We start from the raw sequence: 142141 nt of genomic DNA on the forward strand, positions 1-142141 counted from the left end.
AGGCCACAGTATGATATTTATTCTCATTTTTTTAAGTTATGAAAAGACTAACTGTGCAGTAGGATTTGATGACAATTTTGGGTTTTATGTTTGATTAGCTACATCAGCTGTGTGTACTACTTCTGTGTCACTGGGCAAAGGTTGTCCAAAACTTGAGTAAGACTATAAAGTAGTTATGGATGTTATGGATAAAGTTACAGCTATGATTATGTTTTTAAATAGGAGCAGTGTCAGGAAGGTTGCTTAAGATATGTAATATGATCCTTTATTGATTCTTTCAAATTGCTTTAAAAGGTGCAATCTAACCAGACCGCTTTGGTGTATCTTCCATCTGATCAAAAAAACAGGATCTGGTTGAGACTATTTTCAAAGATATCCAGGTATCTGATTACGTATATTTTATTTCTGTTATCAAATGATGAATCCAGATTACATGTAGTCAGTGGCTCCCCAGCCCCACACTGTTCACTTGAGTTATGCAATGTGTCATTCATCAGACCCCAGCTCACAAGAAGCAACAGCAGTGACAGTGTGTGAGAGGGAGAAGTAGAGAGAGAGAGCAAGTGAGAGAGACTACAGTAAGCTTATTGAAACAGCATGCACTACAAAGTATAATAGCAGCTCTCTCTCATGACAGATCACAGAGAACTGCTCAAAACCAAGAACAAACCAGCCTCTTCCAGAACACAAGCTATGCATCCGCACAACTAAAGAAGCTGTGACAGTCTGTCTTATGAGAGCACCAACTGCTTAGTCCAGTTTCACCATTGCCACCGGCTAACATGACAACATAGTGCTAACAGTGCTGTAATAAAGAGGAGAATCGGATTCCCCGACGGAACAGTCAGCTTTAACCAAACAGAACTGGACAGCTAGCTAGTCTTCATATCATCTACTGCTGCCTGATAAGAGAGAGAGAGAGAGAGAGAGAGAGACAGAGAGACAGAGAGAGACAGAGAGAGAACAGCTGCAGCACAGTGCAGATTCTGCCGTGTTTTGACAAGGATCACATGAGTCATTGGGCCGAGTGGAAGAAAACTGGTGAGGAAAACTGCTTTGGACTGTTTGTAGAATAACAGCTATTTCAATATTGAAATAATAACCATGAAAACATGTACAAGAAATATATGAAGGAGAACTCAAATAAGAAGTAGATACACATACTATTTAAATGAACCATGAATAAAGGGTGTGATTAATAAATAATACTAGGTAAATTGAGCACAAGTTCTTATACTCAGCACTAAGATGCTGTTAATTAAATGTTGTTTCAAGAGTCCTATGAGTGTGTAAATGTATTTGAGAGAGGCTTTAATCGTATATAATTATTCACTGTGCATGAGATAAGAGACTGTTGACAATCAGAGCTAAAAATGACCTGTAACATAGCTTGAGAATACAAGCAGAAATTATTCGATCCCCAGAATCGATTGGGTATAGGTCAATTGTCACACATGTGTAATAACTGCATTATGACTATGTAATAAATATGTAATAAACATGTAACTAACTCAAGAACCTTTCTTGTATTAGTAGAAGATAGGATGACAGTTTGTTGGTGTGTATGTATGTTCATATTTGTTCTCTACCTCTATCTGGAGATACATATACTATGTAAATTCATCAGTGTGATGAAAGCTAACAAACGTAACAAGTGTAAAGAAATTACTGGGTAGTAAGTCATAATCATGTAATAATCCTTAATGTATTATTTCAGATTGTTTAAAACGTAGAATTTAATCTGGTTGATTTTGGATTTTGTTTCAACAGTTTCTGATATGATAACTTTAATTATTTCATAATAAATCCATGTTTCAAGTCTAAACCACTTAAATATGGTAGTCGTCTATTTATAACCTCATTGCACATTAGATTTATTGTAAATAAATCTGTAAATGTAAATGTAAATGTAAATGTAAATGTAAATGTAAATGTAAATCTGTAAACTATAAATGTAAATGTAAATGTAAATGTAAATGTAAATGTAAATGTAAAAATGTAAATTTATTAGAAATCACTTTTAGCTGTTTGCAATAAACCCATCAATCAAGAACAATTTAGATAGCCCAACAACTAAGAGAAAAAGTGTTTTCTCCAGATTCATCACAAAATGACTGCAGTCTCAGACTTATTCAACCCCCTCATGACAGCGTCTTTAGAAATTAGTAGAGCCCCCTTTTGCTGTTGCCACCAAAGACTTTCTATGGGGCACAAATCAGGAGACTGTGAAGGCCACCCCAGAATCTTCCAGGACTTCTTCTGAAACCAAGCCTTGGTGAACTTTGAGGTTTGCTTGGGATCATAATCTTGTTGGAAGGTCCAATGATGCCCAAGCATAAGTTTCCTCCCAGAAGGCCTGACTGGCTGCAGGTCTTATGCAGTCTCTCGGAGGGTTTGACTACCTGCCTCCTCACAAAAACGGTGGCAGTTGGTGGTTGCTTTCTGTTTTTGCCACATCCAGGTAGCGTAGCCATTGTTCCTTTAACTCTGAACTTGTGACCTGTGCTTCCAGCAGTATCTCTATGAGCATTCAGAGCTTTGCTCACTTTTTGCATCCTTTTCTTTGTTTGTGCAAGCCAATGATCTCTCTCTGAACTTTCTGGACAACTCTCATGACTTAGTCATATTTCAAACATGCAATCAAACATCACAGTCAACAACCCCCTAGTCAGTCCAGGTATTCGATCTCAAGCACACCTGATGCAACTAATAAAATAATAAATGAACACCTGATTTGTAACTAGTCGATAGTGATGAGCTATGTAAATTGTTCCTGTTGATTGGTTTACTGCAAACAACTGGAAATTTGTACATTTTGGCAATAAATCTAATTTGCAATTGGGGGTTGAATAATTTTGATTGCAACATTGCATTTACAGATAACATCTAAGGAAATGACTGGTCAGTAAATATCAATCAGTGAATTGTGCAGAATATTAAAACAAACTGTGTATTTTTTTTTTTAGAATTCATTTGCCATCACTCACTTATGTCAGGTCCAGGGTTGCTAGTGACACTGTAATAAATGTAATCAGTGTCTCAGTCTCCTTGTCTGCACATAATAAAAATGAACTCTGCAACCCTTCCATTTGCCCGGTCATTTGACTCCTATCATATTTTGAGGGCTGATTTGCGCATGCTAACGTTAGAACCACTACAATTATTTCGTTGTGTCATTTAAACCCCAATCAAACCTCTGATTTGTGTGTGGTGGGACGGCACAGTCTTTCCAGTTGAATAATTAGTGGCATGTATTGAACAAAGGGAGGGAAACAGTGGCAGCAACAAACGCAAGGTGCTATCAATAGCAGAGCTTTTTATACACTGGCAAGACAAGCCACTCTTCCGGGCTCTGCTTTCCCTCTCTTCTGTGTTAGATTTGATTTCAGCCTATTTTTAGCTGACAGAAGGTTTCTATTTTAAGAAAAAGGCTGCTGTCATTGATTATAATAATAAACCAAATCTCAGTGCAGGTGTTGTAGGCCCAGCCTGCTGAAGACTACAGGAAAAATCTTTAAATTGCAAATTACTGTCACTGTGAATGCGTGCTGGGTCCTGTTTCTCCACAAGCTTTGGACTTATATTGATTCCTCTTTCTACAGCATATTAAGAAAGGATAATGCGAGAGTGATCCCAACACATTTTCTGAAATATAGACCACAAGTTCCACACCCTCCTTCAAGAAAATAGCTTTACAGACAGCAAATTCTGCACTGACTGCATTTCATGAAACAAACTGATTCCCAGGCTTCTCATTGAGTATGGTGGAGACTCACTAAGTGAGAGGGAAAAAAACGAGAGACAGAGAGATACACATCCAAACACACGCACACACACACACACACACACACACACACACACACACACAGATAAGCTGAGAGAGAAGGATAGAGCAGCAGCTTCAGAGAAGAAATAAGTGGGGGTGGGGGGTTGTAGAGTGCAAAGTAGCACTACATTGCTGTAATTGCTGTAAAACAGACTGGGAGTGTGCGTATAGCACTGCCAGAGAATATGCTGGTACACACATCGCCTCAGAGACACTGTCACAGTCCTGCAGAAACACACTTGATGGCTTTAAGAGCAGAATGTGAGACACAACCTCACGCAATAACAATACTAATCAGATTGGGTTGATTCATACACTATCTATCTATATATATATATATATATATATATATATATATATATATATATATATAGATAGATAGATAGATATAGATATCATTGCACATTCACACACACAAACACATGCCAAGTGGCGTAGTGTATTTAAAGAGTAGGTATACAGTGACAAGATTAGATATTAGCAAGATTAGTTGAGCAAGCACATAGCACATACTGCAACTAACACACTTAACTACTACACAGCTAAACATATAAAGCCCTATCTTCCATTATAATATTGCGTGTGTTTAATTCAGCAGTTCTTCAACATTAAATATTTTCATTGCATTTTCAGTTAAGAGTAAGACCATTTTGGCAGATTTTTTTTAATGATTCCACAGACAGATTATTATTGTTTCTCTAAACCACGTTCATAATAAAGATGTGAACCTTTTAACCCCTTCACATCCATAGCAACATTACTGTCATTGGCCCTAAAATAGAACCCCGTGGGACACCGCAAGATACGCTAAGCCAGTTAATAGTTACCAAATAATTTACAATAGTTTTTGCATCAGGTTTAATAAGGGGATAATAAACATAGGGTTGGGGGGGGGGGGTCACCTGCTTTTTAAAGGTTTAAAAAATAATAGAATTTTGTTTTCCAATAAACAAACTTTTTTACACACACATGGTTCTTTAGCACACCAAAGGTGGTTCTTCTATGGTAGCACTCAAATACCCCTCAGCAGCACCTTTATTGTTAAGAGTGTATTGAGGGGAAAGATTTCAATTGGAAATCATTAGACATTTATTTATTTTTGAGGTGTTTACGAGGTAAGTGAGAGTCAGTACATTTTAATGGAAAATGTTGCATTTTAATAGCTATGATATGATAAGAGTTGTGCTTAATATAATCATTAAAAATGAACTGAAGAGGAAAACAAGTTGGTTTCAGGTTGACTTTAAGGAAAGTGTTCATGTCACTGTAATGCTGATGTGACCTGTATTTGCAGAAAACTTTTTGCGTAAAGTTTTGTTTTTTTAGTTTGCTGGCCTGCTTGATGGGGAGTGAGTTTATTGGCTGTTTAGGATTAAGGTTCAGTGTTAATTATTGCTTTTTCTTTTTTGTGCCAATTTAAAGGAGACGAATTGGCCCTAATACAGGACATTTTGTGCCTTTCAGACTTCTGGAATATATTGCAATAAGAAATCAATACATTAAATCCACACAAAGTACCACTCTGAAATCCTCGGGGTGTGTCCAAATCAAACTGAAAGAGAAAATGCAGACTGATACTGACACTAAAATGAATAATAGACATATCAGTACTCTTAGTGCTAAGTTGTCTCAGACAATCTCTTGCATTTCTTACTGCAAACTAGTTCTGTGTGAAATGTGAGCCACTGAAAAGTCAATGCCTAAATTCACATAAAATCATTTAATATAACCTTCCCAGGTCTGAAACACTGAATGCTAATTGTATAATGCCATATTCAGTCATTTTAGCTCTTAAAATGATATTGCTATTTACAAAATCTAGGTGTAGTGCTGTTCCTGTTACACGTCAATACAGTGTAGTGATAGTTTTGATGCATTTGGTTCTTTAATGCAAAAACACTCTCAGTTATTGACATAATGTGAATCTGGTAGTTGTTCTTTACAGTCAGTTAGAAAAGAATTCTGAAAAATTGACCAATAGAAATGCTTCAAAATCCCTCCTGTTAAAGTGCCAGTTTGGATTTTTGCATCATAGAGACAATTTATTAGAAAGGCATGAATAATTCATTAGATTACTAAAACCCTGTAAGTACAAAGAAACCCTGCAATTCATACCCCTCCACATTTCTGCCTTCCTGGAGTCCTTTTAGAATTGTCCCACATTGGGCAAATAATCCATCCCACTTTTCTGAACATGTTTCCTAAAGTACATTCTTTTCTGAACATTTTGCTGAAATAACACAAATGTGCTGTAATATTTCATTGCAACATGTATTACTAATATTGCATTATAATGTATTGTTTTAATGAAGGCATATCATAATGAGCATATCATCAACATATCCTAGAATTTTATGCCTTACTGCATTTGTCTAAACGCTATGTCTCTGACCTTTGGGTGCTCTTTACACAAAGGTGCTTCCTGATTGAAGTTTGCCCCACCTTAATCTAAGATTGGACTTGTGAGAAGTCATCACAAGCCATCACAGCTGGTGTGGTGTTGAGCTCAATGTAGTAGATTTCCAAACTGCAGTCTTTATCATCGTCAACACTGATAAGTGGACAGTTCTAGTTAAGGTGGAGGTTTAATCTGAGTTCTACTGAGTTCTACTAAGTTTTACTGACTTCTATTTATTTGAGGATAGAAACACATACACTCACATTATGGACTGAACGGTCTCCTATTTGTCTGAGTACTGGAAAATGTTTGAGTTTCATACTGACTTTGAAAGATTGCTGAAATCTAACACGAGTGCTGTAATCTATAAGGGTGTTTGTCTGATTATGCTGCTTATCACTGCAGGAGCATATTGCTGCTGTTTTTCAACAAAACCCTGTATCTCCATTTTTGTTATTTTTCACTTTCTAACATAATTCAAATCTGGCTGTTGTTCATTACATTGTATCACAATTTCATGACGAATGGATCAATAGAAATGATCCAAAATAACTTTTGGGGATACATCCATTTTGGGGATGCAGGGTTTTTGTGTGACAGCGACCTTTATATTTGTCATAACTGGCTGCTGGACAATGTGGATCCACAACATATTGGCCAGTACTCCAGTAAAAACGACTGCTCGGTCTAGTTCGTGCTCATACTGTACTGGTTGTGTGGTACACAAGTTTTGATGAAGATTGGCGTACAATGCAGACACACACCCACGCTATGAGTGAAGGACAGCATAAACATGGGTTATACAATATGAAAAAGCGTATGGAGAGCAGCAGACATGCACATACACATACATGTGCTGCAGAGAGTGTGTGCATTCTCAGCCCCCTCCCTGCGAGAAAGCTGCAGATTGAGATGTTTGTGAAAGCAGCAGAGAATGAAGGACTGACGGGCCCCATTGTAATGTGACTGTAATCTCATTAGCTCTAATGCTGTTTCTCTCATTGTCTCCTGCTATCAGCGCAGAATGGAGTTCAGCTCCGTACGGAGACACATTTATGACTCCATTCTTTACAGCAATCTCTCTCTCTATACGCCAGCAGCCTAAAAACCTACAGAGCAAGATCATTTGAGTAAATGTTTGGAATAAAAATAGAAATGCGATCCGTAGTCTTCAGTCCATTTTGCAAATGATTTGTCCGTGCAGATCTAAATTAACGGTCAGCTTTATTTAAATTTTTGACGAGCGCTTCTGGAAAGGTCCAGGAGGGTAAGGAGAGACTCCTGTAGAGCATTGCTTAAAAAAAGCCATTTCAATTCCAAATGCTTCTGCTGACCCAGCGAAGAGAAAAAGGGCGTGTGAGTGTGTGTGTGTGTGTGTGTGTGTGTGTGTGTGTGTGTGTGTATGAGAGAGGGTAACAGAGAGTGAGAGAGAAAGAGAAGGTTGAAGAGTAAAGTAAATTAACAAGCAGGAATGACAGAAAGAGGAAAAGAACAAGGCAAAAAGGCAGTGAAAGAGAACATGAGGTAGAATAAGAGAGAGAGAGAGAGAGAGAGAGAGAGAGAGAGAGAGAGAGGGAGAGACAGAGATCAACCCAGAGAGGGAGAGTCACAAAAAGTCACAGAGAGAAAGAAAGAGAGGGGAGTTAGAGGCAAAAAGAGAGAGAGAGGCAGAGAAAGAGAGAGAAAGGTGAGAGAGGGGTAGAAAGAGAAAGAGAGAGAGAGACAGAGAAAGAGAGAAAGGTGAGAGAGAGGTAGAAAAAGAGAGATGCCAAGAAAGAACGAGAGAGAAGAGAGACTAACAGTCAGAGAAGAGAGAGAGATTGACAGAGAAGGGGAGAGAGAGAGGCAAAAAAGAAAAAGAGACAGAGAAAAAGTGTGAGAAAGACAAAGAAGAGAGACCAACTTAGAGAAGAAAGAGAGAGAGAGAGAGAGAGAGAGAGAGAGAGACAGAAAAGAAAGGGAGGGAGAGGCAGAAAAAGAGACAAAGAGAAAGACTTATGAGTGAGCAAGAGAGTGAGAAGATAGACCGACAGAGAAGGGGAGAGAGCGAGATGCAGAGAAAGAGGCACAGAGAGCGAGCGAGACTGAGCGAGACAGAGAGAGAGAGGGAGAAAAAGAGGGCTCTTGCCATGCTCATGCAGTTTTCTGACACCTCATCATAACCCTGGCTAAAGCCTGCTGCTGCTATTGTATTCATCAGCCGGTTGGCTCGGCCTGCACTGCACTCCCCCAGCCTTCAATCACAGTCTCTTCTCATTCCCGGCCCCAGAAAGCCTCCTTAATGTTGCTATTTCAGATTTAAATCCGTCCTTTAGTCTGCCTCCCCCGAGGGGGAAGCTCATTGTAAAACAAACCGTCTGCCTGTCACAGGCCCTGTGTAGGTGTAAACGCGCACACACTGCCTCTTCTGAATACATGAATATTTAAAGACGGAAATTAGCCTGCGTACCTTAGCTCCGAATACGGTGAGTCAGGAGCAGTCGGTGTCTTATATCTAAGCCGCTCAGTGAGGTGAGATCAAATGAGCTGCTCTTTATGGAGTGGATAGCAGGATTGAAAAAGGAGGGTTTAAACCTCAGCTTGTGGAGAGCGTGGTATTTTTGCCTTTTATTTTAATAATGGCGATAATATTTAGCATTGTTGTGATAAAAAACACCTTTCTTTAATTTGATTTAATTTAATATAATTTAATTTAATTGATTTCTCATTTAAATAAACCCAGACATGAATGTTAGCGTAGACAACGCTGCTGTTGAGCTGCACAGTGGTGTTAGAGCTTAGTATTATAGCTAGGAAATCAGAAGCTGTGTGGTTCTGACTTTACAATCAGTGTATTTCATAACCAAATATTACTAATGTAATTACAATGTAATTATTATATCTTTACAATTTCTCTCTTTAAAAGTGATTTACTGTAAATGTATCACTTTTTGCAGCTATAATTTGTGTGTGTGTGTGTGTGTGTGTGTGTGTGTGTGTGTGTGTGCGTAAAAGCATATGGGCTTTTAGTGAGTGTAAAGGCCTTACTCTTAAGCCACCTCACACATAAAGCTATTAGTGCAGATTTGCTCACTCATTTAGTATCCCCCACCTCTCTCTCTCTCTCTCTCTCTCTCTCTCTCTCGTTCTCTCGTTTTCTCTCTCTCTCTCTCTCTCTCTCTCTCTCTCACACACACACACACACAGAGTTTTCCAGAAATCAGATTTGCTCTGATGTCATTAGTGTAGAATAGACAGGATGGCATATTCACCCCGAGCGTGCCCTGCAGGTCTGCTTTACAGAGAGCATTTACCACCTCCCTAATCCACTGCGCCGCTCTGCGCCTATAGCAGATTGGGTTTCAGAGAGCATGAAGTCGTGGTATTTATGGAAAGCAAAGTGCTGCATTCAATAGAAGATCACATAAATCACAACGTTCAAGCGCAATGCGCTCAGAGTACATGTTTCCTTTAATACGAAATACCACAACGGTACAAAACACAAGAATGAAATAAGAAAGAAGAGTCAGTCAGTACAGCCTTCATCAGAACATCCGGATCTTCTGGGTTCACTACAGTAAAGAAAAACCAGCAAGCCTCGAAAAACTGACGACTGAACAAAACAAATGAATGCAAGCCAAATATCACAAATAGAAAAGAGGAAATATCAGAATGCTTAACATAAATATCATGGTTTGGTTAATTACACTTCCAGGGAATAAAACATTCAGCAGTATCCTTCATCTGATTATTAGGCCGCATTCAAACAACGCTGGCTGTGAACATTCAGCTGTTCTGGTGTTTGAGTCATTCTCAGGAATTTGTGAAGACGAGAAAATGACAATTCCTCAATTTCGTCACATTAAAAAGTCGATGTTGAAGGTTTTGTGTTAAACTGGCTAATGTATTTCTATGCTAGAAAATGTAATTGTACAAAATGCTGTTGTTGTGTCAGATATTTCTGAACATGGCACTATGCCAAATATACAAATTTTATGGAGGAACAGTGTCCAAATGTTAAGCTTGACGAGCTTCACTAAATCCATGTGGACAATGTGATCAAAGACTCTTTGATGATGTCACTTCCTCCAAATGATGTCAGAAAGATCAAACCCTTATGATTGACAGTTTTGCTGAGGTTGGATGAGGGATTGAGGTACACAGAAAATATTGCAATATTTTTTACACTCTTCGTACTTCATTCACTACTCAAATACTGATATTTGTCAGGAAACACAAGCTTTAAATGTTTATTTTATTTCCTTTTTTTGGTAATATTTTGTATTGTGAGTCTATTACGTAAATTATAATATTCGCCATATGTTCTAGGGGTTTACAGGGCACCAAATCCTGAGATTTACTAAAGCATACTACTAAACCAACCAGACCAGAACCTGGCCTTGAGAATTCAATAAAAATATGAGGCAATAACAGACTGGATATTTCCGTCTGAATGAACTGGTCATTGTAAATGTATGGGAATTTGACTGAGTGTTAAAGATCTCTCACTGACCCTATTAACCGTCTCCAGCTTTAGCCCAGACAGACCAGCTGGACTTACTAGCCTGCTTTTTACCGCTGTGACTCAAAGCAAATGGCAATTATTGGATTGGAATTATGGAAGTATTGATTGCAGAGATGGTGGGCTTTTACTGGAAGCATCTTAGGAGAACACACAGCCGCAGGAAGACACCCTCTTTATGAGTTTCACCTTACACACGCACACACACACACATGCACACACAGGCACACACTCTCCTCGCCCTCGTTTTTACTCTTCCTTTCTCCTTTTCTTTTCCCTTTATGCCTCTGATTTTATTCAGCGCTCTGAAAGGCTATTGTGATTCATTTAAAGCGTTTGGCCTGGAGTCAGGGGGGACGCCGTGGAGAGAGAGCGAGAGAGTTAAAGGTATTGATAGAACGGGACAAATGGAGGTGTGCTCGTCTCGCTCTAGCCTCATTCACAGCTCTCTCTAACAGAACCAACATTTGGCCAATCACGACTTGAAACGCTCCACCTATAGCATAATGAGCTTCATTTGCATTGCATTAAAAGGTGTACATATAGGGGTGTGTGTTTTAATCTGACTAAATTTACATACTGAGAGTGAGCTGTGATGCAGATCTGGTCAGATCAGACTGCTGTTCTAGAAAGTCAAAGACAATAAATGCTAAGTGAGAGAATTTTTCCCCCCTCAGGTGCTGTTTTTGTAGATGAAGGAGCTCCTACTACACACTGTATCAACTGCAGCTCCAAACATATGGCTGTCACAATTTGACTGTAGATTTATTCATTCCAGGCTATTAGTGCAGTAGATTTCACCTGAATTTACTGCACTATATTCACTGTCATTTACAGTATGTATTTATAAACTAATGTGCTTGATGCTGATTGTTCTTCCATACTCATCAGTCTGACAGAGCTGTATCTGGCTTTAAACATACAGTAATTTTCTGTAATTGAAAACGATTATCTCCTGTATTTCTGTTGCAATGGCAATAGTGCAACTCAGTAGTCAGTGATGTACTGTGCATATACATAAGACAATTCATTTCATATGTAAAATGAAGTACAATTTTACATAGGCATAGAAATATGTGTAAACCTGACAATTTGCTTGCAGTTGAAATTTATAATCTACTCAAACATGATTAAGATTTCACATTTGGTAATACATGTTTTTATACACATCCAAACCTGTCCTTCTCTAGACCAGATGTTAGTTAACTGAGCTAAACTAGTATCTGAGTGTATTCATTTAAGCTGTTATTTGCTTGTTTGTGTTATTGACCTGACCATGGGGCCATGACCAACTCTTAACACCTTGATATCCTCATCATCATTCTAGTTATATGTATTGTATTGTATGTATGTATGTATGTATATATGTATATAATTGCCCAAGTTCTACACTCAGATACCAGGAGAGACAAAAACAGGCAGACTACACTGAAAACCCTAGTTCAAGTTTTTGTTGGAGTTTATAAAACCTTTTCTTTTTCATTTATTCTATTTGCAGTTTAGTAAAACACTAAAATGACATGACATGTTAGTAAGGTATTGGTGGACCCAAAAAGCCAGTTGGAAGGTGTAGTTTCCCAGCATTCCTCGTTGTTTTGTAACATAATATTCATTATCAATTAAAGTAAAAGGATTACCATAATTTATCACTGACCCCAAATTCAATCGATCAGCCAAGACATGTTTGTTATCTGAAGTTCGATTCCTTCGTTTAGAATGAAAGACGCTAGGCTAACATTGCTAACAAACCCTGGACTTAGGCTGTCACCAATCTTGTATCTCTAAATACAAGCCCAGAACATTTTGCATTCCAGTCTTTAGGTTTGCTATTTTTGACAAGATGTATGTTGATGTATGAGATTTTATTTATATGTGCAACCACTTTATAAAGTAAAAACACCATTCTGCGATTTTGTAGCAGAAAATATATATTGGTAGTGTGAATGGTAGTAGTCAACTCAACTTGTAGCATAAATTGTAAATATTGAAATAATCACTCATCATTTTCAGTCTGAGAGGTTGAATTCTGTTATAAATATTCATACAACAAAATTGATTGTTATACACATTGTACATTATATACAATATAATTATACAATATTTGTTTGTCCTCGAAATAATATGCAATCAATTAAAATGTGTGTGTAACTAACGCTAACCCTGCACGTTCTACAATCTTAAGTAAATTGTGTAAACTTAAATGATAAGGTGCCTGAATACCTTAATTATTCTGAGTTCAGCCAGCATATACAGGTTTTACATCATTAGCATATAACACCTCTGTGAAATATCTGCTTTGGTCTTCTGCTAAAATTTGTAATTTTACATTGATTTAAAGACCCTCGGAAAAGCCATAGGTTAGACCACATGATGTAATCATCAGCGCCCACATACCATTGTACACTGTGGTATAATGTAAGAGAGGGCAAATAATGCAGTCATCAGAGCTAGTGGGTAGATCATCAACTTCTCTCTCTCTCTCTCTCTCACACACACACACACACACACACACACTTCCTATTTTCCTATTCAACTTTCACATGCACTGTACTTTGTACATCTTTTCTATATTTTCCCATATTTTCTCTCTCACTCTCTCTCTCTCTCTCTCTCTCTCTCTCTCTCTCTCTCTCTCTCTCTCTCTCTCTCTGCCTATTAGCTCCTCTCATGCTGCCTCTCCTGCTGATCCATGTCTTCTCGCTGATGCATTTCCGGCCACAGTAAAGGCAGTAATGTGTCCATTTCCCCTGGCCGCGGTGGGTGTGGCCGGCAGGGCCGTGTCTCCAGCAGAAGTGAAGCCCTAGCCGAGCTCTTATAGCTGCGCCCCCTTCCTGAGAGTGCACTCGGCGCGGCTGTAATTGCATTGGAGAGATAAGAGGCGAGGTTTGGGACAGGAAGCTGGGTGGGTGCGGGTGAGCTGAAGGGCTGGGCTGGGCTGCAGCCCTTTAGCTCTAAATCAATGAGCCCATCCAGGCCTAATGCAGCACTGGGCAACTCCTCAGGAAGCATTAGGACTATTAGTGCTGGCTTGGCAGGAACATACTTGCTACGCACTCTCTCTCTCACTCTAGCTCTCTCTCTATCTCTCTCACTCTCTCACTCACACACACCAGAAGAAGTATTTATGTTGGCAAATGTACACACATGGATGCAGATTTAAGGGTGTGTGTGTGTGGTGGTGGTAGTGGTGGTCGTGGAAGGAGTGGGTTGGTCTACTCAGCACACCACAGGCTGTCCCATACTGTGGGGTCAGCACAGACTACAAGACAAGGAGACATACACACCAGTGATCACACACACAAACATACACACACACTCAAATACTTTATTTGTTCCCATATCCAAGGGGAAAAAAAGCTAATTTTCGAAATATGCTGAACAACAGAGCTCATTAGTTTATACAGACCAGGGGTGGGGAACTTCAGTCCTGGAGGACTGGATTTCTGCTTTTTGCTTAAGCACACCTGATTAAACTCACCTGTTCATTGGCATGTTTAGCAGGTGTGTTGGAGCAGGGACATCAGCAAACTGTGCTGGATTTCGGCCCACTCCTGATGTAGACATTGTAGTTAAACGGAATAAGGGAAGCCATTCAAGGATAATTGTCTTCTAAGTCTTCTGCATACATGCATGCTATATATGGTGGCTAAATTAGAACAGTATTTGGCCATTTTGCCAGTTTGGCATTTCTCAAGTCCTCCAATATAAAGTAACACACACACTTCCTCACTGAGTTTTGCTGATGTCATACACTACACATGTAGAAAACGCCTTTGGGTGAGATTGTGGGTGGGAAGACGGTGTCAGTATGGTCTGTACAGACTGCAAAGGGAGTTGGAGGTGAATAGCGTATCACATATTGGAGGCTACCCCATGCACAAGCCAGATTTTTAAACCAATTTCCGTTCCATCTTAAACCTTGCTGCAGTATTAGACATTTACTAGCGCCAGGATGTAGCTGCTACATCACTTAAGGTGGAACATAATTAAAATAAGCAACTGCTTCTCCTTCACTGTAGAGGTCCATTGCATGCATGAACACATGGCTGTTTTTCTTTATCTACTTCCTGTGATAATGTTTCGTGCTCAATTTTCATTGGCTATTGCAGAGACCCATTCCGATTGAGTAGCTGAGCAGTATACACTACTAGATTACACTCAGAGTCGGGTTGAAAAAATCAACGTTTGTTTGTCCTTTCAGGGGTTTATCAGGGGTGTGATGCAATATCTTGTAAATGTATCTGTTTAGAGCTCAACATATCTCTATCTGTATATGGATGTGAATTGGTAACTGGTGCGAAAACAAAATCTGTAAAAATGACTGACATGGCACATTCGGACGGGACTATTACATTATTACATGATTACATTACCCCGCATTTGTGTAGGCTGTGTTCAGGTCAGGCTAGTGGAGCACACAGCTGACGTCCGGCTGCGTCCAAATACTCCTAAAACATAATTTCTGTCTGATCTGGAAAACATGTGGATCCGTGAACTAGTCAGCTCTGCCAGTATACTTACTGAGGTCAGAATCATGGAAAGTAGACAAGAAAGGACATTTCAGTAAATGTGAATGCAGTTGTTGACATACAATTGAGCGGAGCTTACAGTGTACAGAAATTCTCAAGGTCATGTCTGGAGAGTAGTGTGTTTACAAAACAAGTGAATTGCAAATTGTTTCCTACCGATCAAAAACTGCAACCTACACAGTACAAAGAAGTACTTAAAAAGGGCCATTTTACCCATCTCTTTCTCTGGTTGTCCCAAAACGCAAACACACCCACTCACACTCATTCTCTCTGTCTCTCTTTCTATCTCTATCTTTCTTTGAGATTTCTGCCTGCTGGTCCTACTTTATGCTAAGTCAAAGCTGCCAGGGCTGTCTGGCTGAGCTGCACGGGTAAGGCCAAGACCTTTTAGTTTAAATGAAAAAGCAGGGGGCAGGAAGCTGCTGAGAGAGCACCTTTAAAATACAGAGTCTTCAGAGTAAAGCAGGCATCTGCTCCAGCTCTGCAGATTTACATATTAAGCATATATGGCCATGTGACAGCGCTTCCTCTGCAAATATGCAATTCTAAAGCTTTGTGCAGCTTTACAAGCACAGAGCATGGACATCTTCGCCATCACCACCACCATATCATCAACAAAATGGACATGTCTTAAAATGACACACTATAACATGCAGATATTACATGTAGATTAAAGTCAGTCATCAGAAATGGAGCAGTAATGGATCATTTAGACGTCATTGACTTGAAGCGCTCTCATTTGCCGTGAAAAGCGCAGAAGCCCTTTTTATCCTTCCTGAGATGTTTTAGCTCAGCTGGGGAACAGTGAGCAGACTGTTGGACCACTGGGCATAGTCAGGTTCTGGTCACCATGGCGACCGTTGGACTGTTGGCCCACCTGAGAAGTCAGCAGTCTCACAGCCATTTCAGCTGAAGGAGAGTGTGTGGGACTTGTGAATTAGTGCATGTACACTGTGTGTTATTATCTCAGACGCATGCATCAGGAATCTAACCATACAACCATAGGCTCTCTCTCTCTCTCTCTTTCTCTTTCTCTTTCTCTCCCACACACACATACACATCTATATCTCTGTACATTAAATGTATGCGAGAGTACTGCGAGAGCCCACTGCAGAGACTGATCTCTCTCTCAGCTGAGGTATGGTGGATGGCGTAAAGTGTGTGTGTGTGTGTATGTGTGGGAAGTGGCGGGTGACAGGGTGAGTGGGTGAGCTGCACCTGGGGGCTATTTCACTCTTTCTAAGATTCTCTCGCTCAGTCAGTTTTTTTTCTTACACAGACATTCTGTCCCTTTCTCTCTTCTGTCAGCGGCAGTTTAATGCTAAGACAATCTGATGCCGGTCTGTATGTCACTCCATTACTGTGCTGCTGATTAATACTGCCACAACTGCTGAATCACCACCGAAGAAAAGAAAATGTATCCCACAAAGAGCAAGTAAAAGCAGTCTGTAGTAATGCTGTGAAACAGTTCTTTAGAAGATTCTTTCCAAGGAGGGGAAAAAAGACAACAAAGATTTTTGGTGAAACAACAACAACAAAAATAACAATAATAATGACAATATCTTCAATCAATAAATAATCTCTCTCTATATGTAAATATATGTATACAGCTCTGGAAAAAAATAAGAGACCACCCTACCTTATCAGTTTCTCTGGTTGTACTATTTATAGGCAATGTGTTTAACATTTTTAATACATTTAAAATAAACATTTACATTGTATTTCATAAACCACAGACAACATTTCCCCTTAAAAAAATAAAAATGCTATTTAGATAATGTATTTGCAGAAATGACAACTGCTCTAAAACAACTGCTCAAAAACAACTGCTCAAATAATGCAAAGAAATTATTATAACAAATATAATGCAAATAAGTTATTATTCAGATTTAAACAACACAGTACTAATATTTGAACTTTGAGAGCATCACTATGGAAAATCACTGTGGTGAAATAACCTTGACTGCCAGTCACAGCTTTCATGTCTTGGCAGACTCCACTAGTCTCATTCTCATTGCTGTTGAGCGAATTTGTGTCATTCATAGTCTGCAAATTCAGGTAACTCAGCTTTGTTTGATTAAATGCCTGGAAGAAAATGGCAGCCATACACGTAGAGACGCAACTTTAAATATATATATATATATATATAGATAGATAGATAGATCATTTAAATCATTTCAATCTGGCAGGTTTTCTTTACATTGTGTCAAAATTTCAATGAAACAATGAAAATGAAAATGAAAATGACTGGCTCACTCCAGTAAACCATGAGACTGCATATAGCTATTTCTGGACTGCGTGACTACTAGCTAGATTTAAGTCAATGTTTCTTAATATGATTTTTATGTGTGCATATATTTTCAATGTATAAGTTATTCTTTTTATGCATTTATATGCTCTGTTCCTTTTCATTTATTAGTCATAGGCCTACTGCCAACCATGTGCTCCATAGGTTTCATCTTTAAAAAAAGATCACTAGAAATGAGCAATGTGATGTAAATACAAATGTCTTTTCCTGTCTGAGCCGTCAGTGTGCGCGCACATCGCAGTACTTCAGAGTACTTCAAAGTGTATCTGTACCACTCTTAACGTTAGTGTAACAGTATATATCAGAACCATTATGTTCATTACTGGTAATGGGTTTCTGGCACATCACTGTGAACTTTACAATGAAATAGATGCAATGGATTTTGCTGACAAAGAGAAGGCAGGAACCCAGTACAATTTCAAATGGGAATAGCCGAGTACTTACTGACATGCCTTAGCAAGAGCATACAGCTGCCCCTGCTTCCATTCAGTCACAAATCAGTCTCTCCTCTTAGCGATGTCTGAACCGTGAGTACAGTCGTGTGAAGAAATGAGAACATCCCATTAAATATTTAGTTCTTTATTAAGAAACATGGACATATTAATACGTGGTCTTCTGTTAAATACCATCTATAGATAAAGGTGATGTAATGTAGTCTTCTGTAGTTGTATCCAAATATTTCAACTTAAGATTCATTTGCAAAGCATGTTGCTTCAGAAGTCCTGGTCTTGGTCTAGGTGTTCTCTGGCACACTTATGTCTTGTCCTTATGGCTTTTTTTTTTTACAGTAAGGGCTTCCTTCCATGAAAACAAGACTTGTGCGGTCCATTTCTAAAGCTAAAGCTAGATGCTGTAGTTTGACATTAACAGAAGCAAGAGCTAACTGCAGGTCCAGTGATGACATTTTAGGCATTTAAAAGTAGTGATGAATGCGGGGTGTCTCAACTTTTCCTTCTTAGGAAAATTCAATTTCTGTATTCTGTATTTATGTTATAAATTATTTTAAGGCCTTTCTGCAGTTTTATTTGTTAAGTTATATTACCTCCATCTCTCAATGTTGTTAACATGACGATTAAATGTCCCTCTGTTTAAATATGGGGGTGTCCTATTTTTTACATGACTGTACTTTACATTCTATGCGTAGTTTAATTTAAAATTTAATTATATGCATAATTCATGTTTTTTCATGTTTTTTTTACATCAGCAGGATGTAAATAGGTTTCAATAAAGTAAAATGCACATACATATATATATATATATATATATATACATACATATATATATATAATTAATATCAACTAAATAGGTAAATACTGAGGGATGTTAAAGTCACTGTGGGATGTTAAAGTGATGGTTTGGCCAAAAACCTAATTTCCACAATTTTCCCTTCTTTATCTTTCATGTGGCCAAGCAGCTATGACATATTTGTTGCCTGAAGCAGAAAGAAATAAGTGAATCCATCTTTTACATATTGCAGGTGATGATTTTGGATGCTGTAGACCCAAGTGTGTTGGCTTTTATGTGTGGACGCAGTGAAAAACGTAAAGACTATCTTTACTGCTGGGTTTGCAGCCTTGGAGCACACACTCACACTCACACACACATACACAGGTGAGAGCTGGCAGGGCTAACCTTAGGTGGATGAATCAACACATGGACAGACGGACGGACAAATAAAGGATCAAATGTACGACACGCTGGCAGAGAGTCAGACAGATAAGCTAGCATTTGAGTTATATTGTTTGCTTTAGCTTGCTAGTTAGCTGTCAGTTACTGTTCCTCTGACTGGGCAGGGAGAGGCTGCTGTAGATCAGAGGGCAATCTGTGTGGGCGGAACAAGCAACATCAGCTTGTAATTAGTGGGGGTACAGCTTACGTGAGCATTACCTAAATGAAGACTGCCAAGTTCACATTAGCTCTGTCCCAAAGTTAGGCTGGAGCCGCCCTCGGAAGGCTGCATTTCTTGGCGGTTGTGTCTCCGAAAGCTCTTCTGTTTTGTTAGATCTTTAGGGAAAAAAAGTATATATATATATGAGGACTCATGATAAAACATATTAGATCTGCTGGCATAGCTTTTAACACATAAAAAAAGTACCAGCTAGTTAAGGTGCACGTATTTGTCACTGTAATGAAAAGTGTCCTCCGCATTTAACCCATCTGTGGTAGTGAACACGCACACATGAACTAGGGGCAGCGAGTACACGCACACACACAGAGCAGTGGGCAGCGAGGGTAAAGGGCTCAAGGGCCCAACAGCAGCAGCTTGCCGAGCCCAGGAATTGAACCCACAACCCTGTCATCAATAGCCTGGCGCTCTAACCGCTGAGCCACCACTGTGTTGTTGTCCTCTCCGGATCCTCTTGGTGTCCAGCTGGCATGGTTTGCAGTTGGACAGCTGAACAGATTGTAGTTTGCTAGGGTTAGCTTTTAGCCTATCACCCAGCTAGCATGTACTCGCTTCACCTGCTCTCTCCACAGGCCCCCCTGTTCACAGGCAGACTATAAGCAGAACGATTTAATGCTGTTATGAAACGTTTTGGGAGTTTGAAATTGACCCATGTTGCACCCTGTTCTACTCATGTGGATTTGCATTTGAAGGAGGACACAAGTGTTTGAGGTTTACAATTAGTCTCTTTCATGCACAGAACTTTTCTTATTCAACTATACCAAGGTAAATTCAGCTTTCGGTTATAGAGCACCTTTGAGTCATCTCAAATCGTCCTCACCAGACGAAACATTCCTTGGCTGATTGACTACATTTAGAGTAAGCATAATTCAGCCTATGGTCCTATACTGATGCCTTCCTACAACATGGTCAATATTTATAATGAAACTCTTACCTTGCTCGTTGAGAGCGACATCATCACCAATGGTTCTTTTAAAACACGTGGGAGGAGTGAGTGTGTGCTCTGAGACCGAGCTGAGATCATAGTCTCCAGTCCTTGATCACTAATGCATTAGTCAGAACCTTGGCTCTATGATTCCAACAATAACAGCTTAAAAAGGGTTTGGTAGGTTATAGATAAAAGTATATTATTCTAACTTGCATGTGTTGAAATTTGCACATTTTAGCCTGACCTGCAGGACGTGGATTATAAAAGCAACTTTATAGCTTCACAAATATTATAGAAGTTTAAATGCCCTCACATTATTTCAGTGACAGTATTTCAGAAAAGTATTAACCCCAATCAGAATCAGGTCGATAAATACATACTACACAGGTAGGCTTAGATTGCACAGTTTGTTTAAAACTAATATGAGGACTGTCAAACATTTCGTAATGATGTCTGCATTGATCAGCGTTCACAGTACAAATCACACAATTCTATGTGCACAGCAAGTAACAGAATACTAGCTTTGGTATTACTCAGCAGTGGAGCAAAAAAAATAAATCTTCCAATCCACTGTGCCGCACCCACCCACTCTGTCCCTCTCTGTCCCTCTCTCTCTCTCTCTCCCTCTCTCTCTCTCTTCTTCATCGCTTCCTGCTGGATTCTGAGGGATTAATTGAAATTGGCAGAACACAGGCATTATTACAACTGCAGTACAGCCAGCGTCTCGGCTTAGGTCACTGCTCCTAAGGACATGCCAAATAAGAGCAGTTATTCTTCTTCTTTTGAGGGATGTGATAATGCCAAGGTTAATGCCAAGGAGAGTAAGACTTGTGGCAGTTTACAAACAAATCCCTAAAACTCCATACCTAAAGACCCACTGCTCTGAACTGGATGCCCTCTTCTAACACATCTGATTCAGCACATCAGCTTTAATATTAAGCCCGTCAAATGTATTTTCATATGAGCTATGGTTTGGATCCTGAATGAGTATCCCAAGATGAACCAAGACGATCCCTCAGTCCTCAGTTATTAATGTAAGGAGTTATCATTCTGTAACTACACTCTTAAAAGTGGTGATGATATAGTAGTACCACATTTGTTTTCATAAAGAACAAGTGGCCTCATGTAACAATCTTTCTTAAAATCCACTTTCACTTCTTTCACATCTTTCTTATTTGAGACTTGTTCAGTTTATGATGGCGATGGGATCCATCATTATAAGAGAATAGCTGTAGACAATTTTGTGGTTTCAAAAAATGCATTTTCTTTATATATAGTAATGGTTCTCAAACCTTTTAAAGCTTCTTCACACTCACATCTTTATGACTAACACTAGGCCTTATTCACCTTCCTAGGCCTATCCATCTTCCTTAAGCCCTAATGCTCCTTAACATTTACATGCAAAGCAATGCCAACTGAATGAGCCGTTCCTAAGTTACAACAATGGGGCGGGGTGTGGTTCCGGTGGTTTGGTGACATTCACCAAAGTTTTCATAGTTGGAATTTGTTCGGTTCACGACGATAGTGGGATCCCTCATTATACGAGCATAGCTGTGAACAATTCTGCTGTTTGGTTCTCTAAAGATTCATTTTTTTGCAAAGACGAAAGTACATTGGTGAAGAACCTTTACATTGACTAAAAGTTCATTAAGTCTTTAAGACACTCTTAAAAGTGTAGTTTAAGTTATGTAGTTATGAGAGTAAAGAGCATATTTCAAAGCCGAGTCAGAGACTGAAAGATAATAGTATGCTTTGAGTACTAATCTTGGGCTCTGTGCTTTAATTAACGGCAGAAGCAAAAAGGACTAAACTGAGCTGTGAAGAGCTGGAATCCACAAGGCCCTCCTCACTTTGAAAATAGTGCCTGGTCATCTGCACTGTGAGCCGTGAGAACACATCAGGTCAAAAGGTCCCAGAGTTCTGAGTTCTCTCATTATTGTACAGTAGTTGAATGAAATGCTTGTCATACGCCATCACTGTGTGGAGAGTCTGTACTGTGGCATTATGGTCTTACTGCAGAGCCTGTGCATGCCTGATGCTCTTATCTCAGGCTAGGCACAGACAGGGACACAGAGAAATAGAGAGAGAGGGGGAGAGAGAGAGAGAGAGAGAGAGAGAGAGAGAGAGAGAGAGAGAGAGAGAGAGAGAGAGAGAGAGAGAGCACCAGAGTGAATTTAATAAATTAAATCTAATATAGGCGCTGGGCTGGTCTCCTAGCAACGCGGCAGAGCTCAGTGTGCTGTGTATAGTAGACTTCCCCTGGCCTGATGTGGAGACGACCCATAATGCTCTGGTCCTCCCTCCCGACCCCATCGCTTTCGCATTCCGTGCCCTCGTCGAGGCACAGACTGTGATCTATTACAACCACCAACTCCTTATTACAGCCGAATACACTACAATAGAATACATCAGTGTGCCGTGTTGTGTAAAGGCCAATTGGCTCTGAGTGGTGCAGGTTTTGGAGGGCTTTACAAAAAGAGTGGGGGATATCAAAACTGTGCTTTCTGTCAAAGCTTCACTGAAATAAATAAAACTGAGATTAAGAGCATGGACATGAGGGACCTGAGAGAAATTTCTCTCTGTGCACACACTGCACTCAGGGCCTGTGCACACCAGTCACTTTCCCGTCGACACAACTGTCTACACACACCCACACACACACACCACCTCACGTCAAGGATGGGTGGCAGTCTACACTTTAGTGGAGAGTGCTCTCTGAAACACTCAGAGTGTCTAAAACAAGGCACAGTCTGACATCCATACATTCCACTCCACCGGAAATGGATCTGGATTTTAGACGCGCTGCTCTGGCTATTCCCAACCAGGAAATTCCCTGAGATATTATCTATTTTTGCAGCTTTCCATGATAAATGGACCAACCAGATTTATTTTGTGAATAATCCTGTTACAATTAGTATCCATATATACGCTTTTTGGACAAAAGTATAGGGACATGCTGATTGATTGTTTCTTCCGAAATTAAGGGTATGAGAACGGCTAATACACTGGTAAGAAAGACAAATCAAAGACCATATTCCAAAATGTAAATTTTCCATGGAAATTTGGGGAACTTGTGGGAATTTATTGAAATTAATAGAAGATATTGGATAATTGAAAGGAACTATATCATACACTTTCATCAATGTACCATTTTTTGTCAACAGCAGACATGAACAAATCATAGACTACCTGAAAAAAATACAAAAAAAGGCTCTCACATCCCCTGACCTTAAACAGATCTTCAGCAAGCTGTGCATAGAAGACGACCTAAGTATATGTGAGAAGGCCTTGATTTAGCGCATATATATATATATATATGTGTGTGTGTTCTGAAAGACTATGGGTAACAGTGCATTAGGATTTGCTGAGAATGCCGGGGGGTTATGTTTGATTAGATACAGAGGCCAAGCTTACTTATATCGAAATACGAAATATATAAATGAAATATCATTTGACCATGTGTACATTTGCAAAAGTTCAATTATATGTAAACCTTGATTGTCTAGATTGAAATAAATGCATATATTTGACATAAAACACAGCTCTGTAAATTTAAAACACTACTGATGTTTATTTGCTGTTTATTTAACATAATTGGAAAAAGAATAAAATGTAAACTGTGGCACATATAAATGTAAAGGCACATTTAATATTTAATGTAATTGTTTTAACCCCTGTTAAATTCAGCACATAGAAAGTACAGTTTGACAGACTCTTTTGTCTGTGTGCGTTTGTGTGTGTGTGTTTGCAGTTTCTCTTACGCTGCAGTCATTGATCAGACTCTTTCCCACATAGTGCTGCTGCATCACAATAGGAAGAAGAATTCCAGCATCAGCCGCCATCCGTCACCACTGGCTTTCCCATGTCTGACCACTCCCCATTAGGTCAGGGGGAAACGCGGTGTGTTCTAATCATCAATTTAACATGTAGTAACCAGAATACAGTTGTGTTCAGCAATCGAGTTACTAGATTAGTCCTACAGATTAGATTACATTTTCTAGAACCATTTTTGGTTATCAGCTGCAGACTGCTAAATTTAAACAGCATTTGACAGAATTTCTTAAAATGACTAAAATATGTTTTGTGGATTTCATCAAAAGCAACGTGGTGCGTCAATCTCCTTTGGAATTTAAATGTAGTTAGGAATTTAAATCTTAGGTCATTTAATAAATTGAATCCAAAGGGCATGGCAAGAGTAATTTCAGAAGGACAAACCTAAAGGGAACTGGATTTTCTTCCATTCACCCTCAAATCCACCCTTGTACAGTTGTGTACATCCTTTATTCAGTCGCAAATGACAGTTGTTCCCTACGGCCAGAAGAGAGGGAGATTCTTTTACACTGTGTAGTATGTAATTTAATTATGGAGTAAAACAAAAAACTACAGATAAATGGTCTATATTTCAGTTATCAGAGCTTGTAGTATCAGAATTCTAGGACATGCTAAAGCAATAACACTGCACTGCGAGCCGCATGCAATGTTCACAAAAGTGTATAAGGCAAGCAAGCCTAAATGTGCCTGAAAAACAAATTATGGGAGTAAGAGATGGAATTACATGATTATACGCATCAGTGACAATCTGATAATCCTGCAGTCGACTGACAGTTTTATACACTGATCACATGTAGTTCATCACACAGTAGAGGTCTTCTTTATTTCCGATGCTGCATGCTATTTTAGGGTGTACCGGTGCAGGAAACGCCTTACTATGCTGTAGGGCTGGGAGCCATATTATTGAGATAACATACATAATCTTGACTCGACACTGCTCTTAGCTTAACTGCATATGGGACATATAGGGCCAGCAATATGCATGCAATGTGTAATTGTGCCCTCTTGTGGCTATGAAGGAAAGCAGACCATTTCTTCCCAAATTATGAGTTAAGCTCATCTGTCTCCAAAAGGAGTGCTGATCTTTAGAGATTTTGTTGGTTTGCTCAGGATTGTTTGTAAGATCATCAGAGCTATTCGAGGCCTTCAGAAAGAAAGATGTAGATGTATAGGAGTTTTAAGGGGTTTTAAAAGATGGAAATCAGCCGTATAATAACAAAAAAAAAAAAAAAAAAGAAATGATGACACTAATCATTACTGAAATAATAATGACACTCATCATCATTGTCTATTTTACATTTATTGGAAACTTGTCACAGTAATTAGAGATTGCATGCTCATTGACACTCCAAATGGACACAGGTTATTTAATCCAAACCCCCTAATAACAGCTACTCATGTAGTTCATTCCGTACATGACAATATATCTTTCATTGTACAGATTCACAGAAGACAAATACTGTTTAGGAAATCTAGAATACAAATCCATTCTCTGGAATCCATCCCTTCCTAATACAGCACAGCAAAAATGCCCAACCTGACTTGTGCATACAAAAAATAAAACAGTACATCTATATTGCACAAGCACAGAACATGCATGTTTACTGTAGCTTCACCCTGCCTGCTTTGAAGAAAAAAAATGGTTCACAGTGGCACCAGTTACATCATTAATGAGGTAGAAATGAGCAAAGTGTCTTAAATATTCACACTTGTGAAAGTGGACAGGGTTGCTAGGTTATTGATAATCATCGGGAAACCTTTGTTTTTTATTCAGTTCAAGCACTCTTGAAATCAATTAAACCTTCTGCTTTGACAATAAGTGATTATGTAAATGAAGATTAAAGAAGGCCATTCATTATAGATTTTTAAAAATGTAGAGAGTTACAAAAATAAACTAAATATTTAATTTTAGCAGCTGTACTCCAATGCTCCCACTGACATTATTTAATTTTTGTATCATTTAAAATACATGAAGGTGCTCATTTTCGGCAGCAGATAGCATTGTACAGTACATGTCCCAGAGAAAGATTACTGAGCAACAGATAAATAAGCTAAACATTCAACATTAAAGCTGCTGTCCAGTGACCATCAAAATCACTGGAAAGAAAGTGGTGTACCGTCATGATCAGGTGAAAATAATAGATAACAGATAAAAGATAAACTGATGCATTAATCTCTTTGTATGAGCACAGTTATACCAATACTGTTAGAGAAGTCCTGATCTAATCTGACTGATCAACATTAGAGATGATCCAGGTAGAGTTCAATGGATTTGCTTTGAAAATATCTAAATCTGATTCTTTGTTAAGGCTGTTTTCCCCCTTTTGCACTTTGTCACTGTTGTTGTGAACATTACATAAATGGCCATTATCCTACATTATCACACATCAGGGAGGCCTATTTTCAAGAGAGGCACGTTACCCACCAGTTTAAAAATTCTTACGGGGTATAACAAATTTTAAAACCATGTCTGTAATGTCTGTGGTTTGACAGCAGTTCATTTTTTTTCATATGAAATGTTGTACACTGCGGTAACAATGGGCCTTATTCATTGACTTCAAGAATTTTCTTATATTTGTTCTCAAGAAAACAAACAAAAAGTCCAGAGAACTGTTCACAGCTATGCTCTTAGGATGATGGATCCCACTATCCTCATAAACTAAACAAATCCCAAACAAATAACACTGGTCAATGTCAGAATCTTGTCAGAAAACAGTGCAAGTGGGTCTTCTTAAGAACAGCTGATAAATAAGGTCCAAAGCAATCAAAGCTGTGAGTACCACCTATCACATTTGAGACAAGCCTGAAATTCCAAAAAAAGTAAATGACCTAGCATACCATACCTACACTATCGTGGTTTTACTAACTTCAGTGAACATAAGGTGTGCACTGTGCATCTGTATTATCTCAGTAGATTTTGGATATGACCTCAATAAAGGAATCAAATTAGACTAGACCAGGACCATCTCTAACGCTTACATTCCAAACAGTCTCAACCAGTCATCAGAACACCTGCTGTACATAGAGGATTCTGTATGAATTAAGAGGTAAAGGAACGCAATATCAAGACTCCTGCACTGTGGCATGCAGGTATATAAAAAAGGTGTATGAAGGCACTTTGGCCAGCTCTTTTCACTTGAGCTAGTCTGAAGATTAAATCTCTACACAAAGCTATATTGAGAATGGGGAAGGTGGGATGAACAGGCACTGCCAGTCTTCATCTCCATGTTTCAACTCACTGTTTCACAGACATGCAGCACTCTGTGGTTGAAGTCATCTGGCTGGTCAGCGTATACATAGTGTCCTGCTCCTCTTATGGCCTAGAGACCAGACAAATATACAGAGTGTGAGAATAGGCCAGGGGTAAATGAAACTCAGGCTATAGATACATTTTAAGTGTCTTGTTTCCCTAAGTGATTCTCTACATGGCTCTTAGCTTGTTCTGTCTGTGTTTTACAAGATATGTGCTTTAGAATCCTATTTTAGAAATTCGGAAACAGAGGAAGTGGTCCATTGACTGCTCGCTTTTGGTTTCTAAAGCTAGCCGAAATCTATTAATATTTCTGTATGAAAGTCTTGAGGGTTAGATTTCATATGTGTAATGATTATCTATAAAAAACCCAGACTGTGAGAGGAAACTTTTTTACAATTATTATTTTATTTTCCGTTTCCATTTTGATTAGGACACACTGTTGAAGGACTACGGTCATCACACTAAACAGACTTTACACTAAACATGTTAGTTCGATTTACCTCACGTCTACATCCTGCCCTTCCCAAATACTTTCTAATTGTTTTCCTACCAACCTCATCACCCATGTACTTTGCTGTATTGCAGCTTCTGTTAAAAAGGTATTTATACTGTATGTCTAAAGATTATAATATACAGCTCCAAACAAGCCCGTGTCTGAATAAACTGTAGAGCAAGCGGTGGATAAGGAGAGCAGAACGAAGAACTCACTATGATCTCCACATGGGAGTTTGGCCTCATTTCTTTGATTGAATTGCCAGAGTGGCCGTCTATGCTGGAGCGCGACCCATAGATCACGGTAATGGGGATGTCACTGTGAATCAGGCCAATGCGCTGCAACATGGGCCGTTTGGCCCAACCATATGGAATGGTCATGTTTTTGAAGGCTGTTTCACCACTACAAATAAAAACACAGTTATTAGGAGCTTTTGAGTGCAAGCATGTCAGGTGCAGTACTAGTAAGAGAGATTCTATGGCCTAGATCAATGCTAGAGAACAACACACAGGGGTAGTTTTATTCAGACACTGACAGAGGCTAAACAGAGATTTCACAGAGACAAAGGACAATAAGACAGAAAAAAATGGAAGAAGGGGGAAAACTAAAGATAAAAATAAATAAATAAATAAAGAAAAGCACCTTGGACTTTGGACATTAAGGTGGTAGATGTACTCTGTGACGGTGTCGTCATTAAAAATGGTGGCAAATTTCTTCCTGAAGTCTGGTCTCAGAGTCTGCACTAGAAAAGGGCCTAAATGGTGACAAAATTGCATATCCTGAAATAGTACAACCTTAAAGAAACATTCCACCACAGCAATTACAGTCAAAAAAGAGAGATAGACAGAACCTCCTTAGCTGCAATCGTTAATAAATGTAAAGTATAAACCACCACTAGTCAGAATAAAAATCAGACACGGATGTGGCTTCTTGAACAATAATGTAAGAACCAACGGCCTTTAAAGTCGTTTTTATAATTTTTGAAATCAAAATGTCACGACCCAGTCTGCCATACTGTAGCATGAGAAATTGGGGCTTTTAGAATGTAAGACCACTGTGGTCTTACATTCTTTAATTCAGTGGGCTGGTTTTTCACCCCAAGATAAGGATGTATCTGTCGATGGAGAATTTTCCCCCAGAGATAAGAATGTAGCTGTTGATGGAGAATCTTCATTCGGCCCAAGTAAGTCAGAGATAAGAGTCTTAAAGGCATCCTACCGAGTGGTCCTGCCAGTCGAAGGCCAGCCAGGGGGTTAAAGGGACTGAGCATGTCCCCAAGGGCTTTGATCCACACAGGAATTGGCCGGTCCTGGTTCCCCGGCTCTGGCCGCTCTGGAAAACCCCACGGCTCCACCAGGATCAAGTGCTTCACTCTGAATAAAGTACAACAACAACAAAGAAGGCAGAACAGAAACTTGGTTCACAAAGATCAAAGACACAATTTCAATAAATTCAATTTACTCACAGAATAAATCATCTGAAACTGAACATCTGAAAACACAGTAGCACAAACAAAAATTGAAAGTCATTATCGTTATAAAACAGTGGTATAAATATCACATAATATATTCAAGGCTGCTACTTGAATTCCACTGATCCAGTAGTTTCTCTCAGAGCACAATCCTAATGAAAAACTGATACAATCAGGACAAAGAACAACAAAAAAAAGAGCATGTAATAAAAAGAAAACAGGGAAACCGCAACAACATAGGAAAGAGTAGACCAGCACCAAGCCTGGTCCCTGCTTAGGTACGCTACCAGCCGCTGGGGTGAGATTGCCGATATGTGAGTGTGCGCAATATCCTCCATGAGATGTTTATCAACACAGCACAAGGACAAACAGTTTGATAGAACAACCAATCCGGTTCAAATAATACCTAAATTATATGTAAAGTATCCCAGCAAGGACATGATGAGGAAATTAGGGCTGCAGCAGACAAACAACACAGCAAAAATGTAAGGGTTCATTGAGGGCATATTTAAAAAAAGAAGCCTGATGCAGCCAGAATTTTCATGCTTTTTACTTTTCTAAAAAACATGACACAAAGAAGGCCATATTAAAGAAATACTCAACCTCATCTCCATCTGCAGCAAAGTCAGGGATTTGAGTGAAACTGGATTATGAACACTGTATAGTGGAAGTGGTCAAAGACCCTGCTGCTAATTGTATTGGGCTAACAGACTGCTGAGTTTAGGAAAAGCATGCTTATTGACTCCCTGACACTGATAAAACTAGTCAGGTAGCAAAATCTGACACTGAGCAACTATACTGAGGGTACTGAAGTTGTTTGGTCAGTACCAACATCATAGTACAGGATTTCAAACAGCCCTAATTATATGTAGAGAAATAAGGGTAAGTGCTATCCAGGGTGGTTAACAGTATCATATAGATGAACACTATATGTCCAAATGTTTGTGGACATTCCTTCTAATGAAGTATCATTCAGCTACTTTAAGTTGCAGCCACTGCTGACAAAGAGGTATATATATGCACACACACACCACTTCTAGTCTAGTTCCTGTAAAGACTTGTTGCCAACAGAGTAGGACTGTCTGGAGCAGATACCTATTGGCACCATGCCTAATGCCAGGCATGGGCTATACATTTCCTTAGCATTGAGATGTGAAACAGTGGAACTGTGATCATCTACCATCCTGACCTCACAACAGCTCGTCACTTAATGCAAACATATCTTCATAATGCTCCAAAATCTAGCGGAAAGCTATCCCTTGACAGTAAAGACAGTTACTCCAACAGAAGAAAAAAAAAATCTATGAATGACAAGATGTCCCAATACTTTTGTCCATAGAGTGTAGCACATAGTAATATACAGAAACAAGGAAAAAAGACATGGACTTTGTGCCAAAGAGGCTGGCACAACAAAGCAATATATCTGGACATGAATATTTACTAACCTGGAGGGATATTTAAGTGAATAAGCTGCTGCCAGGTATCCTCCCAAGTTGTGGCCCAGCATGATCATGGAGTCCAGGCCGAGTTTTTCCCTCCACTCCTCTATGGATTCCACAAACTGCATCTCTGCCTCCTGAGCATCTGTGCTGAAATGGGGCCTGCTGCTCTGGCCAAAGCCCAGCAGGTCGAAGGCATACACAGGCCTCTGCTGGAACAGAGTGTCCAGGTTCATGGTCCAGAGCCCCACCCCGCCACCAAAGCCATGCAGCAGTACCAGAGGAGTCTTAGAGTCCACACCACTCCTAAAGGCCAGTGTCCACAGCTTGTTGTCGTTGGATATGTGGACAAACTGTTTGGAAAACTTGCTTTTGAGGGCTAAATAGAGTCACAGTGAGAGAAAGGCAAATGAATATGTAATTTGTATCTGTAATTTTCATACAATGACTACCAAGACAAATGCCAGGGTGCTACTGTCAGGTTCGGGCACCGCTGTTAATGGAATATAACCCAATCAGCCATAATATTACCACCATTAGTGCCTAATATTGTGCCTCCACAAGAGATCTGACCACACAAGGCATGGACTCCACAAGACCTCTAAAGGTGTCCTGTAGTATCTGGCACCAATACATTAGCATTAGCTCCTTTGAGTCCTGTGAGTTTTGAGGTGGGGCCTCCATGGATCGCATCAGTGAGACTTAGACCTGTGCTCATGCCCCTGTCGCCAGTTCAAAGGTGGTCCTTTTTTGGTGCACTTTTAGGTACTAGGTACTGACCACTGCATACTAGAAAACCCCCACAAGACCTGCCTTCCACTTTAGAGAACCAATTGTCAAGTCATCACAATTTGACCCTTGTCAAGGTGTCTCAGATTCTTTTGCTAGCCTATTTGTCCGATTTTTAACACTTCACCTTCAAAACTGACTGTTCACTTGCTGTCCCGTGTCCCACCACTTGACAGAGGTCACTGTAAATGAAGACAACATTTTTTTCCACTTGACCTGTCAGTGGTGCTAATGTTATGGCTGATCAGTGTATACTTTAGGTTTTAATGGAACTATGGTCTACTACTACTAGTGTGGCGAATACTTACGCTGAAGCATCCTCTCCTCTACCTCCTTTAGTTTGGACTGAGATGTGGGACACCAGGATGGCAACCAGCTGGTGATCCACCAGGACCTACAAGATTTTTCCATTATGAACTTTTCATTTGAACTTTTCTTCACAGTTTTTTGTTTGTTTGTTGGAAACAATGTGGAAATGTTAAGGAACTGAGCTTTAGCAAACGTTAAAGTAACTAAACACAGGACACATTCAATTGCAGGAATAATGCTAGAGCTGCCTTTACATGGATTTCTGCCTGAATGTCTCTTAAAGGTGATACAATCTTCATCAAGTTATAACCACACATTAACACACTGCACTACAGTGCCAATGCAATATCTAACAATCAAAGTCACTGCTGACCAAGTGTATGTACACCTCAGTGACCAAGTGTATATTCAGTTATTAGTAGCTATTAGGGGCAGTGGTGGCTCAGCGGTTAGAGTGCCGGGCTATTGATAACAGGGTTGTGGGTTCGATTCCCGGGCTTGGCAAGCCACTGTTAGTTCACTAGTGTGTATGTGTGTGTGTGTTCACTATCACAGATGGGTTAAATGCGGAGGACACATTTTGCTGTTCACTGTACAGTGACAAATACGTGCACCTTTACCTTTAACTCCCTAGGTTGGGCATAAGCTCAGTGCTTTCTGTAATCGCCTAAAGACTTTTGTCTCGTCTGTTGACCTATTATCACATAGCTGAAGACCAGATCACATTTCAGAGCCATGCATGCAGGGAAACAGCAGAGAAAACATCGACTCTACGAGGCCCTGTCTCGGCCTAGAACGTCAGGTCAAGCTCATGGGTCCCATTCTAAACTGTGAAGGAAATGATGACCTTTACTAGCACGGTAGGCATGTGAGACATCAGGCAGCCTGGAGAGGTGTTAGTGCTAAAGGCCTGTCCCACACTGACAAGCAGAGACACGGCTGAACATAGGCAGCGTGCTCCAAGTCCACCAAGCAGCAAGCTGGGATACAAAGGTGAGGGATGTTAGCATTTCACCAGAGGAACACACACAATTTACCTCAAGGCTGAGTCCAGGAATTTGAAAAAACTGTAGAAGAGGCTACGAATACGGAGAAACACCAGAACACGGTGTGCCAGTCTGAAGCCAAAAGAATGTGAGTTTTGTGCTGTTAATGATTTAATAGAAATTAGTGTGCATTATTATCACTTCAAAAGATAACAAGTAACACAAGTAACCTCAGCAGCACCATTCATTAGAATTATTATTATAATTAAAATCATAATTAATCACACATATTTCACAGTAAGCACACAGAGACACACAGTTAGCTAGCTAGTGATACTGGGCTTATTAAAGCAAACTGAAACAGGTGCACTATAGCTAGCTCCTGAACACAGCAGGTCTGGTGGTAAATGAACCTGCCCCCTGTTTGCTGTGTGACTGAATAGCTAACAGCCCAAACACTGTTGCTTGTGTCGCTGCTGCCCCAGAACTGTTCCCAGAACTGTCAGTCTGGGGAGCCAACTTACAGAAACGACTGTGAGCACTGAAGCTATAATAACAGACACACACACAGACACTCCGGACGGCGGTCAGCCGCGTTAATCAGTTTAGGTCGCCTGAAGCGGACACACTGAAAATGAGTTTTCACGCTGAGTTTGTTTACGGCTCTCTTTCGTCTTACCCCGGATCCGCAGACACCGCTCGTTCCGCCATGTTATGGACCGCGCGTCATACCTGACGTCACCGCGAACTTTGGTCCATAAGCGAGCAGGAGACCAAAAATAAGCCCATAACAACACCACCTGCAAACAAGTCAGGTTTTTAATTAAAGCACTTTTAAAGTTATACAAGTTTTAAAAATAATGATGCTGGTGCATGTTACAGTGTTTTTATATTAGCTATATAAAAAGGGCACTTGCGGTGTGCCTTCAATAGCTTACCGGTTTCCATATGAATCTTAATATTAAAATCCTATAATACAGACTGATAAGTCATTAGACTAGTTACCCTGTGCTATTAATCTACCAGGAAAGCTCGAAATACCATTACCCCTGCACTCCATTTTCCACTTTATTCATGTAAGCTGGTTTATGCTGGTGGTGCTGATGGTGTGCTGTCCATGCTTTCCACTTTTGAATCTTTTGAATCTTTTGACTCTTTTGAATCTTTGACATGATTTGACTCATCAGATTTAGTCTCCTTTTAATAAGCAACATTTCTCAGCTGGTTAGATAAGCCAAATGTTCAATATAGGTGGACACTGTGGTAAAGGACATTCCCATTGGGCAGCCCTCATTTTAAAGGTAAAGGATAAAGGATAAAGGTGCACGTATTTTGGGCTTAAAGGGTCCATATCAATGTTTTTTCTTTTCTTCTTCTTTTTATATTTTGGAATTTAATATTGTATGTAAACTCTGTTAACACCTGAAGATGAATGGACCAATAGGTATTCTCAAAAATGATTAAAAGAAATACAATCAATGTAAATCAAAAACAATACAATGTTTTACACTGTTTTTTATTGAAAGCTACTGTTTATGAGATTTTTTTTATTTTTAAAGGTTTTTGCTGGTGACTTATATGGTCCATACTGTTTTATTAAGCAAGGCTGAGAACCAGATACCAGAGAACCAGTAACGTTTAATGTACAAAACTCATTTAAATAGCATACAGTGACGCTAACAATGTCAAATGTTTTGTAAGCAGTGGTGCAGAGCAATTTGAGTAAAAAGTTCCAAAAAGATCCAAAGTTTATAGGATGTCACTCGAACTGTAAATGTAAAATACTGTGGACTTAAATACTGTGAGCTCTTACCAGCTGAATAACCTGAACACCTGCAAATACAACATTCAGACATTTTTGAGACCAAATGATGGAGGAAAACAGGCTTCTGTGGGAGATTAGTGATAATAATAATAATAATAATAATAATAATAATAATAATAATAATAATTCCACTTAAATTCCTAGATCTGTATCATAACTACTTGATAACATAAATAAAGATAAAAGGGGACAGTGATTTTTTACACACACATTATCATTCTGACATAACTGATTATGACTGTCCAATATTGTTTACCAGCTCCCCTGTTATAGGACAGCCTTGATCTTGGGCTTATGTTATCTGGGTAAATAAGAAATCCTGGTTTGTGAAGTTGATCTTTAGAATGAGACACACTACAGGGCAGCAAATCAGTAGGGGGTCAGGGGTCATTTACATCTAATCAAATCTTATTAATTGCATATACAGACAAACATGGTACAGCTGTGAGTGCAATGCATTATATGCATTATATATAAACATATATATATATATATATATATATATATATATTAAGATAAGATAAGTCATCATTATGTAAAACTAGGATGATGGGCCCTTTAAATGGTCCATTTTACTTTCAGGAAAAAAACTCCAAAGGCGTCGTTGTGCTGCTGTGAGGATAATTCCGTCCCTCATCAGACTCATTAGAGGGTACGGCAGAGAGCACACGGAGGGTGTGTGTGAGTGTGTGTGTGTGTGAGTGTGTGAGTGTGTGTAAGTGTGTGTGTGTGAGTGAAGTTGCTGAACAAGCCCTCAACTTCTGTATTGCTTGTCGCCTCGATGACGTGGAAGAGCTAAAGTCTCGCCGAAGCTGCATCCTCTCCCCTGTGGACCCAGAGAGAAGTAAACAGTGAGGAGTCGGTCTGTATCGCAGTTTTACTACTGTTATAATAAATGACACTATAAGGAGGAGGGGTGGAGACAGTATTTGCCCCGAAGTGCTGCGGTGCAACTGGATAACACTGTAAGTAGCTAGCAAGCTAGGCTAGCTAGCATGTTGGACAGGCTTTCGGGTCTGATACAGCTCGTTTTTCTCTCTAAAACACGATTCTGAATGTATATAGTGTCTGTATAGGGCAGAGGTAAGTCTTAGGAGCGTTAATGTTAACAAATCTGGGGCTTCTCTGTGTGTGTGTGTGTGTGTGTGTGTGTGTGAGACTGCTTGCTTGTCAAATACTGGAGCTACGCCCCGCCCTGTCATACCTGCATCTATCTACAGCTCACACATTGCGCTGCACAGTTCAGACCGAATGGCAGAATATCAGGAAAGTAGCTAATAACTGGGCCTCAGGCCTGTGTGTATTAGACATCGTAGACATTATGTCTATCGTTCCACCTGGTGCTAACGCTACTAGTTTAGCTTAACGAAAGCTACTCCCAACTGTATGGCTGGCGTTAATGTAGACCAGTGTTGACAGTGGGTTGGTGAGGCTGCTCTACAGCAGACCACACCTTTACACACAATGCTACTTAGCAGGTTCAGCTGAGACTGTGAAAACACCTCTAAATCGACCAGCCTCCGTTATTTACTATCATTTATGTATTGCTTTTATACACAATTACTTCCCCTGTTTATTATATAAAGTAGCATAAGCATAAAAAGCATAATTTAAAATCATACATGAGTAAGATCTTAGTCTTGCTCACTTAGTCAAGTTGAAGAAAAAAAACAAACCAAAAAAATATCTTAATCTAAAAAAGGCAGAAGTAATCGAATACCCTATAGACTTGCCACAGGAACTGTGTTATAAACTTAAATAAAATAAAATGTGAAAGCTTCAATGTGATAAGAGCGAGCAGTAGCTAAAGGCCATTTCTTTATTTGCATGCTTCATTTCGTAAGATACTTTAGATCAGCAGTGGATATCCGTGTCTGGAGTCCAGCATGATTTTCTGAGTTCCCTGCCCTCCAGGACTGGGACTACCCTCCCCTGCTTTAGATGGTCCCAGGTGATCTGATTTGAAATGCTCTGTTCTGGAGAAACTTTTCACACAGTCTGAGTCTGAGACCCTGTTTACACCTGGTCACTTCATGTGACCTAGTATCTCGATTATATCCTGATGAGATTTTACCCACATGCATTTAGTCCCAGTTTACACCTGGCTCTTAAGTATCAGGATTATATCTGGATAAGGGCAAACCTCATAAAAACGCAGGTGTAAACGAACCCCAGATGCATTTAATCCAAATACAGATCCGATCACTCAAACACCTCAGGAGATGGTCTGAGACGCATTTGAGCCACGTTATAGCAGTGTATAAACGTATCCGTCTCTCCAAGATGCATTCGACAGCCAAAACCCCTTTCAGTACAACTGAAACACCAGTAATAATTCATGCACAACAAGTGAATTTGCATATTCCGTCCCACACAGTAATCGGATTTCAGTCTAACTAACTGGAGATGCATTTGACTACGGAGGGTAAGGGTGCATTTACACTTGTATTTTTATGTGGCTTGGCCATATTTAGATATCATTTTGATACTCGAGACACATGAACTGACCAGGTGTAAACAGAGCGAGTCTGAATTGTTCACAGCTAGACATCTTAAGAGCTTATTGCCTTAAAATGTTCCCTCACAGACAATTATGAATACACTGCCTGAGACATTGTTTTATGATAGGTCTGAGAGAAGCTTCGGAATTAATTTGTTTTGAAAACCATACAGGACTTATAGCTGTACGTTGGACAATAAAATGGTCCTTAATGAGAATTTTTCTTTTTATTTACCAAGCTCATGCCATCTTTTATTATAATCAGGTTTGCATAGAAGAGCCATGACTAGGTTATATAACTGCATTATATAAATGACTATAGTTATATAACTGTAGACATTGCTACCTTTGGTTGCTGTCACCATCTATACAGAAATGTGACTGAAGTCTAATTGGTTTCTTTACAGTGCCCCCTTTCAAACTTCGCTAAATGACTTTGTTTACATCTCATTGGTTGAACTTTGCAGACGTACAAATAAACAGTCAGTAATGGAATTACTCATTTAAAAATCAAACATCTCTAAATAGTCTAGAGGCCATATTGTACTATTTAACAGTACAGATGCTGCCCTTAACATAAAATAATAAAGATGATTAGTAACGCTGTGTGGATGGCTAAATTGTAACGTGTGTATGGCTGTGGATGTAATTATGTTTGAGTATAGTATCAGTTGAAAGTACTTCATAAATACAGTGGTATAAATATAGCTGGTTTGGGTGTAACAAGTCATTTGATGTGATACATCTTGGTTCGATACGCTTCACAGCAAAAAGAAGTAGTGGCAGAAATTTGCCTCATGATAATATGTAACTGTTTCTGTTTTCAGTTTATTGGAAAGTTCAACACTGCCAAAGTAGCCACAAGCTAACATACTAGCCACAGTACAGTTCAGTACATTACAATATGCTACAGTCGATAGGCCCTACATCCCCAGTACCTAGTAATGCACACATTGGTTAATATTAGGCCCTGGATATTATAGAAATGTCAATGTCAGACTGCATTTCCGTCCATTCTAACTACCAGACACATACCATATTACTCTAGATCTGATTTCACAAACATTAAGAAACTGTGGGCATGTATAAAAAACATTGTACTGCAATGTGCACTGTGGATTACACCTGTGCTTTGGGGCATTGCAGGAAATTTGCATGAGTCCAAAGTTTTTTTTTTTTTCATATGTAGAGGTTCATTGGTTCAACAAGCTACATTTATTTGAATATCTTTCTAATGATGCAGACGTCAGCTATGCACTTACATCTGAAAGGAATATTCACTCACTGCTTTCTGTTTGTGCCTGTTTTATTTATGAGCTTTTCACCGTTTGTCCCTCTCGTCTGTATCGTGCACAGGGATCAGGGAAAATGCAAAGCAACTTGTCAGTCTCTGACAGTGATGGTTCTTCGTTTGCCCCCCTGGTGGTGCTGGAGTTGGCCGAGGACACTGAAGCAGAGACCATCGCTTGGTTACTAAACAGAATAAAAGACAAGCAGCAAAATGGAGGTAATACCCCTGCTATGGTATGATGGGGCTTAGAGGTTGACAGAGACCAAACTTTTTTGTATTTCAAGTTTCTCTGTATTTTAGAACTGTGAGATGCTGTCACAGTGTTTTTTTTTATAAGGCATATTGGTCAATAAGAAGAGCATCTAGGCTTATATTACCATTCATGTTACTACATAATTTCAAACAGAATATCTCCAGGTCACTTACAGTCAGCACAATGTTAGTAGACTACACAAACTGTTGCCTCAGGCAGATCTTTCTAGCATATGATGGCACATGTAGGGGTAGTTGTCCACATATTAGGTGACTGCCCTTAGAGGAAGGCAGGAAGACTGACAGATATTAGACGCATCAGAAATCTGATATCTAAACAGGTAAATATCCTAGACAGGACTAGTCACAACAGCCACTTTTCAGTAAGTTGATGTGATGAGGGATCAGAGTGCTCACAATTTATACTTAGAGACACTTGTTTAATTGTATCACAAACACACTTATTTGTTCTTGTTATTTTGATCGAGTCAAAGCAAATCTTTTACCTGATGGACAGGTAGCATTTACAAAATCTGCCTACCTGGATTATGCATAATACAGTTAAAGCAATATTATGTAGCGTTTTGTACCTTAAAGTAACAGCTTGTAAATCATGTTGATGCTCCACTGACCTGTAATAGAGAGAGTAGTGTTTATATAATTCCCAAACAAGGCTTGATATGCTGCTAACTGCACTATATAAGTTTGGTAAAGAACAATTCTTTCGAGATCTGTGTAATGCTGCATAACCCAAGTCATGTTTGTGTCAAATCCATTTCATCTCTCCTCTTGTCCAGAAATGCATGTGTAAAACATAATGCTGGTTTAATACAGTGTTATACTGTTTATTTTAGGTACATTTACCTTAAGTGCTGTTGTTGTGTCTTATTGTGTTGTGTTTGTTTGTTTGTTTTTCCACTCTCTTTGTCCCTGCATAGGAGCTGAGTTGCTGGTAGAGCAGCTGCAGGTCAGTGGGCAGAATGAGCTGAAGAGAAGTCCTAAAGTTTCCTTTTTTGTGGGCTCTACTTGGCAAAGACTTCTGAATGGAGCAGAAGATGTGGGACTCTTTAAAGAGTTCCATGATGGCACCATGCGAGGATTCACTTATGCCAACCGAGAAAGTTTCAAAGACTTCCAAGGTAAAGAGATCTGTTAAAGTCAACTAAAGCTCAGCTTCAGAGAGAGTCAGATGAATGTATATGCTTTAAATAGAATTGTAAATAAGTTCTCATAAAAGAGAAAGAAATTTCCTTCTGTTGTACTGCTCAAATCATTGCTTATGTGCCAAGTTTCAGGGCCTTCAGGGCATAACAGCAGTGAAACCATTTCCTTTGTGATGTTATTTCCTGTGTTGTTCCAGGGGATGGAGATGACTTCCTTAGCATTGCAGAATGTCAGTATATTATCAAACATGAGTTGGAGACATTAAGGGCAAAGGCAGAGGTGCATGTTCCTGGATACCCCAAAGTAAAACTGTATCCTGGAAAGTCAGTCAGTAAGTGTACACTGAAATTAGTTATTAGTTAGTTAAAGGTTTATTATAGAACATTATTTGTTTAGACTTGTAATGTGTGTATTTGTAGTTGTATTTCTTGTGTTTAGAATATATTAATTGGAAAAGTGATTAAAAAATAATAAAAATAAAACATAATAAAAGTGTTTTAATAGTTATTTTGACCTCATCCAGTCCGTAGGTTACAGTCCAAGGGGATTCTTGTCCAGTATTACCCTCTCCATGACAAAGAGGAGTTGAAGAGACTCTCTTTCTCTTGGTACCGAAAGATCAACCTGTCCTTTCAACCACTGGGTGAGTCAGTTATTTGGTGCATGAGTGAAATTAACTTTAAACCTGACAGCTCACCCCTTATATCAGCATTTCTCTAATAGATTGCTGTTAAAAATGGATTTTACAAGAATTTCAGTGTTGCATAATAGTTCATAAACTGGTTATGCTATACTTAATAAATGCTCATCTTTTGTGCTTGGCATTGTTCTATTTTTCTTTTTTTTCTTTTTTCCTTTTTTTTTTTATATATATTAAGTTTTTCTTGGCCTTTGCTTTTTAACAACTGTATCTGTAAAGGGATACGTATTGGCCTAGTGGTAGCCTAATACATTTCCCATCACCTGATCCTAAAGCTACCCCCTGTTCAATATAACTCTGCTACACTTGTTAATTTAAGCTGTTTTTATTGTGTTCCTAATACAGATGATATCAGACATTACTTTGGTGAGGGCCTGGCTCTCTACTTTGGTTTTCTGGAGTACTTTACGTTTGCCTTGGTGCCAATGGCCCTCATTGGCATCCCATACTACCTCTTTGCTTGGGAGGACTACGATAAGTATGTTCTGTTTGCTGTCTTCAACCTGGTGTGGTCCACTGTCTTCCTGGAGGTGTGGAAGCGATGTAGTGCACAGCTGGCCTATGGATGGGGGACACTGAGTCGTAAGAAAGCTTTTGAAGAGCCACGGCCTGGATTCCATGGAGCTTTAGGCACCAATCTGGTAACCGGTCGCGAGGAACCAGTCTATTCTAACACAAAGTATGTAACCAGCAGGCTTGTTCTTGGCTTTTGTTACTGGAGTTGAGTTGAGATAAAGTGTTCTGCAGAGATACTGATGTATGTGTGACAAATGTTTCTGGTTATCTCCCTCTACAGACGGCAGTTGAGGATATATCTGGTGTCTGTCCCTTTTGTGTTACTGTGCCTGCACCTGTCTCTCTATGTGATGATGATCTACTTTGACATGGAGAACTGGGCACTGAGCATTTATGACGAAGACCCAAACCTCTGGACGAGTGTGCTGCTCTTCATCCCAAGTATCATCTATGCCGTGGTGATTGAGATAATGAATTTGCTGTACCGTCACGCAGCTGAGTTCCTCACAGGCTGGGGTGGGTGTAAAACAAATGGTGCAAGTATGTAGGGCTACAATACTAAGCACTTTAGAACAAAAGGAGAATGTTAATAGGTACTCATAACAGTATTCAGCACTTTCTAGAGTTTCTGTTATCTAAAACTGCGGCTGTGGAATCTGATTAAATATTCAGACTTTAGGTGGGTTATTATGGTAGTTGCAGGAATGTCACCCCTCTCAAATTAATAGTGCCACAAAAGCACAAGCCCTTAAACACCCAAATTGTACAGTACTGTGCTGAGGTTTTAGGCCCCTAAGCACATTATTCAAGACCGTTTATGTCGGCAATATGATTTTTTACTTGTAAAAACACAGTATTAGAAATAAATACAGAATAAAGCAACAAGAAATTCTTATTTTCAGGCAAGTATGTGGATCTGTTGAGCTAGTTTAAGGAACAAAGCTTGATTCCTGATATCTACTGGATGCAACTAAACATCATTAAGCTCAGACTTATCAAACCAGGTGTTGAAAAATGACTATATATAATACCAGACTTCTAATGAGGAAAGTCTTGGAGATTTCTGAATGCAAAGATTTATGCAAAGATAAGTGTTTTACTTAGTGACCAAATAAAAAGCATTCTGCTCTAGTTTTCACAGATGACTACAGCTTTTGCACAGCACTGTATATTTACTGTGTGGTCTGCAAACTATGTGATCTGATGATTTAATGATCATTAATTAGTTCCAGATTCTCTAATTCTGATATATTCCACTGATTATGAATGTGAAACGTGAATTTTTTGTGTGAGAAATTTACTCTCATCTTTGCATGACTTTGTTTAGAAAACCACAGACTAGAATCATCTTTCCAGAATCATCTGGTGCTTAAAGTGTTGGTGGTAAGTTTTCAGTGCTTCTTGTATTTAAAACTCTTGCTGTGGTCTGTTTTGCAGCTCAGGATCTTTATAATGGCACTACATGCCTTTTAGTTCATTTCAGTTTTTGCTTTTAAAATTACCTGCAGAGTTGTACATATTAATCATTTCTGAAATTGTTTTACCAGCTTTAATAAATGTTGAAGATACATTTTTTTATATTTTTTCTTTTTTCAGTTCAACTTTGTCAACTGCTTTGCATCTTTGTTCTATATCGCCTTTGTGATGCAAGACATGTTGCTACTAAGACAGGTGAGTAAAACCTAGACCTCAGATCACTGCTCTGCACTAAAATATTTTAGAAATTTAAAGGTAATAACTATGATAATGAAATTGATCTTCTTTAGCATGTTGTAATGCATGCAGATTCGATTACCATTCACTTTTATAGTGTCTTCTATTAGATAAATACATCAGAAGGCGTATATAAATATATAAAACCAGTCAAGCAATGATCATAATATTAAAATATTAAAAGGGACATTAGACCATATGTGTGATTGTTCTATGAAGATACAATGGGACAGATTCATAAAGGGGATTTGCTTGGAGTTTGCTTTCATACCAGTTACATGTGTGGTAGGTGTCAAAATAGCAAACGGACCTTTATATGTGAAGTGATTTGCCTGCTTACATTGCACGCCGAGTAATGTCTGATAGTCATCTGTCCTTGAAATGAATTTTGTTTCTGTTCTATCACAGAGCCTTGCCACTCTGCTTATCACCTCTCAAATCCTGAACCAAATAATGGAGGCCTTCCTGCCTTACTGGCTGCAGAGGAGACGTAATAAGAAGGTCCATAAGAGAGTTAGGAGGATGATGGGAGATAAAGAGCTCCCCCTGGTGGAGCAGGTTCAGTTGGAGAGTGACATGAATACCTACTTGGTGAGCTGTAGAACTCTGTTTACACACTGTCTCACCTGTTGGAGGCGCTCTAACAAAAGCACTGCTAAGCAAATGTTTAACACTCTAGATATGACATGTCCTAACACAGAAATTAAATGATATGTAATCATATGAAATTAAATAAATGAAATTTAAGTTTGTCTTTGTTTATATGTTTGGTTTTGAGGTTGTACGTTCTGCCATATGAACTGACAGTCAGGACTTTCAGTCTGTGCATGAAGTTTCTGTTTGTCTGGAGGATGGGAATGTAATACTTTACTTAATGTTTCTTCATCAGGGCACGTTTGATGACTACCTGGAGCAGTTCTTGCTGTTTGGCTACGTTAGTCTGTTCTCCTGTGTGTATCCGCTGGCGGCTCTGCTGGTGGTACTCAACAATATCACAGAGGTCTACTCCGACGCCTTTAAGATGTGCCACGTGTTCAAGCGCCCTTTCTCTGAGCCTGCGTCTGACATAGGAGTGTGGCAGGTAAGAGAAGGAAGGACGGCGATGTATTCTGACACAGTCTTTATCCGTTTTACCTGAGACTCCATACTCCATAGAGAGGTCCAGTGTATGTGTATAACTATGCAAAGTATATAATAGTATATCATTTAAATGCCCTTTAAATTGTGTGAACTTTTTATAACAGTTATTCCAGGAGTTGATGTTTTTTATGACCGTGACAGTATATAAAACCTGCGAAGCAATGATCATAATATTGTAAAATATTGAAAGTGACATTTGACTATAAGTGTGATTGTTATATTTCTTCTGTATTATCAGACACAATGGGACAGATTCATAAAGCACAATAACAGATTTAGTCATTTTGAGAGCAAATAGTGCCATGGAAACACATTTGCTCATTCAGAAATGAGGATTATTGGCAGGTTTTACCACTGCGTGAAATTTAACACTACTTCTTATTTCCCTGCTGTTAGTGATTCATAAACCACTCAGTCACGCAAATGTTTTTTGGAAAATGAGCTGAAATAGATTCAGTTTTCTTTTCTAGAATATGTTTTTAATAATAAGTCTTTATACAGTCACGTCTTCGGTGCACTTTGAAACTGTTATGCCTGAAATTCTTTATGATTTGGCATTATTTAAAATAATGAAATGTTTGTCTGATTATGCTAAGAGCACCGGGATTACCTGCTTGTCTGGATGCCTTTTCTTTCACTTTATTATTTTTGACAGTGCTAGATTCTGAAGCTCTTATGACCTTTGTTCCATTTTGTTATCTAAACTGGTGTTGAGCATTGATTATTAATATACATACGCTCATTAACATGTCAGTTTTGACTGGCGATTACTGAGATTGCATGCAAAATTACAGTAGTGGTAAGTAGGGAGCAGCATGCTGAGAACTGCCAACATAACTTTATGATTAGGACTTCAGTCCTGTGCTCCACATTTAGTCTTGCGTAGTAGTTACCGCTGAGCCTTATGAATCTGGCCCAGTGTCTTATAAGCATTCCCATTTTTGATTTGGGGAATAAAAGACTTTAGTTCTCAGTAGATCCACTCCTTGTGATGCTTCTTTATATAATTGTGTACAGAGAAAAGCTCTAAAAGATACGTCTTCCTTTTTTTGAACAAAGAGTGTGTATTCATTAACTGTCTAAAGGCTATTATAGCCTGTGGTCTATTTGGCACTGTTTGACGAACTACAGCCTTCATGTAGGGATCTGTAACTCCGTCAGAAAACGGGATAGAGAGAACTGAACATATTGAAAAGTGAATTAAAACCTGTATTTTATTTCATGCTTGTGTAGCAGGAAGCAGTTTAGAAACACTCAATCCTGGTAACTGGAATGTGTCAAGACAACACAGACTGAAGTGTCTAATTCTGAAGAGGGTGATGAGAAATTTATATTCAGCGTTAGAATTTTGAGCTGTTAATTTTTTTTTCCTTCTTCTCACTCACTCCTCCAGCTGGCATTTGAGACGATGAGTGCTATTGCCGTGGTGACCAACTGTGCCTTGATCGCTCTGTCTCCGCAAGTGAAGGCCTACTTCCCTGAGATGGAGACACAGCTTATTCTTACTGTGGTGGCTGTAGAGGTAATCTTTTCTCCACATCACTCTTTTGTTCACCTTATGAAATTCTCATAGCCTCTGCATTGCACTCAGTCAACCCATCATACCATCGGGGGGTGCCAGTGAGCTGTTTCGGTTTGTAGAACTGGCTCTAGGCCGTGACTTCTCTCCAGTTATCTTATTGAATTGATATAATGCAGGCAGTATGCAGTGCTCGTTTCTGTGTGGTAGCATTGTGAAAACCGTTTTAGACAGTGTCTGTATTGTGTGCACAAGCGTCGGAAATCCAGACCCCACCACCAAACAACCCGAGTCCACATGTGTTAGCATCAGAATTAAAGATACTGCACAGCTAACCCAGCTTTGCCTCGGGGCCCCATGAGACCCACTCAAAATATCTGACCCCAGGCAAACAGAGAGATGCACACACAGTTTTCAAGAAGAGAAGTGAAGCTGCGGAACTATCAGTCATATTTTTGTAGAAATGTAGAGAGGAAAGCATTGTGCTGTTCCCTGTTTTCCACTAATTAAACTTTGCAGCAATAACTGGAGTTGCAATTAGGTCATGCTGATTGGTGCGGAGCAGCAGTGTAGCATGACAAACAAAATTAATGTGAGTAATGCTCTGAGACATTTTGTGTGTGGAGTATTTGTGTGTGTGTGTTTTCCTCTAGACCTTGAATGTCTATTTATGAGGTATTTAAGTCCTTGTTTAGCACCATTAGGTGTTTGACTCTCCCCACATCTTGGGCTAACAATTAAAGACACAACACTTTGAGGCTAATGTTTTGATGATATTTAATGCTTGTATATTGCAGCTTTTGTGAATTCCAGCTAATAACGGCCAATTGCTTGAACAGCTAATAAAAGTACAATTGCTTTGCATTAAAGCACACAGTAGGTAAACATAGACTGATAAGTGTTTTTGAGGCTGATATCAATCACTGATCATCTTTTAGCTCGATCACCGATCAAGGGCAAGGCTGAATGCCACATTAACCTTTCCAGGACATTGTGTATCATTGTGTGTATCAAGTGTGTATCACTTCTGTAATGTCTGTCAAGATGAAATGCACTTTGCTTTTTGTAAGCACCCACATTTAAAGCATCATTAAACTCAAGTTCTCATACAGAAATACACTGTGAAACTCAAAAGTGTCGTTAGCACTGTTTGCTCGCTCTGCTGTGTTCTAACACTCACTGTACTGGGCTGAGTGTTGTACTTTTTAGAAGGATATCTGGTTAGTTGTGTTAAGTCCTCTACTTAACCTCTGTTACTCTGTTTCCCCCATAAGGCCCATTAGTTTTACACATTCTACAAATATGTTTTATTATATCTAGGGGTTGAATAAGAAACTGCCTCAAGCCGCAAATGATCTGAGCAGCTCTCAGGACCTGCTAAATTACAGCATATTTAGGTTGAAAATTGGCAGGTACCGATAAATAGCCGGTCAATTCATCTCTACCAACAACCCAAAACCCAATCTTTGTTTTGCTTCAAATTAAGTGAATCTAGCTCATATGGGCTCATATGTGCATACAGTATGCAGTATACGCAGTATACGTATTCCCTGTGAATACAGTTCCAGTAACCGATAAATGACTAAATAAATATATTTTGCCATTTTCTCTCTTTTCAGTGGGAACTAGGATTTCTTAATCTTGTGTAACGCTTACTTAAGCAGTACCTTCACTATGTTCAACCCCCCAGGCTGATGTGGTTTGTTCTGCTCAAACAGCTTTAGCAAAACTATTGGTTCCTCATTGGTTCACAGACCAATGTAACTAGTAAGCTAAAGCTAATCAGCATAAACATGAACTAGCTGCATGGCTAATGTCTTTGTCTCTCTGTCTGCTGTCTACCTGTCTATTAGTTGTCCAACTGACCATACCAGCATTCCATCTATGTACCTGGATGCACACTCAGTCGTGAAATGCATAACTGCCAAAAGCAAAAACATAAAAGCTGAGCAGTATTTTTAGGGAACTGACATTGTGGGGTGTTTTACAACAGAACCTGCATCATATGAAGCTGCAGGAAATGCAGATTTTACAGTGTTTTAACTCCGCTCCCACAGTCCTTCCAGAATCAGATATAGCTAACCAACCACGTTTTTTCAAACTAGCACTAATGCAACATAATCAACCAACAAACTACCATTGTCCCATCCATTGGGGAAAAGGCAGGGTCATCCTACAACACCCAGAAATGGGCTCTCTGGGGCTCCTGGCTACAGATAGCTGTGGCATCAACTGCAGATCGAACCAGCAATGTCCAGATGATTGGGCCAACGTTTAGACAGCTGCTCCACCCCAGTCATTGTTTTTAAGCAGTATTTTTAATTTTGACCGTTCTACATTTTTTCTCCATTCAAACATTGCTGGTTGTTTAATGAAACCCCCAGTTGTATTAAACAGTACAACACAATACAGTACCATACATTAAGTTGACGAAGAACTTTAGACTACATCAGTTTAATTCATATGAGCTCAGAACGTCAATACACAATGGCAGCCAGTCTAGAACAGACAGCTAGTTTCATTTTCCATTAGTTTAATTCAGGGTAAGGGTTAAGAGTTCATGTGCTCTGATGGTCCACAGTAAGTTCACAGCAGGTCATCGAGTCTGTGTGATCTGCACGCAGATAAACACTGCTGAGATGACCTGCTGTGAACTGAGTATATATGTGTAATGCCTCTAGGTCTCTGCCTTAACCTTTAAAACACTCAGTGTCTTACTCTGCCCCCATTCTGCCATGCTGGTGCACTCTGGACTCTGACTCAAAGAGAGCGAAAGATAGAGAGAGTGTTAGTGTGTTCTCATCCAAGGCAACTGGTTTGGTATATTAGGCTGCTCAAACAGGTGGACATTTAACCCATAAAGGGCAACCTGTTCACCTCCAGCTGATGCATACATGAGTGCTGAGTCCCAGTATAGGACTGCAGTCTGTCTGAGATGGTTGATTTAAAATCCTATTGATTAAACCAAACTAAGCGTGTGTTCAGAATGGTTCACTCATTAACTTATTCACTGTTCAATACATAGCGTTTACTATGTAATGAACTAACTGGAGAGTAGCCACTGGATTACAATGGGATTTAATGTTGAGAGCAATACAACCAGGCTGACACACTGCTGTTTTTTGGATGCATTATTCTTGTAAGGTAGTTAATTTACATTGAACTTTACTCTTTTTAAACCTGGATTTTTAAAACATGGATTATTTTTTTTACTTTATGGTGTTGTCACTTCCTGTTTAACACATTATAGGTATAGATACTATATAATTAGGTAATTAGAGCCAGATATCAAATGTCTAACAACAAGAAAAAAAAATATTTTAATTGATATTCTATACAGAACCTGGAGACACATACTACTGGGTATGAGTATAATCTCTGCAATATGACTGTAACAGTGTTCTGTTATATGTAGTAATTCATCTGTACCTATTTGAGGCCATTAAGCAAAATGTCATTGCAAAGGATGAAGGCCAGTCGTGTTTGTCAGTAGTGACATTGTTCTGTCGAGTTGTGCTACTCCGTGATGTGAGCTACCCACATTTTGTGTGGGTGTTCTTCATGACCAGTCTTAGCTTTCTGTTATTATTTGTTTGAATGTTTGCAAAAGTGTACGTACTAAATTCAATTTAGAAAATACCAAAAAAAAAAAGGTACCTTATCCTTACTCCGATAAAGGTATTTAGACTAGCCAAATATCCTGTGTCTACTTCTGCTTGGAGCCTTTTCTGATGTGTTTCTTTTAGCCTCTCAAAATACCATTACCTGCTGATGTATTTAGGCAGCTGTATCTATAAATATGCGTTATGGTACCACACTCTTCTGAACATCGCCCTGGTGTGTCTAGCATGGCGCCAAAATAGCAGCTAATTACAACAAATAGAAAAAATGACACAGCATTAGCTAGTTAACAAGCAGATCTGGGAGAAGGGGATGGGTCTACCAAATGAGTATGAGTCTGACTACTGCGCAGACTCTGGTTGCAAATCTGACCACAAGGTGGACAATTTTGGCTTCATTTCTACAGAACAGAAGGGAATTGAACCACAGCGTCCATGTTTCCTCCAATTATTGAGTTCACTCAATAAAGAAGAACTCTTCATAACAACATTTTGGCACATTAACAACCTATACTTTTACCTTTGGCAAAACAACTTGTATTTTTCCCTTTCATTAATGGTGTGCATCAAACCCCATTAAAACTGGACTCTTTAAGATTGTATGAACAGAGAGATTTATTTGGGAAGTGTTTTTGCACCACAGGTCAACACAGGCACCCTTAGATGCCCTGTAACTTCCTATGACACTCCACACGGTCCATCCGTTAATCCCTCTCTGAGCACACATCCAATAATCCTGCGCTAATGTCACCGTCTAGGACAGACACCCGGAACGCTGCATGCCACACAATCAGCACACAGCCTCTGATCATTAAATCATGATCTGCCTGCTAAGACCCAGGGCTTATGATATACAGATCAGAAAGTCTAGATGACAAAGCAGACCATTAGACTGTGTGTGCGCTGTGCGTGTAATGATTCAAACACTCATTGAGCAGCAGGGGCACGTTCTCTCTGTTATCTGCCACTCTCTCTCTCTGGCTCCGTCTGTCTCTGTTGTCTCTCTTAGTCCATTAAGTGGACTGAGAGAGAATAAAACATGGCAGATGATCAGTATTCAGAGCCTGTGGGTGTGTCTAACATTCAACTCTGTTCCTCTCATTACGGCACAATACTTCATGCTGCGGTGCACTTACAATAAGGTGAGCTGTATTTGTGTGTGATTATTTGGGGGTTAAATCTCTGACCTCTCTATGATCTGGTTAGCTTTGGTTTTACCACAGTTGTGTAGGATTTAGTTGTTTTAGAGGTGCCCTGGAATGGAAAACTGTATTTATTGTGGCATAGTTGAATAATGTTCGTTAAGGACATGGAAGTGATATAGTAAAAGGGACGAACACTGTTGTCTCTTCGCTGAAAAGAATATTGGGCATAATTAAAACAGGGCTGGAAAACAGACCAATTCCCAAACCTCAAAACTGTTACATGACAATTCTGACAATTTATTAACGCCCCTGAATTCACATAAACCCAGTGTTTATGTAATGTCTTTTGACACAGTAAAATGCATTAGTCATTTTGGGGGAATATAATGCTTATAGTCCATTGTTTGAGACAGTCTTTGCCAGACTCTGTTAGCTATCAAAAACCATGGTGCTACGTGAACCAGGTCTCATGACTGCAACTTTTCTGTGCCAGTGTCCTCAGACGGGGAGCTCAAAAGCAGTGTATGACGAAGCGAGAGCTAGTAAAAAAAAAAGTGGGTATCTGTGCTAGGCTAAAAGATAACCCTAGCTGACCGGATTTATCATCTCTTCAGCTAACTAACTGCACACTGGTGGGCATGATATCAGCATTATCTGGCAGCTTCTGTGTGAGCCCCTGCAGTGCTGTAAACCAGCCAATCAGAGCATAGGTCATCATCTTATTCACAAGCCCACCATAAAAGGAAAACCAGCATGAGCAAAAAGGTATTTTTATAGTAAGAAAACTGCATCTAGGTTTTTTGTGTCCCAACTAGGCTCAAATACTGAATGTTTATAGGTAGTATAAACATCAAGTCTCAAGACTACATCAAGGTCAACCTAAATTACTGAAAAAATATTCTTATCATTAAAAAGTAGTGGACTAAAGAGCTATTTTTAATGTATCAAGCATAATGTTCAAGCATGCATTTTTGATTCAATATTATTATAATCGATTGTAATTGATTCCAAAAATGTACACATTCAGAAATAAACAACCCTTTAAAGGTTTAAAGAAAGTTAAGCTTCTTTACCAATTTAGAAGTTCTTTACACTCACAGATCTGTGTTGCACAGGTGCTTCTTTCTAAGACATTGCTAAAAAAAACCTGCATAATATACAGAATATCTATGATGATATTTGTTGACCTCGTTGATGAGGACAAAAAGAGTTAGAAGTGTTCCAAGCCCTACAGATGCTGCAAACTAAATAGAAATTTCAAAAGTATTAATGATTGCTGTGTGACTGAGTAAAAAAAATAGTGTCCTCACAAATGTGCCTAAGGAAGAGTTTGTGTAACAGATATTAAAGAATAAAGGTAAAGTGCTAGACAAGGCAGTAAGTGCAGAAACGGACATTAGACATATCTACATACATTTGTGAATGACAGATAATAACATGCATGAAAAGCAGAGAGTGAGTTTATAGCAGGGTGAACGGTATTCAAGCTCACTCTGCCCTTTTCTGCATTGTCATGGGCTCACAGTGGAATGTTTTAGAGATGTGTGTGTGGTTGTGTGTGTGTGTCATCCCTGATATTTCTTAGAGCCATAAAACGTTGCCTATTTTTGGGCCATTCGATACTCAGGTAATTACACGATGGCATGCCTCAGAGAGCAGTAACCAGGCAACAGTGTAGCCACGGCGACAGGAGAGGGCTGAGGATCAGGAGTAATTGAAAGCCTTGATGGCAGCGAGGCAAAACTTGGCCTTTCAGAGAGATAGGCTGACTGTTAGCCCAGCCACATTCACAAAAACACTCTTATGTAACACAGATAATTATGAATGAGGCAGCGTTTGGATTTGTGTTTTTGTGTCTTTTGTGTCTGGTTGTTGAGTATAAAACTCGATGAAAATTCATGAATTTAATGTTTTTTTAATTGAAATATAATATGTATGTTGTAATGCAGATGAGGAACGTTCAGAAGAAGTCTTTTGATTCTGTTTTAAATCCTGCTCTTTCAGCCATACAGCCTTTAAAGTCTTACTAAGTTACTTTTCAAACACATAATGTAAAATCACTTTGGATTTATCTGAGAATGGAAGCTGTATTAGGATCTGTCCTGTTTGCCTGTACTGGCAGTGCTTGCTGCATGCTTTTCTAAGGGGTTATTTTAAGTACCAAATCTGTTTTTCAGATAATCTGATTTGGCCGGGGCCGTTTCCATGTCAGTGACTGTTAAAGTTAAAACGTGGGCCGAACAGAGGAGCTAAAACGTGGACCAGAATATGGGTGGCAATCAAACAGCATGTATTTACATGTTAACACACAGGCAGGCTTTAACATGGCTGTGCAACTGAAGCTTCAGTGATTTTGCAAGACTCCCTAAACATGTCTGACATCCTACAAGATCGGATCCGACTGGCTGACTTTCTCTCTCCGTCTCCCTCTCTCTCTCTCTCTCTCTCTCTCTCTCTCTCTCTCTCTCTCTCTCTCTCTTTCATTCTCTTGTTCTCCTGATGTCCAATAGAAAATGACATCTGGACTGGAGACACAGTGACTGCATCCTAGCATGCTTTTCCCCCATAATTCACCAGTCACACACAAGCTCCTCAATTGCATGAACCAATCTCAGGCTGTTCTACTGTGCTGACAATAGATGTCAGATATTACCTTCCCTGTATGTGTTTTGTGTGGCCAGACTGAGGCTACACTGAACAGGCAAGCCATAAAGAAGAACTCCTAGATTCTCATTGGACCGCATTTACAAGTTACAAGTTACATGTGACCACCATAACGTTAAAAAGCAGGATTTGTCACTCATTGGGGTCAGTTAAAGCAACATTATATAGCATGTTTACCTTAAAATAGCAGCTTCAAAATCATGTTGATGCTCCACTGACTTATAATATAGGGAATAGCATCTCTATCATTGCCACTCTGGGCTCTGCACACTGCTAGCTGCACTATGTAAATTTGGTGAAGCAGGCAGGACAGTACTCCCAAGAACTGTGTAACACAGTGTAATCCAAGTCATATTTGTGTAAATATTACTGTAACACCGCGTCAGTCTACATGCTTCCTCCAGTGACTGTTCTGTGCCTCTCAGCTTGTCCAGAAATGCATGCAAGTGTGTCCGTGTAGAGGGGTGTCTCAAAGCGCAGATACACTTCCTGACTTTATAGGAGCCCAGAGGCAAGAAATACCAATTCTTGCTTAAGGCTGCTTTAAAAGCTGCAGTCTGCAGTATTTTTTACCAGTTGTGGAAAATTGAGATGCTTAGAGTTATATGAATATTGGTAGAGGTTTACAGCAGACCAAGCTTTTGGAGTATGATCCTAAAGCTAAGACCTCATCTCCAGATAGATGTGTGTAGATGTGTAAACACAACACAAATAAAACCTGGAGACACAATGACAGCGTTGTAACATGCTTCCCCCCCATATTTCACCAGTCACACATGAGCTCTTCAGTTGCATACACCAATCTCATGCTGTTCTATTGTGCTGATGATAGATGTCTGATATTAGCTTCACTCTATGTGTTCTGTCCTTTCACATTGATTTCTCATAACTGACCACTGTTGAGTGCTTTCATAAATACAGACATTCTCTGCTGTATTTAAAGAACTTCGTGTTTGCCCAGTGTTTACTTATGGATTTGGTAGCAAATACAGTGAAGAGGAAACAATTGAACATGCTATTTATGTCCTGTTGTCTGAATAGATAAAATGAGTATTTGAGAACATGCAGTGAATAGATTTGCATAAAATAGAGCAGAACTAAATAGAAGTGAGCAGAATAGCAGAGCTCTTTATTTACTCGGGAGATGAAATCTGTCTTGCACATGCAGGAAGGACATTCTTGAAATTGTAAACACAAAAGAATGAAGCGAGGCCGATTTCAGCAGTGTGCACCAAATCAAGCAGTTGTTTTAGCAGTGTATTTGTCCAATGAATGTTATTTGTTCTCACTGGGACACAAAAGTAAAGGCTGCTTTGTGATGAACTCATCTCAAACTGATGAGTGTGTGAGTGTGTGTGTGTGTGTGTGTGTGTGTTAGTTAATCCTGTACTGATTAATCCCATTGTCTTTTAGCCAGCACACTTTTTACCATTCTAGGTGACTGGAATAACTAAAGAGAGTGTGTGTGTGTGTGTGTGTGTGTGTGTGTGTGTGTATGTGTGTATGTGTGTATGTGTGTGTGTGTGTGTGTGTATGTGTGTATGTGTGTATGTGTGTATGTGTGTATGTGTGTATGTGTGTGTGTGTGTGTGTGTGTGTTTTTATTTATTTATTTCATACCGAATAGATATTCATTATAGCAGAGCAGATTTTTGTTCATTCTCACATTGACAGCCATAGGGGCAGCCGTGGCCTAAAGCTTAGAGAAGTATGTTTAGGACCAGAAGGTCACTGGTTCAATCCTCTGGACCGTCAGGAAGTCGAGAAAGGGGGAGCAAAGGAACAGCACCCTCTACTTCTTCAGCATTCATAGCTGAGGTGGCTACACACTGCTAGTGTGAGTGCTTGTTTATGGCCATGCATGGGATAACCCCTTAAACCCCGGATTAATAATTATTAGCTAACTACTTGATTTGGAATATTGTGTGGGGTCCCACAGGGAGCCTGTTTTATTGACATTAAATTTGACAGCGTCTATAGGGTTAAACATGAAAGTTGAATTTTGTGGCATTACTGTGCAATAGCGATAAAATGTGCTTTACCTTTCCTCTCCTTGACCGCCGTATCGCAGGTTAGTCTCCCTTACATTTAAATGTATAGTATACTTAAGCTGTTTTTCCTACGTGATCAGGAGCTGGGCTCTTTTGAGTCCACAGACTGAAGCCACACTACGAAGTCAATAGCAATAAGCAATAAAGAACGCCTCATAGATTCTCATAGGATCACATTTAGAAAGGCAAACATTGTAAGTTTCGAAGGCAGGATTTTACAGCAGAGCAAGCTTTTGACGTTCTTGTCTAAAACACTTTAGCCAAGGATACCAATGCTGTACATTTTAGATACTCTTACTTTGTGTATTTTTGTTTGTCAACTTCTAGATCATTGATCATCTGTAATTTTTATTATTTCAGTATTGAAGTTTTCATTATTGGCTCTGGGAATTGTTTAATCTTTGTAGTTCCTATTTGAATCACTTTGCTTTTCAGCAATGGATCATTAGTCAGTACCTTATCTAAGCACAAATCTAATTTGAGAATTAGAGCCTGTTGTCTAAACATAGGGCAGCAGTCCCCAGATTAGCTTCATCTCTGACTCTGATTGACTTCTGTTCATGCGCTTTGCTGTGCACTGATTAGTCTGAACTCTGTGCCTATCTTTGCTATAAATTGTGTTCTCTCCTTCTTTTTAGGAGCCATTTTATTGGATTCGGGGTAATGATAGCACTGCATTTGTCTCCTCCCAGGATCAGTCTATAATGGGTCTGTGAGAGGTGTTCATTATTCATAGCAGACAGTGATGGTCTGTAGCAGTGTGAGTTTATACATGATTAATAGATTAATCCAGATAATATAGTAATGTTGTAAACACTATGTGGACAAAAGTCTTGAGACCAACACCTACACGTTCACAGATTTTTCCAAAATCAAGAGTGCATCTTGCTTTTGTTAAAGTAACTGTCTCTAAGGTGCACCATCATTCCAGAAAATACAGTTCCACTCCTCCACAGCTCATTACTCAGGAGCTTTAGTGACAGTATTATCCGGGCCACACAAAGTGCACACACAGGGTTTTGTAATAATTATGCAGCAGTTTCGTTCTTTAATCTTGCACTACAGTTTCTAGGCTAAAGTAGCATTAGCTAGTAAATGTTAGCTAACTCTCTAACAGAGCTATACTAACATATAGCTATAGTCCTATAGCTAGTGGTCCGGTCATAAAAGACAATATACAGTCACAAATCCATGAACATAGTCCATCTCTGCTGTTTCACATCAGCACATCAGCAACCGTATTTAATAGGTATTTGGTTAATTGACTCCTCGTGTATTGCTTTCCTGCATTTACCAGAATTACATTGCAACATGAGCCTGGTCTCAAGCCTATTGAAATGTAATTGCTGCTTTGATTAAATTTAGCTTTAATTGAGCTTTAAATGAATCATTGAAAAAGTGTCTCATCCTTACCCATGATTAATGTGAGCAGTATGTGTATACAGTGCACCGCTATGGTGGTTTCCTATATCTTCCTAAGACCCGGAGAAAAGGTTTTGGTATTCAGAGGTTTTAGATAATTTGATAATTTAGATAAAGTGATATCAAGAAACATGTTATGGCAAATGTTTTTAAAAGAATTTCTGATATGTCCATTAATGTGGGTCTTGTTTGATCACAGATTGTAGAGGTAATATAATGATATCCTGCTCATTTTCATTTCATGAACATTAACCCTATTTAGAGAAAGGGACACTAAACAGCTGAGTAAAATCCTTCTGGCCTCATTCCTGAAGTATGGAAACTGGGTCGGCACGATATATGTTGCAAACAACTCAATGGAGAGAAATTCACGTCTATAATGCACATTGCGATAACAATATGTTGTGTAGCCTTCATGGTAAAAACTGGTTAAATGGTGCTTGACATAAAAGCAAGGACTCCACATGTCTGCCACAATGAGAAAAAAACATTACTGGGTCTCGGGAGGATATAGTCACAGGCACAGTTCATAGATTCAGAGTTTTGTGCATGATATACATTCTTTGCTGCTGGTCTCTTTAGCTGGAAGGGTTAAAAAAAGGTTAATTGAGAAAAAAAATTGAATACTTTCTGTAGCTTTACACGAATTGTATAATCACAAGGTGTGTTTGTATTGTGTTTAATCTGGAAGGCTGAAATAGAGTAATCAGCTCATGTGGTTCTGTGCTGATGAGGATGCACATTTGTAGCAATTAATCTTAATGAAGATGGGCTGTTCTGCGCTGGTGCTGCCGGCCCACTGGTCAGAGAATGTGGCTTTGAAGACTGTGGGTTTCATTCTAGCTGATAACATCTTGCTGCTGCCAGTGTGGCCTTGAGCCAGACCCTTAGCCCCAAGTTACTCCAGGTTTGCTGGAGCATGGCTGACCCTGTGCCCACTCCTCTGACCACTGCTGTTGAAATGGAAATGCATGCAGAGTGGCAAAGACTGGCAATTGATTATTAATGGGCTTATCTACAACTGCTGTATTTTTGGTTGAGGATAAGAACCAGGATAGTGTCAGTATAAAGGCTATGGAAGTTAAGGTGGATTAAATAGATTTTTAGTCAAGATGAAGTGGGGGCTCTTTAAAGCATTGAGAGAGGACCAAATATTACCAATAATCCTATTAAATATGTGGAGTGTTTTTTTCTCCTTCTTTCAATTGGTGATTGCTTCTTTCTGGTGGATCCTTTAAGCAGAAGTGAAAGTAGAACCTTGATTTATTGCATAAAATGTATATTTACTTCCTCTGTGGCAAACCTACTGTCACATGGACTTGGCACTGAGATTAAAAAGCAGGCCCAGTCTCATTATGATACCACCAGCACTATACTTATCTTTGCGACAGAAGTGCAACAGCTGTCATCTACTCCTTTTCACCTGCCACCTTAGACAGTACTTCAGTACTTCAGCGCAAAATATCCCTATTTATCCCTATGGCTCTCTTTAGTTCCAGACACATAATCAGGCAATTTTTTTAAATGCACTTTAATCTGTCCACTGCACTTCAAGTCCAGTGAATAACCTAAAATAGTACAATGTCTAGTGACCTCATATGAACTCAAGTTGTAAACTGCCCCCCCCCCCCCCCCCAAAAAAAAAATAAAAAAAAATAAAATAATAATAATGTAACAAGGCGTTGGTTAATAACTTACAGCTGGTCTTTAGCAATGGAGGTAAATGATGCTTTGAAAATGTAAGCAATTAACAAACCTTACGTCTGTATTAAAGCAGTGTTGGAACAGACTGTTACTGTACTCTTTATTGCAGTATTTAGGCAACATTGCACATAACATAACATGCACATTTGTCATAAGGTCTAGAAAAATACACTAAATAAAGATTACAGATCAAGCCACAGTTTCCTACACTATCAAAAGACTCTTGAAAACTGGAGAAAGGTCTGGATGACTCAATCCACAACTGCATCCGAAGACAAGTTTCTAAGAGTCTACAGTTTATGTGATAAGCTGTGCTACAAGGTGTTGTCATGTGAGTTGCCAAGTCTCAGTGTTAGTTTGACAGGCCATTGCTAAGATGGCAAAACAAGAAAAGCAGGCTTGCAACACTGCCAGTGGACTACAAAAAATGGGAGTGTTCTAAAACATTTGACTGGTAGTGCACAGTACAGTCCTTCATCACATAGCGTTTGTCTGCGAGCGTGTACAAGTGGCTTATTCTGTAAGTCTGTAGTCAGTGTCGGTCTTCAGAGTGCTGCAGCTGAGTGTGTGATGGATTGGACAGTGTGGTTAAAAGTGAAGCCCTGTGGTGTGCTATTTAATACGGTGAGGTATGAGCTGGCACGCTCCCAAACACGCATACACACCTCATGTGCTTTGATAACACACAGCAACTCTAAAGATCAGCCAGCTCACTCCAGCCTTTTAATATGGATGAAATATGCTCCCTCTGTAAATCAGTTTGGCTGTGTGCATATGTCCATTTTGCATTGTGTGTGTGTGTGTGTGTGTGTGTGTGTGTGTGTGTGGGGGGGGGGGGGGGGGTGTATGTGTGTGTCTTGTATCTGTATGGTTCTAGCAGGTAAGAGGAGCTGAATCATTGCAAAAAATGTACCCAATATTACGCACTATTAATTGACTTTCAGCATTAGCTTCACATACGTGGGTTTTGATCATTTGTTACTCTTGCATAGCATAAATGTCTTATGTACCATTAAAACTCTTCTGTAGGTTCAGTTCAGTTTACAGCACACCTACACATAACTAAATGAGGAAACCGTAGTGCTAAATAGTTTATATAGTTAGGCTCCCCAGAAACGAAGAGAGCAAGAGAGGGCACTATTCAGTCCATCAAAGCCTTGTTTTCAATGCCCTTAAAAGGCTTCCAGAAACGATTGCGTAAAACACAGCAGAAACCACAGTTCCTCGGAAACACTCCCAAGTAAAGCTGTGGCCTGCAAAAGAACATGCTTAATGGCTGAACCTAGGAGAAGTACAAAAGCTGAAAGTAACAGGATGTAACGAGGGAGCTGTGTAACTCTGTTTTTCCTGCTTTGTCTCCTACTGCAGCACTGTGTCCTGGCCTTCAAGTTCATCCTGGCCTTCATTATTCCAGATGTGCCAAAGGACATTCAGATCAAGCTGGCCAAGCTGGAGTTTGAGTCCCTTGAAGCACTGAAGAAAAAGGTAAACACCTACACTGTCTGTCAGAAGGTTGGGCTTTTTACTATTTTTATATTTTTCCATTTGATTCTCACAGCTTCTTCAGAGTAAAGATAGCACATGCAGATGTTCTGTTAACATAGCAGTTATTTATTAATGCTTTGAGGATAGTGCTTAGCACAGCATAGAATTTCATATTGGATCATTGAAAAGTCTCTTAATTCATTAAACAAAAGTGTTGAACAATGAGTAAGTATTGATGCATATTAACTAGATACTGATTATGGCACAAAGGTAATAACCTCAGTTAAGCAGGGCCATGATGAAGACAGATGAAGGCCATCTGAAGACCTTCTGAACGATCTAATTAGTCTATTCCTCTAAATAAAGAGCAGGAAGGACAGTGGTGCTTGGTGGTTTGTGAACCATTTAAAAATAAGATACTTCTGCCTCTCAAAAGTTTGCAAAATCTAATAACCCTCATAAAGTTCTGGTCAACTTTGTGTAGAAATAAAGAAAAAGGGGTTTCAAGCACCACTATATAATAAAATATTTGACTGAATATGTATAATGTTGAATGCTCTGATAACACAATTTAAGGTACTACTGTGTTAACATTTTGACTAAAATAATGATTTTCTAACTACTGTTAAAAGCACAGTTTGTGTCTGTAGGGTGACTGTCTGCATACTGATTGCCTCCTGAGCATGTTTTACTGTATGCTCTGTTCACACTGTGTCAACATCTCATAAGCCCCAGTGCATATTATGAGGTAATATTGCAGGTCTAGTTAGTATTAGCTGCATGGATGCTGCTGCAGACTGGAAGAAATAGAAAGACACAGAGAGCTCGCATTATTACTCATCCTTCATCACTAAATGATCCAGAGAGAACACGTGTGTGTGTGTGTGTGTGTGTGTGTGTGTGTGTGTGTGTGTGCATGCGTGTAAATGTTGGTTAATGAGGCTGGGCTATTTTGGCAGATGTTTATCACCTTGCATGCAGCAGAAGTAGGTCAATCTCAAACACAGGCACACATGTATGTTCATGTGCACACTCACACCCACACAAATACACAGCTTTCTGGTCCTTTCAAAAGGGTGATTTTGCCAACAAAGGAAATAAGCAGACTGAGGCTTTACTTTAAAAATCACAGAACCTGAAAAGCAGAAAACTAAAAAGCTAAAACTTGTTTTCAATAATGCATTAAGTGCAATTCTGAGCCCAAGGCCAGCAATATCAATGAGTATAATACACAGTATATTAATATGAATCTACATAGCATAGTCTATTTAGAATTCCAGTTGAATGTCCGGGAGGAAACAAAGCACAATTCATCTTTCCTGTGAATTTAGCCCACTTTAACTGAATCTCTTTGGTTTTGTGCAGAGCCAAGCCTATGGCCGGTAAGTGTGTTTCCTGGCTCACGTGATACGGCACGGTTGCATTGTGAATAATAATGAGCAGGCAATGACTCCAGCAGTGCACTCTAATCTTTACTGTAAGCCTTATGTGTTTATGCCCTCAGTAACTACAGATGTGCAGTGATATGGCATCTTGCCTAATAATGTGATGAATGAATCTGAATGGTGGAAATGTTTTCTACATTCACAGGCATTCCTTTAGTTCATATCAGTAGCTAAGCTGCTGCCTGCAGATAGTATGATCTTGCTGGTATTTGTAGTACCTTTAATAAAATAACTGTTAGTAATAATCATTAATGATCATCTTAAAATGTTTCAAGCATGATTGTCTCTGGTTTCTAATTGCCCTGATTAGTGCTGTCAAAATTAATACCATAAATTATTCACACCGCTCTGCAAACTGCTGATGTGCTATATTTCGCAGGTTCTTTTAATGGCTCCCCTTGTTTAAACAAAAAAAGTGTTTTATCTAGTGCCATTCTTGAAATTTGTGTATAACCAAAGTACAGTGAAGTAACTCTTACAAACGATGAAAGCAATGAAACAAGTCGGCAGCAGAATACACAAGCTCTGTGACCGTAAGAGGCTTCAGTCACATAGGATTTTGACCATTGACAGCATGTATGATTTTTGTGAAATATACATATATAGTGGCCTGCAAAAATGTGGTCACCCCCTTTCAAGATCAAGAAGATGAATTTGTCTCCAAAAGGCCAAAAGATAAAGTATTCTTCTTGTGAAATATTCCTTAAAACATTCAAAGCACAATAAGTGTATTATTTTGGTTTTGTACAATATCAGAGTTTTGAGAGATTAGAGGTAACTTATACCAGGTCTTAGACCTTAATTTACTTGTTAGTGCTAGGACCCGTTCAGTCTTTGTTAGGCAAGAAAACCCCTCAAACCTTGTGTAAACAATCAGCAGCCATGGACTCCTCTAAGCAGCTCCCTAGTAAATAAAATAACTGATGCCCACAGAGCAGGAGACTATAAGAAAATGATGCAAAGCATTTTTAGGTGGCTATTTCCTCGGTTTGTAAAGTAATTAAGAAATGGCAGTTAACAGGAAAAGTGGAGGTCAATTTGAAGTCTAGAAGGCCAAGTAAACTTTTCAAGAAAACTACTTGTAGGATTGCTAGAAAGGCAATCCTAAAAAATGACTACAAAAAACCTTCAGGAAGATTTTGCATTCCCTAGAGTGGCTGTGAACTGTTCTACTTTGCAGCACCTGGACAAATATGACCTTCATTGAAAAAATCTTCATACATCGCATGCCTGTTCTCCAAATAAATATTAGAGTAGAAAGATTTTCTTGAAAGTTTAACAAATTAGTACCTCCTTTTTTTTTTATTACTTTTCATACTATTACATATACTGTATGGGCAGTGGATAGAAGTGAGGGAGCTCTGAATTCTGTAAACTCAAAATTCTGTAAAATTCTGTTCTATAAAATAAACTAGCATGAATCCACATGGATGAGCAATGGAAAAAGTATTGTGCCCTGATTGTGTTGTAGCAACAACAACAATAACAATATTAATGGAAGACGAACAGCACATGACTGATGCAGCACACACAACGTTCAGCAAAGACCCATGCAAACGGAAATCTCAAGCGGAAATGAAGCAAGGTGTGACTGCTGTGATGATTGAGAACGTTCCTTTAATTAGATGTGAAGTGATGGGAGGGACTCTGCCGAAGTTTCATCTGGCTAACATTTGTTTTAATTTAGCGAAGAGTCACAGGTTGTAAAGTACATATTGATTATATTGATTATGTTTCAGGATGATTGAGGATGTGATATTTCTAAGCTTCACACTGCTCTCCTTTTTCACAAACTCTATCCGACTCCAGCTCTGCCCTTTGTCAATGCATTTGGTGTATCTTCCACAATGTAGCTTCATCACAATGATGGGCATAAGCTGATAGTCTCAGCAGTGCAACCTGCCTTCGTTAGCATTTAGAAGTGCATACTGCACTTACAGCCTGATGAAAGGATTGCCAAATCAGTGCCACTGCCAAGAACCTCTCCGAGTGTACTAACAGAGAGGATAAAAAGACTCAGCACAGCGTTTTAGTGAGTGCAGCGTTGTTAGCATTGGGAGACGTTAGTCGCTGTGCTACTAAAACTTCTGTTTCAGTTCTAGACTGGCTTTGCCACTTGCAGTGAGAGATTGGGACAGTGAGGTAAAAGGATGTAGGTCAGTACATATGCATCATATTAGAATGTCAGTGTTTTACTGCATAGTATTTCTATAATGGCATTCACAGATAAATGTGACGGGTGTAAAGTTAGTATTTAGTAATTACATGCAATAACTCCCTCAGGTCTGGAATGCATTGACACCACCAGACTCCCCAGACATCAAACATATCTTACTTTGAGAAACTTGAGGAGCATGGAAAAGTTTGGGCACCTTTGCCATCTTTATCAAGATCTTATATACAGTTAGTTGTTTATCATAGCATAAAAAAATAAAATCACCAATGTGGCCTGTACAAACGCTTGGTCATCTACCAAAGAAAAGGCCTGGGTTCTTTTCAACAAGGTGTTTGAGAAAAAAAATTCTGAAAATCACATTGTCTGATTTTTAAAGAATTAATTTGTAAATAATGGTGGAAAATAAGTATTTGGTCACTTACAAACAAGCAAGACTTCTGGCTGTCACAGACCTGTAACTTCTTCTTTAAGAGGCTTCTCTGTCCTCCACTCATTACCTGTATTAATGGCACCTGTTTGAACTCATTAACAGTATAAAAGACACCTGTCCACAACCTCAAACAGTCACACTCCAAACTCCACTATGGTGAAGACCAAAGAGCTGTCGAAGGACACCAGACACAAAATTGTAGACCTGCACCAGACTGGGAAGACTGAATCTGCAATAGGCAGCAGCTTGGTGTGAAGAAATCTACTGTGGGAGCAATAATCAGAAAATGGGAGACCTACAAGACCAACGCTAATCTCCCTCGATCAGGGGCTCCACGCAAGATCTCAGCCCGTGGGGTCAAAATGATCACAAGAATGGTGAGCAAAAATCCCAGAACCACACGGGGGGACCTAGTGAATGACCTGCAGAAAGCTGGGACCAACGTTACAAAGGCTACCGTCAGAAACACACTACGCCAGGGACTCAGATCTTGCAGTGCCAGACGTGTTCCCCTGCTTAAGCCAGTACATATCCGGGCGCGTCTGAAGTTTGCTAGAGAGCATTTGGATGTTCTGGAAGAGTATTGGGAGAATGTCTTATGGTCAGATGAAACCAAAGTAGAACTGTTTGGTACAAACACAACTCGTTGTGTTTGGAGGAGAGTGAATGCTGAGTTGCATCCAAAGAACACCATACCAACTGTGAAGCATGCGGGTGGCAACATCATGCTTTGGGGCTGTTTCTCTGGGACTAGGACGACTGCTCCGTGTACATGAAAGAATGAATGGGGCCATGTATTGTGAGATTTTGAGTGCAAACCTCCTTCCATCGGCAAGGGCATTGAAGATGAAACGTGGGTCTTTCAGCATGACAATGATCCCAAGCACACTGCCAGGGCAACAAAGAAGTGGCTTCGTAAGAAGCATTTCAAGGTCCTGGAGTGGCCTAGCCAGTCTCCAGATCTCAACCCCATAGAAAACCTTTGGAGGGAGTTGAAAGTCTGTGTTGCCCACCGACAGCCCCAAAATATCACTGCTCTAGAGGAGATCTGCATGGAGGAATGGGCCAACAGACCAGCAACGGTGTGTGCTAACCTTGTGAAGACTTACAGAAAATGTTTGACCTCTGTCATTGCCAACAAAGGATATATAACAAAGTATTGAGATGAACTTTTGTTATTGACCAAATACTTATTTTCCACCATTATTTGCAAATAAATTCTTTAAAAATCAGACAGTGTGATTTTCAGAATTTTTTTTCTCATTTTGTCTCTCATAGTTGAGGTCTACCTATGATGTCAATTACAGGCCTCTCTAATTTTTTTAAGTGGGAGAACTTGCACAGTTGGTGACTGACTAAATACTTTTTTTCCCCACTGTATATCAGTAAGGCTATCTGAAGAGTGGAATAAACTCCAGCTCAAGATTTAAGAGATCGAGTTGGCTGCAAGGAGTGTTTGTAAGCTGCGATTGCTTCCAAAAAGGTTATTACCCTGACTCTGCAAGGTGTCTGAATGTTTGCTCAGACCACATTGATGATTGATTATATATATATATATATATATATATATATATATATATATATATATATATATATATATATATATATATATATATATATATACACACACCAAAAAAGGGGGTATAATTGTATACAACAATAGAATTCCACTTGTAATTCATAAATACAGTCTATAGTTCAAGCTGATTCTATTTTATATTTATATTTCATTTATATCTCACAGATTTCATGAACATGGAACATGGAAAACGACCAATAATGCTTCACTGCCTGAATACGTAGGCTTATAGCTGTATTTGGCATTTAGCTACAAAGCCGCAGCAACATGTAGCCTTTGAGTCCAGCTGTTTTTCCATATGTTCAGCAGATTGTGAGGGTGTAAGCAGCTGTCTGCAGGGGGGGTACAGGTCTACATTGCTTTAGACGAAAGTGGAAGGCTGAAAATAGCAGTCACTCACAGAAGCAATGGAAACCCCCCGTTAGCAGCCAGCACTGGAAAGCAACCTGTTGCGTACTTGTGGAGGTGAACTCTAGGAAAAGGCCACTTTGCCAATAGCTTGGGTTACTAGCTCGATTGCTCTTTGGTAACAAGGCTAAAGTTACCAATACCAACACCAAGGCACGTTTTACTCAGAAAGCAATAGCGTAAGTGGCACATGACAGTTGACATCTGAGAACAGACAGTTATATTAGACTCCATTTTAATAAAAAAAAAAGGCTAAATGAATTAGTCCTTAAGATTTTGGTCTGTTTCTTTTCCTCCTCCGATTACTTCTTGCTGTAGGCCAATGATCCTCCTATGCAATCTGACCATCCCACATAATACACTGCAAGTTAATGAAGAAATAAAGGCTGTGTGTTGTTGTGTGTGCTGAATAAAAGCTGATAATGACGTCTGCACTCACATTGCTGAAGCACGGAGCACGAATAGCGTCCTCTACTCTACGATGTGGCTGCAGAGTAAATCACATATAACCGGTGACGGTTGATTGCTCCAATAACATCCGCTCCTCACGGGCAGATGGCTGTGTTTACGTTTGCCTGTGGGATTCAGGATGAAACAGCTGCGTTTTTACCACTTGTTTGGTACCAGTGGTTTCAGTTGATGGATGCCACAAATCTCATAACCGTATACTGTTTGCAGAGAGAGAGGGAGAGGGAGAAAAACAACAGCTCGTAAAAGCAATCCATATATGGTGGTAGTCACTGGTTTACCCTGGCTTTGAAGGTGACGTCAGAAGTGTAGTTATGACATGTTAGAAAAACTGGTTGTCCTGTGTTGATTCCAGTATTTCAGGGACGCAGGGTGGAAAAAGCAGTGCGAATCAGGGCACCCGCATGATGGTGTTTGTCAGGAAGCATATGCTCTCTCGCCTCGCAGCCCCGGCTGGTGTTAGAGGAAAAGGAAGGAGTGAGTTGTCTGAGGCTCTGTTCATGCCTTGAGCAGTAGACGTGTCCTTTGCTATCCTTTTGATGAGAAACAAAGCCAGTGACGCTTTCCTGACAGACTGAAGGAATTAAATGAATCATCAGACTGGAAATGTGTCACTGGCTCTTGGCACCTTTTTTGACAGTGGAATGCTCAGTGTGCTCCTGATGTTCAAGAGTGGAGTTAGTTCCAGTATTGCCTAGTGAACAAAGTTACATTTATGGCATTTGGCTGACGCTCTTATCCAGAGCAACTTACAAGGTTACTCGTATTACAGAGGTGGGCCAATGTAGTGTTAGGAGTCTTGCCCAATGACTCTTATTGGTGTAGCGCAGCATAGTCACCCAGACTGGGAATCGAACCCCAGTCTCCCACCTGGTGAGGTAGCTCACTAGCAGGTAGTGGTATTATCTGTTGCTCCACACCAACCACATAGTTACAAAGTTACACAAGTTATAATGCGCCACCTCAGCACTCCCCACTGTGTAACTGGTGGTGGTCTGCAGTTCCCAAACACTTCCACTTTTCAATAATACCACCCACCAGTTGATGGTGGAATATCTAGGAGGGAAGAAATTTTACCAACTGACTTGTTGCAACGGTGGCATCCTATTACAGTACCATGCTGGAATTCAGTTAGCTCTAGAATGACCCACAAATGTTTGTAAAGGCAGATCGCATGGCTAGATGCTGGATTTTGTGGCAATGGGACTGAATTAAACATCTGAATTTACTTTTGTCCATGGTGTATCTTTGTTTTGCAGTCATCATGTCAAGATGCTAATAATTCTCTTTTTTAGAACACTATATTAATACTCACTAGGGCCTTCTTGCTCTCAAAACAGCTTCAATTCTTTATGGCATGAATTTCACAAGATGTTAATTTTTTTTGCCCTCTCACATCACAAAGGTGTTTTATTGGATGCATCTCGTCTCCAAGTTCATCGTGTTGAGCATTCAGAGATGCTTTTCTGCTCACTACAGTCATACAGAGCGGCTATATGAGTTAGCAGTACCATAGCCTTTCTGTTAGCTTGAACCAGTTCTTTGTTGACTTCTCATCAACACAGCGTTTCCTTCCAAAACTCAGTTATAATAGAAGCCATTGCACAGTTGCTGAATAAAGATTCTCAGAGAAAAGGACTATATAAGGTACATTAAAAGCCATTACGCTCTAACAATACAAATGTTATTATAATATTTAGACGGAGAGAGTAAGTTTTTAACAATAGAGAAACGCAGGAAACAAGCTGGCATCAATGCATGAATCATGCATAGTCAGACAAGTCAGACAAGAGAGCACCCACACCAAATAGTCTTCCCTCTGGACAACTAGTCCCATCTCTGCTATACAAATTTACCCTGTTCTTCTATTATATACTTTCTGTTATAAAGACTGTTTCTGTCTTTTGTCTTTCTAGGCCAGGAAAAAGTAATCAACTGTGCACTACAGTGCTGCACCATTCCTTTAGCTGTGTTTAGGAAATAGCAGCCCAATAGGCATTAAATTTAAATTAAATGTTTTCCACAGTTTATTTTAGCTGGTAAAGTCCAGAACTGCTGGTAAACTTGTTCTGCAGCAGCTGTTTCAGCAGTTTCTGCCTGCAACATTTCTGAGGCTGTGTGTGAAGAGTCTTTCTTTTCCACTGCTACTGTTGAAAAGCTTTTAAACCACCCCGCTACAGCTTCCTCACATAATCAATACCAACATGTCCAAGCAATTATCCTAACACGCACATTACAGCCTCCCGTGGAAACCAAAGCGTTTGCTCTGCTGAGAGTGGGACGGTTGGGAAAGGCTGCCAGCTTTCTGTGGACTTTTGACTCGAAACCTACTGCAAATTCAGTCGGAGATGGGGATAAGTTTCTTCAGATGGCTCTCGATTCATCTTTGCTTTGAGAGCATCACAAATGAGCAGGAACTGGATCTAAAAGAAAATGCATTACCTTCTCAGACAGATGGCTTCAATTTCCTTATTGGCTTGACTTGCTTCAAGTTTGTTTTCCCTCAGTACTTTTATACTCTCAATACATTAACCTGGCAGAGCTCAGTCTAGCCGCCTTGCAGCAATTCCAGTGGTGAAGCATTTTCAGCCTTTTTTCGTATTTTGTGCTTCATTGGTTCTACGTTTTTTATTGAGAGAACTACTGAACACTGTGGTGAGAGTATTGTTTGTGGTCCCTTTTAATTACCACTCTTGTGCTTTGAGAGATAACCAAAGGCCAGCCTCTGTGAGCAAGGCCCAGTGAAAAGCATAGTGTCAGCACATCTGCCTGCATTGATCTCGCTTTTGGCTTGAAAAGTTAATTGCACATAACACTTTTTCACTGAGGATGTAATTTACTCTGGTTTGCAGGCAGCAGAATTAATTGATTAAACGCAGCTCAGGCTGCATCAGTCTAGAGAATGTCTTTAATGGGGGGAAAAAAGCTATATATTTAAAAATAATTCAATCTGCTTAATAGTATCCAGGCCTGGTGGATGGATTTAGGTCCCTCGTAAGTTGCAGCGCAATGCGGTTTACGAGCTTTGCTTGCCTTTTTCGCAGAGGCAATGTGATTTCAAAGATTGAGTTGTTCCTTTTACGCTTGCCTTTTTTTTAAAGAAGCTGTCAGAATAGCATGTCATTTAGTCTTAAATATCAGTGCTGGTACCCACCACCATGGCTTACAGTGTGAGTCATTCAAGATCAGACAGTTCTGAGTCACATTTAGAGCTAAGAGCTCCATACTGGGCTGTTAAGAAGCAGTTCTTTGCTTTAAGACGCAGCTTAAGGTAAATAAACTGCATTGACAGCAACTCTCCGAATGACTCACTGTCTTCCACTTTAGTCCCTAAATACTGTATAAATCAATAATATCTGATCATTGTTGTTTTTCTTCTTTTCAGAAAATGCTGGAGGCTGCAGAGATCCCAAAGACTGATAAGTGATGCGGAGCAAAGAGCCCAACAACAACAACGCAGGCTCTGATTCAGCTCTGATCATGCAGATTTTGAACTGACCCAGGTGTTTACATACAGTACACAATCAAGCATTACATGTAACCATCCACGAATATGCACTCCTGCCCGTCACAAAGACTTACTTTGCTGACAACGCTACGCTTTAATTCTTATCTCAAGTTGTTTTTAACTGGGTGGTTCTATTTGGAACTGGTTTTAGAAGATGTTCAAATGTATCCAGACCGAAACACCCTGTTCCCTCTGAATACGTCTATAAGACTAAGCAGTGCCTTTATTTATCACTATACAATATCACATGCATTACTGCTATGGTGTACTGAAGCTATGTACACACTGCACGGTACTTGAAGCCAAGTAAACCTGACGCCCTTCTCTGAAAATAAATGTGTAAACTATTACAGTGACAAATGTGTTGCTGTATTTGCTGTCTGGCACCAATTTGAGCTGATCTGCGAGTCAATACTGTAAAGGGTTTGAATGAGTTGAGCATGTATTGTTTGTCTAGGCTGTATGTGATTCACACATTACATTAAATAAGTTCTAAAACTCACTGGAAAGATTGGATTTTGTAAATAGTTGGTGAAGCAGCTGCTATCTCAAAATGCAAATACCCATTTAAATGGCCTCAGAGTTTAATGCATGCTCCTGTCACCCTTTATTTATCAACTGGCGATTTGAAACATCAGGCATAACAGAAAGGCTGTCTTTGCTTCTTTTTTTTTTTAAGTAGAGTTGTTACAATTACAGCCAGCTCTGTGACAGTTTTTGATTGTGTATGAGGTGATCTATTTAAAAACACAATCATAATTTGTTAAGAAATCAATCATATAATAGAAAATCATGCATGCGTGTACTTGGTTGAATATTATGATGTTATGATTATCTGATATAGCTAGTTATATTATCTGATAGAACTAGATATAGGTATAGCTCTCTAAATATCTCTTGCCATTATGACTACTACTAGTTATACCAAAACTCTGATCCATGCCTTCATATTCTCCTGTATTGATTACTGTTACTCACGTTTTACTGGTCTTCCCGCTAGAACTGCTAGCAAGCTTCAGTTCCTCCATAAACTCAGCAACATCTCAGCAAACTCCTTCACACATCACTCCCATTCTACCATTAAACCATTTAAACCAACTTATCCTAGAGAGCTAGTCCACTTTTACAGCCCCCCTTGTACCCTCCGATTTTTGGACAGTAGTTTACTTACTCACTGTCTTGTTGGAACCCAATTTCACAGTTTAGATGGTTTGAGTTTTCCACTGAAGAATTCTGATGTAGTCCTCCTTTATTTTTCCATTTGCTGACTGCAAAACCGCTATAGGTGACCGATCCTTCAGTGGTATGGCATCTAATTGTCCATTTTAAACATATGTATGTCATTCTTATAATATATTCTAATTCTGGTATATACTGTATTATTAATTTAATTTATAACGGAAATTTAGGACTATGAAAGGAACTGTGGAGTCATGACATAAGTAAATGTTGAGAGAAAGACCACACCCTAAGTTCCTCCTTCTTGGCCCTGTATATACCCACTGCTACTCACTTCACCTTCGTGACGAACTCACGTCCACCCTGTCTCCTCCCTTCTTCTCCAAGCCCACCTCAACCACAGGGGGGCTCAGCTTTCCTGTGAAGCTGCCCTGAACTCCAGCCCAGTAGTCTTTAAGAGTTCACCTCCCCGTAACAGCCTTTAAGGGCGTGATCCATACTAGCAAAACGGAACATTTATTGTTATTATCATTGCAGAGATTGTCATGCCTGGTCCTGAAGAACCACTGCTCTGCTTATTTTAGAGGTTCCCCTGTTCCCAACACACCTGATCCAACAAATGAATTTTAACAGGCCCTTCCTAAGGTGAACTGGGAGTGTTTAAGCAGAAAAAGCTCTGCGATATGCAGGGCAGTGATACTCCAGGACCAGGAGTGAGGATTGAGAAGCGCTGTCTGGGCTGTCCAAGAACAAAAGCCTTTGCCTTGTTCCTTCCACCTAATGAAAGGATCTTTCAGTACCCCATTAATGAGCTTAATATTTCACTGTGCATTTTAGGTGAGGTAGACGTATCGTGGTGGTACACAAAGTGCTGGCATCCCCAAACTCTGGAAACTTAAGGACAGTCTAAACTCATCCACTGTGCTTAAGCACTCTGATGCCTTATGAGATGAATCAGACTGGAAACGCACACACACACGCATACGGTCCACTGACCACAGCATCGGGCAGTGTGAAAGGTCATCGCTGTCATAGTGCGCAGGACAGCTCTAACTAGGGCACAGCTTATCCCTGCCTGCCCCAACACAGAGTAATGCCTCAGTCATTTATTCATAGTGTGCGGGGACAGTGACGAGCTGGAACATACTGCAGAGTGTGTGTGTGTGTGAGAGAGAGCGTGTCCAAGTCTCCGATGCCCCTGGAAGGTGCTAGGTTACTTGAGATACCTGCCAGCAATACTTGGCAATAAATTACAGTAGAGGACCTTTCAACAGTATCTGTTGAGCCGCCACTTTATGGTGTAACTTCTCTCCTTACGCTGCTCAAGGTGAAGAACACAGGTCTTGCTCTGCAGGGTGGCGGTAGTTCAGCAGATAAAGAGAGAACCAAGGCTATGACTCAGTAGGTCTTTGGTTAAATCCCAGCTTACAGCTACTATCATAATGTGAAGCATTTATCCTCCAGTCACTCCAGAGCAACTGCCCTTATAATTAAACTGAAGTTGGTTTGGTCAAAAGTATCAACTAAACATACACTAAAATCATACACTACACTGCTGAAAAGAACTCTGGTCAGAAGTTTATATACACTCATCATGGACATGAATAGGATGGCAATATTGGATTTTCAGTAATTGGGTTTTTAAATTTTTTGTTTTCTGGAAATAACATGGTCAAATTAAAGTAAACGTATGCATACAGCCCATGTAATCGTTGGTTAAATATCCCCTGAAGTTGTACCTTCAACCAGATGCTTTGCCATCAACAAGCTTCTGGCAGAATTCTGCTGGGATATTTGACCAATCTTCTTTGCAGAACTGGTTGAGATCAACTCATTTTGTTGTATTTTAGGTACAGGTTGATGTCAGGACTTCTGGAAGGCCATTCCAAAAGCTTAATCTTTGCCTGGTTTATCCATATCCATGTTTGGGGTCACTGTTGTCTTGGAACCCAATTGTATCCAAATTTCAACCATCTAGCTGCTGGTTTGAGGTTCTGCTGAGGAATTCAGAGCTTCCAATATTATTCCAGTCACTGGCAGCAAAACAGCCCCATAGCATGATGCAACCACACAGTTAAAATGTTCATGAAGTTATTTGTCTCACTTTTATTCATCCAAACATATCTCTGGTCATTGTGGCCAACCAACTCATGACCAAACATCTGATCATAAAACCTTCTGAGCTTTCATGGCACCCTCTCAGTGTAGGTCTGTGTAAAACCTGCTAAACTGTAGACAGTGACCCTGGTGTTCCAGCAACTTCCAGTTCATGGCAGGCCTGTTCCTTGCTGGTTCTTGGGTTGTTCCTGACTAATTGAACCAATTTAGTCTCCGCTGAGGGGGACAGTTTGGGTCTTCTTACAGGCCTTAAATCTCTACAACCATCCTTCTTAGATCTGCACTGAGTTACTTAGATCTCCCCCATTGGGCTGTGTGTTGGTTAATCAATTAAGTGCGGTCAAACAAATCCTTTTTATGTGGGTACAGAGAAGCAACCCGTTGCAGTCAATCCTGAACACGATCAAGAGGGTAAAAGGCATTGGCAGGTTAAGACTTTGGTTAAGATTTTGGAGCTCTCAGCCCCACTGCAGGAATAATCTAAGTGGGAGTATGTATACGTTTGACCCGGTGTTTTTCCCATTAAATGTGTTATACATCTCTGCCCCAGAAATCACAGTCAGAGAAGTCACTGAAAGCTCAATATTGTCATGGTGTTCATGTCCATGATGACTGTATGTCAACTGTAGTTAAGTAATGTGCACTTGATATTTCCATGTGTAACTTTCAGTGATAAAAGAACATGTTCATGTAAAGTATGGTGTGCCTGTTTGGGGAAAAAAACCCAACAAACTGTCCAACCCTCATCAAAACCTATTTCTCTACAATATCACCTCTCCGATGTAAGAACAAGAATGTGGAATTGATTGTATATTTAGAATTCATACCTCCGATACTTGTTTAAATTGAATGCTGGTGAGAAATATTAAAATCACACCAAGCTTTTGTTACTGCCAGCAAGGATGCTGAGAACGAATGAAACTACAGTACCTTGTCAGTATCTAAAAAAAGAAGAGTAATTAAGGTTACATAAATGTAACATCCTGTTTATTTCTGGTTTTGCCTTATATAGCCCTTACTGTGTACCAACAGCATTTTCTGTAGTGAAAAAATAAATAAATAAAAAACAGAAGCCAATATGTAAAGACATTTTCCACAACATTTAATTTTGGACATTACCATAGCTATATGTAACTTCTGAGGACAAGTTTCAACAACAGAACATTTATTCATTGTTTTTTTTAACTGTCGTTTTCTTCTTTATAAGTCAGTACATGGTTTTGGTCCAGTAACATTTTGTGATGGTTCTTTTCCCTCAACGTACGTGGATCATTTATGTCAAACGTACAACACATGCACATGTCATTTTACCTGCTTACATCAGGGTAGGACAAAAGTCTGAGACTGACATTATGAATATAGCACTGGTTTCTTTTCTTTTTTTTCCACTTTACTAAATTTCTTTGAGACACTCATATCTAATAAGGCTATATTACAGCTATGAACCAGATGGCCAACACTGCAGTTCTATAGAGAGCACCATATTTACATCTATATTTACAGACCTTATTGTTTAAAAAGAAAAACAAAAATACTCAAGATAGTCTTTTTTTTCGGTCAAGTGAGCCATTCTAAGGCTGTACATGTTATGAAATATAAAACAAAAATATGTATATTTACAAATAGCTGCAACTTATAGCTTATTGCCAATGCCCTTAAAATCTCTTACCCTACCCCTCTCTGCTCTGGTTCGGCATGGGCCCTTTATAGCTTTCCTCTCACCCCCTACACCAGGTGATGGTCATTCACAAGCCAACTCCTGACGCTGTATTTCCTGAAAGAGTGGCCATGCTCAAGAAGATCGTTAAGGTTTCAAGAATATCTGGAGCCAGGCTGCCAGGTGACAAACCAGCACAGCTTTAACTCAAAAGCCGACCCGATGCCTGTACTCAACACAGCATTTTAAAAATCAGCAGTCCTTTCAAACAAAATAAACTTTTAAAACATATTTACATACCCTATTAGATCTCTAAGGCCAGTCAGAATTGGAGACTGGTTCATACAGTAACAAAAGTGTGAACTGCAAAAGAAGGAACCAAAGTAAAAAGAGAAAAAAACAAACAAAAAAAACAAGGTGAGAACAGCTGGGCTGAGATTTAGAGCTTAACAACAGTTAGGAACTCATTTCCTAGTGTGAAGAGGATTATTCGGGTCTTAATTTTTCACCTTTACCTTAGAATAGAACAAGCAATTAGAATAGGGGCTAAAGGAACACAGACGGACTTGATCGTTGGTGTCTTAATGGTTTTCATTAAATACCAATACAATACAATCTACTGTCTACCTCCTCCATTCCAGTGGGCCTTGTGTAGTACTGCAGTACTCTGACTCGATCATCTTATATGCAGGTGGATGCACACGTGCAAAAAAAAAAAATGTTAAAAATGGAACTAATCTGAACATAACCTCTTTGGATGTGTTTAAAATAAATATATTCAGGTGGGATTTCATAGAGTGCAATTACAAATCCAATATCACACTTCTGTCACTTTACACTATATGCAAAACATTAAGACTTTAATGTTTGGAAACTAAAGCTTATTCATCTGAACCACAGGAGAAGAATTTGCCAGTACAATTCGCATAAAATCCAAGTTACATGGATACTCTTCTAATTCTTACACAAAACAACTCAATTTTCTGACTGACTGTCAGTACTTTTTAGTTGTTGTTTTTTTGGAAAATATCCAATTAAAAGTAAAAATAAAAAAACAGATGTGAAAATAATTAAAATGATAAATCCTGCTAACTGAATGACAAACCCCCCCCCCAAAAAAAACCAAACAAAACAGAAACCAGCATTATACACTATTCACTGTATACTTAAATCAGCAAATCATGTGTTCCATATGAGCACGTTGAGCACTGAGTTGTAAACTGGTCATATAGTTTAAGACATCAGGCATGGAGAGTAATCAGAACTGGGGTTATTGTTTCTTTATTATTATTATTATCAAAATATGCTTTGCTCTTTAGTTTGGGACATAAATTTATGCTTATAGGGGATCTAAGTGCTCACATTAACTAGCATCTTCTACTCAATCATACTTTGTCATATTCATTTGTCTTTATTAAATATTTCATTGAAATCTACACTTCTGCTTGACTGACTGGCCAATGCCCAACCATTTATTCCATCTTAAGCACTTATTTCAGGAGATTAAAAGGCAAAAGAAAAGAAAACGATAGGGTGGGGGAAGCAACAGCAGGAAGTCGAGAAATGTAAAAAGCTGAGTGGGACTAAAAAAAAAAGGACCCTCCTCAAAAAAAACCCCGAAAACACAGAAACTAGCAGCATAAACCTTATAAAACCCAAAAAGGTCAAAAAAAAAAAAAAAAAAAAAAAGGGAAGGAACTCAATAAATACGTTGTAAGAATGATTAAGACAACATAGAAGGCAGGTGGCAGGTTCAAAGGTCTGCTGAGGGTCAAGAAAGGTCATACACAGCTACTAGAAGAGTACTCAAGTCCTCATTATGCTACAAATATGGCGATAGGAGCAATCTGCTACGAGGACCAGTCATGCGACCTGCCATCATATGACCTGGCAGCAGCTGGCCTGGGCAGATGTACAAAGCAGCCCGTCCCTGGGGCTCCTCTGGATGTTTACGGAGATGGTTTTTTCACACAGAGGTAGCTGGAGCACGTTGTTTTTCAAGTTCAGGTTGTTCTCCTTGGCTAGGCCTAGTCCGCTCAGCATGGCTGCTGTTTGGTCCGGGTAATGCTCCACCGACCCGCCACTGACGTTTCTAGCATGGCCCGGCATGGCCACCTTGTCCAGGCTGCTGTTAGAGCCGATGCACATCTTCCAAGAGGACTTCTCTTGCACTTTGACGCTGGAGAGGCTTTGCGGGTCAATAATGAAGCGTCCTCCTCCCCCTCCTGCTCTTGAGCTGCGAAACTGTGAGCTTAAACACAGGCTCATGAGCTTTAGGCTCTCCACCAGCTCTCCTGCACTCCGGGCTGCGCTGCGCGTAGAGCCAGATGTGGGGTTGTTGCTGCCGCTGGAGCAGCTGGAGGGGCTTCCCTGTCCTTTAGAACCACCTCCTCCACCTCCTGCACTCCCACCATTACCACCACTGTTGCTTCCGCCGCCTCCAGGGGGGCTGCCTCTGTCCGGTCCAGAGTTGCCCTCACCTGGGGGTTTGCTTTGCCCCCCACTACTACCCCCGCCATTGCCTCCAGAGTTTCCCGGAGGTCCCTCGCTGCTGTCCCTGCGGTTCCAGCTGTACGTGAAGCCGGATTCTTTGTCCAGGCGCCGCCGGTGGCTTTCCGAGTCATCGTCGCTGGTTTCTGAGCTGGAGCAGCTGGATCCACGCCCCTGGCTCTTACGTCGGTGATAGCGCTTCTGCGCCGTGCCTGGAGATGCCATGTTCATCTTGAGGCGGCTGAGCTTGGGCGGAAGGCTCTCGTCCATGTCGAAGTCGTCGTCTGACTCGCCCTCTTCCTCAAAGATCTGATTTAGCACCGGGGCACTCTTGCGCGAGGTCAGCCGGTTGGTGATGGACGGTGGCTTACGGCGCAGGATCACCTGGGTGGGAAGTGGGGATGGTTCCTGCTCCTCCTCTTCCTCCTCATCCTCCTCCACCCGGAAAAGGCAAGTGCGTTGCTTGGCGGAGGCCGATGCTGATGAGGCCACGCTGCCGGGCTTGAGAGGGTTTGAAGGAACAGAGGTTGGGAGGCCGACTGGCACAGACACACCACATGCTTCACTGCTCTCCTCCCGTCGGCCCAGATCCAGAAGCCCCTTGCTGCGGTGGCCGTTCAGCAGGTTCTCAGCGCTACGGGCGGGGGACTGCGGCCCTCCCGCATGAGAGATAGACGAAGCCGCTAGACTGTCCTCGATGTCCTGGTGCATGTCGATTTTTGTCGGCCAGGATTGCCTGTGAAGTAAATGCACACAGAGATAAATAATCTGTTTTGGTGGCAATCTGTGGAGTGCAAAATCAAATTGTGACATTTCTTGGTCCAGTTATCTAAAGTACAGAAAGCTGTTCCTGGTAACCATAACAATAGTCTCATCAACATCGGTATATCCAAAAATGGCTGAAAGGGTAAAGTACCAGAGCAACGATATGAAAACAAATGAACCTTTCTGATGGAGACAGTCCTTGACAAAAGGCAGACCTGATTCTGCTGCCAAGCTTTTAACAACCCACTGAATAAAGGGGCATGGTGAATCACAGGACGACTTGCAGACAATGTCCTGCTTCTGCTTCAGTAAAAAAAGATGCGTGTTGTAATGAGTTTATCTGCGCAAGTAAAAGAACCAGCATTGCCTTGAAGCGAAGTGACTCATCTGAATAGTTCCTACTTCGGCATACGTGTTCCTAGGTTGTCATAACCACAGTCAAACCTTTTATCAACAATACTCCACAAACCTTGTGTTGATATGGCGACAAGCCAAACAGGGCACCACGGTTGTGTTCCAGTACAGAGACCATACTGAGCAACAATACAAAGACTGGATGAAAGGCCACTTGTTCAGAACAACTTCTCTATCCAAACAGAAGCCTTTTGTGCGTCTGGAGTCCAATTAAATTCAGGCTTTGTGGTAACAGCTCTTTATGTACTCATTCTCCATGATCTCTTTAAAACACCATACTGAAGAAGTAGGTTTCAGAATTACATAATGAGATGGATGGAGCCGATCCTTTTTTATGTGCATCCCCTTCTCTCTCCTCTGCTTCTAGATAGCAGCAGCAGCATCACTGCTTTTCTAGGTCAGTCCAAACCAATTTCACAGCCCTTAAACACATTTGTCACCCCGCAAAGGGCTCAGTGGCAGAGACAGAAGATGCTGACTGTCCTTAGAGCGCACTCTGAGACAGAAAGCCTGGCATCCAGCAGAACCAGCCTCTAGCAGAGACCATTACTGAATCTCGCTCCTCTTGACAGGACAGCTTGAGCTAATATGTGCCAGTGAAAGAAAGTATAGTCAAACTTTGCTCTGGACAGGCACTACTCACTTTTAAGCGTTTGTCTTTCTCTTGTTTCACAGCCTAATCTACAGAGACCACAGAACAACACATCTCCCACAGAGCTTGTTAGAAACAACGGAAACATCCAAGACCTGCAAGAAGGCCACTGTAATCTGAGTCAGTTGTGGTCAATTCCAGTGAACCAAAGGATCTGTATTTAGCTAACCTTTTAAAGTAAGAACTATCAGGTTTACTCATAAGTCCCTAAGCTGCAGCAGAGGGCCACGGGCTAAGGCTGCAGTACCTGAAGTGGGCCTTGATGTTGCTTGGGCTGGAGGACCGTGGCTGCACCTCCTTCTCCTGCTTCTCCCGTAGGATCCGCTCCGCAAGCAGAAAGTAGGTAGCTGTGATGTGGTTGTACTTGTTAGTCTCCAGGGCTCTGGGGAGGGAGCAGAAAGACAACGTATTTAGGAGAGCGATTTAAAGAGAGAGGGAGGAAATAAAATGATGGGGAGAGAGGTCAAGCAATAAAACCTCAAGCAATAAAACTCATGCACTGGGCAAGAAATCCCTGCATTAATCAGGCAAAAAGGATAACAATGCTTCTGATGGTCTATCCTATATTCTACCCAAACTTGTGTGACTAAAATAGCAGGGTATTATAAAAAAGCATGCCAAGTCCGCATTGATTTCTGTGAGCCCTCTCATGCTGATCTAATGGAGCTGGCTACAGCTAGCATGTCCTCGGCATGGCTCCAGTGCTCAGCACAATCCAAGCACATTTGCAGTCCCTCCTCTCCGCTTCTCAGGGATTACACGTTAATGAACAAACAAATGGACTCTCTCGGCAGCCACAGAATCGCGCTAGAACAATAATCTCTGGGAAAGAGTTGAAAAGGGCAAATCTACTGGCATAACCTTCATTCAGAGCTTTTCCCAGCTGCCATCCTTGCAAAGGACAGTTAAAGATGCTGTCTTCACTTTTTGGGTTAATTCAGATGCTTTATAGTGCACAGAAGTAAATTGAAAAGGTAAGGCTGGGTAGGTTTTGACAATATTACAATTACTAATTCCTGCACCTTAATTCTGATGTTATGAAAACATTAGTCCCATATCAGACTATATGAACAAATGTATTAGGATACCTGCTTGTTTGTTGTTTCTTCTTAAAAAAGGGGTATTAGAGTTGGAGTTGGAGTAACAGCTTTCAGAGTGAATGCTTTCTACTAGATTTTGGAGCATTGCTGTGAGGCTTGGGTTGCATTCAGTGAGGATGTTGAATGATCACCACCCCACCACATATCAAAAGTACCGGATGAAGCACCATCATTCCAGAGAACACAGCTCAATGCCGGGAGACTTTATACGGCTGTAGCCCACACCTGGCATTAGGCAATAGGTTCATGTTTATCTGCTCCATAGTCTCCTATTCTATTGGCAGTACTTCTCTACAGGGACTGTAGTGTGTGCACATGCATTTGCACATCCATGTCAGCAATGTGTGCAATTTATTAGAAACCTGATAGGAGCTTCTCATTAGTAGCTTTTTTACATTTTACTGTAAATGTAAAAGTGTTTTCTAAAACACAAAATCAAGCCCATCTCTCTTTTTAGCCTTTGAAGTCTTCACAACAAACAAGCCGCAAGGAATCAATTAAAAAAAGACCCAAGCACTCTTGAAGTTATATTCTAAAGTATATTCTATTCTAGTGCCAACGCTCTAGGCACAAAGCAAGCCCCAGTAAGATTGTATTTTTCCCAAATTTTACAGAGGCTTGAAACCTTTTCCATGCTTGTGTAATCAATACAATTAAAATCCTACAAATATATATAAACAAGAGATGAATTCTGGTCGTAAATAAACAAACAGTCCATGATGCACATGTTGTCCAAAGTAATGCACCATTTTTAGTTTGAGTTTGGTTGCAGTGTTTTGATTTGAATGGTGTATTTATTTTAAAAGCCAAACTGTATTACCTAGTCTTGTATAGAAGTCTCACAGTTAGCTCCCTCATCAGATCATACTGAAGACTTTACAGATTATGTTGGGGACTTACTCATCATGATGGAAAGAGCGAGGTACAAACATATAAATCAACCAAAGCATTCTTAAAACAGACTGCACAGGATGAATCCCTCAAGACTAGTGTTTAGGTGCTTGGCAGTCTTCTGAGGGATTCTTCAGGGTGGATCGACTGTCTCTAGCAGTGGGGTTTCCCAGTTTTCTGGGTTTGGCAGAAAAGATACATCACTGATGTGATGAGACTGATGTGCACTCTTAACCATCATCCAGCAGGAGATTTTCCGTGCATGGCTCTCTTATACAAGATGCTAAAACCATTTCATCTACCACTGACAGTGGGGTTATGTGATTCTGAGGAGTAGGGTGAATAATACTACACTCATGAAGAACAACAGGGAAATCTAGTGTATTCAGTATTGCAGCTTGCATGTTTCCTGACAATACTCCCAGGTCAGTACGATGATTTTTTTCCTGGTTGATTAAGGATGCACTGTAAAGGTGGGCGGAATGAATCTCAATAATTTAGCCCAAGGTGTTTTCCTGTTTTCACAGACCTCGATATTAATCACTGTGATGTGAACAAATGGGGAAAAAAGCAGTGTGTAAACTAATGGTAGAGAAGCATGTGGTACAGAATAAGAGAGAAAATACACCAAACAACTATGAGTTGTGACCAGGTTCATGATGTATTAACACTTACTCAATGATTGTCTCGCGATCTGCAATGTCTCCCAGCACCATGCGCTGGATGATGCTGTTGTGTTCTTCCTCAGACAGGTTCTTGTGGGACACGAGAGGTGTGCTGAACTTTGTGGCCGGGGAAGGGTCCACACCCTGCAGCCACGCATGACTTTCAATCTCCTCCAGAGAGGCTCTGCGCTTTGGGTCTCTCTGCAGCATCCGGTTTATCAGACTGTTGGGGGTGAGAGGAAAAAAAAAAAGGGACAATCAGAACAATTACAGGTCAGCATTACAGAATAATGCCTGTAGCCATTGTGACTCTCACCAGAATCAATGGCCTAGTAATGGTTAGCCAGAAAAAAGCAAGTAAGAGCTGTATTATAGTAGAGAAAATGACTGGTGGTCCCATGACTATGTGAACAGAGATGGAGCCATCCTCAGAGCAGGCTGCATCAGCATTCAGCACACGCACACAGCCAAATTACAGCCCAACCTCCATGAAGAAGCGCCACAGCTGAGGTTCAGCCAGTTTACTGCTCCAGCTTCAAAAATCACTGTTGCTTCACTTAAGTACCAGCCAGCCTGTATGCTATCCACAAGCAAGAGGCTAGATTCTCTCAAGGGGGAAAAGAGAAAAGATGGAGAGAGAACTGGGTGAGAAATTTTCCTGTCCCCTTCAAAGTACACAAACAAGTATAAAGGCAAACTACCAACCACCAACATTCTTCCAAATGCCAAACAGCCGACCATTGATTGCCACTTCTTATAGGGCTTATTTTAGCAGCTAATTTAGCCATTCCTCTATGACGCATTTTGTTCTACATTAGGTATGCAGGCGGTCACACTGAAACCCCTTCCTTGGTATTTGAAGAACAATCATGATCATCAACTCCTCAGGCAACAGCAGTAGCCATTAAAGTCCTATAATCATGCCGTAATCAGCAGGGGCAGGGGCACCAAATAGCAGGGTTCAAATATAGCCTCTCATCTTGCCTAATAATGTCCGAGCAATCATGAGAAACTGACCATATCGTTATTAGAAATTACATCTTGAGTACAGGGTACATGTCCTTGGCTCTGTTGTGAGTTTAACCTTAAGCTGCCAGGTTGAGCCATGGTTCTTAAGAGGGGGCCTGCAAGAGGAAGGTTTCTACTACCATTCTCAGTGCTCATCAGATAACACTCTGTTCCCTATATAAGGTTGTACTGCTGCTCAAACACTTATTTCCATGTGCTCTAAGGGCATGGCAGAATGGCTGGCTCTGGTATGCAGAGAATTTGAACATAACTGCACAAACTGTACAAGTGTCAAACAGAGACGCGAGTGTGGTTCACATCTTTTCGTGTGAGCCAGGCTTTGTATTCAAGTCACCTCGCGTTCTCGTACCGAACAGTTTCAGGACACCATAACACAGCCCCAGTAGAGTATCTGGCACAAGGAAAAAAAAGACAGCACCTAGAACTCAGCCAACAATTTACTCAGAGGCCAGCCCACATCAATTTTTACACATTTGCCAATAAAATATTCATGCCATGCAAAAGCGTTCCATTTCTGCTCCGCGCTGAAGAGACATCCACCAGTGCGGTGGCTGGAAGAAAAGGGCTTTATCTAAAATGCATTTTCTTTTCTGAAAGGCTTGATGCCTCTTGCTGCAGTCCGCAGATGACAGCCATGTCTGCTATATTCACACTTGGCCGTTTCTGTGGCCCGTCAGAAAAAGGAGGTCACTGTATTACTCAAATTATGCTTATCAGCTAAAGGCGAGCCGTCGGTTTGAGGAGCTGCACATGGTGGAGAGACGCAGGGCTGGGTCACTGCTCAATGGTGTCTATTTGAAATGCAAATCAAATGTGTAAAAACAGATAGTAATTTAATGAGACAGAATGTTGCGCAATTAGCAGGCGATGAAATTAATCTGCCTAATACACAGGTTTTAAAATTCCTTCATTTGAAAAGGCTTGCCAGATGAAGACTGAAAAGGACAATATATCAACACCTGGCCACCACAGTCAGCAGAAGTTGACATCGGGTTAAATGTAGGTTGTGAAATCAAACTTACCATCCACTTAATTATTTCTTTTCATCAATTAGTCTAATAATTTATTTCCAATTCTTAAGGTTTTCTTTAGTGCTTGTGTGGTCGATTAAAATAATTTAGCCAGAAATGACGTGACATCCAACGATAAAGACAACACTTATAGAGCGGTTATGCTGTTGTCTTGACAAAGCACTCCAGGATACTTGCGCTTTAAGTGCTTGTGCACTGCAGTTGTACTGCTGTGATGAGCCAACTCCACTTTGCGAAGTTTACCACATTGCACATTCACACTTTAGATGCCTGTGGGAGAGTTTTTTTTTTTTTTTAGCTCTCTGGAGAAATCCATGTTTTCAGCTGGTGTATTATAGTGGAATGCTCTGCGATATGCTGGCGTTCGCTATGCAAAATGAATGTATTTCCATAATCAATGATGTTGACTATGTTGATGAGTTGCTCCAGCGCTAAACATCATTATACAATGATATTTTGTTGGTTCTAAATTGTGGGGTCAGGTAATCCAAAATCTATCTAATAGAGTCTGAGGTCAGAATTTTCATTTTCAACCAAAATATTAAGCCTGTCTAAGCTCAATCTAGCAGGACAAGCAAAATAAATAATCACGAAATTGAAGAAAACATTATGTACACGCCAAAAAACAGCAAGACAACAACTGACAAACCACGCAATTGTGCATATCACAAGAAATATGATAAGTCACTCTCTTAAAAGATTAATTTGGAGAAAAAACGGATTGAAATGAAGCATCACGACCCCTAGATGTAATAAATCAGTCAAGACATGTTTGATAGCTGATGCGTGCTTCTGTAGATACTGCACTTCGACTGTCAGCAATCTCATCTTGGTAAATCAAAGCAAAATTGGGCATTTATTTGCTTTAAAGATCGATCCAAAAGCTACATAAACAACAGGATTTAGTAAAACAGCATGGGCATGTGTTTATGCTAAAATGATATAAAAAGGGTATCCCACTATTCGACTATGTGGAGAGCCCTAAAGGTGTACTTGCAGTTTGAGAGGTCTGATAGTTTTTTTTTTTTTTTTTTTAGGCAGGTATTTATTTTAGCGATGAGACTGGTGACAGTCCAAGTCTAGTGTCTGTTAGCAATGTTAACCTAGCATGTCTTGTCATGTCGACTGCATCTAGAGTGAGAAGTGTTATTTTTTCTGCAGTGAGCTAGATGGTTTCAGACAATCACTCGATGGCAATTCATGACCATATTTTAACAGTAACAGCATAAGCCAGAGTTCGGTTAAGCACCTTAATGTGTACTTTCACAATTCCTTTCACCACCCTGACTGACAAACCGCCACTAACTGAAGGTCACGGCATGAGAGCCATATCAGGTGTGTGATGAAATGACCATATGCTTTACGGGCAAAGTTCAGGAAGGCTTGTCATTATTGTGCATGTTTAATTAAAGCTCATATCTAAAGCAGCCTTTGCACAAATGAGCCCTATAGAGGTTACCGCGCATGCTGAAGTAAAGCACTGGTTAGCAATTTGTAAGATAAAAGGAAATAATGAAGCGGATTAATAACATTAAAACATTTAGAACATGAACTGTACCTTTACAGTCCCAGTGATATGAGAAAAGCAGCAATGATGAGCTTCTGTGCATGCATCAGAGCCAGCTTCTGTCTGCCCTGCCAGACTGCTGTCAGCGGTCAGCTCCCAAGAGGCTGAGCACGGTGCCTATCTACAGCACACCACAGAGCACTGATAAGATTCCAACTCCATTCTAAAATGCTCACAGGCAGTACAACCCAGCCAGCCAACACAGGGCCAGGCTGCTACAGCTTAGGAGGGTAGGCTTTCCCCCTCACTCACCACCTTGGAGAACGGCCTAGAGGATAAGGTTTAGATCATTTTTTGAGCAGAACATTGTTTGATGTAGGTTTAGAACACATCATTTGCATGTCTCTAAAGCATATGGGGGTTGCAAAAAAAAAAAAACAAACAAAACAAAACAAAAAACCCCTGAAACAATTAGGCTCCAAAACAGAAGCTAGAGGAGGATGTTATCCTCCCCTTTTCCAAGGTAAAAACTAAATATATCCTCCTCAAGCGGAAAGGCTGCAGGGGCCACCAGCGAGCCCCGGGTGGAATGCGGAACCTCTGCCCCAAGTGCGCGTGCACACACACACACACACACACACACACACACACACACACACACACACACACACACACACACACACACACACACACACACACAGAGCTTTTTATTAGTTTCCACAGCGATAAACACCACAGAGTAGCCCAGGAGTCCTACAATCTGAACATCCCTGTGAAACCATATGGACAGCCAGGATCAAAGTAGCGGAGTGTGGACTACACTAGAGGAAAACTCCTGAGAACTGAGTGAGGACTAGAGGATCACATTTAATCTGAGCAGCATAGTCATAACTGCCATATCCTCAGGGTGTAAGGAGTTCAATATGTATTACAAAATTACATTTATAATGGGCATCTGGATGCATCCTGTCAGGGCAAATTAGGCAGAGAGGAGGAAGGGCCTATGTTATCCATGTAATCTTGCTCAGATGGTCTTGTGATTTTAGAGGATTCTTAGTAGAAGGTAGTGTGGCAGGCAATGAAGTTGTTCTGTTGGACTAATCTAAATGAAAAAAAAAATCTGTATGTATGCAGACCTCTGTAGAACCACTGCCATTTTCTAACATACAACATAAATTGAAAGATGATGTGAAAGTCACCTTGAACCTGAAAATGCACACACACAGTACATGCATTGTGCAAACACTAATATTAACATTAAGTGCATATTAAGCCACTAATTTGCTGAAGTAAAAAAAATGCATTGTATTGAGAATTTACCATACCATTGATATTGAATTTTCATCCACTCTTAACATACTGGGACCAGTTCATGGTCTGTTCCATTACGTAGTCACAATGTATCAAAGGTTATATTCTAACAACTTTTTTTCAATTTTTTGTCTCATCCATTTCAGGCCACTTTGTGTTTTTATTTCTCCAGTGTTTTTAAATCACAAGTAATCATAAAAGCTGGCAAATGTCCAGAATTGATTGAAACTAGGGATGTCTCAATCAGGTTATTTCCCCCCTTAATCCTATCAGGCTCTCCTAATGAGTCTCAGCCACTACGAATCTGATCTTTATGTTTGTAGAAATAATACAGCCACACATTTTAGATAAGATGTGCTGACGATTAATACAGAAGTACTAATAGTTTCTATAATGAGGCATTCAGGACTGATTTACTTCGTTTAGTAGAAGCTATTCCTAAAATGACCATTTTACAGCGTGTTTAATATCCATTACTTGGGTTTCTGTAATGTGTGTATTAGCATTAGCGCAAGCCTCTACTTGGTTCTGAGCGCCTGGTAAAAGTGTGTCTGCAATGGTTTTATAAAGTTTCAGATATGTTCTGTTTCTATAATCCACTGCAAAATCACTCTACATTGCAGACGCAACCTTTTTGTATTATTTATTTACCTTCTGAGAACATCCTTACGGCATCACCATCATATTATCAGATCAGGCCTCGCTTACACATTCTGATTTGAAGAGAAAAATGTACACCTTACACCTTTTCACTCACCTTTTACTGAGACATACTATATATCCATTTCCCCACAATATAACAGTTCCCTGGGGTTTTAATGAAATGTCTGTGACCTGGTTTAGTCGAAATACCTCGAGGATCAAGCACCACTGTACCCTTTTCATTCGGCCTAAATCAGCTCTAATGATACTGGCTGGTTTGAGTGGCTGTTCCCTTAAAAGACTGGACTGTTCACCTCCCCTCCCCCTCATCCTTTCCATTATTACTAGGGTAGAGATACTCAAATAAGGGGGGCGGGCAGGGGAAGTAAGTTCCATATATGCCCCTTAAACTTCTTTCTAAATTTGAGCCATTTGCAGCCTGTACACAAAAAAGCTATTCAGTAAATGTGAAATGTGCTACTGCTTCCGTTAAGCAATACTGGTCGCTTGACACAAAGTAATACACAACTCAAAACTAAAATAAAAATCAAGGTTCTTGTGTGTACTGGCCTTCCCTATTTGGCCGATCCCTTCATTGCTGAAAAGACAGCAGATGGGCCTTCGGTAATGGTAGTAAGCCAGCCACTACTCCCATTAACCACATGGCGAGCAGCTTTGCCTGTCAGCGTCATCCTCTCTCCCACAACACTGAAACATGACCCAGAGCAGCCAATACTAGTTGAAAGAGGGTGTGATTTGAGAGATAACCACACAGCTAGGACCACAGTGTAACAATGTTCTCACTGGTTCTCCTTGAGATGCATGATGGTTGATCCAGCTGGAGCAGGAAAAAGCGCATCACTGCTACAACCACTGGCAGGAAGTTTACACTGCATATGCCAAAGTAAAGTAAACACTGCTGGGCAAGGGAACTGGGAGAAAAGCATTATGGGAAGAATTTTCAGCAGTGCCCTATGGAGTTCAAGATGGAGGGGGGGACACGCCCTGCAGAGAAAAGATATTACACAACTAAAATCGACACAGTGGTGAAGCCAGTTATAGAGCTGCTGCTTTCAGATAAGTCTCCTGGGTGTGTCTGTCTGATGTCTACCTTTCATACAGATACACTACAGAGCACGATGAGCAGATAGTTAAGACTTGCTAAACACAAATGTTTGAAGAGACTACTGGGAGGGTAGAATTCAGACGAAAGTGGCAAGAAAGGTCCAGATTATGTACTGAAGGCCAAGGATGAAAATGGCATGGAGTTGCCTGTTTTTTCCTTTTATGGATTTATTTATTTATCAATGTTATCTACTTTGTTTGCTAGAGACTTAGTGCACATCTAAGCAATAATGAAGTGTTCACTAGGGTTGTACCTGACTGTCAGTCAAATTGGATACAAAGATTTGACTATTTGTTCAAAGGTTTAGGAACATATTTTTAAGCATTTAAATCAGTAAAAGAGATACTCTCTCTTTTCCCTGCACAAATAGCTAATAGGTCCAAGACGAAAGATGGGCCTGGCCTATTTAAAAACACAGGACAGATGCGTGGCCACACTTTCCCATGTTATGACAAGCTTATCAAAGATATACAAAACATTTTGAATTAACCTGTAAATGGACTTACTGCCTGCAACTTACTCTTTTTGAGTGGTTTGCCATGTTCGATGTTGTTGAATGATAAATGCAAGCTCTGTGTACATGAATTTGCTTAAGTTATTTGCTTATGTTAGAATTCTGTTTCAAAAATCCTGCATTTTGCAAAAAAAAACAAAAAACAAAAACAAAAAACACACAATCCTTCTCAAATGCTCAACCTGAAGGACCTAAGTTGATGGGTCTCCTCAACTAAAGTCTTAACTTTGAATAGTCCTCAGCAAACAAGGTCGGCCAGAAAATCTGCCACTTTCAAAACACAACCCAATCAAGAGGAGTCTTTCTGTCTGACTAACATGCAAAACAACCAATGTCCACTCACCTGTATAAAATAATTTCTTATATAAAGTTACCATAGAAAGTACAAGTAATATTACAAAGAATGCCTTAATACTTTACAGGGCTAATGTTACGTCTTCTGCATTATGACCACCATTACAAGATACCCAGGAAGGAAAGGGTTGTAGAGGGGGAAATAGAGAAGTGAAAGAGAAGTGCTTAAATCACGGCTGTACCAGACTGTAGAACTTCTTAAAGCTGTTTGGCTAAATAACTTTTAAAAAGGGGGGCAGGGCACAATAGCACACCCGGTTGATGGACATATGTCATCTGGGGACAGACTTTCCAGGCATCACAGCCTCTGAAAGTCCATAAATGGCATTGACACAGTGTGGCTGACAGCTCACACTTCAGGGGTTACTGCACAAGTGTGCTCTACAATTCTGTTACAATTTCCTCCCCATTTAAAACAAGTCAATTGGGGGCAAATAACTCGGGCTAAAAGCCTCCAAGTGCATATTAAATGAATGAAACTATCAAGCACTGCTGTAATATGAATACGGCTCCGGCTGTACAGCACGTACTAACTAATCAGGCCCTGATTATTCACGGACACTGGCAAAAGAGGCGGCCCAATTGACTGGCTGACGGTTTCTCATCTGTATATCCCAAACAGCTGAAATACCGGTGTAACTAAAAACATCACAGTCTTACAGGGCAGTACCCCAGATCTATCTACAATATTTGGTTCATTGTCTATCTATAAATGTGTTTTCCCTGTCCACAATAGAAGTGCTGTAGCTCTAGTATTCAACCAGACTTTTAGTGGTCACGTTTGGCAAACAATTCACTCATTAAGTGAGGCCACAGGGAGTTGAGGTGGTCATCTGCAGTGCTGTTCCCTGGAGCGACTCCAGTACGAGGTTAGGTATCATCCTCAGGGAAACAGCAGCTCTGAGAAACAGCAGCCAAAGCCACAATACATCTGCCACTCATCTGAAACCAGATCAATGATTCTAGAGATCATATGACCCTATTTTATTACTTTTCTAATGCCAATATCAATACTAAACCCTTAAGTGCTTTTTTTGTTTTCTTGAAACATAAAATATAGGCTTCCATGCATAATACTCTACATGAACTACTATCCCATGTAAAGAATCAACTGTATGATTTACAAAAAAAAAAAAAAAAAAAAAAAAAAAAAATCTTGTTTTAATTTAGTATCATTAAATACTACAAAAATGAAATGTGAGGCTAGTGCATGTTAAATGATATGACAAACTAAGTTAATAAACGTAAAAAAGTCCATCTACTTACATAGAGTTTTTGATTACAGCCTGTACAACTACTGTTCTCACAGGACGTTATAATTTAATTTCAATATCAGGTGTCTTGTTTCATTACAAGCATTTCAGTATTAATTTAGCCTAGATCTGCTACAGAATCCGACTGGTTAAAATTGTATTGTTTTTACACACTGGATCATCAACTCATTTAAATTGGTCCTCTGGTTTTACTTTAGGATGTGATGTGATACCACTTTTTTTACAGTGGTAATCAACTGAGACCCAACGTCACATACTTCCTCAATTCACAGCAAGCCAACTATTTACAACACCATGATTTCATAACATCTTCCTAGTAACGAAAGGGGAAATCTGCATCAATATCTCAAAAAGTCCTTTTTGTTTTGGCTGGCCAAACATAGCTCTGAACTTGAACTGAAATAAGCATGGCCAGGGAAGGCCACAGTTGTAAACATTAAAGCGAGAGAGGGAACTTGCTGTTCAAGGAGCACAAACGACTGAATCAGTCAAGCCTGACTGCTGATGGGGAGAGCTGTTGGAAACCACAGAAATAGCTGGTGTCTACTCCCACAGGATTTAGTCAGAAGCTAAATAAGACGCTATGGCATTTTGTACTTATGTACTTTGTGGAGAACCTCAAAAATGCTATATTTCTAATAAAATTAAATGTCTGGAATAACGGGATGATCAAACGACAAATCCTCACAGATATAGATTTTCTTGACATAAAATAATTAGATTGAATAATGTACCATTTCATAACTTATTCCTGTTGTTCAAGAAATACTGAAATGCACTTTCATTTTAAAAAGGACCAGAACAGCCTATGCTGAAATAATTGCGCAAGTTGTCCTTTTCGTTCAACATTACAACAGAAGACTTCTGACGCGCTACGCAACAAAAACATGACACACTAAGTTGTGCATGGTCACTTCAGAATTGTACAAACACCACTTTCCCTGCATTGTTCTCATCAATAAAATTTCATGGCGCTGTTGCAGTTCAGCAATGTTAACAACATTAAAATGTTTGTCTAAACAATTTCAAAATAGAGACATTTCTCTGTCAAAAAATAGAAAAATAAAAGTATATTTTCTACTTCTTACTGCTAGCAACATGGACCCAATGTTTGTCAATGAGGAGTCTGCTGATGTTCTGCTTAACCACTGGTGCTGCACCTCTGCTGATGTGAAACCAAAGCAGAAACATCAAGCAAAGAAACAGGGTAGTCTACGTCACGGCAGAGCAATATGAAAAGGGTGCAGAATTAAGATGCAGAAATGATTCTCTGTTAGGTCAAAGGATTGGTGGAAAATATTTTGCAGATCTTTATAGAATATGTATTAAAAATAAATAAATAAAAACTGGTTCCATATATGTTAAATAGTTCCACAGTACGTACAAGCCAAATACCCCTAGAATCAAACCAGTTTGAGACTTTGCAGAGTGTCCAGATTTGGTGCCATGGAGCATTTTAAATTTCAATGATTTTGAAAGCCCCTGCTCAGCCCATCACATTCAGCTCTAAAATGTTTGCAAAGTGGAGGGAACATGCAGTGTTGTCAGTTCAGCCTTGAATCTGTTCAGGATAATATGGCTGGCGGTACAGAATAGATTCAGGGCAAGGTTATAGTGTTTCTAGCTGATAAGGCATATGTAAGAAAACAAACTGTACTTTGATGACAGGGTACAGTGTACTCACTCTTTGCAGGCATTGGAGACATGGGTTGGTACAGTGTATTTACAGTCCATAATCATGGTGAGGGTTTCACTGTCATTGGCCTCCTGGAAAGGAGGCTGTCCACAAACCAGCATGAAGAGGATCACTCCAAGGCTCCAGATATCTACAGGACAAAAATACAATTTTATTGCATGGCTTTAAATAAGGACATATACTGTAAGTACAAGTAAACAAAGTGTTGATTCATTATACATTTAAATTTCACATGACACCGTAAAAGACATTGAGAGTGTAATGGTTGTGGTTTGCACTGATAGCTGGACTGCTGTCCAGCCACTGACGGGCAACAAATAACAAATGAAGCAGTCCACAAGCTGAGCAAAACTGGTTTTCCAGGGTCAATATAGCCACAAGCTATTCCAACAGCTTTGGCTGTCACAATACATGGGAAGCCATTCATGGGAGCTCCTGGGTGCTTTACTACCCCACTAACTCCCAAAAGCTAAAATCTAGCACAAATACAAATGCAGCAACTGTAATAAACAAATCATGTACACCTATTGCAGAGAGGTTACGCATTTTACATCTATAATTCAGAGCAATGTTCTCTAACCCAGTCCATGGGGAAACCCTCAAATAGTGCATTTTTTTGCTTTTTTGCCAGCTCTTGTCACCTGAACCACACAGTCAACAGTGAAAACCTGGTTCAGCTGTGCTGGGAACTGGGACAGAGCAGAAAAATGTAGACTGCGTGGTGTTCCCAAGGACTGGATTCGGAATTACTGATATTAAGGAAATGCACAGGCCCAAAAGTACCCAATTCTAATACTGAAACACACAATTACATAAAACTAGCAATAGAGCATGATCTAATGTGAATGATGTTGTAATTTAAGTAAAAGGGAGCACAGGAAATATGAGCATAAATTCCCATTTGACTTCTCATAGGATTATACAGAACCTCCTCTCAAGCTGCAGCTCATTTGGAGATGAAGAACATCCTAATAAATTGGTAACTAGATGGACAAAACAGAGACAAAACAGCTGTCAAATCCCAGCAGTGCTTCAGCCTGCTTAACAACCAGCAGTAGGGCATGGTGGGTTTATTTCATATTGACAGCAACTGACCCGTTATATGCACTGAGAGTACAGTAAAGGTTTACTACACAGCAAGGCTCTTTACATGAGTCGTCTGGACATCATTCAGTGCAGTTTCATGTTTTAATGCATGGTTCATCCCACTTAAACTACAGAGGCTGTGTGCACTGGCAGTAACCGTGTCTTATGAGAAGGTAATGAGGGATGCTATATTGCATGATGGCACCTACATATGTTCTATTTAGCAACAGAGCTATACATATGGTCCTTAATGAAAAAAGCCATACAGTGTGCAATGGCAGTGGCTGCCCTGTTCCTGCTGGGCTCTGGTCAACTGTGATGACCCACTGCACCCTAAGCTGCAGGTTCCATCTGACTCCTGACAGAATGATTGCTGCAGAATAAGACTGCTCCAGCATGTCACTGATGCCAGAGCAGCGTACTTACAGACAGGCTGATGCGGTCACTCAGTTAGGAACACACACAATCAACATCGCTCATAGGAGAATCTGGTATGCAGTGGTCAACACAAACCAAAAGTGCTACAAGAAAGGATAAGCGATTAACCGGCAATATGGGCACTGATGCAATCTATAAAGCCCCAAACTCTCAACTCTCAGAACTCTCTTAACACTTTGGTGCCAGTTACCACAGGACACCATCAGAGGTCTTGTGGAGTACACAACTTAAATGGTCAGATATGTTGTGGCAGCACAAAGGAGATCTACTCAAATACGTTTACAATTCCTTTGAGGTTAGTAACCTAATCATAAAAATGTGTCAAATTCTGTTTAAAAAGAGAAACGCATAACATACACAATATACACATATCTTACTTAGTTACAGCTACGGTCACACCCTGACCAGAGACTGTTTGTTAAATATTATGCGCTGTCTATGTGTTTGTGTAATAAGTATTAGCAGCTAGACTAATAAAATAAGACACTAATAACTTGGTCGATTTAAACGGTGTTGGTGCCAGAAATAGCTGCCGATTGTCCTACACACTAAATAGAGATGGAATGTCCATCACCACCTGTGCGAGTGCACAGCTGCTTTTGCACAGGATTTCCCTTAGTTCAAAGTTTTCAACCCCCTAGTTACTGTCTAACATGCATCTCGGAGCTTGGCAGGCACCAAAGCTTTAACTGAGTACCTATGAGACTTACACTTACTGCTGTGGGACCGTACCAAAGACATTATCAAATGTGAGTCTTCAACTAGCAGATCAAACCTTTTTTTAATCAGTGTAATAATCAAACAATAAAAGTATTATGATTTTTACCAGCACAAAAACAGTACTGATGCAACAGTGTTCAAAACAACTCCACACCTATCTTGACCTAGCCTTGCCTAGACTCATACATATACGTTCACTCTGGACCTTACGATCATGGTAGGTTACAAGGGAGCCCCTAAAGCGCACTCTAAGGCAACAGGTCCATTTACACCTGCCTGTCCAGCTATGTGGCAGACGTGTCAGCTGCAGGCCTGATCCAGATAGCAAAGCTCACCTCCACTCAGGGCGCAGTGGCGCTGAATATTAAACATTCTGGGGGAAAAAGGTCAGCACCACATGATTTCAGCAAGCATGCAGTGTTCAAATTACACAAACTGTGTGAACAAATTGAAAATCAAACGCTCCTTTATGCCCCACTGCAGGTTTCACAAGCCATCTGCTGAGCATGTACCCAAAAACACAACTCAGGGTGGAGACTATGCATAGAGCATCCCTAGGGTCAAAGAATCTCACTCCTGTTTAATTTTGAATGACTGCAGCAGAAAGTGCAGGCAGGCCCTGGCTTGCTGCTGTGCTGGGCAATGAACTGTCCCATCAGGGTGGAGAAATCCAAAAGTATCCTTAATCCACAGACTGGGCCAGCGAGAGACCATCTACAAAGTCTGCTACTGCCAGGAGGCAACTATGAAGGGCTTAGACAATTTTAACCAGAAATACTGTAGCTACTTCAATATGCTCAGTAGTCCCCTGACAGACATGAACAATTTGTGGCCAATACTGATAACTAGCTAGCTCTATTTGATATTTTAAGCATTATTTAACCAATGCTTTACGGACATCATTTTCACTTATAAGCATTAGTTGTTTTTGTGGAAACTCCCTTTCTAGTTCACAAAAACAAGTAACAAAGAGCCACTTGAGTAAAAGGTCCCGTCTATAGCACCCTGTTCACCAGCTGTGGACGAACTTAAATTTAGGTGCTTTATAAAGACAAGGGAACAATGGCCCAGTCAGGCAACAGATGATGGTCACACAGCCATACCAGCTTGCCAACAGCCGCTGCTGTCAGTTCCACTCGAAAGCTCAAGCACCTTTCTCCCATCAGTCTAGACAGGTATCCACAGATTACCCATCCTAATTAAAATGATATTCCATTGTACAGAATTTCTACTGAATTAAATTATTACGATTTGCACAAAGTCATTCAGGGTGGTTTGAGGAACCCTTTCACATTTGCAGATTATTAATATTAAGTGTAAATAGACTGGAAGTTACTCTGTCAACTGAACATAAAAAGTAATCTCAATTGCAGCAAATTGATTATTATTCTTGGATTTCCCTACACTGATCAACACGTTTATGCCTACATGTGAAAATATTACAGCAAAAGATTCAAATCAGTTAGTAATTAGGATCAATTACACAGCCATAAAGCCTAGCAGCATTTTACATCATGCTTTTCACACCTTTTACATTGCCCCATTTCCTGAGAGAGTTTTCAACCAGTCTAGTCTGGATCTTGGGCACTGAGGGATGATGTCTAATTTGACATGTCCCAGGCAGAGTGTACAAGAGCTAGCATGAATATTCTGCATAGAATGTGACCAGCAATTTGATTTTAGGATTATTATTAAAACACAGACATTAAAATGGCTGTCAACTTTACACCAATCAAGCTATACTGTACACACGTCATATCACAATGTAGCCAATCTTAGTTGACCTATCCTTGCTACACCCTCTAATGTGTCCTTTTGTAACGACTGTTTTGAGGCTAAACAAGGTTAAGGAAATGCAGAAACTCCCATTTCATATACTGAGACATTTTTGGAATGTTCTTCTATAGTGTTAAATGTTAATAACTGGGCTGCTAATAAATAAACTGAAATGGAAACTAACACTCTTAAGGGAAAGGATTATAAAACTCCTACAGGTGTCCTATAATAGTCTAAAATAGCAAGTACAGTCAATTATCATTATTTACTACCCAAGAAAAAGAGCATAGATGAAAACTAGGGAAGATGGAAAAATAGGGAACACATGTCCAAATCTGTTATTTATTGGTATTTTGACTGAATTATTAGTCCTTTTTTTAATCTGTTGCTTACCATATGCCATTCAAAAAGTTGAAAAAGCTTACCCACATGAATCAACAATACAACCTGTAGACATCTGTGGTCACAGCAATAATGAAAATCCTTTTGGCCTAATTTTTCTAAATTTAATATAAAAATATTCAACTTTTGCAGCTGGTATTCACACATGACCCTTTTTTCTAACCAAAGCCAAAAACATGTGGAAATAAAACTTAAAAGATAAAAATAAAACACACCTAACACCATCTTAATTCTAAACGGCTTCAAAATCTATTACTCTATCTTTGGATTGGCTAAACGATGACAGAGTGACTGCTGTGCTGTTTGGGGGAGCATTCTTCGTTGGCAACGGACTCTGAATCAAATCACACTGAGGGTTTAGCTGACATTCTGTAGTTGATCCAGCTTCCCAAGAACACATCTGTGAGCAGAGCAAGGATAGGTCAAATACAGACGGCTTGTGGTAAACAACAAAACAAAATCTCCCGTTATCACCTCCAACGAAAGCGCACGTCATCATCTACAGTGAAATGACAGGACATGAGATTACTGCACCCCAGCATTGGCAGAGAGGATGGCAAGGTGACAAACAGAACAGGCAACTCTCCGGGCAGCCTTATCCACCATGCCCTCGCTCTCTCTCTCTTGCACACACACACACACACACACACACACACACACACACACACACACACACACACACACACACACACACACACACACACACACACACACACACACACCTGGCTCTCTCTCAGACGGCAGCAGGTGTTGCCATAGCAACCAGCAGGCTGGATTAATCACCCTCTGGGCGAACTGCACCATGTCTGGCTGGCACGGGTAAGATCAGGAAGACACTGCTCTAAACATAGCCCCCCCCCCAAATACACACACACACACACACCTCCCCACTCTCGCTCTATCGCACATCTCCCTCAAGCTTCAGCAGGGAGGTGCCGGGTCTCGGAGCGAAAACAATCTAGGGGAAAGAAAGAAGGGACGAGAGGAGGAAAGGAAGCGGTAAGGAAGAGGAGGGGAGGGCAACAGCACCCCTGGAAGCTTTGCAACCGTGCCAGAGCAGCACAAACAGCAAGACTCACGCAGGCAAGACGCGCGTGCAACATATGCGTCTCAGTGGTGGTTTAATGAGTGATTCGGGGATTTGTCACTTGGCAATTTTCGGAGCCTCACAACAGCTCGCTGAGGGCCAGAGAGCAGCAGAGAGGACTCACATCATTGAGTTTCCTCATTCAAACACAACACCCCCCCCCCCCCCCCCCCCCGACTAAAGCGATGCTAGACTACAGGCTAGCTCAGATCAAGAGGAGAGGGAAACGTTATTACACGTCTCACAAATCTTGCCCTATTAAAGTCAGATTACATACGACAATGAAATGTTCAAAACATGAAACTGTTACATATTACAGAGGACTTGGAAAGCAGGAACACGTTCATGAAAGAGTAAGCGTATTCTAATATGGCAGAGGTCTACAGGGTTGAGGTTAGCATAAGGTGAACATCAACAGCCTTTTCATGGATTTTATAGCCTAAAATAAGCTCCCATTAAGTTCCCATTACCAGCTACTGCTACCATGTCAACTTTGTAATAAAAGGGTCAGTTACTGTACTGACATTTTCGGATCCCTGGCTGGCTAACCTTCAAACCTGTTTTTAATCAAGTCTGTTTTTATGACTGCAGGTTTACTTCAGGGCCCAGGACTTTACTGTGGTAACACCTTGTCCTATGGGTAAGCGCCACAACACTGTGTCGATCAATAAATCAGTCTAAACCAGCCGCAAGATGCAGCGCAGGATCCAGGGCAATGTGACCTGCAGTTTTAGAGGATTCAATACAAAAATACTCAATTTAAGGCTGCTTGCCATCAACCCATGACTAAACTAGGCAAAAAATTATTAGGGTGAAGAGCAGCTCTAGGTCTCTTCCTCTAGCTTTTATTAGGATATAAACAGAAACGAGACAACATAGGGGTGGGCACCATGACAACACTTTACAACCATCATGAGCAGATATGAGCCGAGCAGTGTTTTTGGGGGCAATATCAAGTGCAGATCGTCTTTCAACTCGATCATATGATCGGCACTACCAATCAAGGGCGGGGCTGGATGCCACACTAACCTTTCCAGGCATTACTTGGTGGCTGCAGGGCTTCTGTAATGCTTCTGCACTGTCTCTCAAGATAAAATGTACGTTGCTTTTTAGAATCAACCACAAGCGATTCCTGTAGCTTTCTGACTGCTGCTGCTGTTCTTTTGGTCGTGGGTAAATGTGGTCTGCATGGTTTGCTGTTTTGTGTGGTTGTTAGCTTGCTGCATTTTGATACTCTGTCACTCTGATACTGAGTGACATGTATGTGAAAGTGTCCTCAAGTATTGACAAGTATGGCTTGTGTTATCTGCAGTAAGCTAAGCTAGTTCCTTTAAATGTGTTACACAAACTGAGAAGCATAAAGGTAAAATATCCTATGTAATTGAAGGAAAAAACCTCGATGAGCTACGACTCTCATTTGCAAGTCTAACTCTTACTGCAACTCAACACCAAAGTAATAGAACAGCTACCAGAAAACTAAATGAAAAAACAGGCAAACGCTTGTTGCAGATTTACAGGCTGATTGCAACAGCGGAGCTGGAGAAACTCTGCTGCTGCTGTATAGTCTATGGAGAACTGACTGTATCTTACAGGTCAGTGAGAGGAATAATTACAGTTAGACCTAATTGTTCCAACCGAATTAGCTCTTCCTCCTCTTCTTTCTTCGCAGTCGAAGTGTTGGCTGTAATTTGTAACTTGACCTGTGGGATTTGGTCATTCTCTCAGACACTTAATTTGGTTATATCTGTTGCTATTCAAATATTATCACCAACAAATGAACCGATATTGGAAGCACATGAATGTCCTATTATATTTTCATCCTCAGCATGATTGACCGGTGGCACCTGTATTTTTATACAACAAACATAGTTGTAAAGTTTAGCCATGAGGTTTTTCCACTTGCACAAAATGAAAACTATCTAAGAACAATAAAAAAGTCCCCTTTCTTTTCACTAGCAGCTTCTTTGGAGTGACATGCCACCAAAATCACACAAAAAGAATGCACTGTTGTGCTGTTTCCCACCCGTCAAAAGTAGCCTATATATAAACACACACACACACACACACACACACACACACACACACACACACACACACACACACACACACACACAGCCCCCTTGGCTTAGTGACACATTGCCCTTTTTAACACAAATAGAAAACGCTGCCTCTAGATTCACATAATAATAAAATCTAACCCATCAATGTGATCCATTAGGTTTGGATAGCTTACAGCCCATACTTAGTTTTCCCTCTTTGGTAGAGATCCCAGCTTTCAACTGTTTTTTTGTAACTCCGCTTTCGTCGTACGAATTTTCTCTACGAACACTCTTCTTTGCAGGAGGCCCGAGATTTCTGAAATATTCTTGGCTTATCTTGCATGCACAGCTATTCACAATTTATCTATCCACACATGTTCAATGATTTTAGATCTAGAGACTGTGATGGCATTCCAAAAGCATCAGTTTGTCTCTCGTCAGGTTGTACACTGTGGATCTGACATATTTTGGATCACTGTCCTGTTTGTAGAAGCCAAAACATGACAGCTCCACCCCGTTTCACAATTGGCAAGGTGTTCTTTTTATGAAAGTAGCTCTTTTGTTCACTGTATCCAAAGAGTTCATCAGTTCACAGTACCTTTGCACAAGACTGAAAATGCAGTACATTACTCATCTTTCCCAGTAATGCATCGGCTACTTTTCACAAATAAGCCTTCCCAGTAATTTCAGGACAACTGTACCAGGTATTGTGGAGACAAATTGCTCTGTCAATCTTATCAGAAATTCCGAGTGCAGTTTATAGTTCCTGTTTAATTACTGTTACATTCCCCTGTACAAGGGGTGTATGGGTGTGTGTGTATGAGAAAACGGCTTTAGATGATACAGCGTACGGAGGCATCTAGGCATAGTGCACATTACAGCAAAGCAACCATTCTATGCATGCCAACTGCAGCTGGACAAGGGGCAAATTCACTGTGCTGATATTCCCTTGGTGAAAGTAGCCCGTTTCATTAAGCAAGTATCTGTGTGTGCATTCAAAGTACACTTAGGCCTGCACTGTGCAGTAAATCAGAGGTTGTAGGTTGGAATCTGTAATCACAGACTAAAAAGAGAGCAGTGTAAATCTATAACCTATATCCAAATGCACACTGGGTATAGAAAGCATACATATGGAAGTGCTGTACTACTACAGAGTTTTGTCAAGGTCTATATTTAAAGCGCTGAACAGGAAAGTTACACCCATTCGTTTTTAGCAGTTATGAGACATGAACTGCCACAAAACATAAGAGTTATCGAATGAAGCAGAGGGGCCATCAAACGTGTGGAAGAAAACTCACACTCATGCACAGACACACTCAAATTTCGTTCCTCAGCCTTGCACACGCTGCAGTTCTGTTCCACAATCATATGGCCAATTTTAACGCCTAAAGAAAACATATAGAAAAACAGTCAGACAAAAGTCCAATTTCTACTCCCAAGGGAATAGAAAACAGTCTACACATTTATAAATATCCCTATGTATTATCAATGTATGTATTACTGTGATTAATTTAATGTATGCACTGTTTAATTACAACAGTAACAGCAGCTCTTGCAAGGACTTGGCTTTCAGCTTTTAGACCTGCTTTGTGTTTGACCAGGTGTTTGCTCAAGTTAGAAGTGTTTCCATGGCCAGAATTGCACTTTGCATTACAACAACATGTAACTGTAAACCCCAGTTGATAGTACTTTTGGCTCACCAGTGCCCGGCTGCATGTTCCGTTTAAACTAACATTTGGCATCGACTGGTACCCTTAAAAGTACCAACTTCTGCACCCAACCCTAATGAAGGGCTGTATGAAGGTCGTCCCAACAGACCTACATCCTGGCACCAAACTGCAAACATCCCTTTTACAAACATGGTTCTTTTTGGAACTAAAACTGGCTCTTCCATGGAATCGCTCAAAGAACCATTAAAAGTCTCTTTAGCCTCTGTTGCTCAGCCTATTCTGAAGGTACAGGGTTGGCACTCGTTCACTGGTTCTTTGAACTAAGGCAATTTAATGAACAGTCTTGTTTCCAAGCATCTTCTTCCCCAGTCTTTGTTTCCAAGCATCTAACTGGAATTCTTTCCAGTACCAAAACGGACAGAACCCAAAACCAGCCAGGCTGGATCTGTTAGTTTGTAACAACCTGGAATCCAATGTTGTGAAATGGACACCAACAAACTACAAACAATGAGTAAGAGGGAAGCTTCAAAGAATTCCAATCGCCATCACTCCCTATGGGTAGATTAATTTCTACATTACTGACCAACCAGTCACCCTCCTGACTCATTCACCCTCCTGACTCATTCACCATGTTGAAGTGGCGCACAGCAAAAGATTAACAAAGGACAAGAAATGTATCATTCTTATCTGAATGATGCATAATTTAAGGCCACAGTGCCATCAACCATTTAGCTCTTTATTCTAATAAAAGTGCAGGATTCATCAGTGCCATCTTCTTTAACTGTTCCGGCTCGACCAAGCCTCTTAAATATCAACGGTCCTGTCAGGTTATTTGATAAGCTGCGCCATAGCTTATATTGACTGTCAAAGTACTTTGTAAAACAATCCTTCATTTAATATATGTTTGATCAAATTACCAGGCTTTTTCAAAAGGGACTGGCTTTGACCATTAGTTTACCTTAAATTCTCAATATGTCCAAGTACAAAACCCTCCTAGAATGGGGACAAGACAAAAAGCTTTAGAGTGAAGCACTTCAAAAAAAAAATTAATAAATCGCAGCTCACAATCTTGTAAATGTGACAGTGTAATACTTTATTAACTGATTAAAGATTAATTTCACAACTGAGCAAAGCTTAAATCTCTAAAGGAATGTAATGACAGTTTGAATAGAGGATAATTCGCATCCCATTTAGTCTATATGGCTACTTAAAGGAGATTTCAAACTACTCTGGCATGTACAATCTGAAACCGGCTGTGCTGCTGACATACAAAACCACATTAAAGGTGCACTAGAATGTTAAACTGTATTTACCTTGCCATAGCTGAATAATAATGTGCTAAATAGAAGCGACATACCATCGTCAAACACGGTTGTCTCTTTACTGAAGAAAAAAAAAAAAAAATCCAGTATAACCAAAACAGAGCTGCAAAACAGGCCAATTCCAACACCCCAACTGTTTCCTTTACAGCCTTTATATGTTGTTATATTTTGCCCCCAAGATTTACATACACCAAGTCCACTGGTGAAAGCCTTGTTAGCCTTAGTCAAAGCTGGTAAAGCGGTAAAATGCAACTTTTTGAGAATATGGTGTCGTCGATACTGGAGATCAGCACATCACAAGACTCTGCTATTTATGGAGCAGAAAAACAGTTTGCTGTGAGAACTAGACCTCATGTCCACAGCTTTTCATGTGCCAGTGTCCACGACCGGGAGCTCAGATTCGGTTCTCCACAAAGCAAAAGCTGGAAAAGCAAGCTGGTATTAATTAATAAACCCTCAGAGAACCAAGGAAAGCAAGCTGGTGCTAGGGGGGAGCTAGACTAAAAGCTAACCAAGCAACATTGTGCCAACCATACTGCGCTGAAAAGACACAAAGGACAGCAACACTAACTGGCAAGACTAGTAAGAAATCATAAAGAATAATTTGTGTTTTTGTTAGTGTTAAAATACAGTATGAAGCTTATGAGAGCTGTTGTGGTGCTGTAAACCAGATCATAACAGCAGAGAATTTCCCCCCCCTAGCCTACCATAACAGGAAAATCTTTTTCCGCCCAAACCAAAGTCAAACACTTACTATCTAGACATCAAAGAACGACTTACAGCACTGAATATTCTGTTGCACCTTTAAAAGTCATCTTTTAAGCATGGCTTATCACAGTGCAACTCCAGTTAAAAACAAAATAAGTGGCTTTCTTTTTAATGAACCACTGAGAGTGGGAGATAACATCATAAATGTTTCATAACTTAAATGTTCAATCAAAAGATTTGACTTAACCTTTATGAAAGCCTAAAAAACAGGGGGAAAAAGGATTCACGGATTTCTTTCTGCATCTCATTTCCTCAAAAGCCCCAGCAACAACAAACAGATTCAGGTATAAACAAGGCCAGTGCACAGAGTTTTTTTCCTACTGGGGCTTGTTAACCCAAATCCACTGGACTCACATCCTTATATACACCGCTCACCTCAACCACAGTCACGAGTCAGGCATTCATCCATCACTACTAATGACCAGGTGACACTGACAACAGCTGCATATGTCTAGGCTGATCATCATCAAGTAAGATTCCTGAGGAGCACTCCTTAAACAGTGTGAAGCAACTTAAAGGAAAGCCTACCACCCTTTGATTTCTCTCTACAACGTCAGGGGACACGGAAATAGCTTCTCACTTTCCTGTTAGAGGTCGCCGAACTCTTCTCTAGGATAATACTCAACAACTGAGTGAGGAGGGCTGAAATCAAACTACTCTCAAACTTTGAGTTTTAGTTTAAAGAAATATGCTACAAAGGCTTTGATTAGCTGAATTAGAGGTGCTACTGAGGTGCTTAAAATGAAGGTGCTACAGAGGTTTTGTGAGTGATGCAATAGAAGAACCATTAAAGAAACATGTTAAGACCCTTTTTAAGGTTTAAAAAAGGAGCTGTAAAGAACCAAAAGTAGTTCTTCTATGGCATTGCTCAAAAGAAACCTTGGTAGCGTTTTTATTTTTAGGGCTGTGGAATAAGATAAAGAGCCAGGGTTGAGTGGCCATGCTCAACACACCCCTTACAGACAAAATCATTAGTAGCCAAATGCAATAGAACAACAAGAAGGCGTGGTCTTGGTGCATGAGAAAGAAATAAGAACCTCCAAAGTAATATCACAAACTTCCAGTTATACAGCAAGTCAAACAGTTGTCAAGAGAGAAACCTTCAAGCTTAGAAGGGATCAAATAGACACATAATAGCATGAACCTGGGCCAACCGCTGCACTGTAGCATTTCTGCCCAGTTTGACAACGGGGTCTCCAAACAGATTGGCAGCCAAACGCGGGACAAAGTATTATTGATTCGGATGCAAAGCCGGAAACAATCTCAGTGGGGAGGCCGCTGGCAATCAGAGCACAGTGTCTATTTGATCACCCTGACAGTGTCAATAAGAAATGTTTAATGAGGGCTCCCAGCAGCGAGGGCTCAGCACAAACAAAGACAGGATTAACTGTTCCACCATCCAATAGCATGCGCTGCGACCTGACCAAAAAATTCCAAGCAGCAGCAGACACAGGAGTCTGTATGTTCTCCAATGGCCTTACGCTGTCAGACGGCGGCCTACCAGACACGCAAAAATGCCCTCGGACAAGGCAGCATACTAGAGTGCTAGATAGTGGTATTCAGAGTTGGGACGACTGGTTCATCTGCATGCTCCAACATGCTCGAACATTTCTAATTCCACACCGCACCCCTCTGACGTGCAAAACCTGCAACAACCTGAACACGTGAATCTTCATAGAACTAGCAAAGGAATGCCACAACATTTCAAGAAGGTGTAATCATCCAAAGCGTGCAGCTTCCATTGAGGAGCAGCATTTTTTGTAGGTAAGGGCACAGCTGTGAGTATTAACTAGTGGCAAACTGTAGCCTGCTCTCGTCTACATAGAAACCCAAGCTTTTATATAATACTACAGCGTGCTGATAGACAAGCATTCAGTTCTGAGGCCTTGATTGCAAAGTAGCAATGTTATCAAATATTGATCTCAAAATAGTGTATACCGTGAGTAATAAACATAAAAAGGCATGTATTTTTCTATGTTGTACTAAAATTAGACATTATAGGCATATAATGACAATAGGCCAATTTAGTGCAAGCAACCAAATCCTTCTCATTTCCTGTATTGTAAACCATCATTACAGGCACTACCGACACCACCTCATCAACAACTACTCACCAACAGCAGGTGCATCATACTCATCCCCAAGCAGAATCTCTGGAGCAGAGTATGCCAAGGAGCCGCAGCTGGTCGTCAGCTTCTTTCCCGGCTGAAACTTATTGCTAAAGCCAAAGTCTGTCAGCTTGACCAAGCCCTGCTTCTCAAAGAACACCACATTCTCAGGCTTCAGGTCACGGTGCACCACATGGAGCCGGTGACAGTAAGAGATGGCATGAACGATCTGAGCAAAGTATTTCTTAGCCAGCTCCTCGTTCAGACCCTCCTCATGTTTCATGATGTAGTCAAACATGTCCCCTCCGTCCCCCAGTTCCAGGATCAGGTAGAGCTTGGTCTGCGTGTCGATTACTTCATAGAGCCGCACAATGTTGGGATGCTGCACCAGCTTCATGCAGCGGACCTCCTGGAAAAGGTGACCAGTGGCAACCGTGTCGAGCTTGGTCTTGTCGATGACCTTTACTGCCACTTTTTCCCCAGTAAAGACATGGCGTGCTAGTTTGACCACAGCGAAGTGCCCACGGCCCAGCGTCTTGTCCAGGTCGTAAAGTCCGGCGATCTTGCCATCGTAGCCGCGCTTAATGCCCGCCATGACTGCTGGTCTCCCGTTGGCTGGGAGGTGGGGTTAAACCCCTGAAGAGTTTACAGTGGAGGGAGAGTCCAGCTCACTTCAGCACATTGGCTGGTAACCGCAAACCCATGATGCCAGACTCCTGTGAATCAGATCAGAGAGAGAAAGAGGGTTTCAAGAGGGTTTTTTTATTTATTATTTTGCAAGAAGAAAATCAATCTGCAAGCAACTGAAGGCCACATTATACTACAAATGAATGACAGACATAAGTCCTGATAGAGTGAGGTTTATTTCTAGGTAAAAAAACAAAAACAGTAATGACAAATGTAAGTATTTCATATGCGATAGTATATTCATTCATTCCATTAATTCGGCTGCATTTTGGCTGTTAAATTTCTCTGTACTGGTAATCCTAGCTTAATAAGTTCCAGTTTCTAAACTTAACATGTGTGTATATCAGCATACAAACACAAATACAAATAATAGGTATTGCCTCAGAATAGAGGGTATACCTGCAATGTCACAGTTGGTGGGAGTCACTGCGGCCACGCCCACTGAGCGGCAACGGTAGCACCAAGTGTAAATGCCACTAAAACACAAAAACAAGAAAGAGCTGTTGTGCGACTGGTTCAGCTATCCTTTTACAGAAAGAATACTCAAGAAAAGAGAAAAAAAATGGCTTGTTGCAATTCTGAGAACTGAAATCCAGCCACATGTAGGAGCTCACTGTTCGACAAGACAACCATATTCATGGAACCTGGCCTCTGCCTTTTACCCATCCGTGCAGTGAACATACACATACACACCAGTGAACACACACCCAGTGACAGTGAGTACACATGCCTGGAGCGGTGGGCAGCCATTGCTGTGGCACCCAGGGAGCAGAGAGGGTGAAGGGCCTTGCTCAAGGGCCCAACAGTGGCAGCTTGCCGAGTCAGAGTATTAAACTCACAACCGTGTCAATGTTCACCGTAGTTCATATAATAAAATTTTGACCTTAATGACCCAGTCTACTAAATGCCTTTAACTTGAGCAGATAATCACTTGTTTCATTCCTGGTTTGGCCGTTTACCCTAATAAACGCTGCCATGCTGCAGAACTTTTTGGCACTTAGTCTGACTAAAGGGGGCTTGTTTCAGCAGGACTGTTCATACCCTCATTTCCAGGGGAAACGCGCATACACTCCATTCTTGTACCGGCCCTTTTAGTCCAACTCTTGTAAAGAGTTGATATTTGCATGGTGTCATCTAAAACGGAAAACCTCATTACTGGAAACACTACCAGCACAAGCTCCAAGTGCAATGTGATGAAACTTGTGGTGACACCATTCAACTAGAACAAGGACACAGCTTGTTAGTAAGCAGGTATTTCGACAGAAATGTTCAGTCCTCAAACATCTTCCACTCTAGTTTTACTTTTTTGTGAAACCTTTCTAAAGAAAAACAAAAAAGACAAAGTATGTCTATCACAAATTAGTAGGATAACATACTTTGAGGTCTGTTTTGTATATAAATCATTAGTTGTCTGGTGTTCTGGCCATACTGGCTTCAGTCGTCTGCATTCCTATGACTATGACAAAGAGGCGAGTGGAAAGTGATGACAAATGAATGCATCACTACCTGCAGCATTCAAATGAGCGTGGAGCAGTAAAACAGTGCGGGCAAGTCACAAGATCACAGGTACTCTGTTAAGCAGCCCTTACCAAATGATAGAAACAACATTAGCTACATGCTCTAGTTCTTACAAACTACATTTGCAGTATTCCAGTTCCTAGAAACACCTTTGCTGTATTGATATTACAACCAATTTCAACCCTTCTTTTCTCTTTAAGAAAATTCACTGGCCTACTCTTTTGAGAATGATTCAATCACAGTGATGTTACCCTCAGGGCAGTACTGGGACGATGTGACTTAAAGTTGAAATCAGTTTTGCGAGTGTGCTCCTCTTACATTCAATGCTCCAGATGCAGAAATGTTACCAAACTTGTTTGTGGGGAAAGAACAAGGGTGCAAAAATGAAAATGCAAGTCAAAGACAAAAAACTCTCTCAATGATGAGCAAAACTATACTGAAGCAGTGGAGTATAAAAAAATACAAATTTGAAGTGGAAAGAATTGATACGATCCATATTGTGCTCATTGCCATAAATGGAATAATCAATTTTTCATTCTAGAGCTGTAGTTTGTCCACCCCCACCCTCCAGACCTGCCCCAATCATTCCAGTCATCCCAAACTGAACCTCAACTGTATTAACCAAAACATCTATGTCTATGTTTGTAAATGTAGCAAATGTCTAGCCAGTAGCAGTCTAATAAGTTGAGACGATTAAAAATAAATAAATAAATAAATAAAATCCACACGCAAACGTGTTTTTAAAACATCAGCTAAATCAAATGACTAAGAATCTGCAAATAGCACTCTACAAAATGACTGTACCTACTGGCAGGCAATACTGTTAATGATGTAGTCCATCAATGGGTAATACCAAGCTTTTAAAAGCCTAACGCAGCAGCCCTGCTCTGTACAAATGCTTTGGTTTTTGATTGCACCTTCATTTATTATCAGGATGAGATTGAAGGCCTTTGTGGGAACACACTCACTTTTGTTTAGCAGAAGAAAACACTGCCTCACTGACTCGCTGAACAATGGTTCAAGGAGTTTCATCATACATTAGTAAGCTGTATCATTGGTTAGGAAAACCACAACAGCAGAAAATATTGCAATTACCCCAGCAGTGCAAACACTACACAAGCTGTGTTGGGACAGCTATGAATGCTGACCTATATAATAATATACAACTTGAGAAAAATGAATCTGCATTGTTTAAACTACACTCAAAGACGGAAGGGAATAGCACAACTTTCAAGATATGATGTGCCCAACTTCTTTCCATGCACTCTGGAAATACTGGACTTATTCAGCTTATCTGCAGCAATCTACAGAAATCAAGGCCTCTGACAGTTATTTTTGGTTACACAAGGTTATTACATTACGTTGTAGTTCCAGACCAAATCTAAAGAAGCAAACCTAAGACACCAAACATGACTTGTACAGTCGACTACACTTGGGGTAAAATCACAGATCATAAGTTACGTTTTCAGTTAATTATTTCTTTAATGAAATGAAAAGATTAATAGGATGATGGCCTAGAGTTTCTCTAGCCTGCATCACTAACAGATACACATTCTATTCATAAACCCAAGCCTTACTTCTGTGCCGAGTCATTTAAATCTCAATAACTTGCACAAAGCTCTTTTCTTAATAAATCACAAGTGCATCGGGTGTTAAAGCCAGACCTAACACTTCATCCTACTGCTTATGGCACCCAACTTTAGGAGGATTTAGGTCCTGTTTGCTCCAAATCACATTTACAATTCACAGAACTATCCTCTTAACCTTTACCTGCAGTTAGCTACATGCACAGGCTATAAACTGAGTAAGCAGGATGCACGACTTTCAACAGCACATTCAACTGAGCCGGGTGAGCCTGACCATGACAAAGTCAGTCTGCTAAAGACTACTGATATAATCAGCAGTGTGACTCCTAATTCAAACAACTCAGGCAGGAAATGAATACCCCACCTTTAGTTAAATCAAAGATATCTGTGTAAAATAATATGGTTAACCATCAGCAAGCTGAGACCAATGTTAGGCTCCCCATGGAGGAGCCTTTGATGGTGTGGCCATAACATCAGCATTGGTGAGCTAGCCAGCGCTAGTTAGTTTGTTAGTTGCTAGTAAACATCAGAACTATTAAATAGTTTTACAGTATACACAGTACCGGCTGAGGGTTGATAGTTATTAAGAAAATATGCAAGAATGTGTTTAACCTGAAAATGAATTAGCCAGCTAGCACTAGCTAAGTTTGCAAGCTACTGAGTCAGTCAGTCAGTCAATGATGTAGATAGACAGCTAGCCAGCTAGCTAACTAGCTAGCCTAGCAACGGCTATCTATCTCTCTCTCTCTCTCTCCTCTCGGGAAACTACAGAAGCATTTACATGTTCAGTAAAGTAACGAACAACAAACTGAGCCTGTGTCCATGTCCAGCACTCAGTCAGCTGCAGCTACCATTACGTGCTGATGGCGTTCAGTATGTGCTCTAACGTCAAGTTAGCAAATACGGGTGTGAATGCAACAATGCGAAGGCAAGGCAGGACAGCACTGGTGACACCTGAACACGGCACACCGCGTGTTAGTGCTGATGCTCGGTCAGTCCCTGCATGTCAGGCCTGTAAGACACAGCTTCCAGCACTCAGAGCTCAGCTGGACTCCAGTCTGGACGCAAAGGGCCGGGCCAGCCAAGCCAAGACATGCTGGCTAACCCAGCATTAGCTATCTAGCTTCCCAAACAGCGCAGCTCTCATCACGGAGCAGCGATGCTGCTGGGCTAAAAACGCGATGTGTGAATCAGCGGTTAACCACATTTTACAGCTGGCAGAACAATTAGCTAGCAATATCAGCAGACAGGTAGATAGCTAGTAGTGTTAGCTAGCTAGCTAGCTAGCTGGCTGGCTAACCCTAGCTATATTCTTGAGCCCACAGCACAGCGCCGAGCTAGGTAACGTTAACCGGATATTATTGTTGGCTAGCGGCGTTTAGCTTAGTGGCTAGCAGGCGTTAGCCAGCCCGACGTCTACTTGCTACCGACGTTAGCCCGCTAACTATGCAGCATTAACGTCGGTCCGACTTACCGCTCGCTCCGGTGAACATTTAAAAAAGGCGAGATGGTGAAAATGGCAGGACAAAAGCGACTTTCTGATCCAGATTTGAAGGCGTTCAACAAAAGCCTTCTGAATGAAGTTGAGCACTTCGGATTTGTCGTGGCGGCGCTCACACGGTTCCTGATGAATGTGCTGCAAACGCTGCTGGAGGGAAGGAACTGCTGCTCTCAGCGAAATCGCCCTGCTCCGCTCCTCTCGGCTCCTCTCGGCTCCTCTCCTCTCCTCGGCGGAGAGCGCAGCCGCAGCCTCCTCTGCCGTCACAGCAACGCAAAAGTCAAGAGTACTAATTAAACTGAGCCATGCAGTCTGGGCTTACATCTAATACAGTCTACTGCGATATCGAAACACTCCACGTGTCCAAAAGTTTGTAGACACATGCTTATCCAACTTTTCTTCATCTGAAATTAAGGGTATTAATAAGGATCCCCCAGCATTAACGGCAAGGACAGCCTATGCTCATCTGGGAAGGTTTTATTTACGCTAAATTACGTTCAAAGATTTGATTTTAGCATCAAGAGAGCACTCGTGAGATCTGGTACAGCTAATCCAGTATTATGTATTATGTGGTTCTCCATCACTCAGAGGAACACGGTATCACTGCTCCACAGCCTAGCGCATTGATCTTGGTGCAAGGCTCCACACTATGCACATTTACATCTGTGCTTTCTTTCACATAGCATGTCTAACTGAACTCAATAACTCAATAACTAACTAGATGTTAGATGATCGCTGTGAGGATTTGATTGCATTCAGCAAAGCGCAAGAGTTTCAGTCAGGTTGAGTACTAATGTTGGATGAATAGTTCTGATTCACAAACTCCACCTCAACTCGTTGCTTTAATGCTTTCCATGATCCAGCAGGCCTGATTCAACTCCTTAAAGCAGCAGTATGGAGAATTGATATTTCTTGCTCCTGGGCTCCCCCTACAGTCGAGAAGTGTAATTTGCACTTTGAGCCGCACCCCTTAAGGACATGCTGTACTCATGCATTTCTGAAAGAGCTGAGAGAAACAGAACCGTCACTGAAGGTGTACGAGGCATGTGGACTGAGGACGTAGGTTAATATTACAGGATTTTACACAAATATGGCTTGGGTTACACAGTTCTCGCAAATGTTGTCCTGCCCACCTCACCAAAGTTACATAGTGCAGGTCGCAGCGTACAAGTTACAAGTTAGTGGAGCATCAACATGATTTTAAAGCTGTTATTTTAGGCTGAAATACTACATAATGTTGCTTTAACTAACTAACAATTGTATGTGCTGGATGAGGTGCGTTTAGTAGAGGAAACAAAAAAGCAGGACTGACATGTGCTGCTGCCCCAGAGCAGCGTGCTCTATTGGCAGTGCTTTTCTATAGTAATTGAACAAGCTGTGCAAGCTTGCATTTGCAGTGGTTGTGCAATTCTGAAGCTATTTTCACTTATAACAAGGGGTATCTGGATACTTTTGGACATGTACAGTATAGTTTAGATATTCTCTTCTGGTTTTGTCTGATGACTCACTGCCCTGCCTACCTGCATGATGCACTACTACTCTGTATAAAAAGTAATACACTGTTTCTTCTCCCTGGCATATTGTCCAAAAACTAACTTTGAGTTTGTTTGGTCAATGACGAGTCCCAGCTGGAATCAGTCCTGAACTAAACTGGGTTCATTTTGTTGTCTGCACTCTTCTTTGGCTTTTTTGATGTACATTAAACGTTTTGCATCATGGCTATAAATGTAAATTTGTGAAAGGGCTGCGAAAGAGTTGATGCAGAGTGCTTAAATCTCTTACATCTTAAATTAGGCTGTATTCCGCAGGTGAGTAAGGGCCATGACCCTCCGTTTACCCCAGAACACTGTACTGCATAAACAATATTTGACTTATTCTGGCTTAGCAGTTTATAAAAGGCCCATATAAAAATCACTGAAGTTATATATAGACTGCCTCTTGAATGACTCACATCATGGCAGGCAGTTACAATAGAGCTTATTTACATATCAGTCTAAAAGGCACAGTTACTAAAACAGGCTGATAAACTACAGGAGATAAAAATGATTATGTTCATTTTATTTTTATTTTTTTGTACATAATATCAAAGACATGTGGAAATCAGGACAAATATGGCCCTGTGCAGACAATGGCGCACTTTATAGTATGGAAAATGGGGAATGACTGCCATCTAGTGGTAACTTGCAATTGTCGCTTTAATACACAGTAATCTGTAATAGTAATAGTAATATACAATAATATGACATCTTAAACACCAAGGCTTGATGAGTGAACTGGTTGTAACTAAGTGGGGATAATACAGTAAAGCCTTTCAAAATGAAATATAAGAAGCTGAAGTCATTCACAAACTATGATTCCCATGATTAAAAATGGCATGTCTCAAGGATGCTTTTTTAAACAGTGGGTGTTAACGGAGAAGTGTGATATTTGATTGCGGAGTGAGTTAAGAGTAAAGTGAGTAAAGATTTAGAACAGTTCTTAAAATCCTTTTATACAAGACTGCAATTCTACAAGTGACCTGTAGGGGTCACCACATTCATCACATATGCAAACCTGATCTCACCTCTCTGAGAACAAGCATCCTAACTTTGAAAGAAATAAGAGGACAAAGAGAGAAGCATATTTACCATTTGTGTTAGATACAGATGATATTTGCCTTTAACCCATTCATGCAGTGAATACACACATACACACCAGTGAGCAGACACACACAGTGGACAGTGCCCGGAATGGTGGGTGCCCGAGAGGGTTGCTTAAGGAGGCCCAACAGTGGCATTGAAACCACAACCCTGCAATCAATAGCCCATAGTATATAATATAATATATATAAATAGTTAGGACACCCCATTTAAACATATGGACATTTGATGTTTATTTAAACAATATATAGGTATATAAAGGTAAAGGCATATAAAGGTAACATAACCAAACCAATAAATGTCTGTTATAAATCATATGTAAAATGTCATTAATAGAAATGCAATTTTCTTTTGAGAGAAACATTTGGATACTCTATACCCCCTTGACTTAAAAAGACATATCCATTCTAGATAGATTAGATAGATTCAGCTTTATTGTCATTGCTCTGTACAAGACCATAAAATGCAGTTAGCCTCTACAAGAAGTGGAAATAGTAGCATTGTGCAAATATATGAATATAAATATATACCTAGAAATATAAATATAACAGGTGCAGAAACGACAGTATTGTGCATATATAGAACAGAGTACAAGAGTAAATGATAAATAAGGAACTCCTGATATATAGAGTGGTGTATCATAAGTATAATGATGCCTTTGTGGGGTGGGATTCAGTGCAGTGTAACAGTTTGTGCCTGTCAGTGTAATGAGGAGTTCAATAGTGTAATAGATGTCTGGAAGAAGCTGTTCCTGAGCTGGCTGGTTCTGGCACAGATGCTCCTGTGTCTCCTCCCTGAGGGTTATACAAAAAGTGTCTTGGGTGTGAGGAGTCCTTAATGATGCTGCGATTCTTATAATGATCTACCTCTGACATCAGCTGGGAGAGAGTTTTTCCCACTCCTCCATGCAGAATTCCTTCAGCTGTGTGGCGTTTCAGCTTTAGTTTTAAGACAGATGTTCTCACATATTCCACAAGCCCCCTCTGATACTATTAATATTATGACGTTGGAGAACTCTCCAGGCCCTACTGCAGAAAAGCAGCCCCAAACCATGACATATCTATCTCCATGATTCACAGTTGATATGGGTTCTTGTGCAAAAATGCTGTGGTTTATGTCTGGTTGATGCTAAACATGTCCAAATAATTCAGCTTTGGGTTCATTTGCCCAAAGCACATTTTTCCAGATGCCCTGATGTCTTGGTCTAGGTGTTCTGTGGAAAACTTTAGTCTTGCTCTTATAGTTTTTTTTTTTGACAGCAATGGTTTTGTCCTTGCACACCTCCCATTAAAATCAAACGTGTTGTCTCTTTCTGATGGTAGATGCTGTACTTTGACTTCAACTGTGGCCAGAGGTACCTGATATTTTAGGACTGCTGTTTGGAGTGAACCTTCTAGGATAGCCTGAGCCATGCTGACAGTTGTTGCACTTGTAAATTATTTTAGTGGAATGGCTGATTTCTAATTGTTCTTCTTTTTAAACTCCTTTCCAGACTTATATGCACCTACAGCCTTTTCTCTGAAGGCCTAAGAGAGCTCTTTGAATATCACCATGGTAATTACACTCACTTTACCAATCAAGAACAACCCAAACTAAATGTCTGAGGTTTAAATTAAGACAGGCTCCTCCAAAATCCCCTCTAATGTTCTAATCATCTGCAGCTGATGTGCTGCACCTGATTCTAATTTTAAGCATTTTAGCTATTAATAATAATGTTTAAATTAAGGTCAAATATGTTTCTGAATATGTTTAAATATATTTAAAAAGACTTAAATGAAAAGGGTTGTAATGAGGTGTCCTAACTTTTTCACATGACTGTACAGCATGGCAGCAAGTCAGTTCTTAAAGTAGGTGTGTTGGAAGATGGACGAAAATGGACATGCATAGGAATGTGAGTGACAAGGGTCAGATTGTGATGGCTAAACATCTGGGCCAGGGCATCTCCAAAAACAGCAGGTCTTGTGCCCTGTATGCAGTGGTTAGTACCAACCAAAAGTGGTCCAAGGTAAGACAATCGACAGGCTCATGGGAGGTGGGTGGGCCACAACAGAAGCAGAAGACCACATTGGGTTCCACTTTTCTATGTCAGGAATAGAAAGCTGAGGCTGCAGTCAGCACAGGCTCACTGGAACTGGAAAGCTGAAGACAACAGGGGAAAAAGTAACCTGATCTGATTAATCTTGATAATCTTGAGGGTCAGAATTTGGTGCCAACAGCATGGATCAATGGACCCAACCTGCTTTTTTCAACAGTCCAAGCTGGTGAAAGTGGTGTAATGATGGGTGAAGTGGAATCATCACTTGAATGTCACAGCCTATTGTTGCTGACCATGTGCATCAATTCATGGACACAGCTGACCCATTTCCCAATGGCCACATGGCTACTTCCAGCATGATGAACCATGTCATCTCAAACTGGTTTCATGAACATGACAATGAGTTCTTGTGTTCTTTAAGGGCCTTCCCAGTCACCGGATCCAAATCCAATCCACTTACAGATCTGCTGCATGAAAGTGCACCTGAAAAGCTTACAGGGTGATACCATCAACATGGAGCAAGAATGTATCCAACATGAATCCATGGCACAAACAATTGCAGCAATTGAGAGCCAAGAGAGGCCCTACCCAGCATTAATATAGTCTTATATACGTATATTATAGAGGTTTGTGGGTATAAGTGGGCTGGCTGGCATTTACTTACTGTCTTATCTGGAAACCTTATTACCCACTGACTGAACAGCCAGTCAAAGCAATACCCAACCATATATATGATAAGAATCAGATTCATTTAATAGGTATGTTTCAGATACAAAGGTTTTGTATATTCAAAAATATACAAAAAATAAGAAGCTCAGCAAAATATAAAGATATGCAATACTACACAGGTTCAAAAGGAATGGGCATGAGGCAATGGTTTCAGCAGCAGCAGCCATGCTAGATATAAAATATGTGCATAACAATGAATAGATAAAGTGCATGTGCGCAATTAGCTGTGTAGACTGAAGTGCTGTATGCAGCATTGCGTGCATTTATCCAGTGCAGGCAGCAGACAGAATCATTCTAATTAAAATGTTTGTATAATTTTCTTCATTATTAGCATGCATACTGAAATATGAGCCTTTATATCATCTACCATCCAAATAGCGCAGTGCTGGTGAAGAGCTACTAAAGCATTCAGCATCATTTATCAGTATATTTGATGCCTGAACTGTTTACTAAAATGATTTCAGTGCTATTTAAGGAATTCTCTTATGCAGTGGATTTGTTAGCAAATTAGCTGTTTCTCAACTGGGTTTAGAGTTTCAAGGCTGCTTGACTACTGACCTGATTTCTTTTCACTCTGTTATACATTTCTGTATTTCTGTATTTGAACGGATAAACAGTGAACACGCTGACTGAGTAGATTTGATTGTCTTTCAATGTAACGTATAAGTAATGCCAGTAGCTAATAACTCCTTCACCCTGAGTGGCAGTTTCTAGCATTTTAAGCTACAGAAGTGATGTAAAAACATTTGAATTCCTTAAACATGTTTCCTAAAGTGACAATGTAATATTCTGCTTATGGCGGTTTTATCCATGCTACACAAACATGCCAGTGTAAAGAAAGGGCTACTTCTGCACCGATGTTGGAAGTAAAGTATATGTGTAAACAAGCGCAGCAGAGGTCCACAACATGGGGATGAAGGTTGAAAGACTGCACATTCCTGACTGAAAATCCCTGACAAATACTCATACAGCCGTCACATAGCCCTCCCAGCCCTGATATGACTCTGACATCTCTCTGTCAGACAGCCATCCAGTGTACACATTTGGCCTGACAGGTGGAAAGGACCAACATTAAAGCAGGATTTTTTTGAGGCCTAAGAAAAATATCTCTATGTTCATAATCTCATAGAGTTGGCTGGGTAAAACAATCGTACAGCATTCTGCGTAAATAGTCAGAAAACGAGTCTGAATGCAGCATCCCAGGGCAAACGGGTCTTAGTGGAGAAAGCCAACCCATCTGGATTTTTAAATTTTTTACAGCACTTTTTAAATCTCCCCTTTGCAACTGTTCTTAAATAAGCATTAATATTCTAAATTTAATTCTAATTATTTCTACAACAAATAAACAATTAAGGTATAACATACATAATGCTGAGCAGATTTTCCAAGTGTGTGACCATGGTTGAAAGGCATGGAAAAGCTGGTACACACAGAAGCCCAACTCACCTGCTAAAGCTAAAGAGCATACCTCTGCTTAAAACGTGTGATTAAATAGATCACCAGAAAGATTGGGATTCCCAGAACCACAGTACTTCCAATAGACAAAAATATTAAAATATATTCAACTAGACAACAAAAATAAATAAATACTGAGATGAAAAAGGGATATTCTTCAAGTGGTTGTCAACTCAGCTGCAAATAGTAAAATTTTCGATGTGGTCAGGGTCGCACTGGGTGCTGAGCCTACCCAGAATCACTGGGCGCACGGCAAGAATACTCCTTGGACAGGACACCATTTCTTTGCAGGATACTACAAACACCTAGGGGCAATTTATCCAGAAAATTAACAAGCAATATTAAAAATATTTTAGTTTTTATTAATACATTCACACTGTATGCTTTAACTAAGATATCATAGATAATCAACAGCTATTAAAAAAAAATAACTTTAATAACTGAGTATGCAAATATTATGCATTAATTATGTTGTAATCTTATCAAAATCTTATCAAAACGGAGCCCAAAAGAACATGAGATAAAAAAATGGCATGGGTGTTTCCATGAAAAAAAGTAATGCCTGGGAAAATATATTTTTCTCAAAATAATTATATTGAGGTAATTATCTGGATAATTTTAGATGATGTCTGGATAGTTATCTGGAGATTGGGGGGGGCTCTTGATGGAAATGGGAAACCCATGTTATTTTTTTGTCATGTCCTTTTTGGTGCTCCGTACTCATTAAATGCTTTGCCACAACGTGACAAAGAACAAAATGCTCACTAAACCGACGCTCGCCTACAAAATGTCTTGAGTTTAATGATTTTAGCTGTGACCGTTACTGAGCCACACTCCCTCAGTGAGCCGGACAGCAGGACACACTACTAGAGAGATCGGCTGGTAGCGGGTACACGCTTCAACGACAAGGCAAGGGAAAAGATCACGATGAGATATCGCGAGATCTTGATGCGAGATCGCTGTGTGTTGTGGGTGGAGACTCCTGGTTCAGACAGCTGGACTGGCTCAGGGCTCTGCAGATTCACAGCGCAGGGGCTGCATTTATCTGTACAACAACACTGTCTGGACACGCTGGTCAGCCTCTCTGCGTGTAGGGGGTATGAATGCAGACCGTGTTGAGTGCATAAAGCCAAACCCCGGACGCGCTGATTGTCTGTAGACTCCTCGGCTGGTGTGGTCCACTCAGGCGAGTGAGCGACCGAGGGAGAGAGAGAGGGAGAGGGAGAGGGAGAGGGAGAGGGAGCCGCAGTCACTCAGAGCCTCGTTTCCCCTCCACTTTCACCCACAGCCCGGTAAGTATGGCATTACCTGTCTGTTTGCTGACACTCCGGTTGATTTGGCATGTTTCTTTTCGTGAACTTGTTTGTGAGTAAAGTTTTTCCGCGCCAGATATTTTCAGTCGAGGGTAAAGGTAGTTGCTAGGGCTCTACGTAATGCATCTCCTGTGCTGGATCAGGCTGCTAACTAGGAGTCAGAAAGATGCTCATCCTCCCTGTTCACTGATTTTCACTCCTCTAAAATCGAGCAGTGCACTGAATCGACAGCCTTTGTTTGATCAGTTGGATGATTTGAAGGAATACAGCGATTAAACAGAAAACTAATGTCTGTCACTTCATTCATTTAGATTTACAGCTCAGCACAACATAGAGCAGAGCAGTGGTGAGGTGAGGGGAGAAACTGGCCACAGGTCTTTAATAGGTGAAATAATTATGGTGATGATGATGAGAATACTATAAATAAGTAGAATTAATAAAACTAGAGAAATTGGGCAAATTCTTTATTAAGTTATTCAGTCTTTTTGAATGGGATAATAGAGGGAAAACCAGCTGTAGCATCTCCAACAGCAACTTTACAGCAGTACGAGAAAACCGTCCTAACTTTCAGTAGAAGTCGATATAAAAAGATTTCATCTAAGCCGTTTTTGACCACATTCAGGGTGAAATATGAGGTGAAACTGACAGATTCACATTATGTCAACGAGTGGACAAACATGGACATACATGTGGTGAAATACAACAAAGGTCAGTAACCTGTGATGGGGGGGGCATAACACTTGTCCAGCATAGTGAAGTCAAAGCACGGGCAAATAAAAGATGTGAAAGGGAATAAGGTGCATTGAGTGAGCTGTCAGTAACTTGGGGAAATTGGATTTTTCCTTTAGTGTGCCCAGCAAGATCTTATCTGCCGAAGCACTAAAGGCTACACCAGTCAAACTGACTAAACATGGCAGAAATATCTGCTGCCTCATGAAAGGTAAGGTGAAATATAAATTGCGTGAGTTCAGCCAGCTGTGATTGTAAAATCTTGTAAAGTGTGCGGAATTGTTTCTGTACTTCTGGCACCTAAGGACCTATATTTAGTATGATCAGATTGTTCTTTTTTACCAATCGACAAATAGGCATAAATATTTGTTGATGTGAAAGTCTGGCCAATTTTTAGCGCACCACATATAAAAAACTATGGTGTATATTGAGCCTGTGTATTGAGCCTGTTTATGTCCATACAGACACTGATGTTTATTCATTTAGCTACTTTAAAAGTATAGATTTAAATCCTTTCCTGTAATTGGTTGCATTGGATTGCATTTCTGTCCTCCTTGCATGCGACCACATTTAGTAGTCATACTCCTTCCGTATTCATGTGTTATCATTTTGCCGTCCTCCACCTCAGTGCTGCAGTCTTACGTAGGGTCCTTTCCTCAGGAGGCCCAGTGACATTGTTTCTTGTAACCCTTGCTGGAAGACTGCCTCAGCCCCATTCCTCATCCATCTCTGGGGAAGCGAGGGGTGCTAAGGCAGACTGACTCTTTCTTAGCCTGCAGCCAGCAACTGGAACGTTGCCTGTAACCCTTCAGAATGTGATATCGGTGAGCCTTAATGAATTTAGATGCCGTTTATGCTACTGTGCTCCAGTTACAGATCACATATACAGTTTGAGTACGTGAATTAACAAACACATGAAATTATACAATTAACTATTCAAGGATTCAAGGATTCAAGGAGACTTGTCATTCGCATCACATGTGGTACATGGGGTGGAACGAAATTGTGGTACCCAAGGACCCAGTTTTACCCAGACAGCAGTACTTAAATAAATAAAATATACATAAATATATAAAAATATATGTAAAAATGAAAATAAAATACAGAGAGAAGTAAATGGAGAAGGTAGCAGCAGAGTGTATTTAAAGTGAACAGTGTCGTCAAAGTGTCGTTGCAGTGGTTCCACTAAGTGGCGTTTAAAAGTCTTACAGCTTCCGGAATGAAGCTGTTCCTCAGTCTGTTCGTTCTACACTTAATGCTCCGCAGCCTCCTGCCTGAGGGGAGCGGGACAAACAGTGAGTGTACTGGGTGAGTGGGGTCCTTCATGATGCAGGTAGCCCTTTTCCTGCATCTGGAGGTGTATATGTCCGTGGTGGTGGGGAGGCTGACTCCGACAGACCTCTGTGCAGCCTTCACCACCCTCTGCACCCTCTATTATTATTTTACTTGTTTATCCTGGTCGAGGGTTTGGTCTAGCCTGCTAACATTAGAGTGTAGATAAATTGTACTTTAGATATGGTTCAAGTTTGATATTATTGATATCCAAAAATCAGCCAAATCTTTCCCATTTATTTTCTCTGAAAATAAACTTCTAAAGCAGTTAGAAGGAATAATGTTTAGAAAATACTGTTGATGAATGTTTAGTACTGGCTGTGGTGCTAAATAGCTTTACTATAGACCAGCATCAGAAAAAAAACAAGGAGAAGGGCAAAGTTGCCCCATATTCCAAGTACAAAAATGTCCTAAAATAATTTTATAAAAGGAATAAATATTACATATGCAAATGTTTAAGTTGTTGAAATATTGTGTGCATTTTGCAAAATGCCATCGTTTCTATACTGACCTTACTCTGCCACTTCTTTTCAGGAAGGGCCTATTCCGATAATAATAGTTGGTTCAGATGGAGCTAGGAACCAAATATGCAAAGCAGGGGCTACTCCAGGGCTAGGTCTGGTAACCACTGTCCTTCCCTGATGTAGACTTATGTTAAATGCTGTGGCCCTGGTGTGGCCATTTAACTCCATCCACTAAGTAAAAGGGCCATCCACTGAGCACGACCGATACATCATGACTGGGATACAGATGAACAACGGCATGTCCGGAATGGTTGAAGGAAAAGTAAATAAGGCAGTGGTGAAAGAAGGCATAATGCGTGTTCTCAGCCTATGAACTGTTTGTGGATTGAGGTGGGGGTGGTTGGGGGAATTGGGCTGGAACTGAGCTAGGGGATCTCCTTGGTTGTCCCTAAGGGACACATCAGGGAGGAGAGCCAGCGAAAGACTGAGAGCAGTGTCTTTCCAGGAGCCTGATTAAAATGCATTGGAAGCACTAGGCTGCCTTCCCCCATCATTGTGGTGCTTATCATCCACATAGCAAATAACACAGCTGTATACCACAGAGCCAGGGGAGCCTTGGCAGGCAGGCCAAACGCACACTCTCACACAAATACACACCTGGAGCTTTTAATTCCCCCGCTACCCTGATGTCATCCCTTTCTTTAACTCTCCATTCATACGGAGAAAACGAAGGAGAGCATTTCAAGGACATATCCTCCTCCTCCTCCTCCTTCTATATGAGCGCTGCTAAAGCACGGAGAGCTCTGTCTGAATGACTCCGGCAGAGCCGGGTCTCCTGGCTCTAACTCCTCAAAGAGTCTTTAGACTCCTTAACAAATTAGTGCAAATTTACTCGACTCAATGTCTGTTTAATGTGTTTGCCTGTCTCAGGACAGGGAATAGATATTAAAGCCTTTTGTCTTGGAACGAAGCTTGACTGAATCTATATATTAAAGCTTTTAAGTACATGAATGTATACACAGATCAGCCATAACATTAACAGCACTGAAATGATTAACATTGGTCATAATGTTACAGTCGCACCTGTCGGGGTGGGTGGAGAGAGGGGGGGGTTATATTGGGTGAATAAATGAACAGGTAGTTCCGAAAGTTGATTTGTGGAAAGCAGGTAAAATGGCCAAGCATAAGGATCTGAACCACTTTGACAAGGGTTAAATTGTGATGGCTAGACGACTGGGTCTGAGCATATTCAAAACGGCAGGTCTTCGGGCTCTTTTAGCAATGGGGTCATGGGTGCCCGAGGTTCATTGATTTCAGTTCATCTGGTCTGATCAAACAGAATAGCCGTTGAAACACAAATTACTGAAAAGGTTCACGCTGGCTATCTCTTGCATGCCCCAACTGGTCTACACAGTGTTAGCCTGTATGACTATGAGGGGGTGTATTGATAGTTTGGTAGAAGAATGTCACACAGTAGTATTTACATTTTCCCCATGAACATTTGGCCAGCCCTCTCATTCCTTCCTTCCTTCAGCATGCACAGCGTATCTCATGGTGCACCTAGTCCAACTGAACTAGAAATAGGCCAGAGCAGTCACACCTCCAAACGATGCCCCAGAGAGATTCTGACCAGCGGAAAGGTAATGAAAGGTGTAAAGCAGCACGAAATAAATGATTTCTGCATTTTTAAACATTCCAAATGCCTTCCTCTTTGATCCTGATCCTCATGCAGCAGTTTTGCATTCTCTCAGATGCCTTTGCTTCAGTATCACTTACAGAGTGTCAGTTTGCATGTTAAATTCAAGATGACGTGAGCAGTGTGTAGGCATCAGTGCACTACGAGATGGGCTTATAGAAATTCCTTATTTTTTTAGCTGCGGTGTCCAAAAGCATTTGTGTAGCTGTTAAACAGGAGGATAGGCTTCAACATTTAAATGAACTACTTTCCGTCCTATCTGTGAGATACACTGTGAAGAATAACCGAAAACAGAACACCAAAGCTATAATTGCTGTGGTTCATAAAATAAAAAGCAAATTGAAATAAATAAATAAATAATAAAAATCAGCGAAGAGTGTTCAGAATATTCAGTAATAGAGCGGCGTGGGCAGGATGGCTCTGATACATTGTGGGTGGATAAATTCCAAGAGACGCACACTGTATATTGTGGGAGTCGGGTGTAAATAGTCCTTTAGACCAAAATAGCTTAAAAATCTCAGCTGGAGCCTTTGACTAAATGTTTCATTCTGCCCCTCTTCTAATGTGTTGATTTTATCAGACGCTGCCTTTTTACAAGAACAGTAATTTTATAGGGAATTCAGTTGCATGCAATGCATTCTGAAAGTCCTCAGATCCTTTTACTTCTTTCACATTTATGTTGGGACCTTGTGCATGGGACCTCCCATTTCTCTTGATCCTCTTTGAGATGTTTCTACATCTTGATTAGAGTTATCTATGATAAATTCAGTTGATTGGACAGGATTTGGAAAGACTCTATATAAGGTCTCACAGTTGATAATGCACATCAGAGTAAAAACCAAGCCATGAGGAGGAAAGAACTACCTGTAGAGCTCAGACACAGGATTGTGTGGAGGCACAGATCTGGTGATGGCTACAAAATAATTCTGCTGCACTTCCCATAGTAATTCTTAAAAGAAAGACGTTTGGAATTACCAGGACTCTTCCTAAAGCTGGCCGAATCTGGGGAGAAGGACAGAAAATTATGTGACCAAGAACCCAATGGTCACTCTAGCTAAGCTCCAAACATCCTGATGGGAGAAACTTCCAGAAGGTCAACCATCACTGCAGCACACCACCAATCTGGGCTTTATGTCAGAGTGGCCAGGCAGACACCCTCTCCTCAGTAAAGGGAACCCACCTGGAGTGTGCATAAAAGCACCTAAAGGACTTTCAGACTGTGTAACAGGATTCTCTGGTCTGCTGAAAGCAAGGTTAAACTTTTTGGCCTCAGTTCTAAGCATCATTTCTGGAGGAAATCAGACACTGCTCATCACCTGCTTTGTACCATCCCTGCTGTGGGGGTGTTTTTTAGTAATTGGGAAGGGAGACTGGCCCAAATTACAGAGATATTCTTAATGAAATCCTGATCCAGAGCCCTCTGGACCTCAGACAGGGCAGAGGGTTAAATTTTCAACAAGACAATAACCTTAAGCACAACTGAATGTCCTTGAGTGGCCCAGCCAGAGCCCTGACTGGAACCCAATCAAATATCTCTGGTGAGACCTGGAAATGGCTGTCGGTCCCCTTCCAACCTGACAGAGCTTGAGAGGATCTGCAAAGAAGTGTGCAAACCTTGTGGCATCATACCCAGGAAGATTGGAGGCTTTAATCGCTGCCAAATGTGCTTCAACTAAGTACTGATTAAAGGGTCAGAATACTTGGGATATTTTGTAGTTTTTGCTTTTTGATAAATTTCATTCTTGACAAATCTCATTCTTATTTCACTTTCTCATTGTGGGATATTGGGTACAGATTGATGGGGAATGTTTTTCTTTTCTTTTTTGTTTAGCACAAGGCCACAACATCACAAAAATGGAAAAAAATTTAGTTATAAGGATTGCAGTCTTAAGATTATTGACCTTTTCACGGATCCATTTTGAAACAGGACATCCGGAAGCAAAATTCCTAAGCTTTGCCTTTGAACCTCTGGGGACATCTCCTCAGTGCCAAGTTACTGTGAGGTTGTGTCTAACTTTAAAACCCCAAATTGTTTTGCTCCAAAGAAAGAACTGCCACCCTTAAACAAGCGTGTTGGCTTAAGACAGTGCCACCAAGGCATTGTTAGCAAATTTCACTACACAGCTGACATTTTTCAGGGGTTTCATTACTTGGCACTGACCGTGCATGCATCCCTCTGGATTTCCCTGTTCAGTGAAGGGGATTAAAGCACGCGGCTGGCAGCGCTGCTGCTGTCCTTGTCCTGGCTGACTGGAGGGTAGTACAGCCTGAGTCTCAACAACATCTGACACTCTGCAGATAAAAATGACATTGAGCGATATTTGCCCTTTTCATCGCTTGATAAAATTAGCATTTCTTGCGAAAGAGCTGAACAAGTATGGTCCATTTTCTTTCAGATCTCGAATGTGTAATTGAGGTGTTCATGTTTTCTAGTGAAATGGCAGTTTTGCGATTTAATTCTAAGCCATTTAGCACTAGTAGTGATCTGTAGCGTCAGCTGTTAAAAGCTTTTTGTATGTGGTCTCTACAGTAGGAAATGAGTTCCGGCAGGTGGATCCGGTTACAGAAAACGCAGCAAAAGACTGTCACTTCTGACATCCATCAGAATGTTTTTCTTTCTATCATGCCTGACAGCTTAAAGTGACATTTCCCAGGAGAGAAGGAGTATGGAATTATTACAGAGGATAGCAATGGGTAGTTTGGCCCTTTTCACTCAGAAGTTATTTCCCTCCCTCTTTTCTTTATTACTGATGATCATCTGTAAGTCCAACACAGACTACCTGCAGCAAGCCAGGGAAACTTGCTTTATCAGGGCACGTCTGCTTAAATGTGGTCACACAAAATCAATACGCATGGTGTTGCAAAGCTAGCAGTGTAGGGCCTTAAAATATATATTTTTTGTGTCCTCATGCATTTGAAAAAGTAATGTGTTAATAAACAGTGGTGTATACTGTGGTAATATTCAGTTGTGGTCAGATGTTTGCATACACACATCATGGGCTTTCAGTTTCTTGAAAATCTTTTTGAAAAGAAAACATCTTTATTAGGGAAAAAAACTTTAGTGCACAAGTTTGGGGGTGTTCTGTAATCATCAGATTCAAAGTCATACATACATGATCAAAAATATACTTACACCAACTTCTGTGAATTCATTGGTGCTGAAAGTCTAAAATGTGGGCTAACTTTTCAAGGCTAAGACTAAGTTCCATTTAGTGGTCCTAAATTACTACAGCTTGTAGTCTAAAGAGCAAATCTGAGAAGGATAATCACAGATTTAGTCAGGAATGTTTCCTAGAATCGATTTTGAACAAAATCATCAGTTCAAACAGTTGTATTTAAGCACAAGTTACTGGGAGATGTACCACTTTGCTATTGTCTGGATAAAGGTCCACACTGTCCCCCAGAATGCTCCAAAAAGGGAGATCCTGAAGCTGGCCTCAGGTTTGCAACTGACCACATGGGAAAAGACAATGGATGGAATAATGAAGGGGGACTCCCTTAGCATAGCCTCAAACCATCAGCTGTACGGCTGAAACTTGTACATACACTGTGATTCAACAGGACAGTGAGCCAAAACACATCAAATGTGGTTGTAGACTAGATAAATCAGCCTAAAAAAATGGTCAAGATGCACCTTGTTTAGGCACAATTTTTGACCCTGTATTTAAAATGTAGACTTTGTGTTGATTTCAGAAAACTCTTTTGAAAAGAAATACCCAATGTTGCCATGGCATCCACATTCATGTCCGTAATGAGTGCATGCAAACTTCTTATCGTACTGTAAGAATATGTCAAATCAAATCAAATTGATTTGTATAGTGCTTTTTACACAATCAGTAATTAATCAGTAATCATAATATAATAATCATGGTGTAGCATAGGTCATGAGTACATGGTGATATTGTCAAAAGCAGAATGGTTGAGTGACACAAACAGTGATTAAACAAATGTAAACAGACAAATGTTTTATCCTTTGTCATTTTTAACTCATTTACTGATGATACAATCTGGAAGTGTTAAAGTAGTGTTAGGAAAAACTATGCACTATGTGACCAATAATTGAACCAGTTGAGCACAGTTGTTACCAAAATTGCTTTCATACCTAAGCAATGCCCATATCCATCCTTTATCCATGGAGCATCAGGTTTTGGATCAAATATTAGGTTTTGTTAAGTGAGTGATGTGTCTTGATTGTTGGTGGTTTCAATTCTACATAATAATAAAGCAGATAAAGATAAAGATAGAATGAAGAATATCTTTGCTTGAAATGACTATTAAAAATGAATTCTGTATTAATGCAGTGTTTGACTTACTTGTAGTGTGGTACATGTTGAGCTCTGTGCTCCAAAATGAGAGGAGGGGAGGGGAGAGTTGAAACAGGACTTTTTTTTTATTTTTTATTCCCACTCTGACTTGTTCTTTCCAAAAGGCTATGGACTGTGCGGATTCACAGACTGGAAGATTATAATATTGGCCCGTAGGGCAACTCTGTTCTCTCAAAGAAAGCAGCTACTTTCTCAGTGCACCAAAGGCAACTTAAGGACACTCGGAATGATGCACTGTTGGGCTAAAGCTGTTAGTGTTAGTGTTAGTGTTAGTGTTTGTGTTTGTGTTAGTGTTTGTGTTTGTGTTTGTGTGTGTGTGTGTGTGTGTGTGTGTGTGTGTGTGTGTGTGTATCTGGCTGCTGGTTATGTTCCATGGCTCAGATGGCTATTTGAGAATGGGAGTTGCTCAGAAAATCAGATGTTGAGATGAGAGGTTAAGCCAGCGGTCCTTCTTTTCCGTAACCCAGTACCAAGAGAAAAGAGATACGACAGAGTGAAAATGGAGTCCAGCCTCTGAGCCTGCCTGCTCAGACCTATTAGAGTGATGTGTTTTCCTTCCAGATTCTCCTGATCAAAACCTGTGCCTCAGATGTCAAATGTTTCTGTTGATAGGATTGTTCTTTTAGCGTTGTTTGTGCTCTTATTTTTAATGAAACAGAAGAACTTGTAAATTCAACGGAACACACAATAAATAACAGTAGTTGTTATATGAATATTGAATGTTTTTAACAGAATATGCACCAATTTGATGTTCGTAGCTAATTGAATTCTCTTTAATTGGTCCAGGTGGAGCATGAGCGTGGAGCCAGCATCCTGTTGCAATGCGTGCTTTAGGCTGTAGAATGAACCTGCCAGCTGTGCTGAACGGCCTGCTGGTGTCGGTGGTGGCGGCACTGCTATGGAAGTACGTTCGACTAAGCGAGCACATGACCCAACTGGAGGAGGAGCTGCATCTCACGCGGCAGTCCCAGGAGCTCTCGCAGGTACGCATCGATTACCATGCTGCCCTGCTGGCACTGCAAGAACAGGGCACGAGAATGGTCTGCTCAGGCAAGATGCACACTGACCGCATCTGCCGCTTTGACTATCTTTGCTACTGTACCGAGGCTGAGGAGTTTGTCTTCTTCCACAGCAATGCCTCGGTTATGCTCCCCAATTTAGGCCCTCGTCGTTTCCAGCCAGCCCTGCTGGACTTGTCCTCTGTCGAGGACCATAATACTCAGTATTTTAATTTCTTGGAATTACCTGCAGCTGCACTGAAATACATGCCGAAACCTGTGTTTGTGCCAGACGTCACCCTCATCCTCAATCGCTTCAACCCTGATAATCTAATGCACATCTTCCACGATGACCTTCTACCTATATTCTACACCATGCGGCAGTACTCAGACTTGGATGATGAAGCCAGGCTTGTCTTCATGGAAGGCTGGGGAGAGGGGGCCCATTTTGACCTCTACCGTCTGCTTAGCAGCAAGCAACCATTGCTTAAGGACCAGTTACGGAACTTTGGCAAGCTCATGTGTTTCACCAAATCTTACGTGGGATTGTCAAAGATGACCACTTGGTATCAGTATGGCTTTGTGCAGCCTCAAGGTCCCAAGGCCAACATTCTGGTGTCAGGGAACGAGATCCGGCAGTTTGCCTCGTTCATGATGGAAAGGCTGAATATCACAAAAGATCAGAGGTCTGAGAATGATGATGATGATTACATTGTCGTTTTTAGTCGTGCTTCTAACAGATTAATACTTAATGAGGCAGAGCTGATTCTAGCTTTGGCTCAAGAGTTCAAGATGAGGACAGTCACCGTGTCCTTGGACGAGCAGACATTCGATAGCATAGTCCAGGTCATCAGTGGGGCATCCATGTTGGTCAGCATGCACGGAGCCCAGCTGATCACCTCCATGTTTCTGCCTCGAGGAGCTGCTGTGATAGAACTCTTCCCATATGCGGTCAACCCAGAGCAGTACTCTCCATACAAAACCCTGGCCTCCTTGCCTGGAATGGATCTCCAGTATGTGGCATGGAGAAACAACATTGAGGAGAATTCCGTGGCCTATCCTGACCGCCCTTGGGATCAGGGAGGCATCACACACTTGGAGAAAGAGGAGCAGGAACGGATCCTAGCTAGCAAGGAGGTACCGAGACACCTCTGCTGCCGCAACCCTGAATGGCTTTTCCGGATTTATCAAGACACCATTGTGGACATTCCTTCCTTTTTGGAAGTCCTTAAAGAAGGTCTCAAAGTTAAGCCTAATCTGAAAAAGTCAAAGCCTGCCAGCACAGTACATCCCGGTCGAGTCAGAGAACCCAAGTGTCAGACATCGGTGCAAGCTACCAACGAGGCAAAGCTTGCTGTGTCATGGCAGATCCCTTGGAACCTCAAGTACCTGAAGGTGAGGGAGGTCAAATATGAAGTGTGGATCCAAGAGCAGGGGGAGAACACATACATGCCTTACATTCTCCCTCATCAAAACTATACCTTCTCAGAGAACATTAAGCCCTTTACCACATATCTAGTATGGGTGCGTTGCATCTTTAACAAGAACCTTTTGGGACCGTTTGCAGATGTTCTTATATGTAAAACCTGACTTGGTTAAACTGACACTTGCTAAAAAAAATCAAGAGCTGTGAAGGTGGATGTTTCCTGCAGTTTAAAACATGCTGGGGAGCAAATCTATGGGGAGCAAATCTACAGTGAGCAAGATTAAAGAACGTTTGTGCTGAGAAGGTCTGAAGATGATACTGACTACTGAACTGCCAAACCTGACCCTCTCAGAAGACTTCTCTAGTTTTGTCATGGGTATATAGTTCTTCTAGAAAAACATTTTCAATTCAGATTTTATTTATGAGAAATTAGTAATGTGTAATTTATTTTTATTTATTAGTGAAAAAAGTCTGCTCCTGTTGAGATTGTGACAGTGTGTGTGTGTATGTTGATATCTGATTGCGCTGATGATTGATACTTTAAGGTTTAATACTTTTTTGGCTGGAGTGATTTTGTTCTTTTTTTACAGTTCTGAGTTTTATGTATCTTTGTGATGGTGCCCTCTTGACCAGATGTTTTGCATAGTCATCACAATGCCTTTTCTGATTGGATAGCTTAATATTAGATACACCACATTTGCATAAACCCAAATTAGTACAAAAAACCAAAGTGGACTTAAAAAAAAAAATGTCTCCGATTTGTCCTTTTCGTGTAGGTGGTAGCTTGGTTATTGCTTTGTTTGGTTGCTGATGTTCTTTTTTTTCTATTTTATACAAAGAGCATTTATTTCATGTTCACCTTCTTTGATATTGAGAGGTTGCCAATGAGAGCGATTTAAAATGCTGTACATTTAAATAAAAGAAGTGCAAAAAAAAAAAAAAAAGGAATGCTGAGTCACTTAATCGTGACCTGGCATGTCAGATAGAAGTAAGGCATAACTAACTAGCTAACAGAGACATTACTGTAGTTTGGTTTGCTAAAGGTAAGAGTTGCATGTGAACTGTAATAGAATCAGTCATTGTTTACTTACTGTCTTACAACTTTACTTTTTTTCTGCCTCACCTTCCCTGCCATGCCGACCTTAAGGGCTTTCTCTTTTCTCTATCCTTTCTTTTTCACCTTGTTCCAACACTGTTTGCTCTTAAAACTGTAGGTTGTTCTAAAGTCAAAGCAGGAAACATCGCTCATTATATTTATCATTCAGAGATGCCACCTTTTGACAGAATTGCTTGCACCATGAACAACTGAATTTTTCTCACTTTTTTAAAGGGTTTGATGTAAATAACATTTCAGGTACTTTAATAAGATTATATGATTATGATTATATTTAAGTTAATATATTTAATAGTTTTCGTGATGTCATCAAACTCCACACATTTCTGTTTATCAGTGTATTCATCCTATAGCAGAAAACGCAGAAAGGATGTGGAAGTTACAAGCAGTGTCTCAGTCTGGACTCTTTTGAATGAGGCTCAGTACAGGTGAACTTATCAGAACATTTGGTCCGTGAAAACACACCGACGTCATGAGTCAACTTACAGAAAAACTAATTAAACACAATAAAAAATAAACCCAATTCTACAAAAAATGTATAATGTGGGTCATTTCAGGAGGGGGTAATTAGGCTAACCCAATAAGGAGCAACACAAGGAAAATCTGGTAACTTAAAAAGGCAGGTTCTTGTTTAGAATACATTTTGTTTAGATGAGATCTCAGCTACATTCTCTTATTACATACATTGGCAAGATGAGAATAATTCATCTTCTGTGAAATAGATGTAAGGTCCACTGCCTGTAAACAAAGAAAGAGGATATGTAATTCAATAGCACTGATTACCCATGCTTGAGTCTGAGGAGAACTGTGATCAATTCCTGTTTCCTGTACCAAGGTTGTATTATAAGAATGTATTGTGAGGAGCTGTGAGGAGAGGTATGTTGTTCTCGAGTTGAAAGTGTAAGTAGAGAAAATAAAAGGTGCTAGAGCTTTGGTCAGAAGTTGACATGCACTCAGAATGGATGTTGTTGTTGTCATAACATGAATGTCATGGCTTTTCTTTGAAAAGGCAGAATGAGTATGCATACAACCTCTATCTTTAAATGACATAAACATAAACGGGCTGCACAAGTTTTAATTCTTTGGGCTTTGCCCTCTTTGGTAACCATTAATAAGCTTCTGGCAGAATCCTCCGTAATTTTTTTAACCAATTTGGGTAGGGTACCAGTTCCACTGGCAGCACAGCATGATGCTACCACCACCATGTTTAACAGTTGGCACAGTGTTCTTGGGGCTGAATGCCTTACCTTTACTTCTCAAAATATACCTCTGGTCATTATGACCAAACAACTCAATCTTTGTCTCATCTGACCTTGAGTCCAGCTTGAAGGTGTCTAACTTGGAGCAGGGACTTCTTTCTTGGATGGCACCCTCTCAGCAGCTCCCAGCTCCTAGTATGGAAGGCCTATGAATGTAGTCGGTCATGACAGGAACAGTCACTAACAGGAAGCTAAAAGGCCCAGACAAGTTAAAAGATATTTTGGAGCTTTTAGCACCGTTACATTAACAATCTAAGTGGGTATATGGATGTTTCCGACCATGTATGTATACTTTGGGCCCTGTGTTGATTTCAGAAACCCCCCCAAAAATTGTCCAGTAAATTCTGCCCCTGAAAAAGATCAGTTTAAAGAAATAAGTGAAAGCCCAATATTGCCATAATATCCCTGTCTAGGATGAGTGTATGTAAATGTCTGATCACATTAGCACTGTGTGTCTGCCACTTTGAGATTTACCATGCTAGGAAATTGTCATTCTAGCGTATTGTATTGTACATCCTACACCATTAAATAAAACTGTAGCTTTTCCTCTGTGTTTTACATAACTGTGTATTGTTTTCCTTGTTTAGATTAAAGCTAGGGGTTTAATCACTATTTAATCGCTCTGATCGTTCTAGGTTCAGTTCATTGTTTGGAAACCACATCCTCTTCGTTGAGTCATTTCTGTAATAGCTTGAAGCACTGCTGATTCATTTACGATATGCAGAAGGTTAACATATCACTGGGGGGGACTGTTTTTGCCGAAGCATGATGATGATCGCTGAAAGATGGTAGAGTGGGCATGACTTAATTCTACAAAGTATTTGGAAGTGTGGACCCTGAGGAAATGTGATTAGAACAATAAAATGTTTCGTTTTCTACCCTGTCTGTGCTCATTTTTGCATGTTATTAAGTTCTATTTTTAGTTAAAAGAGACTTACTTTGGAAGCTGAAGCTGCTGGTCTAAAGCCGTTCTCTTGAGTGGTTGCTCCATCTTTATCTCCTCGTATCCTGCACTCTCTGTGTGCTGTTTTCTGCTGGCTTACAATATAAGATCTGATTTCACTATGATGCTTCTCAAATGAATATGGCTCAGGGAGCCGTAATGCAGTAACTGCCTATCAAACTGAGCTCAGTTTCTAAACTGTGATGTTCAAAATAATTGAAAATGATTTGACACTACCATTTATCATAATTAGATTGGAATTGGTAATTAAATGAGAGTTTAATGGATTTTAAAATGATCATTAGCAGGTGATAATGTAGTTATCAGCAACACACTTTGGACACAATTTGATTCATTTCAGGTTTGACAGTTTGCAGGTATGAGTGGCACCCTTCCCCAGCTGTTCTTCCAATTTAGTTTTTTTTATTATTCCCAAATAAAAGTGCTGTAGTGTCTAGTTGTCTTTTGTCATTAAGTGTTCTGCTATAGGTCTACAATACATGTCCAAATATTTGTGGACACCCCTTCTAATGAATCTATTCAGCTACTTTAAGATGTGCAAGTACACACACTCAGCTTGTCTAGTCACTGTCGAGAAGTATTCACAATAGAACAGTAGAGTTTGTGGGGCAGATTAACATTAACCTATTGGCACCGTGCCTAATGCCAGGTGTGGCTAGAGGGGTATAAAGCCCCCAGCTTTGTGCTGTGGAGCAGTGGAACTGTGTTCTCTGGAATGATGGTGCTCCACCCAGTACGTTTGGAATGAGTTGGGGTTGAGATGAGGATTGTGATTATCCAACATCCTGACCTCACCAACACTCTTCTCAGTGAATGCAATCAAATCTTCACACTGATGCTCCACAATATAGTAGACAGCTTTCCCTGGGCAGAGAGACATTTACTCCACCAAAAGCACGATGTACTCTTGTTTACTTCCCTTGATTTTGGAAGAAACAATGAATGAGCAACTTTTTTGTTGGCTTCATATCTTGACTGAACAGATCTACATCAATAATTATTGAAAAACACTTTTAGACAAGGAAACCATCTTCACCATTTGTGTTGGACAAGGGTTAAGAGCCTCGCTCAAGGACCCAATACTGGCTGCTTGCCAAGCCTGGGTTTTGAACCCACAATCTTGTCATCAATAGCCCGGTGCTCTAACTGCTGAGCCCAAACAAGAATGTCAGGCTTATTTTTGGGACCTGGATTGTCCCTTAGCTGTCAAACATCTCTAGCACAAACATTCTTGTCAGCCAGCTCTCTTTAAACCTCTTTTTGATGACATCTATACGTTGTTGGAGTAACTGTCTCCGCTGGTCCAGGGAAGGCTTTCTACTAGACTTTGGGGCATTGCTGTGAGGATTTATTGGATTTAGCATTCGTGAAACCAGGATGTTGGATGATCACTGCTCCAGCTCATCCTAAAAGTACTGGATGGAGCACTATCATTCCAGAGTACATGTTTCTACTGCTCCACAGCTCAATGCAGGGGGCTTTGTACCCCTCTAGAAAACTCCTGGCATTAGGCATGGTGCCATAGCTTCGTGTTTATTTGCTCCAGAGAGTCCTATTCTGTTGACAGTACTTCTCTACTGGGACTAGACAAGTTGTGTGTGTGCATTTGAACATCTCTGTCAGCAATGGGTGCAACTTAAACTAGCTGAACGGATTCATTAGAAAGAGTGTCCACAAGCATTTGGGCATATAGTGTGAGTTGAAATCTGTGTTTTTGTGGGATGGTTTCTGTTCGTTCTTGTGTCAAGGACTGTGAACTTAAAATGTGCTGTTGACTTTAAGCAGAAGTCTAATGCTATGACTTAGCATTCAGAGAATATTCTTTGGGCTTCATACAACACATTGACAGCAGTATTCGCTCTCCAGAGAGAGCTCTGAGTCACTAATTGGCCTTTATGTTTGCAAAAATAACCCGGCTGTGAGAAGAAGGGAGCAAGGTTAAGCTCCCTGCGTTTGAAGTCGGGGTTATGTCTCATTGACTCTTTCAGTCAAGCTTTTTCACATGTGCAACACAGAATCATGTGCCTTGCCCTGGATAGTTTCCATAAGGAACACAGCCTTACTCTGAAATTGTAACTGTTTTAACATTTATTAAGTTCAATATGTCTACCTTCTTTCAGCAGTTAATTACAGCGAAAGAAGTGAAACAGTGAAGGAGAAAAATGAGAGTGTGATTCACTGTCTTATAATTGCCTTAAAAAGTGTTGGCACAGCTCGTTTCTGCAGGTGGAACGCTTAATTTGACAGTATGACTAAAAGGCTGGCATTTTGTAGAAACTGTGTTCAAAGAAGCAGTCACTACTCCAATCAGCCATAACATTAAAACCGCTGACAGGGAAAGTGAGTAACATTGGGTAACATCTTGTTTCAATGGCACCTATCAAGGGTTAGATATATAAGGCAGCAAGCTCTCCAAACCAACTCTTGATGTTGATTTGTTGGAAGCAGGAAAAATGGGCAAGCTTATGGAGTCGAGTGATTTTAACAAGAGCCAGATTGTGATGGCTAGACGACTGGGTCAGAACATCTTCAAAGGTATTTTGGGGTGCTCCTGGTAGTATAGCTAGTACCTATCAAACATGCTCCAAGGAAGGGCAACCGGTGAACTGGCAGCAGGGTCATGGATGCCCAAGGAATATGTGATGATAGTGAGAAGTGAAAGCTAGCCTGTCTGGTCTGATGCCACAGAAGAGTTACTGTAGCACAAACCGCTGAAAAAAGTCCTTGCTGGCTATGTCTTATAGCGGCACTAGGAGGACCTACAAAATATTAGGCAGGTTTTTCTTTTATTTAATGGCTCTTCAGTATATATACAGTTCAGTGATGCCCTTTAGAAAATGAGACAGTGTCTCAGAGCTAGTTCATTTTATATCAGTTTTTTTACTTAGAGATTGTTGTAAGATTTTTATTTTTATTTTTTTACTTTCTTCCTGGCTTTTTGTACTTTTGTAAGTAATGTTATCACAGCTGAAACGATCTTACAGTGTACTCACTGTAATCAAGCAGTCAAATCCAGCGCACAGATTGTCGTATTGTCATTAAAGCCCCAGAGGAGCCGGCAGTGCAGCCTGCCGAAACACAGCCTATGCGCCTGCGCCACACCTGAGACAACAGCCTCAAGTGGGAGCTGTCAGTCACATCATTACAACAGAGCTGAGAGCGAGCCTTGAGCACACTGCGCATCGTCATGGCAACACTCCAAGGTGAGGACTCAGTCATTAGCGTCACAGCAGCAGGGCAGAGGCAGTGCACTGGAGGCCAAAGCTCTTGGATTGGCTCCTAGAAACTGTAGCACAGTGATGTGGTGTTGTCTGACGTGGTAACCTGAACAATGAGCAGGTAAAAGCAGCACTTTTTCTGAAAGGAGCAACGTTTTTTTGGTTTTATTTTCACTTTAGCTGCTGCACAGCAGTAGAACAGAATTTAGCCTCTGCATTTAACCCCTCTGCGGTGGCAAACACACATAATCACACACAATGAGTGACTTTAACAAGAGCAAGATTGTGATGGCTAGACGACAGGGTCAGAGCATCTTCAGAACATCTTGATCATCTCCAAAACATCTCCAAAGGTCTTTTGGGCTATTACTGGCCATAGTGACTATAGGCAGACAGCACACACACACACACACACACACACACACACTCGGAGCAGTGAGCAGCCACCTCGGCATCCAGGGGGCAATAAGGGGTTAGGTGTTTTGCTTAGTGTTGAATTCCTGCTGGTGCCGGGGATCGAACCAGTGACTTGCTGGTCTTAAGCCAGCTTCTCTATAACCTTTAGGCTGTGAACATACCCTCTTAATATTCTTTTGTGAAAAATCAGTAGCCTCCTGTGCCAATAAGTGAATTTTATGAACTATAATGATGTACTAAGAAAGTTACTTTTTGGTCATGGTGTGCTGAGGCCAGCTCAGAGAACACAGGAACCAACATGTTACCTTTCAGATACAGACATGAATGTGTTAATAATGCCAGTTAATATTTTAAGAACGGAAACCAGAAGCAAAAGGCAAATACAAACATACTATACAGACTATATGGGCAAAAGTATTGCGACACCTGCTCATTCATTGTTTCTTTCAGAATCGAGTGCATTTAAAAAAAGTTTATCCTATTTTTGTTGGAGTCACTGTCTCTACTGTCCAGGGAATGTGTTCTACTAAATTTTGGAGCATTGCTGTGAGGATTTGATTGCATTCAGCTACAAGAGCGTTAGTTAGGTCAGGATGTTGAATGTTCACCTTCCCAACTCCTCATGGAGCACCATCATTGAAGAGAACACAGTTCCACTGCTCAACAGCTCAATGCTGGAGGCTTTATACACTTCTAGCACATGCCTTGTATTTGGCATGGTGCCAATAGCTTTATGTTTATCTGCTCCAGAAAGTCCTGCTCCAGTATTTCTCTACTGGGACTAGACAAGCTGTGTGGGTGCATTTGAACATCTCTGTCCGTAATGGATGAAACTTAAAGTAGCTGATTACATTCATTGGAAGGAGTGTCCACATACATTTGGACATATAGTGCATATAATGAGTAAGGTTGGAAAATACCACAGATTTGCTTTTCATTTGGGTACTGAGTAAAGTGAAGACAGACCTTTCAAACATATTTGAAAACTTTTGCCTTAGTACTTAAATGTCCAGTCCACACCAATATGTGTCTGATTAGAAACGTATTATTATAGAAAATGGGTGTTAAATTATACCTGGATGGTGCCTTTGAGTGTCTGAGCACAAAAGCATTGTCCAGATATACACGGGTCCACCCACCCCTACTTTTTGAGGGCCTCAAGGTTTGATTAAGGGCCTCAAGGCTGAATGTTTAGCATTGTTAGCACTAATATCTGTAATCCTTTGGTGCTACGTAACATGCCGCTAGGCCAGGCACAATGTTGATGCTATTCTTTGCACTGTAACCTTTGTCCAGTGAGGTAAGCCATAGCCATATGTGAAATAAAAGCACATCTGCTTAATGGCCTTCTTCTTCTAATTGACCACTCCTTTAAAAAAAAGAAAAAGAAAATCATTTTAAAAAGGTTAGGGCTATTCTATTAAAGATTCTATTAAAGACAATATAGATAAATAAATAGAAGGCCAGGGTGAGATTGGTTGTGTACCCAATGTCAATTGTGTTAGGCTATACTGCTATAATACAGTTCCAGAGTTCAGTGCCTCTTCAGGTCTGAGGGTTTTGTATGAGGTAAAAAAAAAATGAACCAAGCTGACATCTTATCATGGCCTCTCTGTGGTCTGTAGCTTAATTGAGCTTCACACTTAATTAAACATGAACACTTAATTAATGCTATTAAAGAGGAGACACACAAGGTCCCCACTACCTGCCAAGTGTGGTATGTGTTCATGAATGCTAAATAATGGAGCTTCCATGCGGCTCAGGAAAGGGCCAGCAGAAGCTATGTTCAACTTAGAGATTACTTCTGTTGATAAATCTACTGTCAAATCCTTGTTGTGAGCTGAAATTCTAAGGTACTGAGGGCTGCGGCGTATGTTAGGAAAGCAATATCCTTGTGTCTGTTAACTCCCATGGATATATTTAGCCTGTTCTAGCCTGTAATGTATGCTAAAACTGTGAGCAGCCTGTGAGAACAGAGACTCTGAGTGCGTTGCAGATATTCTAAGAAGGTAACTTTATTTTTGTTTTGGAAAATAGCAAAACACAGCAGTAATACATGTTAAACCGTTAAAATCGTTGCTGCCACCTAACTCCATGAAAGTAAACGAAGATAGGTGTTACTTCACTTCTACAGGAATCTTTTCCAGGATTAGTAAGTCCTCTGTTTTGTGAGAGGAGGCCAAGGCCTTGAATGCAATGCAGGAATCATATCCAGTGAACATTACGTTGGTGCAGGAATGGTATGAGGCAGCTTTGCAGTGCTGCTCTTGAAGGAATCTCAGGAGAGATTAATAGGATATCATAATCTTAAATAAATTATAGCTACAAGAAGACAGGAATGTGTTGTGAAAATAGCTAAGTTGCAGAGCCATGAGGATTCTACAACCACAGCTACTGCAGAGACACTGTAGAACAGCCATGGGCTCAGTTGTTGCTCTATGTCAATATTGGAGCACAAGACAAGTGCAGGCAATATTCTGTGATGGTACTCGAAAGTTCGATGGTACAATAACAATGTTCAAAGTTCATAGAATATCCATATTTATACACTCTTGAGCAATGTATTGAGGAGAACTGCTCACATAACATTCATATTAACCTTCAGAATAGGGAAAAATATGATCTCACTCATTTTTGAGCGTGATGGTTTGTGGGATGGTTTGTGGCTGTTTGTGGGTATTTCTAGAACTGCTGATCTTCTGAAAATTTCAGAATGGAGCAATAGAGAAAAAACATCCAGTGAACGGATGTTCTGCCGATGTAAACGCCTTGTTTTTGAGAGACGTTAACAGAGAATAGTCATAGTAACTCGCATAGTCATTTTAACCCTTGAGACAGATGTGCAGAAGATCCCCAAATCAGCCATAGACAGAAAGCTATGGCCGCAGTGGGCACCAGCTTAACAAAACTGGACAGTTGAAAACTGGAAAAAACATAGCCTGGTCTGCTGAATCTCGATTTCTGATATGGCACACTGATGGGAAGGTCAGTTTGGCACCAAACAACATAGATTATGTTGATCATGTTGTCCCTTCATGACTACAATTTACCCATCTTTTAATGCATACATTTATCTCCAGCTGGTTCAATGATCATGATAATGAGTTCAGAGTCTTCTGCTGGCTTCCCAGTCACCAGATCTGAATCCAATAGAACACCTTTGAGAAGTGGTAGAGTGGGAGGGTCTCAGCATAAAGGTACTCCAGGAAAACATGGACCAGAATGGATTTTTTTTTTTTCAGAACAAAAGAAGGTTATACCTAGTGTTAACTGCATAAATTAAACACAGTGCTTTCCACTACACATGCTACACACAATAGCACTGAGAATAAAGTAGAAATCACTCTAAAATTCAAGTAACAGAAGAGCATAAACTTTGCCAGTGTAGTGGATGATTTCATTCAGTCAACACTTGGTTGTGTCTACAGGCCTGGCATTTGCACTGGAATTAGTTCATTCTTTCCACAGTATAATGAGCTCAATGAGTCTGCACCACTCTGCTGTGTACTGACTAAAGGACTCACAGTTGTTTTTCCTGCTGTGTTTCTGTTGGAACACTCAACTTTCTAACCAAGAGAGACATCATTTAAGGTTTTCCATAACCATTTTTGTTTATACTGTATATATAGTATCAAGTATATATATATATATGTTTATTATTTTGTAAAATATATGAAGGGAAAGAAAACATTGTACTGGTTGTTTGTTTCACTATCAGAAGAAGGCCAGTGCTGGACTCCTTTGTGTGTGTATGGTTTGAACAGTATTTCATTTGACAATTTGCATAGGCATAGTAGCAGAGGCTAGACAGTTTTTGTATAGAATGTCTGTAAGAAGGCTTTTTCTATTCCATATTGCAGTGACAAATTATTTCAGCGCAAACCCACTATATAGTAGACAGCCAATATGGTAACAAACCCCTCCTTTGGCATTGTAAACTATTATTTAGAGATAAAAATGGCCTAAATGCTACATCTGTTTCCTGTTTTCTGTTTCCTTTCAGTGGAGTAGAAAGAGAGAAAAAATGTTGAGGTATTTTTTATTTGTAAGTCAGGTCCAGCTCAGCTTTGCCAAGTTTGGTTTTGTTGACAACCATCAATTCCACTATATGATTAACTGAAATGCTTCTGTCTAGCAGGGCCAAAAGGATTCTCGATGGACTGGAGAAGTCTTGTTGCTTTGTATAACAAAAGACAAAATACAATACAGTGACATCAAATACAATAACAAAGTCTGAGCTAATTCTCTAAGGAAACAGGACGTAGTGTTATATGACAGTCGCCGTTGACTTTGATCCATCATGTCTTACGTTATTTTCTTTCTTCTTTGTCTCTGTCTTTTATTATTCACTAATTATGTAAAGCTGCTTTGTGACAACAACAGTTCTAAAAAGCGCTATACAAATAAATCTGACTTGACTTGACTTGACTTATATCCACTGCCCTGAGAGTCATTTCAAAGGATGCACCGAATCCATATTCACAATTACATGAATCACAATATCATGGCAGAAATGATTACATTAAGGTTGCAGTTTCGTCCATTCATCTAGAAGAGCATTCCTGACGTCATACACTGATGTTGGACGAAAGAGCCTTGCTCGCAATCTCTGTTCTAGTTCATCCCAATGATGTCTGATGGGGTTAAGGACTGGGCTCTGTTGTGGGCCAGTCAAATTCTTCCACACCAACCTCACACAGCCATGCCTTGTGCATTGGGACACAGTCATGCTGGGACAGAAAATTGCCTTCCTTTGCTGAAGCACTGAGATTTCCCTTTACTGCAACCTAGGGGCCAAGGCCAACAACTGAAAAACAACCCATTGCATTATCCCTCCTCCACCAAACTTTATGCAGTTAGGCAGGTTCTCTTGGAATTTGCCAAACCCAGACTCCATCAGACTGCCCGATAGAGAAGCGTAATTCACTCCACAGAACACTTTTCCACTAATTAAGAGTCCAGTAGTGATGTGCTTTGCAGCATCTGCATGCAGCTTTCTGTACTGATGGTAATGCCAAAGGAGGTTTGGAACTCTCTGCAGTTATTAACTCTGCAGAGCGTTTCTGACTTTCATGCACTATGCACCCCAGTGCTCGGGAACCCCGCTCTGTAACTTTACATGGTCTGTCACTCCGAGGCTGAGTGGCTCCTAAACGCTTCCATTTTTCAATAATACCACTCATAGCTGATGGGGAAAATGAAGTAGAGAAGACATT

The 142141-nt window shown here is 40.4% G+C and overlaps 4 protein-coding genes across 8 annotated transcripts; 2 read left to right on the forward strand and 2 right to left on the reverse strand.

Moving 5' to 3' along the window:
• Positions 1–25508: 25508 nt before the first annotated feature.
• Positions 25509–33722, reverse strand: abhd5a (abhydrolase domain containing 5, lysophosphatidic acid acyltransferase a). Of its 2 annotated transcripts, XM_072679626.1 has the most exons (8): positions 33647–33722; positions 33019–33099; positions 31981–32066; positions 30890–31262; positions 29192–29346; positions 28616–28727; positions 28189–28375; positions 25509–27547 (listed from the first exon to the last, which is right to left on the reverse strand). In XM_072679626.1, the coding sequence occupies exons 1-8, from the start codon at positions 33676–33678 to the stop codon at positions 27458–27460; spliced, it is 1116 nt and encodes a 371-aa protein (XP_072535727.1). In that variant the 5' UTR covers positions 33679–33722; the 3' UTR covers positions 25509–27457. The 2 variants fall into 2 exon arrangements, with proteins under 2 accessions (XP_072535727.1, XP_072535728.1); XM_072679627.1 differs by lacking the exon at positions 33019–33099 and having other exon boundaries at positions 33647–33713.
• A 1667-nt stretch (positions 33723–35389) lies between these two features.
• Positions 35390–70194, forward strand: ano10a (anoctamin 10a). Of its 2 annotated transcripts, XM_072679668.1 has the most exons (14): positions 35390–35757; positions 38649–38799; positions 39774–39974; positions 40196–40330; positions 40523–40642; positions 41045–41378; positions 41496–41731; positions 42543–42598; positions 42812–42886; positions 43337–43519; positions 43818–44009; positions 45462–45590; positions 59562–59678; positions 69570–70194. In XM_072679668.1, the coding sequence occupies exons 2-14, from the start codon at positions 38661–38663 to the stop codon at positions 69609–69611; spliced, it is 1959 nt and encodes a 652-aa protein (XP_072535769.1). In that variant the 5' UTR covers positions 35390–35757; positions 38649–38660; the 3' UTR covers positions 69612–70194. The 2 variants fall into 2 exon arrangements, with proteins under 2 accessions (XP_072535769.1, XP_072535768.1); XM_072679667.1 differs by lacking the exon at positions 35390–35757 and having other exon boundaries at positions 35766–38799.
• A 3789-nt stretch (positions 70195–73983) lies between these two features.
• On the reverse strand, positions 73984–111029 carry snrka (SNF related kinase a). 3 transcript variants are annotated; one of them, XM_072679664.1, is made up of 7 exons: positions 110789–111029; positions 106610–106686; positions 105530–106239; positions 92096–92237; positions 81634–81846; positions 79215–79349; positions 73984–77872 (listed from the first exon to the last, which is right to left on the reverse strand). In XM_072679664.1, exons 3-7 carry the CDS (start codon positions 106116–106118, stop codon positions 76525–76527), a joined length of 2427 nt encoding a protein of 808 aa, XP_072535765.1. In that variant the 5' UTR covers positions 106119–106239; positions 106610–106686; positions 110789–111029; the 3' UTR covers positions 73984–76524. The 3 variants fall into 3 exon arrangements, with proteins under 3 accessions (XP_072535765.1, XP_072535766.1, XP_072535767.1); XM_072679665.1 differs by lacking the exon at positions 106610–106686; XM_072679666.1 differs by lacking the exons at positions 105530–106239; positions 106610–106686.
• A 7602-nt stretch (positions 111030–118631) lies between these two features.
• On the forward strand, positions 118632–133204 carry pomgnt2 (protein O-linked mannose N-acetylglucosaminyltransferase 2 (beta 1,4-)). Its single transcript, XM_072679669.1, has 2 exons — positions 118632–118962; positions 128316–133204. The coding sequence occupies exon 2, from the start codon at positions 128351–128353 to the stop codon at positions 130115–130117; it is 1767 nt and encodes a 588-aa protein (XP_072535770.1). The 5' UTR covers positions 118632–118962; positions 128316–128350; the 3' UTR covers positions 130118–133204.
• Positions 133205–142141: the final 8937 nt, after the last annotated feature.

Source organism: Salminus brasiliensis, chromosome 5, assembly GCF_030463535.1.
Source record: "Salminus brasiliensis chromosome 5, fSalBra1.hap2, whole genome shotgun sequence".
NCBI classification, from domain to species: domain Eukaryota; kingdom Metazoa; phylum Chordata; class Actinopteri; order Characiformes; family Bryconidae; genus Salminus; species Salminus brasiliensis.

Excerpts from the sequence above, each read along its gene's own strand:
- abhd5a (XM_072679626.1), bottom strand. The coding sequence starts at position 33,678 with ATGGCGGAACGAGCGGTGTCTGCGGATCCGGG. Across the intron at positions 31,263-31,980 it reads AGAGGAGAGGATGCTTCAGC|CCCTCAAAAGCAAGTTTTCC; the intron begins GTAAGTATTCGC and ends GACTCTATTTAG. Across the intron at positions 28,376-28,615 it reads CTTAATGTCCAAAGTCCAAG|TGGTGAAACAGCCTTCAAAA; the intron begins GTGCTTTTCTTT and ends TTTTATTTGTAG.
- ano10a (XM_072679667.1), top strand. The coding sequence starts at position 38,448 with ATGAGTCCAAAGTTTTTTTTTTTTTCATATGTAGAGGTTCATTGGTTC. Across the intron at positions 40,331-40,522 it reads GTATCCTGGAAAGTCAGTCA|TCCGTAGGTTACAGTCCAAG; the intron begins GTAAGTGTACAC and ends GACCTCATCCAG. Across the intron at positions 41,379-41,495 it reads CCAGTCTATTCTAACACAAA|ACGGCAGTTGAGGATATATC; the intron begins GTATGTAACCAG and ends CTCCCTCTACAG.
- snrka (XM_072679665.1), bottom strand. The coding sequence starts at position 106,118 with ATGGCGGGCATTAAGCGCGGCTACGATGGCAAGATCGCCGGACTTTAC. Across the intron at positions 92,238-105,529 it reads GTATGATGCACCTGCTGTTG|ATATCTGGAGCCTTGGAGTG; the intron begins GTGAGTAGTTGT and ends TTTGTCCTGTAG. Across the intron at positions 77,873-79,214 it reads AACATCAAGGCCCACTTCAG|GCAATCCTGGCCGACAAAAA; the intron begins GTACTGCAGCCT and ends TTTACTTCACAG.
- pomgnt2 (XM_072679669.1), top strand. The coding sequence starts at position 128,351 with ATGCGTGCTTTAGGCTGTAGAATGAACCTGCCAGCTGTGCTGAACGGC.